Source organism: Martes martes (genome assembly GCF_963455335.1).
Source record: "Martes martes genome assembly, chromosome: 8".
NCBI lineage: Eukaryota > Metazoa > Chordata > Mammalia > Carnivora > Mustelidae > Martes > Martes martes.
The window spans coordinates 99,617,810-99,755,415 of NC_137895.1; the positions used below are offsets into that span (position 1 = coordinate 99,617,810).

Below are 137,606 nucleotides of genomic sequence, written 5' to 3' on the forward strand. Positions count from 1 at the left end.
CCAACACAACTTCTACAACACCATCTTATCCATTATCATCAGGTAACAAACTGAGTATAATTTGCCTTATTCACATCAAAGCAGATTCTAATGGAATATTCTTTCCCTTTGCTACAAATTTATGACCAAATAGAAGCAGTTCAGTATAACCAAAGTGGTAAACCTATCTTAATTTTAGTTAGAAATCTACTTTGTGAGCACCTGGGTGGCTCAGTCAGTTGAACATCTGACTTGATTTCAGCTCTGGTCATGATCTCAGGGTTGTGAGATCAAGCCCTGTGTTGGGCTCCCTGTTCAGTGGGGCTTTTGCTTGAGATTCTCTCTCTCCCTCTGCCCCCTGCTAAAATGTATACATAAATCTTTTTAAAAAATAAATCTATTTTATTACAGAAAGAAAAAAGATAGGTGACAATTGAGAATGGAGTTAAGCTAAGAATACCTTTAAGTAAACGTTCCTTAGTCTTTTAGTTGTACTGTGTTTAATATTACGTGCAAGCACAATTCCGCTCAAGCTCCAGGACTTTGAATGACATACAACTGCTGCTCTAAAAAAACAAAACAAGACAAAACAAAAACTAAAAAACATTTACCTGATGCAGTAACTTACAAGAATCCGTTATTTCCAATGTTTTTATTACTTGGCGGATGGCCGCCATGCCTCAGCAGAGACCCTGACCTCCATAGCAAACTCCAGCTTAAGCTCCAGAAATCAAGAATGTGGCACTAGTCTGTATGTATACGCAGATGATGACCTGGCAACTGAGGAGGGCTAACTGAGGAGGACAGATCTCTTACTGGACAATCAGAAATGGTCTGTGCAGAAGAATTCCTTTGCCAGAAAAAAATAAATAACTGAAAACTCCATCTCTCAGAGAGAACTGTTCTATAGTTCATCCAGGTGCTTTTATTTACAGTTGTTAATCTTACATTCCTGGATCAAAACCTCATTTCTTAATTCACATCTAATCCCTTAAACATCTCACTACTGGAAAATATAGTTTAAGAACTTGTAAGGGAGGGGCGCCTGGGTGGCTCAGCGGGTTAAAGCCTCTGCCTTCGGCTCAAGTCATGATCCCAGGGTCCTGGAATCGAGCCCCGCGTCGGGCTCTCTGCTCAGCAGGGAGCCTGCTTCCCTTCCCCTCTCTCTCTGCCTGCCTCTCTGCCTACTTGTGATCTCTGTCTGTCAAATAAATAAATAAAATCTTCCAAAAAAAAAAAAAAAGAAATTGTAAGGGATATCAGGTATCAGTAGGGAGAAGAAGAAAGAAAAGATGTTTGAAAGTTCTGAGTATATTCAAAAACAACCTTTCCCATAAAGGACGGTCTTCTCTCTCTCAGTCGGTCAAGCTTCCCCACTGCCATGTTGGAGGAACCAGCAGCAAGCACTGTCTGTTTCCCTCAGTGTTCTCCCTAATCTTGGATCCATATGGACATATGAAAACCCATTTAGACTGCCCAAAGCTCAAATTTTATCTTATTTTGGGTTTTGAATAGTTTAATGAGGGACAACTAGACATCGCTAGTTTTCTACCCCCCCCCCGGACTTAAAATGCCTTAAAATTTAATTTTTATTGAAATAAGAAGAAAAAGATAGTTAACATAAAGGCAGCATATTTTTGAGTACCCATTATATTTTCACATGGATGATTTTACTTAATTGTCACCCTAACCCTTGTTCACCTGCCACGTGTTGCTTAAAGAGGAGAAAGATGCGATTCAAAGGAAAGTTAATTGGATACACTGGAAGTCAGAGTAAGCCAGTATAGGTGTTGAAATTGAACATTGCTCCATCTGACCCCAGAGCTTTTTTCACCATGGCCTGCTGCCCACAGGGATGATGGTGTCATTTGATTAAAAAACAACTGTCATTGTTTTGATGAAATGCATTTACTTCATGCCACATTTTGGAATCTTTATTTCCATATTACTGTTCATTTTGTGTCAATGGTGTCACTTAAACACGTATTCCTTTTACTTTTGGGGAGGAAAATATTCAAGTTGTTTTCCTTGAATTCCTACCCAACTTAGTAGGATCACATATCACTTGGGAAGAAATACACAACCCAGTAAACCAGCACTGGAAGCCAAGATTGAAATGTTTGCAAAGCTGCCACAGCTTTGCCTTTGGTGCTCAGATATGTGGGTATGGAAGAAATCCACACACTACAGAAAATCAGCATGTTGAATGTGATCATTTGGGGCTTACTGAAACTGTCTGGTATCCATTTTGTTTTGTTTTGTTTTGAGAAGAAGACAGAGATAACGAGAGAGAGCACAAGTGGGGAGGAAAGGAAGAAGCAGGCTCCCCGCTAAGCTGGAAACCTGACATGGGGCCCCATCCCAGGGCCCTAGAATCATGACCTGACCCCAAAGCAGATGCTTAACCAACTGAGCCACCCAGGTGCCCCAAAACTGTCTGGTAGCCTTATAGCCAGAAAAGCAATAGTCAAGCTCGGAAGTGCTAGAGAGCCCCAGTTACCCAGAACACAGTAGAAGGCAGTGGTGGATCCCTTGCTGCATTTTACCAAATTGATTGTGTGTCAATGGTAGGGAAAGAGGGAGCAGTTCCCAGCCAGATTATGCAGACATGTACTTGAACGAGGGAGCCACTGTGGACTAGAGCAATTGAGAATTGGTTCACCAACCACATCTGGAGTGTTTCCTGGTTTTATGGCTTTGAAGGCCACAACCACTATGAAGAGTTTTGCTAAAACAGCAGAAATGACTATAGAAAATATAACTCCAAATAACGTTTATGTCAAGGCGAAGGTGACCAGGAGAGGCCAACCAGTACAAGTCAAGGAGCAGAAGAAGCAAAACATTGAGGAAACAAGGAGGATATAAAGGAGATTTCAGTTACTTCCTCTGACAATGGGTGTGTCTCCATATTGGATAAACAGTCCTAAAATCAGAGTAGTGACGACATAAAAACTAATGGCCAAAAGACCAGAACAGCTCCTGGATCTTCATGGGACCAAAAAAAAGTCATAATTTTGGGGAGGCACTGATTTCTCTGTTTATTTGGATGTGGGTCTTTAGGACACCTGATACTTCATACACATTTGAAAGGGATACAGTCAGATTTATTATAGCTTTTCAGTCATTCCCCAAATATACGTGTAAAGCAAATATATCTTGAACAGAACCGTATTTGAATTCTGAAGTAAATATACCCAATCATATTCATGAGATCATAACACTGAAAAAAAAAGAAAGACCTTCCTTAACAGAAGAGAAATCATCTGTTACATGTTTGAATCCAAAATATCCAGAAAGAATGAGTTGGATTAAACAACGAGAGAGCAAGAATTTAAAAGTAAAGTGAAAGTGAGGGAAAAACACAGACCATATAAAAAATGTATTTGATAATATATTAAAGGAAGAGGGAAGACATTCCAAGGATTCTGGGCTTTAATTAAAACCTAGGAAATAAACAGTCCCAATATTTATTGAATATCTTTATTAAGGTAAGTGCTTTCTTGAAAGTTGTAATTTGGTTATGATAGCAGTTTTACAACAGATTTAATATTGTTTAGGGCTTACAGTAAAAAATAACAATGAGAGGAAGAAACTTCGGAGATTTAAGTTTTCAAGAAATTGCAAAACAAGCATAATGAAGTATGAAGTTTCACCCATTAACTCTAAAGAACGATTATATATGGCACAATTTATATTAGAAAAACAATTACAAATTCAAATGTGGGTTTGCACTCCCCCTAAAATTTTACCAAAAATATTGAAAAATATTGATCATTTTTATGCTGTTAATCTCTCTTCCAAAGGATTGATATAAACTGGCTATTTTTAGGAACAAGGACTTCTTCGTGATCATTATAGAAACTTCCTGGGTATGGCATCCACCTCCACTCATTTTCCCTCTTGTTTCTGTTTTTTTTTTTTAAGATTTTATTTATTTATTTGACAGAGAGAGATCACAGGTAGGCAGAGAGGCAGGCAGAGAGAGAGGAGGAAGCAGGCTCCCTGCTGAGCAGAGAGCCCGATGCAGGGCTCGATCCCAGAACCCTGAGATCATGACCTGAGCTGAAGGCAGAGGCTCTAACCCACTGAGCACCCAGGCGCCCCTCCCTTTGTTTTTTATGAATTTTTTAAAACAGGAATACTAAGCACTTGAGAATCCGAGAGAAGAACACAAGCAATCTAACTTCCAGTTGGAAGCAGAAGGAGCAGGAGCGTTAATCATATTATTACAAGTGTGTGTGGAAATGTTTTGAGAAGCATACTGAAATGAGAGCTGTTAATGAACAGCCGGTGGGCCATAGTATCAAGTCTGAACTTTATTTTAAAAGATGTGTGGAGAGGGGCGCCTGGGTGGCTCAGGGGTTAAAGCCTCTGCCTTCGGCTCAAGTCATGATCCCAGGACCCTGGGATCGAGCCCCACGTGGGGCTTTCTGCTCAGCGGGGAGCCTGCTTCCTCCTCTCTCTCTGCCTGCCTCTCTGCCTACTTGTGATCTCTGTCTGTCAAATAAATAAATAAAAATCTTTAAAAAAAAAAAAAAAAAAGATGTGTGGAGAGCTCCTGTTGGATTTAATTACAGAAATAATAGCAGATTTACAGTTTTGTAAGATTTTTCCTACCACCCCCACTGCTCGTGGGTAATAAAGGAGATGGAATTTCCATTCAATGTCATTCTTTTGCCCAGTCTTACATATCATGACGTTTGAAATGTGACCCCCCAATCACTATTCGATGAGGGTATGGTACTCAATTTCTTCAATCCCCCAATGGTGACGGCCTGGTTTGCATGGCCGCAGGGGGAAGCCTGGGTTAGGCCAGGTGCAGTGTCCACACAAACCAGGGCATGGTTAGAACCCTCATTCAGTGGGAAGGGGCCAATATAATAAATTTGCCAGTCCCCCACTAGCTGGAAACTCTGGTGAATGACCCCCAGCTTCTCTGGCAGTTGCTGTGGGCTTGTTTAGATCACACAGGACATGCTGTTACTGCATTAAGCAAGTCACTGTCCTTCAAAGGCAATCTAGCCTTCCCGGCAATATGCCATCCTGGGTGTGGTGCGTCCAATCTACCATATCTACTGGAGGGTCAGAAGCTAAGGTTCACTCCTGAGCTAAGGTCTCAGCTTCTGATTGGGGGGGGGGGGTGCTGGCACTTTCTGAACTGGGACATGGAAAACAGTGAGGGCCACTCGGGCTTTTGCAGATGGACCCAAATGTCTTTCCCATATCCTGACCCCATAAGGGCTTATTCATAATCATCCACCCCTCGGCTTCCCATCGTTCATGTCATAGGGTTAATCCCTTTAGAGCAGCATAGCTATCAGGGCAAAGGGTTAAGAGCCAGGCACACGGGGATCACCACTGAGACTGCTCTGAGCTCAGCCCACGGGCCGCCACAGTTTGTTCCTGTTTCTCCGTAGATGGTCCATCATCGGGTTGAACCACAACAGCAGTCCATGTGGGCGGACTTCCCTGACTAGACCATCTGTGTACCAGGCATCGGCAGGAATTTCCCTTGCCCCCTCTTTGCAGGCTACAGGGCGGCCATAGACATGGGGGCGGGGGGATCTGGATGAGCTACATACCCCACAAGACCTTGTAGCCCCCACCTTTCTAGAGACAGTAGGCTGGTGGACAGGGGACTCCTCTGCTACAAAGAGGGGTCACTTATTCAAAGGAGGGGTGTAAGCCATGGCCGAGGTGGATCAATAGAACATGTGCTCAACCCACCCCTTCCTTCACAGGCAGAGAAGTTCTCACCACAGTCTGCTCTTCCTTCGTGAGAGGCTCTCTCTCAAGGAACACTGTGTACACCATTAGGAGCTGCTGCTCCCTGGGAGTGTATTGGGTTTCTGGCCCCTTCCAGAGCTGGGACCAAAATCCGAAGGGCACTCTCCCTTTCTGCTGGCTCTGCCATGGTGCCTGACCCACAACTCCAGGAGTCACAGACACATCTAACTCAAATACCAGGCCTGCTTGGGAGACGCCCAGAGATTTAACATGCCCTGCTAGCACTTGGGCTTTCTCAAAGGCAGCTTATATATCTCTGATTCCCCATCGTACACGTGCCCCTTCTTCACCAGGTGATATAAAAGATGAAGGGACTGTGACGCATGGGAAATAAAAGTCTCCACGGCCCCGAAATCCCTACAAAGCCTTGCACCTCTTTCCCATTCTTAGGGGTTGGATGGGCTTGCATCATATCAATCACAGCTTCTGGGACAACGTGCTATCTCCAGCTGGACCCCAAGACCTGACTTTTACTGCCCACCTGCTTGTACTCACTGACCATTGCCCCACTCTTTACCTTAAGCTCTTCTTTCCAATTTATCTCTTCAGTCAGGCAATGGAAACTGAAACCACCCCTCAGGCGAATTGACTCTCCCGGCAAGACCTCCAGCCAGCCCAGACCACCCAGACCAGTTTGAAAGTGACCACCTACTCATGCCTCGCAGATGAACCATGGAGTGACCTCTGGAAAGACTGACAATTACCTTTACTTCATTATAATACTGAAATCTCCACCCAAGGAGGACCGCAAGCCTCATTTATATAATATACAATATCTGTATGTTTCCTTAAGGTGCATGCATGGCCTTATGCCCGCCTCTACATACAGTGAGAAGGTTTCCCTATCTAAATATTCTTCCAAACCCTAAATAAAAGGAACCCATTCACCCTTGCATGGGGGACCATGGCTTTGGAAGTTATTCCCTGTGATCTCATTTGCTGCGAATAAAGTTTCCATTGTGCAACAACTCTGCCTGGTGTATCTGACTCACTAGGAGCAAACTCACAATGGTTTGGTTATAACGGGTCTTACTGAACCAGGAGACCTGCGAAGGTTTACAGTGTTGCCTGAGCCTTGAATTTTCTGTGGGTTCCTGGCCCATCCTCTTCCTCAAAGATCCTCCGCAAAGTCTGCAGAGTGTCCTACAGCAGAAGCCAGTCTTCCCATGTTAACATTGTATTGTCAATGTCATTATTGGAATTCTTTGACTTGTGTGTGATCATTGTTCATAAACCGACACCGGTAGTCATCTTATTTAATCAATGTCAGTATAACCTTTGCGTCCATTTGGATTCATTGTTAATGTTCACATATTTATTTAAGTTTAATCCAGCAGCAGATATATAACAAATTGAATTTAAAAATCTCTACCTGGGGGCGCCTGAGTGGCTCAGTGGGTTAAAGCCTCTGCCTTCGGCTCAGGTCATGATCTCAGGGTCCTGGGATTGAGCCCTGCATCGGGCTCTCTGCTCAGCAGGGAGTCTGCTTCCCACCCACCCCCGCCTGCCTCTCTGCCTGCTTGTGATCTCTCTCTCTGTCAAATAAATAAATAAAATCTTAAAAAAAAAAATCTCTACCTGATCTATTTGTTGAAACTCCTTTCAGTGCTATGAAATACAAATCTATGTATATTATCAAGAATAAAATGCTACAATGATTTTGAAAAAGCTGTTAAATTTGTATACAAAGTCAAATATCAAGAATTTCATTTAAAAATAATTTCACATATGAATTAAACAATTTGCACATTTTTATTGAGCTGTAATTTACATATAGCATTGTATCAATTGAAGGTATATAACGTGTTGACTTGATACATTTATATATTACAATTTGATTACCACTGTAGCATTAGCTAACACCTTTATCACATCATATAATTATTATTTCTTTTGTGTGGTGGGTAGAAGTAAGATCTGGTCTCTTAGCATCTTGGAAGTTTATCTAATTAATTATCTACTAAAATTATCTAATTGACTATTATCTAATTGAATATTAGATGTTATCTAGTTATCTAATGAATCATCTAATGAATTTATCTAATGAATATTATCTAATGAATATTAAATAGTTATTTAAAAGTTCTTTTTAAAAAAATGTTTATGGCTTCAAATTGTGACTTTATTTCTTACATCTTAATACATGGAGCATGTCCTTCAACCTCTCCATCTTAGCTCAATTTACTCATCATTAAAATGAGATTAATAGTAGGATCTCACTATTGATTGTTATGATCATTGAATGAGATTTGTGTAAACAGCTTAACCCAGTGAGTTACATATGCTAAATGACAAATGACTGATACAGTTAGAGGGTGGTTGTAGAGGTATTTCTTACACCACTCTTCCTTTTTCCTACTTGAATTGCTATGATGATGAACAGGTAATATCTATCCCATCCATATTGCTGACGTTCCATTAAATATTTGGGGAGATGTTATGTAAGCATACAAACTTGCAACTAATAGAGAAATAGCTCCCAAAAAAAGCAAAAAATTAAACAAATTACTCCTGAAGACTTAATGCCGAGCATGTGGAGATTTTAGTCAACAATATGATATTATAAAATAAACTTCCAAGCTGCTAAGAGACCAGATCTTACTTTTACTCACCACACAAAAGAAATAATAATGATATGATGTGATAAAGGTGTTAGCTAATGCTACAGTGGTAATCAAATTGTAATATATAAATGTATCAAGTCAACATGTTGTATACCTACAATTGATACAATGCTATATGTAAATTATAGCTCAAAAAATTTATGAATTGTTTAATTCATATGTGAAATAATAGATGTGTAGAGAATATGTATTTCCCATTGCTCTACTTTGTAAATTCAGAGAAAAGGCTGTCGGAATTCCATGACTGCTCTTTAAATCCAGGGTTTGTGGCCTTTTGATGACAGGATGTGTAAAGGTCACTTTATTTTCTCAACTGCCTTTGGAGGAAAATGTACTCCCTACTAAGGAGGCAGGAAATAGGAAAAAACAGCACTACCCACTGAAATGAGAGATATGGGTCTTAGACCTTGTTCTGCCACTCAATATTTACATGATCTCCAGCAAATAATCTCTTATTTGGAACACAGTACCTTGTTTGTGGTGAATGTATTAAATTAGATCACTGCGTTGAACTCTTTCTTCCCCATTCCCGGTGTATTTACCTTTCTCTTGCAAATATCATAGAGCTCACAAATCTTCTCAAACATTAAAGGTCACTGTTGATTAGAAACAGATGGAAAAAATGATAATTGAATTCGAGTTAAGAAATAACACTTTTCTTTATTGAGATGTATGAGAAGAACGAGGACAACATTATCAACATATGAAAGATAGTTTGGTGGGGAGGTTCTATTGCCAGAGGTAAGAGATTTAGATTTTCAACTGCAAAATACAGTGAGAGCTGACTGAAGCTTAAAGCAGAATTTTTAGAACCAAAGGCAATAGCATCAAATTGGATGAGCCTGGGGGAAAAGCAGATGAATAACTTGTTCTTGTCCCACAAATAGATTTCACTAGGACTTCAATGAAAGATGCTTGCTTCCTTCGTGGGCTTTACATGCTATTCCTGTGACTTAGCTCATCTCTAACTGAGTCCTCAATAGACCACGTAGCTCCCTCTTCCCAGTCTGCTCCAAACAGATCCAAACTGGAAGGGAGGACAGGCTACAGCCAAACTTAATTGAGGGCTTAGAAACTTAGGTCAAGTAATTCTCTAAGGAATGTGCATTCTGATCTAATCATCATCATAGCCACCATTTCAAATAGTTTTTTTTCTTTTTTTATTTAATTTTATTTTTTTCAGTGTTCCAAAATTCATTGTTTATGCACCACACCCAGTGCTCCATGCAATCCGTGCCCTCCTTAATACCCAGAACCAGGCTCACCCAACCCCCCACTTCCCTCCCCTCCAAAACCCTCAGTTTGTTTCTCAGAGTCCACAGTCTCTCATGGTTCGTCTCCCCCTCCAATTTCCCCCAACTCCCTTCTCCTCTCCATGTCCCAACATCCTCCATGTTATTCCTTATGCTCCACAAGTAAGTGAAACCATATGATAATTGACTCTCTCTGCTTGACTTATTTCACTCAGAGATTATGCTGAGTGAAATAAGTCAAGCAGAGAGATTATATCCTTACCATCTCTGTTTTAAAGCTCTTTGTTTGTAAATTATAAAATAAATAGGGAAATTGGTAGTGACTACAAATATTTAAAAAGAGTGCAGGGCACCTGGGTGGCTCGGTTGGTTAAGCATCTGACTGGGTTATGACACAGGTCATGAACTCAGGTCCTGGGATGGAGCCCGGTTTTGGGCTCTGCACTCAATGTGGAGTCTGCTTCAGATTCTCTCTCTCCCATTCCCCATCCCTCCTGCTCGTGCTCTCTCTCCCTCTAAAATAAATAAATAAATCTAAAAAAAAAAAAGTACAATGTCTGGAGAGCTTTAATAAAATTATTCACAAAAATTTAAACAATATGCTTCACATACATTTATAAAATTTAAGATAATAATATAAATGTAACAGAAGTTAATTACAGCATAATTTAAATCTTTGCAGAATACCTCTGTTAGATGTAATGATGTTTAAAAATGAGCTAAATCATTTGTTTTGTTATTTAACTTCCATTTAGGCTACCAGTCTTTGAGGTTAAATTCTACATGGAAATTTTTCACATCTTACATGGGTAAATTAACAGCAGAATATCAGTTTTGCCACCTTGAAACTTCATGGGGAAGAAAAATTTCAGAATCTTACTTAACAAAATTCATGGAAAATTATATTGGATACAGAAAGAAATTCTTATTGTTGTTAAGGAGTAGAAATAAGAAGGGATTCGAGAAGAGTAAATATTCAAAAATAGGGGCGCCTGGGTGGCTCAGTGGGTTGAAGCCTCTACCTTCGGCTCGGGTCGTGGTCTCGGGGTCCTGGGGTTGAGCCCCGCATCGGGCCCTCTGCTTCATGGGGGGCCTGCTTCCCCCCCTCTCTCTGCCTGCCTCTCTGCCTGCTTGTGATCCCTCTCTCTGTCAAATAAATAAATAAAATCTTTAAAAAAAAAAATTCAAAAATATCCTGTTCTGTATTCTCCCATGGCAAAGAGAAAGTTTGTGTCATATGACAAAACAGCAGTATGCTGATCCCAAGAGCCATGTACTAGCTGCTCTGTGCAGATATTCATGCTCCCAAATGTAAGGTCATTGTGTTACATTTATCTAATAAGCTTTGATATTTAATTACAATGAAAATTGCCTTCAGAGAAAGTTTTATATTTATGGTTATAGCCTGGAAAGCTGTTCTATGATGAAAACTCAAGCCAGATAATGATTTTTAACATTTGGCTTGTGTCATTGAGCCAAAAAGTGTGCACCTGCTAATATGTATAAAGGTAGCCATTACCTCATGTGTTAAGGAAGAAAAAAGTAGGAATTAGCTGTGCCTGTTTTATAAATTACAGAAAAGTTTAAACAATAGAGTTAAGAAGATAGATGCCCAAATATGTTGATGAATATAATAATAATTTTTAAAACATAAAAGTGTTGCAGGTATGATCTTACTTGACTAAAAACAAATAAGCAATATATTATATAAACACGAGTTATATAAACTTGGAAAATGTCTCAAGGAATATGCAAGAAATCATTAAGCAGGGTTGACTTTAAATCTTTTTTTTTTAATTTTTCTGAGTGTGAGAGAGGGTGCGCAGGAGCACATGCAGAAGGCAGAGTGGCAGGCAGAGGGAGAGGCAGAGAGAGAAGCAGAATCCCTGCTGAGCAAGGAGCCTGATGCGGAACTGGATCCTAGAGCTTTAGGATCATTACCTGAGCAAAAGACAGATGCTTAACTGACTGAGCCACCCAAGCGCCCCAAGTATGGTTGACTTTAGAAGAGTGCACTTAGGATGGATGGGAGGTCTTTTACTTGCCACGTTCTTCTCATATTGTTAACCATAAAAATACTACTTTCATAATTAAGAGAAGTAATAAAACAAAGGATAAAAACATAAATGTATTTTGACTGATATTAACATATTAATTTGTTGATTATTAATATTAATCAACTGACTATTCATAAAATTAACGTAGAATTGTTTATTGATATTAGTTATTAGTGACTGATCATAATAGATAATTAACTGTAGTCATTATGATTCATCATTTAATAATTCATTTAACTCATCCACTAGATAATTTCTTTTTACTATTCAAAAACTATTTGCTGATAAGACCCATGTTAGATACACATATATTTTATAATATATACATGTAGAATTTTAAAGTTTTCTTTATTAAATCCATTGAACTATAAAATGGAGGATGCAGAGGAAATTGAGCAATACACTGAAAAAATAAAAAGTCCCTTTGAGAACAAGGATATTTTCAAGATGTGAAGGCTGTGACTCATTGGCATGGGGATTACCAGGTGATTTTTTTATATATATAAATATATGTATATTTTATATATATATAAATATATATAAGATATATATTTATTTTACTAATGCTTCCTGACACTTGTGAATTTTAATCAATACAGACCAGTTTGATCTTGTTGTTTTTTTTTTTAAGATTTTATTTATTTATTTGACAGAGATCACAAGTAGGCAGAGAGGTAGGCAGAGGAAGAGAGGAGGAAATAGGCTTCCCACTGAGCAGAGAGACTGATGTTGGGCTCAATCCCAGGACCCTGGGATTATGACCTGAGCTGAAGGCAGAGGCTTTAACCCACGGATCCACCCAGGCGCCCCAGTTTGATCTTGTTCTTAAGTATTTTTAAGGAAGGGAGTGGAACACTAATATATCTAACTAACCTTCCAGAGAAGCATTATTTTTCATGTTTAATTGAAATTACTTCTTCTGACATTCAACTTTATTTCTCCTAATACAGGCCCTAAAATAAAACAAAAATCCCCAAATGATTTGGAAGAATAGAATGAAACTACCTGCTGAGTCTCAAAGGCTCCAGAAGCTATGCTTTGACATATGGAATGGATCTGAATTCCAAAGTAGTCATAACACATGAGGCGATTCAACTGAGGCGGACTTGTGAGATTGCCTAGTGGTAAGCACTTTGATAGAAGAGATATAGGGGCGCCTGGGTGGCTCAGTGGGTTAAAGCCTCTGCCTTTGGCTTGGGTCATGATCCCAGAGTCCTGGGATTGAGGCCCGCATTGGGCTCTCTGCTCTGCCTTGTGGTGGCAAGGACCGAAAGGGAAACTGGAAGTGCAGAGGAGAACCCCACAATGTCAAGGGCAGACCGAAAGATGAGCAATGCCTGGAAGAAAGTAAAGAAATTTTACCCACCAAAATAAAACTGTATTTTTAAGCCCCTGATGTGTCCACACGCTCAGCCCAATCTGCTGATACTTAACCACCTCACTGTTTCCCCATTTAGTTGTTTCCTAAACTGAGGAGACAGATGTGTTGCCCAGTAAAGTCCCTTGTCCTCCTTATGCAAGAAAGGAAACCCTGACTAAAACACAAAGCCACAGAACACATTGATATTATGATGTCTTAGGGTCACACTTCCTAAAAAACAGAAAAAGAATCATTTTTCTTGAATCCTACCAACAAAATACTCCTGGATTCAGAAACTGACGAGAGGAGAGAAAGAGAGAGGGAAAGAGAGAGAGAGAATGAATTCATCCCAACCATCTACATCACAAGGCACAGGTAAAATTTGCAACTCTCCCTTTCTCTCATAGATCTTTCTTTTGGGAAGAGGTGATAAATATTTTGAGGGAAGGGACAATAGAAAAGTCTCCACTAGAACAAAAGAAGGGAGGCAGAAACAGAGACAGAACTCAAGAGAGGAAGCTGAGGGAGGCAGTGGTTAGGGACCGTATGTTGTACTGAGGATCGCTGGGCTGGATTCCAGGGAGAGCTGAATCAGACCGCTCTGCCCACCCTTTCCCTGTGTCGTGTTGGGCAAGTCACCTCACTTCTCTAGAACCCACTTTCCCTGTCTGTAAAATGTGTATCTGGAGGGAGGGGGAGAGGAGCTACTAGAGGTTGGCCTGCGTTTTATCTGATCTGATTGACAGAGAACTTGGGAAATAAGATACCGAAAAGAAGAGAGCAGGCGAGAGACAAGAAAAAACAGAGAGGGTAAGAGGGAGAAACGGGAAAGACAAAAATAGGAAAAGGAGGGGAAAAAATCTGGGAAACTTAGGAAGGAAAAATTGCCCATCTCAGTTCACGAATCTTAAGATTAGTGATTCTAGTGGTTCTGAAAGATGGTTTCCAGACCAATAGCAGCTTCTGGGAACTTGCTGGCTCAGTACCAGGTCTCATGAAACATTAACTCTAGAGGTGAAGTGCCTTCATCTGTATTTCAACACACCTTCCAAATGATCCTGATGCATGCTGAAGTTTGAAACTTGCTCCGTATAGAGCAGTGCTAGTGGAAGGAACTAAGTGGTTGGGTAAGAATCTCTTTTGTAACTTGATAGGGAAGATTGACTATGTTTGCGTATTTCTTTCTACAGAGAAAAGACGCTTGTCTTCCCAAGTGCTCTTATGGACTGTTGCTGGGGTCTCCATGCTACTGCTCAGCGCCTGTTTTATCACCAGATGTGTTGGTGAGTTCGAAAGGTCAAGTTTAATCTCCCTGGTGAATATTAGGGGTAAAATCTTTCTTGTTGCCTTTGGGTTCTCTTCCCCCTCAAAAGGTACTTCTGTTCCACTTTCTTCCCTATTTATCTCCAGGTTATTGCTCAACTAGAACCCCAACTAGAACAGAATAGTTACCAAATTTCAGTGACCTCTGACACATTTTTCATGATAGACATTTTTCATCTCCTTGACGGCCTTTGCATTCCTATCATTAGGGTAAACTTCTCTATGGGATCCTAACCAGAAGCATGACAAAATCGCTTTTTGGAAGAAGGGTAGGGAGGGTTGGCATAAGAGAGAGTAAAAATGCATTTGTTTTCTCTGGGCCTTTGGACCTGAGATACAATAATTCATCTTCATAAATCATGAAATGTGAATTCCCTCTTCTTTCTTTGAGTAGGTAAATCTTGTCTCTCTGTGTAGAAGGACAAATAGGAAAAAAGAAAAAAGAAAAGAAAAACCGTGATGATTATTGGTACTTTCATCATAAATACAAAAATGATAAAATTTATTTTTTTCAAGATTAATGAACATTAACTCTGCACCTTTCCTTACAGTGACATATCGTGTCCTTCAACTCTGTGATGAGAATAAGTTCCAGCTACATGAGGCATTCATGGACTTCTCCTGCTCCAGTGATGGATTGGGTATAATAGTCCTCAAACTTGAACATCAACATTTATATATCGACACTTTTTTAAAAGATTTTATTCATTTATTTCAGAGAGAGACAGAGAGTGCAAGCATGAACGTCAGGGAGGGGCAGAAGGAGAAATAGACTCACCACTGAGCAGAGAGCCTGATGCAGGGCTCAATCCGGGGACCTGGGCTCATGACCTGAGCCAAAGGCAGACACTAATCGACTGAATCACGCAGGGGCCCCTATATCGACACTTTTGGGGGGGGGCTTCTAGATTGATTTGGGGACAAGTAAAGTGGCTGGATGATGTTCTGTTTTTCAAAAACAAAATGTAAAATCTTGCCTATACTATATGAGAATACTGAGGAATTGGTAAGAAGACAGTTCTAGAACTTTGGAAATGCAATTAGTATCAGGACAGGAAATCTTGGGGACGTTATAGAAAACTTTTAGAATAAATCTGAGGTATGTCTCGACAGAACCTAGAAGAGGAGAAAAATGTATATATAGATTAGGGAATTTGCAAATACTTCAGAAATTTACTCCCTATGCTCTTACATATACAGTCTTATTCCAAGTCTTCACAAAATGCTACAGGACGCTCCTCCAGGCTAGAGCATTCATGGAAACTTCTCTCTTCCTAGGTTCAGTCAAGAACTGCTGTCCATCGAACTGGGTACATTTTCAATCTAGCTGCTACTTCTTTTCTACTAACACCATGTCCTGGGCATCAAGTTTAAAAAACTGCTCTGACATGGGAGCTCATCTTGTTGTTATCAACACGCGGGAAGAACAGGTAGTTGGAGTGCAGCCTCCTCCAATGTCCGTGCGACCTTATTCTCAGGATCTATCCCTTCCTCCATACGTGCATACAGTGTTTGGGCCACAGCTACTATTTGTTAAATGAATGTCTTGAAATGCATGCCATTTCTACTATTTCTCTAAGTCGATACTTACTTGATTTTCATCACGAGAAGAGCCTAAAACGAAGGGATTTCTATGTTCTGTTTCTTTATTAGGAGGATGAGGGGGAGAAAAGGGCTGGGAATTCATTTTAGAATGGCTATTACATTGATGAGCATATCATATGATTATGTCAGATATGTCAAAGGTATGGCCACTATATTTAAGCTGTGATTAATAATGTTTCATGCTGGATATATACAGTAGATTTTGCTACAAATAACAGTAGATAAACTTGGAATTAGTTATTGAGAACCTTCTTCTCTGTTAAAGATTTGATTCTACGGTATGCATATTTTTACCACAATAAAAAGAATCAGGAGATAATCCTCCATGATCTTACAATTTCAGAGCCACATAACTATCATCTGTAGTCTTTGTCCTACTTTATTTCTCTTAAGAACAATTACCTTCAACATTTGTTCAAAATTGAAATAATCGATCTATTTTTTTTTTTATTGTGTTGCTTCCATAGGAATTCCTTTTCTTTGCGAAACCTAAAAGGAGAGAGTTCTATATTGGACTGACAGACCAGGTGAACGAGGGTCAGTGGCAATGGGTAGATGGAACACCTTTCTCAGCATCTCTCAGGTAATTTCCTTCTTGCAGGAGAATTTTAACACTGTCTCCAATCAAAGTTAGACCATTGCTGTAGGGAGTTCGCAGAACCTCCTTCTGTTCCACAAGATATCTTCAGGTCAACCCTTCATAATACGATTTGCAAGGAGATAGACGAAGGAAGCATGAGGATCTAGTACCCCCATTTCCTGAGACTATCTGAATAAAGGGGAAATAACAGATGAAAAGGAGAGGGTTAGAATTAAAGACTAATTCATTGGAAATGCAGCAGAGACAGAGTGAAATTCAGAGTCTTATGCCCCAAACTAGTAAATGAGACAAAAATAATGATTTGAGGAAGTGGATTTATGGAGTGAGAGCATGGAACCCCCTTGTTAATGTCTCTTTTCTCCTTAATAATGACCTTACTTTGTTACTGCACAGCACTTCAGAGTTTTCAAAGTTTTTATCTCATTCATTATTTCATTTTACCTAAATTACACCTTTCTGGTATACATGGATATCGTTAATCTTCACTTAGCATTTGGGGAAACTAAGGGTCAGGAAGGTTAAGGTCAGTTCTAAGAATACAGCCCAGATGCCCTGAGACTTGAGAAAGTTGCTTCACTACAGCACAATAACACCACTGAAGTATGTGCTTATGTGATTACAGACTCAGTGTGGAATAAAGGGAACCAAAGGTAAGATGAGATATGAGCGCGAAGGAAACAAATCCATGAGAATATCAGAGCTTCGAAGGAAACGCATCCACCAGAATGTCAATAGCTACTCATTATCGGTCGACAACCATGAGGGAGCATGACAGAATAGAAAATCAGGAATATCCAGTTCAGCTTCACTCCTCATAAACTCTATGACTTAGACAAATGGTTTAGCTTTCCTGGGATTCATTTTCCTTATCAACAAAATGGAGATTATAGGGGCACCTGGGTGGCTCAGTTGGTTAAGTGTCTGCCTTCGGCTCTGGTCATGATCTTGGGGTCCTAGGGTCAGGTCTGCTGCTCCCTCTCCCTCTGCCTCTCCCCCTGCTTGTGCACTGTCTCTAACTCTGTCCAATAAATAAATAAAATATTTTTTAAAAAATTAAAAAATAAAATGGGGATTACAATGCCTAACTAACAAAAGTGTTGTGAAGTGATACAACACAAGTGTCATTCGCCTAGCATAGTAGGTCACTTGTCTTCTTGTAGCTGGGATTTTAAATCTCCTGCATGATTATTCCCATTCAGCTTCTGGGATGTCGGGGAGCCCAATAATTTAGTGACCGTGGAGGACTGTGCCACCATCCGAGACTCTTCAAATCCCAGGAAAAATTGGAACGATGTGCCCTGTTTCTTCAGTATTTTTTGGATTTGTGAAATGCCAGAAATAAATGTCTAAAGCAACAGAAAAATTCTCTAAGAGCAGAAAGCATAAGTTAAATGCATAAATATGGAGGCACAACAGCATGAACATAGCTCCAACTAGAGAGAAGTGTGTGCAGCATTAATGAGGACTCCATAGGGACTTCGGGAGGACTTAGTTGCTTTTGCTACCAATAAAAATGAGTCATTTTGAATGTTATAATTTGTGATACTGATTGACCTGCATGTTTCTCCATATTAGTCTCAGTGCTTCTTGAAACTTACCAAGCAATTCTAGAACAAATGTCAGGAAAAGAAAAGTATGCTCCTTTGGGCACATTTGCTTCATTTGTGAAGACTGATGGGAAAATACAGGGACACAGAGCAATTACAGAGCCCAGCAAGAAGAGGATTTTCAAAGTGACTTTGAAACCCCTGAATCTGGTCAATTCTTCTTTCTGGCTCCTGAAAAGTCTACCTTCTCTTCTCGATTGCATACCATTTTTACCTCTGCCCGAGCAAGTATCTTCACTATGTTCTCCTGTACAATGAGTAAGAAACTCCCTCAAGTCATGAAGCTTATCCCTGCTTCAAAGACATGTGGACTTCCCACATGTCTCGCTAGGAAAAGGCCATGCTGAGCTTCGGCCCCAAACAGACTATGATTCAGTCCGTTCATCCCAAGAACTCCCTTTTCTCTTTATTCTCTTCCACCGAATAACAGAATCTCACCTCAGTTTGTGGCTCTTGCTCAGCTAGGGTCCAACAGTCAAATTGTTTGAAGAGAACATTCAGCTTGACAATTTCCTATCTCAAGTCTATCCACTACTAGCATATTTTTTTCAGTACTGGTAAGGTTATTCAAGAATATTTAAATAACATAGTACCTTTAGTAACCGTGTTTCTCGCATGCAGCACCATAAAGAGACCCTCAAAATTCATACATTGGAATGAATATGTAATCATGAAATGGGAAAATTCAACTGTGTAAGTGAATATATTATCTTTCCTTAAAAATATTTATTCTTCACGGGGTGCCTGGGTGGCTCAGTGGGTTAAAGCCTCTGCCTTCGGCTCAGGTCATGATCTCAGGGTCCTGGGATCGAGCCCCACATCAGGCTCTCTGCTCAGCGGGGAGCCTGCTTCCCCCTCTCTCTCTGCCTACTTGTGATCTCTCTCTGTCAAATAAATAAATAGAATCTTAAAAAAAAATGTTTATTCTTCTTAGATATAAGGGACCACGTGTGGTTCTGAAACCAATATACCTTTAAACCGAAAGTCATTTGACCTAAAAGTAATCCAGTACATGTATTTTCTACTTTCTAATTCCCTTTTATCAAATTATAAACATCAATGAAAGACATGGAAATACTTTTATTCACCATTGTTTCTCTGTGGTTGGCTATAATTTGTTATTTTAAATTTTATTTCAGGGGCGCCTGGGTGGCTCAGTGGGTTAGGCCTCTGTCTTTGGCCCAGGTCATGATCTCAGGGTCCTGGGATTGAGCCCCGCATGGGGCTCTCTGCTCAGCAGGGTGCCTGCTTCCCCCTCTCCCTCTGCCTGCTTCTCTGCCTACTTGTGATCTCTTTCTCTCTGTCAGATAAATAAATAAAATCTTTAAATTTCACTTCAATATTGAAAGATATATGAAAGTATTAGTATACATTATTCACCATACAATTATAATTTGTTATGCAATTAACTTTGTCTTCAAAGTTTGGCAAGGAAAGAAACAATCACTCCGGGTTTAATGGTTAAAGGTCAATAGAGCCCAAGTTATTTATCTGGAAAATTCTGAGGGGTAGACTATCTGTTTGATACTATTTTAAAATATATTTTTACAATAGGGCCTACAAAAATATTCAGGCACCAGAAAAGCCAGAAAGTTCCAAAAAATAAAAGAGTAAGTAATCATCTATAGTCCCAAGACCATATTCCCAAAGTAAACCACGGTTAAGATGTAAATATTACCATGTGGGCCTCTAAATATTTTAAAGAAAAATCATTCTAATACATTTGGTGAAAATAATACACACTCAATTATCAAAAATTTTTACTCATATGTTATCATGAATATGTAAAGATTATCACAGCTGAATCTTGTATTGTATCATGATTATGTATTATATTACATACTTTCTTAAATACATTTTGATTTTTGTATAGCTAATATTGGCAGCATTTTTATTTATCTAATTTTCTATGTACTGATTAATAATGCATCCCTTAACTATGCAGAATTGTACATCACCTCTCAATGCATTCAAATACATTTTCTATCAGTCCCATATTTTAAAGAGGAAAAGAAATCCTCTTGGACCTGTCTTCGTTTTCTGATCTGAACTGGGATTGTTCTTATGGTTTCTCTCATAGCCATTATTTTGTTGATTTTTATTATACAAAGGAAATATTTTATCACTTAAAGGTTATTTCAGATGATATACCAATATAATGAAACACTATTTAGTTATTTGGAACAAGGTATAAAACATTTCCCAAACTATATTTTTAAGTAAAAAATGCAAGATGATTACCCAAAAACACAAATAATCCAATTAAAAAATAAGCAGAAGACATGAACAGACATTACTCTAAAGAAGACAAAATCTTTTCATGGGTCTATGAAAGATGCTCAACATCATTCATCATCAGGGGAAAACAAATGAAAACCACAATGAGATACCACACACCAGTCAGAATGGCTAAAATCAAAAACCCAAAAAACAACAAGTGTTGGCAAGGATGTGAAGAAGATTGTTGGTGAGAATGCAAGTTGGTGCAGCCACTATGGAAAACAGTATGGAGGTTCCTCAAAAAAAATAAAAATAGAACTGCCATACTATCACACTACTGGGTATTTACCCAAAGAATACAAAAGCATTAATTCAGAGAAATACATGCACCCTTATGTTTATTGCAGCATTATCTACAATAGCCTAACTATGGAAGCAGCCCAAATGTCCACCAATTGATGAATAGATAAAGAAGATGTGATATACACACCACACACAACAGAACTGTACACACACAACTTATAGTGTGTGTATACACACACACACAACACACACACACACACACACATATAAACATACACAACAGAATATTATTCGGGTGAAATCTTGCCATTTGCACAAGTGGATGGAGGTAGTGTGTATTATGCTAAATGAAATAGAGAAAGACAAATACCACATGATTTCACATATGTGGAATTTAAGAAACAAAACAAATGAGCAAAAGAAAAAAAGAGAGAGGGAGACAAACCAAGAAACAGACTTTTAATTACAGAGAACAAACTGATGGTTACCAGAGGAGAGGTGGTAGGGAAAGGGGGAAAGAAGAGATGGGGATCAAAGGGTACCCTTATCATGATGAAAAACAAACAGACAAAACCCCTGAGATTCATGGGAGGAAAAAACTGCAAGACATTTAAGATGCTATAGATAATGTTTCCACTAGTGTAAAAAAAAAAAGTTGGGGGGGGCACCTGGGTGGCTCAGTGGGTTGAGCCTCTGCCTTCGGCCCAGGTCGTGATCGCAGGGTCCTGGGATCGAGCCCCGCATCGGGCTCTCTGCTCAGAGGGGAGCCTGCTTCCCCCTCTCTCTCTGCCTGCCTCTCTGCCTACTTGTCATCTCTCTCTCTCAAATAAATAAATAAAAATTTAAAAAAAAGTGGGTTGTATATGTATATACGTTTATATAACATATTTAAACATATATAGAAATACGTATAAGAAACTGACAATCATAGTTTCTCTGAAGAGGCATTTAGGGGACTGGAGTTCAGGGTGGAAGATTTAACTCATACTTTTATTTATAATTTTCTGGTTTGCCTTTTTAACATATACATATTATACTTTTTAAAAGATAAAACCAGTGTTTAAATTTTTTAAGTGTTTCAAACTTCTAGGACTACCACAGGGTCCTAATAAATTTTGCAGTTATTTTTCTGAAATTACTATCGGCTGTCTTAAAGAAATTATGAAGAATAGAAGTGCCATGAGAGGTGGGGACAGATTGAAAGGGGCCGAGGGAAGAAACAGGGGGACCATTCAGAATGCTACTGCAATAATCCAGGTAAGAAAGGTGGTCTGTGGTGGTCACCAAAGAAGTAGTGAAAAATAATCAGACTGCAAGAAATAGATTAGGGGGCACTTGGGTGGCTCAGTCAGTTGAGCAACTGACTCTTGATTTCAGCTTAGGTCATGATCTCAGGGTTGTGAGATTGAATCCCATGTTGGCTCCCACATCAGGCTCTGTGCTTGGTGGGGAATCTGCTTGAGATTCTCTCTCTCCCTCTCTCAAATAAATACATACCTCTTAAAAAAAAAAAAAAGTAAAGAGTTTGTCATAACTGGGGCTAAAATAATGGCATACCACTGCCAGTTGGAATACCCCACACTGTAAAAATCTGAGCAGAGGAAAGCAATGACTAAGAGATTGCATCATCTGAGCCATTCTGTTCGATATGTCATTAGTGCACACCAACTGAAAAGGAAATACTCTGATATACTATCAAGAAAGCAAAATTAATGAAAATGGATTCTCACAGAAAAGATGACTCCTGCCATCATACCACACAAAAACATAGTATCTTGAATGAATAGAACAAAAATAAATAAGGCCATCGTAACTGAAAATTTTCTATTTTCTCAGCAGGTTTTCTCTATTCCAATGGTGCAGGTACATTCTTCCCTAGTCTAATTGGTTCTTCTTTTCTGTCCCCATGGCAAGGACTCCTTTGGAGGTTTCTAGTTGAATGTTGTTCCAGGTAATTTACAAATACTTTTTGTCTCAAAGTTACAAGGAGAATCATTCCACGTCCATTTGTCTTTAACATTAACAAGGACAATACAATTTTCTTCCTGATTTTTGGGTTCACCCTCATGCCATAATCTGAAATGAAAGAAAAATATATATATTTATATTTATATTTATAGTGTGTATGTGTGTGAGTGTGTGTGTGTAGGTAAGGGGACACACAGGGAAAATGTCTTTGGTGAAAAATATGGAGTGCACTGTCTAATAGAAGTATCATAGTATATTAGTATAGGGGTTACTCAACACATAGTGCTCTATTCTGAGTAAGCATTCCTACATCAGTATACTGCAGCCCAAATGAATTCTGCTTGCTATCTTCCCAGCTTTGCCTATAAAGCTCTTGCACCCCAGTCAACATACTCACAAATTATGTGGGTTAAATGCTGTCTTGTTCACCAAGGATCGGCCTTCATGATTCTCATCTACAAGTCCCAGGAAATATGAAAATCGTCTATCCAAAAATTGCGTAATAAAGTTCTGCATAAAAATATAAATTTTTAATAATTATATAAAAATTTTATATAAATTTTATAAAAATTGTAATTTTTATAAGTATATTTGCATTTATCATTTAATAGCTATTATGTTAGGAAAAGAGAGAAACAGTCAGATATATTATTAGCTAAGCACAAAAGCAGTGTTATCAGACAGATGTGCTTTCAAATCCTGCCTCTGCCATTTATCATGTAATGTAGTAAGTGCTCTAATCTCACCAAACCCAAGATTTCTCATCTCCAAAAGGACCACTCTACTACTGCACAGAGTTACTGTGACAAGTAAATGAGATCACACTTGCAAATCACTTAGCACAATGTTTAATAGGATCACATTTTTTAAAACTTTCATTTTTAAAATTGCCTTCTTTATGCATATGTGTATTAAATTAAGTTCCATTTTATTCAAAGAGTTGGTGAACCTATAGATTGCAAAGCCATGGGGACAGAATCCTCTGGGAAACCTCCCTAACAAGAAAAGAGTAGAATATGAGTTATATATATACTATATATATGCATATAGTGTGTGTGTGTATACATATATATACTATATATATGCATATAGTATATATATACACACACTCATATAGAATATGAGTTTATATGTATGTATGTATATATATGTGTGTGTGTGTGTGTATATATGTGTGTGTGTATATATATATATATATGGAAGTATATTACAAGAGGAAATAGTGCTTTAAGAAGTGCTTTAAAGAACTGAATTAAACTTAAGAATTTTAAAAAAAAAAACTTAAGAATTATTTTTTACTTAGAGTTACAACCATACAACTGAATTGTATTTCTTATGCTTTCTCCTGAGAAGCTATTTCAGTCCTGCTTAACCATTCATTTATTCACTTACTCACCAAACATTTATCAAGACCTATCCAGTGTCCCTAGCACTGTGCAGGACTTCGGAGATGCAAAGATTAGGAGAGCACAGCCACAGACCTCTGCAAAGGAGAGTCACTGGCAGACAGGGAGCAGTGAACAGATAACCTCAGTACAGTGTAAGTGCCATGACCACACAGTGCACAAAGTACCACAGGTGTCTCTCCAAATTAGAACAGGGAGGATGGCATAGGGAAGGTGGTCAGGGTAGTTTTCTGGAGGAAATAACATGTGAATCAAATCTGGAAAGACCAAAAGTTGGCCAGATGAAGAAAAATGAGTGAGGAAGATAAAACAGATGAAGCAAAGGCATAGAGGCAGAACAGAGAAATTCCTCTTTCTCTGCAAAGAGATTCAAAGAGCAGAGAGATGGATTTGAGCCTTCCAACATACCAGCTCAGCTTCTGTGCTGATGGTGGCCAGATGAGCCCCCATCCTCATGCAGTTCCTTTCATTCTTAACCCATGTCTTGTTGTCATTAAGAGGAAAATAGCAGTCGGACTGGAATGCTCTCCAGCCAAAAGGACAGCAATTCCAGGTGGTCCCTCATGAGAAAATTGAAATGAAAATCAGTTGCAAAGGAGCATTTTATCGCTAAGAGATTGCATAGTTATTCTGCTAACTATCCAGTTAATATTTTTTGGAAATAATACCAAGATTACCAATATCATTTTGTTCCCCTTTTTAAAAAAAAATCCTGAAAATTGCATTTCTAAATATTTCTGAGCAAAAGTATCTGAATCACATAGTGACTTATATGGAAATTACAAGATATTCTTAGAAGACAACATCATTTCTCAATGTCCCTACATGTATTTACTTCTATTTTTGAAGTGCTTCTAGAACAAAGCCTTTTGCAGGTAATTTCATCTAAAGAGGGTAGAGAACCTACTAGAACTCTCAAGCATTTGCCCATCCTCCCAAAGGATGGGGGATTTTACAAATTCCAGCAAAATATAAGAGACAAAGTCACTTTGGAAAATATTCTAGGAGGGAAGTCCTTAAGATATGCCTGAATCAAAAGAAAATGGAATTAAACTAATGTTATGTTTCAAATGCCAAAAATGGATCCTAAATGTGTTGTTATATATTCTCCAGTTATTCAACTAATTACAGTCACGAGAAATCTATTTCTATTTATCGATGTTTACTCTTGTACCGGATACTCCTGTTGTTTTAATCTCTCCTCATTTACTACTGATTACTTTAAATTGGATTATGAACCTGAATGGAAATGGAAGTAAGACAAAACAAAGAGGCAACCCATGGAATGGGAGAAGATATTTGCAAATGACACTACAGACAAAGGGCTGATATCCAAGGTCTATAAAGAACTCCTCAAACTCAACACTCAAAAAATAGATAATCACGTCAAAAAATGGGCAGAAGACATGAACAGACACTTCTCCAAAGACACATGAGAAAAATGTTCATCATCATTAGCCAACAGGGAAATTCAAATCAAGACCACATTGAGAAACACCTTACACAGTTAGAATGGCCAAAAATAACAAGACAGTAAACAACATGAGTTGGAGAGGATGTGGAGAAAGGGGAACCCTCTTACACTGTTGGTGGGAATGCAAGTTGGTGCATCCACTTTGGAAAACAGTGTGGAGATTCCTTAAGAAGTTAAAAATAGAGCTACTTGCTCTTCAACAGATGAATGGATAAAGAAAATATGGTCCATATATACAATGGAATATTACGCCTGCATCAGAAAGGATGAATACCCAACTTTTGTATTAACATGGACGGGACTGGAGATTATGCTGAGTGAAATAAATCAAGCAGAGAGAGTCAATTATCATATGGTTTTATTTACTTGTGGAGCATAAGGAGTAACATGGAGGAGATCAGGAGAAGGAAAGGATAAGTGAATTGGGGAAAAATAGAGGGGGAGATGAACCATGAGAAACTGTGGACTCTGAGAAACAAACTGAGGGTTTTAGAGGGGAATGGGGTAGGGGGTTAGGTGAGTCTATTTGTGGGTATTAAGGAGGGCCGTATTGCATGGAGCACTGGGTGTGGTGCATAAACAATGAATCTTGGAACACTGAAAAAATAAAATTAAAATAAAATGTTAATTTAAAAAAAGGAAATGGAAGTAAAAAAGAAATTCTCCTATGCTCTTTTCTATCTACCTTTCAGTTTTGATCTCTCTCTGGTGCATGTCAGCTTCATGTGGTACTCTGGTAACTTGAACACTCTTGCATCTCTCCTGCAGCGTAGAAAGTTGTGATGAGTTACTGTCAAAGGGGAAAAGAGTTAGTTTTCTTTTCCTATATAATCACTTACTTAGGGAAATGGGAGCTGGTCACTCTGGTCCCTCTCTTCTCCTAAGAGTTAAGGTAACTAACCCTTATTCTTATTACCCAGTTCCTTTGTTCCAGTCCCAGGTGAATAGGTTGAAAAGAATTGTCAAAAATTAATATTTTATTATCATATTATCCATTTTGTGGTTTATGGGAATAGTTCTGCAAACCTTTATGTGTATATGCTTTTAAGCATATTTTTCTATCAGAATCTGTTTTAGAGTGGAGATTTTTAGTGAATACTGGGATAGTTCTGCCAAGTATTATCAGCCATATACATTCACTTATCTTTTAAATATTTTTACTTTGAGGGACATCTGGGTGGCTCAGTTGGTTGAGCTTCTAACTCTTGATTTTGGCTCAGGTCATGGTCTCAGGATTGTGAAATAAAACCCCACATTGGGCTCTGTGCTGTGCATGGAGCCTGTTTAAGATATTCTCTCTCTCTCTCTCTCGCTCTCACTCTTTCTCTCTCTCCCACCACCCCTTGCCCACCCCATTCACACGCTCTCTCTCCCTTTCTCTCTTCCAAAAATAAATAAATAATAAGTAAATAAATAAATATTTTTACTTTGAAACATAATCAAGTGCAAAAAAGTGAAAAACACAAATGTACAGTTTATCGAATTATTATAAAGTGAACACTCCAGGTAACAACAATCTGGCTTAAGAAACATAACATTGCCAACACCTCAGGTGGCCTTCACATCCCAAATACAACCCACTTCCTCTCTCTTAAAGGTAACTATGCCATGGCTTTTAAACCAATCATTTTGTGCTTTGCTTCAAATTTTACCCCTTGATAACATATCCCTAAACCCTACAGATCAGATTTGCCTGCTTTTGAATGTTATATAAATAAAATGATAAAATATGCATTCTTTTGGTTCTGTCTTTTGCTCAGTGTTATTTCTGAAATTTATTTTTATTGTTATATACAACTATAATCCATTCATTTTTATTACTATAACGTGATCTACCATCTTAATGCACTAAAATGTATAGCCTTCTTCTCATAGACATTTGCTTTGCTTCCAGTGTTTGACTATTATGAATGATACCATTCTGAGCATTTTTGACCATGCATCCTAGAGCACATGAGCATGCATTTCTGTAGGCTATATGCCTAGGAGTGGAATCACTGGTAATAGAATATGCATATTGCCAACTATGATAGTGGCAAAGTTTTCCAAAGTGGTTGTACTGCTCTATGCTCCCATAAGCAGCAGTTCATTGGAGTTCTAGTTGCTCCACATCATCATCAATACTTAATAGCACTAGAATTTTTAATTATCGCCATCCTGGTATGTTTGCAATGGTATCTCGTTTTGTGAGTTGAATTTTCATTTCCCTGAAAACTAATGAGCTTGACATTTTTTATGTGTTCATTAAACATTTCAATTTTTCTTTTCTATAGTGCCTATTCAAAATTTTGCCTATTTTTCTGCTGTATTGTCAGGCCTTTTTCTATTGTTTTCAAAGAATTGTTTAATATACTGTACATTAATTTTTTATCAATTACATGCATTACAAACACCTTCTATGGCTGCTTTGTTTCTGGGTATTTTTGTTGTACACTAATTCTTACTTTAATATAGTATAATTGGTCAATATTTTCTTCATTGGCTAACACATTTTATGACTTAAGAAATCATTCCCTGACTTGAGGATATGGATATATTCTCCATCTATCTTCTAAAAAGCATTATTGATTTGCTTTTCACATTTGGCCAATAATTCATGTCAGGTTGGTTTTATACATGATATACAGGGGACAGATTTCATTTTTTGAATGAGGATAATCAATGGTCTTCTAGCACATTAATTGAACAAAATTGTCCTTTCCCTATACCTGCAGTATCCCCTTCTGTTTTATATAAACAGTTCATATATGCAGGATCTGTAACTAAGCTCTCTATTCCTTTCCTCTGGTCTATTTGTCTGTACTTGCACCTATACTATATTACTGTAATTATAATAATTTTATACAAGGTCTTGCTATTAGAAAAAACAAATCTTTCAACTGTTCTTTTCAAAGCCAGACTACAGTCTATCTGAAAGTTGGTTTTTTGCTGGTTATTCTTTACTGATAAGATATAGCCCCTTATAATCTCAGTCAAAAATGGGGAATGATTTACTTCAGCCACCAACTTTCATAGGTCTAGGAAAGGGTTTAACTTCCATCTTTCATTCCCTGACATAAGACAGCACCATCAAAGGACAGAAGGTTAAAAATGTAGCTCTGAATTTTAAATTCAAGACCCTGAAAAACAGTATGGATTGAAATGTTGGGACGGGGAATCAAAATAACAAAAGACTTAGAGGAACTTCATGAACATTGTTTGGGGAAATTCACAGAGTTCCATTTCTGCTAATAACTTACCCAAACAGTTTGCAATAAAACAAGCACTGAGAACTGAGATGAAAAAAACAGCAATGGCCCAAGGGATCATCTGGGAATGCTGGCCTCTGACTAGGGCAAAAGGAAAGATAAATACATTGTCTTCTCTGCCACAAGAAGTGGGGGAGATATTCTACTGAGAAGCAAGCTAAATATGAGCTCATCCACAATATTTTAGATCTAGAGGAGAGCTAAAGATTTCCTCCTGAATAAATCACTTTTAGAGTTTACTGATAAAAACATACATACATACATACAAATATAACCTTTTTTTAATGGAAAGGCTTTTTATAACACAGAAAACTCAAAGATCATTAAAAAATTGATAATTTGGCTCCATAAAGATTAAAACATCCATATGACATAAATAATGTTAAAACACAAGGGACATATGAAAGAAAATTTTGTCACAATATTAATGTCTAGACTATATAGAGAATTTCAAAAAGCAACTTAAAAACTGAGCAAAGTTTGACCAGAAAATTTGCTGAAAATTTAGTTTGCTGAAATTATGAATGATAATTAAACAGAAAAGTATGCTCAAAGAAATGTAAACTAAAATATTATGGTATAATTTTTCACAAATGAGAATTTTAAAAATAGAAAATAGAAAATATATAGTATCAGCAAGACTGAGGAAAAATAAACTCTCTTGATGTTAGCATATAGCTTATGCTAAACTATAAATTAGAAAGCTTTTAGACAGACCAAGTTAGCAACACTTACCAGTTTCTAAGTGCATCATATTTACCAGAGCAATATCAATTCTAGAGCGCTATCATGTAGAAAAATTGAACTTATTTCTATGAAAGGATATTCATTGCAGTACTTTTAGAAACAGAAAAAAACACCAGAAACCAATACTTGCTTATATATTATTAATAGTACAGATTCTAAATGATGGTGAATCTCTACAGTGGAATTCTGCACAGTGATTAAAATAATCCTATATATTAGTAAGTATTGACAGAAAAAGTCTCCAAGACATATTGTTACATAAAAAGCTGTGTTTGAGGACCAGGGTACATTGTAGTCCCATTGAAGTTTGCCATGGTAGAGTGATGAGGTGAAGCAAAACATTAATTTTAATTATTAATTTTAAAATTGTATATTTCTACATTTGTTCTATTTCTCAAAAATATTGTTTAAAATTCTTGTAATACAAATACATTGTGACCCTTAAGTACAGCATAAAATGGGATAAAGTCAGAGCCTCAGGTAAACTATGAACCTTAGTTGGTGTGTTTTGTCTATCTTCCTTCCACCTCTTACCTTTAAAAGAATCTTCCCCAAATTACTCTCTTTCTTTCCATCTTATTTTTCTTTTGCATAATTTATCTCTTGTCTTGGCCCAGTGTATGTTTCACAAAGAAGTTTTTCTTACCGAATATACTTGAGTTTATCTATGACCTTTCTCCTCACCAAAGTCATTGTCATTTCCTTTACCTCCTCCTCATCATCATCTTCAATCTTCAGAACTATAACTACCATTAATTTATATTTTTAAATCTTAATCATAATTACATTTGCTTCTTTAAAATTGAGAGGAGAGAATGTACTCACGTTTATTTTGAGGTTCTTCTTGCCCCATTGTGGGTTAATTCTCTTCCTGTCCAGTGGTTGGGAGAATGAGAAGCCTCTTCTGTTTTTGCCCCAAGGGTATATTTCTGTGGGTAATGAGTATACCCTCAGAAATACTTGAGATTGAACATTAATCTTACTTATTCTAGTAAAATCAGAAAGTTCTCTATATAAAAGACAAGTCAAAAGAAGAAGTCTTTTCAAAGACAAGTTTCCTTTGATTCACTCTGAGAGACAGAGAAAGACAAAAGGAAATTGGGAAAGCAACACCCAAAAACAGTCAGTAGAAATTTCCATGAAGTATGTTGAGATTACTAGATTAGTGTGTCATGTGAAATTTCTCAATTTGTTTTTATTCATTCAAACAAAAAGTTTAGCAATGCCCTAAAAGAATAATCATTATGCTTAATAAAAATTTAATACACATTCCTTCATCTTTCTTTCTTTCTTCTTCTTTTTTTTTAGGGAGGGGTGTTATATTTTCAAATTACATGTTACATGCTTGAGGTAAGTTATGCCTTAAAAATGTCTCTGAGCTGAGTAAGCTGTGTGCAAGATGACAAAAGACAATATGAGCAATGAGCTAAAGCCTTTTTAAAAAAAGATTTTAGTAATTTATTTGAGAGAGCACAGAGGGAGAGTGAGAGGGAGAAGGTGACTCCCTGCCAAGCACAGAGCCCAAGGTGAGGCTCAGTCCCAGGACCCTGGGATCATGACCTCAGCCGAAGGCAGACGATTGAGCCAGGTGCCCCTGAACTAAAGCTTTTAATGTACACAATGTATGTATACTGTATGTAAAGAGACAGTAACTTTTGTTTTGGGGTTGAGAAAGGGATGGTGGAGCTGTTGATTAAATCCCCAAATCTTCCTAGATGAGAGAAAATAAGCTTATTAAGGCAACGGAAAAGGAAATGTAACATTCTGTGGTAAAGACATCATCAGGGTCCCTGTCTTCTTTTACAGTGCCATCATGGACTGAATGTTGTGTCCTACAGCCATGCTGGCATTGTGATCTCAAATGTCCCAACCTCTAGAACTGTGAGATATAAATTCCTGTTGTTTAAGCCACTAATCTATGGTATTTTGTTATAGCAGCCTGAGATCACAAAAACAAGTATCTAGCAGCTTAGAAATCCTTCTTAAATTCTAGCTTCCAAAATATGGCCCTTCACCTGCCTTTTTTCTTAAGCTACAATATTATTTTAAGTATATGCACACACACACATATGTACAAACACACACATATTTGGTCATCTTGAATGAAATCCTACTATGTTAAGTTGGAAGGGGGAGGAAGTAAAATTATAGATTTGACAACATATATATTTTTCAACACTGTCACAACCAAAGTATTTCCACAGCAACAATATTACTTACCCACACACTCTCAAAGTGACCCTAGAAACTACATCTTTATCTAAAGTAATATGTGTTCTTTATTAAAAGGATCTAGGAATCTTAGAGGATATATAAATCCCACCTAGAACAGGAAAAAATAAACTACACCTGGCATATTCTGTGTTCCCAGAAAACAAACATGATTTCAAATACATGAGAGAAACTCTGCTCTAGAAAGTTTAGTGAGCCAAATGAAAAGATGCGTCCAAGGTATAGTTAAGATGACAAAAAGACAGGGGAGCCCACCTGGTTCAGCTGGTAATGTGTCTGACTCTTGATTTCAGCTCAGATCATGACCTCAGGGTTGTGGGACTGAGCCCTGTATTGGGCTCCATGCCCAGCAGTGAGTCTGCTTGAGATTCTCTCTCTCCTTCTGCCTCCACATGCTCTCTCTCTCTCTAAAATAAATAAATACATATTTTTGTAAAAATAGCTATAGCTTCAACAACTTGTTAATGGATGGAGACACAATAAAAATGTAAGTGTTGACATCAAAAATGTACAAAGAGAGAGAGTAAAAAATGGAGTTTTGGCATGCAAGCAAAGTTAAATTGTTATCAGCATAAAATAGACTTATATTTACAAGATGTTTGATGTAAACCTCATGGGATCACAAAGTAAAAGTCTAAAATAGATACACTTAGATAAAGAGAAAGGAAACAAAGCATACCACTATAGAAAATCATTGATTGCAAAGGAAGGCATAAAGAAGGGGGGGGGCACGGAATGGAACAACGAAACATTGTTTCATTAGCATTAGCAAGTTCTTGCCTATCAATAATTACTCTTATTGGACAATGGATTAATGGATTGAATTCTCTAATCAAAGGCACAGAGTGGCTGGATAGTTAAAAAAACAAGACCCAACTATACACTGGCTATAAGAGACTCACCTCAGCTCTAAACATATACAGAGATTCAAAGTAAAGGGATAGCAAAAGATACTTCATGCAAGCAAAAACAAAAAAAAATCTATTCTAAAATAAGACAATATAAACTTTAAGCCTAAATTGGTAACAAGAGACAAAGATAGTTATTATGTAATGGTAAAATGCCACTACATCAAGAAAATAATACAAACAAATATATACACACACAACATCAGAGTATCTATAATATTTCAAGAAAATATAAACAGACCTAAAGAGAGAAATAGAAAATAATCCAATAATAGGGGAGCTCAATTCTTCACTTTCAACAACAAATAGATTGTTGAGACAGAACATCAATAAGGAAACAATGGACTTGAAACAAACTTTAGACTAAATGAACCCAACAGACATATCCAAAACATTCCATCCAATAGCAGTAGAATATATATTCTTCTCAAGTGCAAATGGAGTATTTTTCAGGATAAATCACATGATATTCACAAAACAAATTAAGCAAGTTTAAGAAGACTGAAATTATACCAAGTATCTTTTCCAAACACAATGAAACTAGAAATCAATAAGAAGAGGAAAGCTGGAAAAAAAAACCATAAATATGGAGAGATTAAACAACATTCTCCTGAATGGGTCAACAAAGAAATCAAAAGGGAGGGGCGCCTAGGGGGTTCAGTTGGTTAAGTGACTCTTGATTTCAGCTTAGTCATGATCTCAAGCTTGTGAGATCGAGCCTGGTGGCAGGTCCAAGCTGGGAGTGGAACCTTCTTAAGATTCTTTCTCTTCCTCTCCCTCTGCCCACCTAACCAACAAGTTGCATGCACACATGCGTGCATGTGCTTTCTCGCTCTCTCTCTCCTAAAAAAAGAAAAGAAAAAAAATCTAATTTAAACAAATGAAATGAAAGCACAATGGGAGACTGCAAAGGCAGGGTTTTTAAAAAATATTTTATTTATTTTATTTATTTATTTGAGAGAGAGTGAGAGAAAGAGAGCACAAGCAGGGGGAGTAGCAGAGGGAGAAGCAGAATCCCCACTGGGCAGGGAACCCAAAGAGGGGCTCAATCCCTGGATCTTGGGATCGTGACCTGAGCCAAAAGTAGACACAACCGACCAGGTGCCCCTACAGGCAGTTCTGGGAGGGAAGTTTATAGTGATTCCAGACTACCTCAAGAAACAAAAAGTAGCTTGAAGACCTCACTTTACACCTCACAGAACTAGTAAAAGAAAAAACCAAGCCCAATTAGCAGAAAGGAATTAACAAAGACCAGACAAATACATGAAATAAAGACTGAGCAGGGGCACCTTGGGGGACTCAGTTGGTTAAGTCTGACACTTGATCTCAGCTCAAGTCTTGATCTCAGGTTCATGAGTTTGAGCCCCACATTGGGCTCCATGATCAAAAATATAAAAGATCATTAAAACTGAGAGCTGACATTTTTAGATTAAAAAAAAAATCAATGGGGGTACCTGGGTGGCTCAGACATTAAGTGTCTGCCTTTGGTTCAGGTCACGATCCTAGGGTCCAAGGATTGAGCCCCATGTGGGGCTTCCCCACACTGTGGGAAGCATGCTTCTCCCTCTCCCACTCCTCCTGCTTATGTTTCCTCTCTCTCTCTCTCTCTCTCTCTGTGTCAAATAAATAAATAAAATCTTTTCAAAAAAATCAACAAAAGTTTAGCTAGAGTAACACAGAAATGCAGAGAGTACTAAAATTAATGAAACCAGAAACTAAAGAGGAGACCCTATAACTGATACCACAGAAATACAAAGGATCATGAGAGACTACTATGAAAAATTATACACCAACAAGCTAGATAACCTGGAAGAAATAAATTCCTAGAAATATGGAATCCATAGACTGAAACATGAAGAAATGGGGCACCTGCTTGACTCAGTCAGTGGGGCATCTGCCTTTGGCTCAGGTCATGATCCCAGGATCCTGGGATTGAAGCCTATATCAGGCTGCTCAGCAGGGATCCTGCTTCTCCCTCTCCCTCTGTCCCTCCCCTTTGCTTATGCTCCCTCTTTCAGATAAATAATATCTTTTAAAAAATGAATAGAAAATCTGAACAGACCAATTTCAAGTAAAGAGATTGAATCAGTAATAAAAAAATCTCTCAGAGATTTTTTTGAAACCAGAAGATTTCACTAGTGAATTATTTCAAACATTTAAAGAATTAATGGCAATCCTGAAACCTTTTAAAAAAACTGAAAAGGTGGGGCACCTGGGTGGCTCAGTGGGTTAAAGCCTCTGCCTTCGGCTCAGGTCATGATCTCAGGGTCCTGGGATCGAGCCCCGCATCGGGCTCTCTGCTCAGCAGGAAGCCTACTTCCTCCTCTCTCTCTGCCTGCCTCTCTGCCTACTTGTGATCTCTGTCTGTCAAATAAATAAATAAAATCTTTAAAAAAAAAACTGAAAAGGAGGAAATACTCCCCAAACTCATTTTATGAGGATATCATTACTCCGATACCACAGCCAGATAAGGATACTACGAGAAAAGAAAATTATAGCCCATTATCATTAATGAATATAGATACAAAAATACTCAACAAAATATAGCAAACCAAATTCAACAGCACATTTAAAAAAATCATTCACCATGATTAAATGGGAATAATACCTGAGATATAAGGATGGTTCAACATATGTAAATCAATAAATGCAATATACCATATTAATAGAATAAAAGATAAAAATCATATGATCATCTCAATAGATGCAGAAAAGGCATTTGACAAAGTACAACATACTCAATGGTGAATAGGTGAAAGTTTTTTCTCTAAGATCAGAACCAGACAAAGGTGCCCATTCTGACCACTTCTATTTGGCATAGCACTAGAAGCCTTAGCCAGAGCAGTCAGGGAAGAAAAAGAAACGAAAGTCATCCAAACAACAAAGGAAGAAGTAAAATTGCTTTGTTTGCATATAGGATCCCATATAAAAAAAAAAAAAAATCCCAAGCACTCCATCAAAAAACTTTTGGAACTAATCAACATATTCAATAAAGTTGCAGGATACAATTATCATATAGAAAATCATTTTGTTTCTATAGACCACCAACAAAACATCTGAAAAAGAAATAAAGAAAGCAAATCCATTCACAATAGCATCAAAAACACTAAAATAATTAGGAATAAATCTAACAAAGAGGCAAAATAACTGCACTGAAAACTACAAGATTTTGATTAAAAAAAATAAGGAGGATACAAACAAATGGAAAGATACCCTGTGTTCATGGATCAGGAACATTAACATTGTTAAAATGTCTATACTACCCAAAACCATCTGTAGATTCAATGCAATCCTTATCAAAATCCCAATGACATTTTTCACAAAAATTTTAAAAAATAAAATAAAATTTGTATGGCACAAGAAAAGACTCTAAACAGTGAAAGCAACCCTGAGAAAAAAGAAGAAAACTGGAACATAACACTTCCTGATTTCAAATTATACTACAAAGCTATAGTAATGAAAACAGTGTGCATAAAAATAGACACACAGATCAGTGGAGCAGAATTGGAAACCCAGAAACTCTTGCATATATGGTCAACAAATTTTTTTTAATATATTTTAATTATTTGACACAGAGCATGAGCGGGGGGGTGGGGGAGGGCAGGGGAGCACACCCCTGCTGAGCAGGGAGCCCGATGAGGGGCTCGACCCCAGGACCCTGAGATCATGACCTAAGCCGAAGGCAGAGGCTTTAACCCACTGAGCCACCCAGGCGCCCTGGTCAACAAATATTTGACAAGGGAGCCGACAATACTCAAAGGAGATTCAATAGTCCCTTCAAAATGGTGTTGGGAAAGTGGATAACCATAAGTGGAAGAATGTGGTTCTTATCCTTATCTTACACCACTAATAAAAAAGAAAAAAAACCTCAAAATAGATTATAGACTTTAAGAAGACCTGAAACTATAAGATTCCTAGAAAAAAACATAGGGATAAAACTCCCTGACATTGGTGTCAGCAATAATTTCCTGGGTATGAGAGCAAAAGCACAAGCAGCAAAAGCAAAAATAAACAAGCCCACTTACATCAAATTTAAAACCTTTCTAGTCGGGCACCTGGGTGGCTCAGGTGATTAAGCAACTGCCTTCAGCTCAGGTCATGATCCCAGGGTCCTGGGATGAGTCCTGCATCTGGGTCCCTGCAGGGAACCTGCTTCTCCCTCTCCCTCTGCCTGCTGCTTCCCCTGCTTGTGTGCTCGCTCTCTCTCTCTCTCTCTGTCAAAATAAATAAAATATTTCTTAAAAATAAAAATAAAAATAAATAAATGAATGAATAAATAAATATATAAAAGCTTTCTGCTTTCTAAGAAAGCACTTGCAAAACACATATCTGATAAGGAATTAATACCTAAAAAATATAAAGAATTAATACAACTCAATAGCAAAAAACCCCTAATAACCCAATTTAAAAATAGGCAGAGGAACTGAATAATCTCCAAAGACACACAGAGAGCCATGAAAAGGTGCTCAACATCACTAATTATCAGGGAAATGCAAATCAAAAGCACAGTGGGGAAAAAAAGCACAATGAGATATCACCTCAAACCTGTTATAATTAAGGTTATATCAAAAAGACGAGAGATAACAACTATTGACAAAGATATGAAGAAAAGGGAACCCTAGTGCACTGTTGGTAAGAATGCAATTTGTACAGCCCCTATGGAAAAGTGTGGAGGTTCCTCAAAGAATTATAAATAGACCCATGATATGATCCAGTAATACCACTTCTGGTTTCATATATATTAGAATATTGTAGGGATGTCTGCACTACCATATTCATTGCAGCATTATTCACAATAGCCAAGATACAGAAACAACCTAAGTGTCCATCAACAGATGATGGATAAGGAAGATATAGTATAAATATACAATGGGATATTATTCAAACATGAGAAAGACATAAACCCTGCCATTTGCAACCATTTGGATGGACACTGAGGGCATTAGGCCAAGTGAAATAAGTCAGGTAGAAAAAGATAAACACTGTATGACATCACTTATGTGTGGAATCAAAAAATGACAAATTAAGGAACAGAGAGTAGAGGCGTGGTTACTAAGGGTTGGGAGTGGGGGAAATGGGGAGATATTGGTCAAATGGTACAAAGTTCCAGTTGTGAGATTAATAGTCTAATATACAGCATGGTGATTATCACTAAAAATATTGTATATACTTGAATATTACTAAAAAATAGATTTTAAACATTGTTGCCACATAAAAGAAAGGCAAATATGTGACAGGATGAAGGTGGTAGCTCATACTACAGTAATAATCATTTTGCTATTTATAAATGCATCCAATCAATTCACTGTATACCTTAAAATTATATAATGTTATATGTCAACTATATCTCAATGAAACTGAGGGGAAAATGTATCCATACAACAGAATGCTATTTGGCAATAAAAAGGAATGAAATACTGCTATATGCTACAATATGGGTGAATCTCAAAAACATTATGCTGGTCCTTGGCAAGATGGTGGAGGAGTGCGGTCTCTGTTTCAACTGGTCCCCTGAATTTAGCTAGACATCTACCAAGCCACTCTGAACACCCACGAAATCAGCCTGAGATGTAAGATTATATGTCTGGATCTCTACGGGGGCAGAGGGTCATCAGTCCTGAGGTATGAAGGATGGAGTTGGGATTGCATGTACAGATGTTGGAGGATAAACAGAGTGGGGAGTGGACCACCAGAAGCTAGCCACTGGAAAGTAATACCTCAGTACAAAAGTGTCCTATGCTGGAGACCAGGGATAGCTTGCAGAGCAGTGGCAGTAGGATAGGAAGGAACTGATAACAGGGTTCAAACAGAACACAGGGGCTTAAGGGGCAAATACTAGAATCAGGCGGCTACAGGCACAGATCTAAGCCTGGAGATTGGGGGGGGGGGGGCCAGCCACCATCACCACTGGCCCAGGCCCACCCAGACTGGGATCACTTGCAGCTTTGGAGGCACATGGGGCATAGACAATTGGGGGCTGGGGTCCACTGCTGAGAGGATTGCTGGGGGCATACACCACCTGTGGGAAGCTGCAGTTTTCAGTGGCACTTACAGAGGGGGAGACTGTGTATTCTGAAGGATTCAGAGAGGAGAGGACTATGGTTTCTCTCCTCTGTGGCAGAGGTCTAGGTATGGACATTTTCATATGCTCTGACCCTCCAAAAAGCTGCTAAAAGCCACCAGAGAACAAAAGCCCAAAAAAAGTTTCCAAAAAAAGAGTCCAGCCCCTTGAGAGGGAGCAGGGCAACTCCACCCAAGCAGGGCTGACTGAAAAACAATGTGTCAGGCCCCTCCCCCAGAGGACAAGCTGGAAGAACAAGAGGACAACAACCACAGAGTCCCCATGAAACTGTAAAACCCCAAAACCAGGGGAAAATAGTATATTAAGCTTCTGGTGTTGCCTCATGGCCTGTGTATTTCTTAGATGCAACTCTTCTTTTTTTTAATTCTTTCTCATGTTTCTTCTTCTTCTTCTTCTTCTTCTTCTTCTTCTTCTTCTTCTTCACCTATTTATCATTTCAACTAGATGTTTAATACAACGTATTCCATGGTAACTTTTTAATGTGAACTTTTCCACACATGCACTTTTTTTTATCTTATTCTTTTTTTTTATGTATATACAGATAAAAGTTTCAATGTAGTCCTTTTTTCCCTATTCAATACTACCTTTATATATATACCAGTTTTAATTTCCCTGTATTGCTGTGAAGTAGTATTCTCTAACAAGGAGAACAAAAAACACCCAGGAAGAACTGAAACACCCTACCTCGCCCACATCAAGGGATTATAGGTCCCTTCCCTTCACCCCCCCTTTTTTTGTAGTTTTTTGTTTATTTGTTTTTGTTTTTATACTTTGTAAATCTTACTCTTGGGTTTCATTTTGGCTGGGTTTTTTGTTTGTTTGTTTGTTTGTTTTTTGTTTTGTTTTGTTTTGTTTTGTTTTGGTGGTGGCTTCCGATTGCTCTGAACTTTCCCAGGGTGCTCCTTGCCTGGATTGTGGTTGATATTTTTGACTGCACATCCCCTCAACTATAACTGAAATGACTAGGAGGAGGAACTCCCAACAAATGAAAGAACCAGAGACAATGGCCTCTCCCACAGACCTAATGGATAGAAGATGTCAGAAATACACTTCAGGGTAATAGTTATGAAGAGAATAGTTAGGATGGAGAAAACCATAAACAAGAACATAGACTCCCTAAGGGAAGAAATGAGAGCTAATCAGGCTGAACTTAAAAATGCTATAAATGAGATTCTGTGTAAACTAGATATTCTAACAGCTAGGGCAAACAAGGCAGAAGAATGAATTAGCAATCTAGAAGACAAACTGATAGGAAGGAGCAAGAGGAACCCTGAACAAACACCTTAAAATCCATGAGAACAGAATTAGAGAAATAAATGATGCTATAAAATGTTCCAATGTCAGAATTATTGGGATCACTGCGTGGATGGAGAGAGGGAGGAGACTAAAAGATATACTTGAGCAAATCATAGCTGAGAACGTCCCCCATCTGGGGAATGAAACAAGCATTCCCATCACAGAGGCAGAGAGGACCCCTCCCAAGATCAAGGAGAACAGACCAATGCCCTGGCATGTAATAGTAAAACTTGCAAATATTAGAACCAAGGAAACCATCTTAAGAGCAGTTAGGGGGAAGATATTCCTTATATACAGAAGCAAGAACATCAAAATAACGTAAGACCTGTCCACAGAGACCTGGCAAGACAGAAAGGGCTGGCAAGACTATTCATGGTACTAAATGAGAATAACATGTAGCCAAGAATACTTTATCTGGCAAGGCTGTCATTCAGAATGGATGGAGAGATAAGAGCTTCCAGGACTGACAGAAACTGAAAAGATACATGACCACTAAGCCAGCACTGTAAGAAATATTAAGAAGAGGGACGCCTCTGTGGCTCAGTGGATTAAGCCACTACCTTTGGTTCGAGTCATGATCTCAGGGTTCTGGGATCAAGTCCCATGTCGGGCTCCTTGCTCAGAGGGGAGCCTGCCTCTCTCTCTGCCTCTGCCTGCCTCTCTGCCTGCTTGTGTGCTTTCTCTCTCTCTCTTTCTGACAAATAAATAAATAAATAAAATCTTAAAAAAAAAAAAAAAGAAATATTAAGGGGAAATTCTACAAAAGGAGAAAGACCCCAAGAGTGATATAGAACAGAAATTTACAGATACAATCTATAGAAACAAGGACATCACAGGCAATATGATGACAATAAAATTATATCTTTCAATAATCACTCTCAAAGTGAATGGCCTAAATGCTCCCATGAAACAACACAGGGTTGCAGATTGGATAAAAAGGCAGGACCCATCCATATGCTGTCTACAAGAGACTCATTTTGAATCTAAAGATACATCCAGACTGAAAATGAAGAGATGGAGAACCATTTTTCATGTCAACGAACCTCAAAAATTGCTGGAGTAGCAATTCTCATATCAGACAAATTAGATTTTAAGCTAAAGACTGTAGTTAAAAATACAGAAGGACACTATATAATTCTTAAAGGGTCTATCCAACAAGAGGATCTAACAATTGTAAATATCTATGCCTCCAACATGGGAGCAGCCAACTGCATAAGCCAACTGTTAACCAAAATAAAGAGACATATTGATAATAACTCATTAATAGTACATCTCAACACTAGTAGATATTAATAACCCATTAATAGTAGATCTCAACACTCCTCTCTTAGTGATAGACAGATCATCTAAGCAGAAAATCAATAAAGAAACAAGAGCTTTGAATGACACACTGGACCAAATGGACCTCATAGATATATACAGAACATTACACCCTAAAACAGCAGAATACTCATTCTTCTCAAGCACATATGGAGCTTTCTCCAGAATAGACCACATATTGGGTCACAAATCAGGTCTCAACTGATACCAAAAGATTGATATTCTACCCTGCATATTCTCAGACCACAATGCTTTGAAACTGGAACTCAATCACAAGAAAAAAAAAAAATGGAAGAAATTCAAACACTTGGAAGCTAAAGACCATCCTGGTTAGGAATCCTTGGGTCAACCAGGATATCAAAGAAGAACTTAAACAATTCATGGAAGCCAGTGAAAATGAAAACACATCGGTCCAATACCTATGGGATACTGCAAAGGTGGTCCTAACGGGGACTGCAAAGGTGGTCCTAAAGGGGAAATACATAGTCATCCAAGCCTCACTCAAAAATAACAGAAAAAATCCTGAATTCACCAACTAACTTTACACTTTAAAGAACTCAAAACAACAACAACAACAAAGGAAGCATAAGCCATGCATGAGAAGAGAAATAATTAAGATTAGAGCAGAGATCAATTAATCAGAAACCAGAAATACAGTAGAGCAGATCAATGAAACCAGAAGCTGGTTCTTTGAAAGAATTAGTAAGATCGATAAACTGGCCAGACTTATCTGAAAGAAAAGAGAAAGGACCCAAATAATTAATAAAATTATGAATGAAAGGGGAGAGATCATGACTAATACCAAGGAAATAGAAACAATTATCAGAAATTATCAACAACAACTATATGACAATAAATTAAACAACCTGGAAGAAATAGATGCATTCCTGGAAACCTATAAACTACCAAGACTGAAACAGGATGACTAATAACCAGTAACTGTATTGAAGCAGTGATCAAAAACCTCCCAAAAAACAAGAGTCCAGGACCTGATGTATTCCCTGGGTAATTCTACCAAACATTCAAAGAAGAAATAACACCTAGTCTTCTGAAGCTGTTTCAAAAAATAGAAACAGAAGGAAAACTTCCAGACTCATTCCGTAAGACCAGAATTACCTTGATCACCAAACCAGGCAAAGACCCCATCAAAAAGGAGAATTTTGGACCAATATCTCTGAAGAATATGGATGCCAAAATTCTCAACAATAGGATCCAACAGTACATTAGGATCCAACAGTACATTAAAAGGATTACCCATCACAACCAGGTTGGATTTATCCTTGGGATGCAAGGGTGGTTCAACATTCACAAATTAATCAATGTGATAGATCACATTAATAAGAGGAGAGAGAGGAACCATATGTTTCTCTCAATTGATGCAGAAAAAGCATTTGACAAAATACAGCATCCTTTCCTGATTAAAACTCTTCAGGGTGTAGGGATAAAGGGAACATTCCTCAATTTCATACAAACCATCTATGAAAAGCCCACAGCGAATATCATTCTCAATGGGGAAAAGCTGAGAGCCTTTCCCTCAAGATCAGGAACATGACAAGGATGCCCACTCTCACCACTGTTGTTCAAGATAGTAATAGAAGTCCTAGCAACAGCAATCAGACAACAAAAAGAAAGAAAAGGTATTCAAATTGGCAAAGAAGAAGTCAAACTCTCTCTCTTCACAGATGACATGATACTTTATGTGGAAAACCCAAAAGACTCCACCCCCAAATTACTAGAACTCATACAGCAATTCAGTAATGTGGCAGGATATAAAATCAATGCACAGAAATCAGCTGCTATCCTATACACTAACGATGTAATTGTAGAATGAGAAATTAGGGAATTGATTCTGTTTACAATAGCACCAAAAACCATAAGATACCTTGGAATAAACCTAACCAAAGAGGTAAATGATCTGTACTCGAGGAACTACAGAACACTCATGAAAGAAACTGAGGAAGCCACAAAAAGAGGGAAAAGCATTCCATGTTCATGGATCAGAAGAATAAACATTGTTAAAATGTCTATACTGTCCAGCGCAATCTGTACATTCAACGCTATCCTGATCAAAATACCAATAGCATTTTTCAAAGAGCTGAAATAAACAATCTTAAAATTTGTGTGGAACCAGAAAAGACCCCGAATCACCAAGGAAATGTTGAATAAAAGAAACAATGCTGGGATCATCATGTTGCCTGATTTCAAGCTGTATTATAAATCTATAATCACCAAGACAGCATGGTACTGGCACAAAAACAGACACATAGATCAAGGGAACAGAACAGAGAGCCCAGATATGGACCCTCAACTCTATGGTCAAATAATCTTCAACAAAGCAGGAAAAAATATTCAATGGGAAAAAGACAGTCTCTTCAATAAATGGTGCTGGGAAAATTGGACAGCTATATACAGAAGAATGAAACTCAACCATTCCCTTACAACATACACAAAGATAAACTCTAAATGGATGAAAGACCTCAATGTGAGACAGGAATCCATCAAAATCCTAGGGGAAAACATAGGTGGTAACCTCTTCCACATCAGCCACAGCAACTTCTTTCAAGACGCATCTCCAAAGGCAAGGGAAGCAAAAGCAAAAATGAACTTTTGGGACTTCATTGAGATAAAAAGCTTCTGCACAGCAAAGGGAACAGTCAGCAAAACAAAGAGGCAACCCAGAAAATGGGAGAAGATATTTGCAAATGACACTACAGATAAAGGGCTGATATCCAAGATCTCTAAAGAACTTCTCAAACTCAACCTCCAAAAAACAAATAATCAAGTCAAAAAATGGGCAGAAGACATGAACAGACATTTCTCCAAAGAAGAAATACAAATGGTTAACAGACACATGAAAAAAATATTCATCATCATTAGCCATCAGGAAAATTCAAATCAAGACCACATTGAGATACCACCTTACACCAGTTAGAATGACAAAAATTGGCAAGGCAAGAAACAATAAATGCTGGAGAGGATGTGGAGAAAGGGGAACCCTCTTACACTGCTGGTGGGAATGCAAGTTGGTGCAGCCACTATGAAAAAAAGGGTGGAGGTTCCTCAAAAAATTAAAAACAGAGCTACCCTATGATCCAGCAATTGCACTACAGGGTATTTACCCCAAAGATATAGATATAGTGAAAAGAAGGACCACATGTACCCCAATATTCATAGTAGCAATGTCCACAATAGCCAAACTGTGGAAAGAGCAGAGGTGCCCTTCAACAGATGAAGGATAAAGAAGATGTGGTCCATACATACAATGGAATATTACTCAGCCATGAGAAAGGATGAACACCCAACTTTTGCATCAACATGGATGGAACTGGAGGAGATTATGCTAAGTGAAATAAGTCAATCAGAGAAATTCAATTATCATATGGTTTCACTCATATGTGGACCATAAGGAACAGCATAGAGGACACTAGAAGAAGGAAAGGGAGAATGAAGGGGAGGAAATCAGAGGGAGAGACAATCCATGAGATACTATGGACCCCAGGAAACAAACTGAGGGTTTTAGAGGGGAGGGGGATGGGGGGATGGGTTAGCCCAGTGATGGCTATCAAGGAGGGCACATATTGCATGGAGCACTGGGAGTTACACACAAACAATGAATCATGGAACCCTACTTCAAAACCTGATAATGTGCTATATGATGACTAATATAATATAATAAAAAAAATTATGCTAAGTTAAAGGATTCAGTCATGACAGACCACATATTGTGTGATTCCATTTATACGAAGTGTCCAGGATAGGCAAATTCATAAATACAGAAAGTAAATTGGTGGTTGCCTAGGGCAGGGGGTGGTGTATAGATTTTGGAGTAATGATTAAGTGGTGTGAGATATTTTTTGGGTAATGATATGTTCTAAAATTGATTGTGATGAAAGTTGCACAAATCTGTGAATATGCAAAAAAGACACTGATCTGTGTACTTTAAATGACTGAATTATATGGTATGTAAGCTATACCTCAAGAAGGCTCTTAAGAAAAAAAATTTACTCTATATCTGAATGTCTATGAACTCATGAACAAATAAATAAAATGTGTCAGATTTATAAATGAAATATTATTTAAGAAAAAAAGGTAAAAAATACTGACATATACAACAACCTCAATGAACCTCAGAAACATTATGCTAAGAGAAAGAAGTTAGACACAAAAGAACACATATTAATAATTTTTTAAAATGAAATATTCACAAAAGGCAAATCCATAGAGGTAGTGAGGAAATCAGTGGTTGCCTAGGACCAGGAGTGGGAATGGGGAGTGACTGTAAATAGGCACAAGGAATCTTTTCGGAGTGATGGAAAAGTTCTATATCTATATTGTGGAGATGGTTTTATAACTCCATAAATTTACTAAAAATTATTGAAATACATACTTAAAGCATGGTATATAAAGTATACCACATTAAAGTTGTCTTAATAATAACAACAATAACAACTTTAAATGGAATAGACTAAATTATCCAACCAAAAGACATAGAGCAGGTGAATGGATAAAACAAAATTACATGCTTCCTCTAGGAGACTCCATCTTTAAGGACACTCACAGTCTGAAAGTAAAGAGATGGAAAAAGATATTTCATGCAAATGGAAATGGAAAGAGAGCAGGTTGTAGCTATACTTGCACAAAATGAATTTATGACAAAGACTATAATAAGAGACAACAAAAGTCAAAGTGATAAAAGGGTCAAAACAAGAGGATATAATATTTGTAAATATTTATGCAACCAACACAGGATCACCTAAATATATAAGGTAAATATTAACAGACCTGGAGGGAGAAATAGGCAGCCGTACAATAATAGTAGGAGACTTCAATGTCCCGCTTTTCACAGCAGATGGATCACCCAGACAGAAGATCACTAAGGAAACACTGGACTTAATGGCACATGGACCTAACACACATGTACAGAACTCCACCCAAGAGCAGCATGATACACATTCTTCCCAAGTGTACATGAACATTCTCTGGGAGAGGTCACATGTCAGGCTACAACACAAGTCTTACTAAATTTAAGTAGATTGAAATCATATTAAGCATATTTTCTGGCCACAGTGGTATAAATCTAGAAATTAATTGCAATAAAAAACCTGGAAAATTCACAAACTATGAGGTTAAACAACATGCTCCTGTGTGCATACATACTATTCATTGAGTCACTCTGTATCTTTTGATTGGGGAGTGTAGTCCATTTCATTTAAAGAAATCATTATTATTATTTGATTATGGTATACATCACATACCATAAAATACTGTTTTAACCAATGGGTCAAAAAAGAAATTAAAAAAAAAGAAATCAAACTGGAAATCAAAATGTCTTGCAACAAATGAAAATGGAAATACAAAAAAAGAAATACAACATATAAAAATTCATGGGATGCAACAAAAGCAGTTTTAATAGGGAAGTTCATAGCAATAAACACATACATGATCAAAAAATATTATTTCTTTGAAGTAAAAACAAGAACAAAAAAAAGGGCAAACATCCTTTAAAAAGTGATATGAAGGGGCACCTCGGTGGCTTAGTCAGTTGTGTCAAACTCTTGGTTTCAGCTGAGGTCATGATCTCAGGGTCCTAAGATTGAGCCCCATAACTGGCTCTGCACTTACCGGAGAGTCTACTTGGAATTTTCTCTCTTCCTTTCCCTCTGCCCCTCCCACTGCTTGCGCTGTAAATAAATAAATAAACAAATAAATAAATCAATAAAATCACCTTTTTTCTTTAAGGTGATATGAAAATCAAACCAGGCTACTAAAATCATTACGATGTTGGTCAGACAACAGTTCCAAATAAGCAAACCAAAGTGTGGCAGCCAGGCTCAGAAATGGAGAGGAGTCTGTGGAAGGCAAGCCTGAAAGGTTTGTTAGAGTGAGGGATCCAGAATAATCTACTATTCAAAACTTCACAGTGCATTATTGCAAAGCCTATTAGTTGAGAAAATTCTGAGTTGTGTATTCTTTTGGGTTGTACAATCCCCTCCACACTACAGGTTTTGGTGTTTGCCATTTTCACTTTTATGGCTTTTGTCACACTGTCCCACAGTATCTCTCAGATGAATTATTGCTCTAGAGTGAAAGAGACATTTCAACCTCAAATCCTGCATCAAAACTTAGCAAAGAAGTAGGTCTTTGTCTTCAAAGTGTTTGGACTCATCCTGACGATGGAACCTGGAAAAGATATATAGAAAATAAACATAACAGGGCAATTCCTGATGAAGAAACCAAGGCCAGGAAGCTGATGGAAATAAAAACAAATCCATTAATTGGTCGCAAATATTTGGAAAGTATCTACTATGTGCTAAGCACTTTGTAGTTTGTGGGAATACAACAGGGAACATTGTCTTTCACTAATTCCACAGTGTACCTATTGTGTACCGGGGACTTTTCTAGGCACTGGGGAAAAGGCCTGGGCAAAATAGGTCCAAATTACCCATCTTCCTAATGCAGACACTGTATTAGGGAAAAAAAGATTTTCAACAAATGCTTATATATTTAACGAATACTACCCCGAAAGAATTAGTGAATAATAATGCAGAAAAATGGGAGCACATAACCCAGTCTGGAGCTAGAGTAGGTTGCTGAGGAAGGAAAGCAGGCATCTGGAGGAAGGGATGACTTAGAAGATGAGTAGGAGCTGTTTGTCCCGCCACATTCCACAAGTGCCAGAAGATTTAGAGAAAATACAAGGTTGCATGGTTAGTAAATGACTCACTAATTAGATGAAACAGGGTCCCTTTCAAATGTGGCAGAGACTCAGTATTTTATAAGAAATTTCTTTCATTCTTTGTTTTAAAATAATAATAATAATTAACTTGCTTACTCACCATCCAATCAAGTAAGTACTATTATTTCCCCCTTTAAAATAACATATCCGAGTCTCTGAAAAGTTAAAAATTTGCCTGAGCTCCTGCATAGAGTATGCTAGAATTGGAATTCAGATCTAGGTAATATGGCACTCCAGCCCATATGGTTAACCACTAGGTTATAGTCCTCTAAGAAAAGAAAGACATCTTATCAGATAAAAAGCCACTAACAGAATAAATATAAGCTGGCACAATTTTTTTAAAAAGACTAACAAGAAAAAGGAACATGTTTATTACGGAGGGAAGACTGGACTATGCTAAGGGAAAAAAAGGAGCTTGTGCAAGAGGCAGAGAAAGGAAAGATATACACCAACAACAATGTGAGGAAACCAACATAGACAAACAGGATGGAAAATAAAGCAACAATCCAATGACTCAATGGGAACCAACAGTTTCCTCTTTGGTTCAGCAAGTGAAGAGCCCTAAACTGGGACAATATGTTTCTCAGAGGTCAGACAGGCCAGAGTAAACCAGAAATGGTTACGAGTGAGTATGTCTAAACCAACATTAAAGTTCTGCTTTTCTTCCCACAAATGCTGTGGACACAGTCTTGAAGCCAGACTGTAGTCAAAGATATTAACCAAAGAACTTCGGTCAAGTAGCGTAGACAGCACCCATACTTCCAGACTACTGACTGGGTCTACGTACAGAAGATGAATTCTGTAGAAAACAGAGAATAGACACTTACACCTGTATTTCTTTTACAGTCAAGGGCATACTTAACTTTCATTTTAAGGTTATAGCTGATCCCCCAAACCACCATATTATTAGATTCCATCTTAATCTTTCACAGATTGTCATTTTCCTACTTTTTATAATCTGTTATACCATGTTTATTATTTATGTTGTTTTTCATTTGCCAATAATAGAAAGAAACCTACTAAAAACCACTGAAAAAAAATAAATGTAGAAGATGGCTGCTCATGCATTTCACAGAACCCAGGAAGAAGATGAACAACCAGGCTTCCCTAAGTGTCAACCAAGGTAGCTTGGGGAATCACAGACACAAACATTTTTGGATCTTAAACCTAGGGCCCTGCCATCAACAAGGCTTGATTCCTAAAACCAGTCCCTATGTCTCTCAGCTCAAATTTAGAATCCCTGAGAGAGAGAATTGGATTTTATAGCCTAGACCAAGTATAGCCAAAGGAAGAGAGAGTCAGGTAATCACAGATGTGATTACGAAGGCTTTTGTGGACAAAGCCCAAAAGAAATGATATAGTAGAGAACTGCGGATAGCCCTGAACTTCCTGTTTCGTCCCAGTGTTTCCCCTTATGCAAATATTTTCTTAGAAAATACACACAACTTACAATTAGCTCATTTATTTGGCTGTAGGATACATTGGTCAGATTTTTGAGATGGCATAAAGAGGAGTGGAAACATTGATCTTTCTGTGACCACTCAGGTATCAAAATCTAGAAAGGTAGGATAGGTGGGCCAAAAGTAACAAGCAACTGAACATGAGTGAATATTAAAAATCTGTATTCATGTCCAGAGATGTTATGGTAAGTGATGCTTTGGGAAAACATCCTCAGCCCACAGGAGGCTCTGCCACCATGCCTGTCCACAAATGGGTTGACTTCATCTCCACTTCACAAGTGCCACAGAGATAAAGATGATAAATATATAAAATCATCAAGCAGGACATTATATAAATCAAGCAGGAAATTATATAAAAAGTATAAGGCAGGGGCACCTGGGTGGCTCAGTCATTGGGCATCTGCCTTGGGCTCAGGTCCTAATCCCAGGGTCCTGGGATCAAGCCCAGCATCAGGCTCCCTCCTCTGCGGGAAGCCTGCTTCTCCCTCTCCCACTCCCCCTGCTTGTGTTCCCTCTCTTGCTGTATCTCTGTCAAATAAATAAATAAAGCCTTTCAGACCAATATCCCTGATGAATATGGATGCTAAGATTCTCAACAAGATCCTAGCTAATAAGATCCAACAGTACATTAAAAAGATTATCCAGCATGACCAGGTGGGATTTATCCATGGGATGCAGGGGTGGTTCAACATTCACAAATCAATCAATGTGATAGAACAAATGAATAAGAAAAGAGAAAAACCACATGGTCCTCTTAATTGATGCAGAAAAAGCATTTGACAAGATACAGCATCCTTTCCTGATTAAAACAATCCAAAGTACAGGGATAGAGGGAACATTCCTCAACTTCATAAAATCTATCTATTAAAAACCCACAGCGAATATCATCCTCAATGGGGAAAAGCTGACAGCCTTTCCTTTTAGATCAGGAACATGACAAGGATGCCCACTCTCACCACTCTTGTTCAACATAGTATTTGAAGTCCTAGCAACAGGGGCGCCTGGCTTGCTCAGTGGGTTAAAGCCTCTGCCTTTGGCTCAGGTTGTGATCCCAGGGTCCTGGGATGGAGCCCCGCAGCAGACTCTCTGCTCAGCAGGGAGCCTGCTTCCCCCTCCCCTTCCTGCCTCTCTCTGCCTACTTGTGATGTCTATCTATCAAATAAATAAACAAAATCTTAAAAACAAATCTTAAAAAAAAAAAAGAAGTCCTAACAACAGCAATCAGACAACTAGATAACTGGAAAGGCTCACCTTAACCCCTTGCACACCCATATTATTAGCCAACTGACGAGAGGACCACATAAAATCTTTTAGGGAGTAATTAAACACTGGATCACATGTCTCCTTAATTTATGGCAATTTTATCTTACTGAATTTTATTGCTGAGTAGTCCAATTTTAACTTTATAATTCAATTTAGGAAAAAACCTCTACCTTACAACTACAAACAACAAATTATATGAAAACAAACCAAAAAAATCTTAACAAAACACATCACTTCCTATATATACTTAACCTGGCATTATGTCATAGGTACCTCCAAATCTTTAGATTGGATCACATGTGCCAAAGACAATTAAAATGTTTATATAATTAAGGATTCTTGGTTTAATCAAGTAATGCCTTTTTCCGTATAAATTTTGTTTTATAATTCACAACAAAGAACAAAATCAGTGATTTGCCCCCCTAATAGTCCCATTTTTTTTTAAGATTTTATTTATTCATGGCAGAGATCACAAGTAGGCAGAGAGGCAGGCAGAGAGAGAGGGGGAAGCAGGCTCCCCGCTGAGCAGAGAGCCCGATGTGGGGCTCCATCCCAGGACCCTGAGATCATGACCTGAGCCAAAGGCAGAGGCTTAACCCACTGAGCCACCCAGGCACCCCAATAGTCCCGTTTTAAACCTCATAGTTACCAACTAAATTACAGAAATACCTCAATTTTAGAAAACAAAAAACCAAAATTGGATTTTAAAAAATTGCTTCATTCATGGAAAGCCAATAATATGGGGATTCTTTCAAAGATTCTTTCAAAGAACTAAATGTTCCTCTACAAAATTCAAAAGCATGAGTTTGGGAAATATTATTTCATTTACTTAGCAAAAAATTTGAAGTCCCATCTATAAGACAGGCACTGGGAACATAGAGATTAATACTACATAGTCACTGCCATCAAGAGTCATCTGTTCAACATAAAAATTATTCCACTTGAAATCACTGCATTTCATGATCTCTGACCAGGAATAGGGCCAGGCTTTTTCATCCATTTCGAATTTATTTTTGTGTATGGTGTAAGGAAAGGGTCCAGTTTCATTCTTCTGCGTGTTGCTGTCCAGTTTTCCCAACACCATTTGTTGAAGAGACTGTCTTTTTCCCATTAGGTATTCTTTCCTGCTTTGTCAAAGATTATTGATCATATTGTTGAGGGTCCATTTCTGGGTTCTCTGTTTTGTGCCAGTACCATACTATCTCGATGATTACAACTTTGTATTACAGCTCGAAGTCTAGAATTGTGATGCTTCCAACTTTTGTTTCCTTTTTCAGCATTACTTTGGCTATCAGGGTCTTTCTGTTTCCATATAAATTTTAGGATTGTCTCAGCACTGCGAAAAATGCTGGTGGTATTTTGATAGGGATTGCATTGAATGCGTTGATTGCTTTGGGCAGCAGGGACATTTTAACAATATTTGTCCTTGCATTCCATTAGCATGGAATGTTTTTCCATTTCATTGTGTCTTCCTCAATTTCTTTCATAATTTCTATAGTTTTCAGGTCTTTTACCTCTTTTGTTAGGTTTATTCCTTGGTATCTTATGGATTTTGGTGCAATCCTGTAAACAGGATCAATTCCTTGATTTCTCTTTCTTCTACATCATTGTTAGTGTACAAAAATGCAACAGTCTTCTGCACATTGATTTTATATCCTGTGACTTTGCTAAATTCCTGTATCAGTTCTAGCAATTTTGGGTGGAGTCTTTTGGGTTTGTTTTGGTTTGGTTTGGTTTGGTTTTTTTGCCTTGTTTTGTTTGACAGCGAGACAGAGACAGCAAAAGCAGGAACATGATCAGGGGGAGTGGGAGAGAGAAAGCAGGCTTCCCAATGTGGGGTTCCATCCCCGGATGCTGGGATCATGATCTGAGCCAAAGCTTAATGACTGAACCACCCAAGCGCCCCTCTTTTGGGTTCTCTACATAGAATATCAAGTCATCTGCAAAGAGTGAGTTTGTCTTCTACTTTGCCAATTTGGATGCTTTTGTTTTTTATTCCTTCTTGTTGTCTCACTGCTGAGGCTAGGACTTCTAGTACTGTGTTGAACACCAGTGGTAAGAGTGGACATCCCTACTGTGTTCCTGACCTTAGGGGAAGAGCTCTCAGTTTTTCTCCATTGAGGATGATATTAGCTATGGGGTCTTTCATATACATCCTTTACTATGTTGAGGTATGTTCCCTCTTTTGTCAAGAAAGGGTGCTGTATTTTGTCAAATGCTTTTTCTCCATCTATTGAGAACATCGTGTGGTTCTTATCCTTTCTTTATTAATGTAGTGTATCACGTTGATTGATTTGCTGATGTTGAACCACCCCTGGAGCCCAGGAATAAATCCCACTTGGTCATAGTGAATAATCTTTTAAGTGTACTGGTTGATCCTATTGGCTAGTATCTTGTTGGGAATCTTTGCATCTGTGTTCATCAGGGATAATGGTCTGTAATTCTCCTTTTTGGTGGGGTCATTGTCTGGTTTTGGGATCTAGGTAATGCTGGCCTCGTAGAGTGAGTTTGGAAGTTTTCCTTCCATTTCTACTTTTTGGAACAATTTCAGAAGAATAAGTATTAATTCTTCTTTATTTCAAAGACATAAATAATACTCATCTATTTATTTATTCATTCTAGAAATATAGATTGAGTTCTTATTTTTGCACGGCAAAAAAAAACTGTCTTAATTTCATAGAATTAAGTCCTGATATCTCTATCTGAATGTTTCATAGGAAACTCAAACTTAGAGTGCTCGAAAATGAGCTCTTGGTTTCCCATCTAAAATAGTCTCGTGCTGCTGGCTTCTTCATACCCAGAAAATTTAAAAAAAAAAAAAAAAAAAAGCTAAATTGAAATCTTGTCACTCCTCAAGTCAAAAGCCTTCACTGGCTTTCTATCTTGCCCAGAATAACATTTAGAAGTCCTTACCATGGCCTACAAGGAATCACATGGGCGGATGTCTGGCCTATCTGCCTCACTGACCTTCTCCCTGCAAATGCACACCCATTCATACTGGCCTCTTGTATCACACAGTCTCAATATTCCGAGTCTTTATCTTCAAGATGACTTAGCCAGGATCCTCTCCTCAGATATCTGCCTGGCTCAGTTTTTCTCTTCTGTGAGGCTGTTGCCCAAATGTCACCTTCACAGAGAGCCTTCCCCAAGCACCTATGCTAAACAGTATTCCACCATCACTCTCTATTTCCTTATTCTGTTTTAATGTTTCTCCAAAGCACTTATCATATGATATACAATGTATTTATTTATTTACTGCTCCTTCCCATTACAATGTAATATATATGTAAAAAGGAAATCTGTTTTTTACTACTTTATCTCTACCTAGGAGAAAACTTGCACATAATAAGTTTGCAATATACATTTTCTGAATAAGTATTAAATGAGGCATTGGGTTAGACATAATTTGTATCAACAGTGCTTGTTTGTTTTATGAATTACACATTTAATTCTGTATTGCCATACAAGCTTGAGTATCTAACCTCTGCAGCCTACATCAGTGTTTCCCTAACAGATATATCACAAAATGCTATTGTAGCAGTTACTTATAAGTACCCCAAAAAATTAGTTGGAAAAACCCTGCATATCCTACACTATCCCACTTGGAAGCTTCACAATGCATCTTGTTCCATGAAGAAAAGTCCTCAGATTCTTACATAAATTAATTTTAAATTGAATAAAACACCTTCCTGAAATTAATTTGAGTTGTGAACACTTTTTTCTTGGTATACCCATGTGATAACCATCTTCAATAAACCACCAAAGCTTTAGTCCTAAGGCCTGGCTGAGGCCATCAGTTTCCCAAGCAGGGAGCACTCACAGCTACCCTGGTGAGTTCAGCTCTGAGTTCCATTGATGGTTACAGTGGTTCAAGAATCAATCCATCTCATTCTGATCCAATCAGGAAATTCATAAAGAAGAATCAACCAATCATCTTAGTAAAAAAACTAAAATTGTGAGGAAAAAATGACAACCACATCATTTATATCGCAGATACGTAGGCACAAAGTTACCTTTTAAATTTGTCTACTTCCTCCTATACCCACAAGTAATCTGATCTCTTTTCAATGAAAAGTACCCCTGTTCATTATATTCCAGATCCACCATATGGGGAATTAAAGGCATATTCTACTTTTAGGCATCTACTTTATGCTTAGAAAACTCTGCACAATTCTGAATGTCACTTGTAGTAAGAGAATGCATGACAGAATAACCATGCTGCCTTAAAAGAAGTTTCTAGGGGCGCCTGGGTGGCTCAGAGGGTTAAGCCTCTGCCTTCGGTTCAGGTCATGATCTCAAGGTCTTGGGATCCAGCCCCACATCGGGCTCTCTGCTCAGCAGGGAGCCTGCTTCCTCCTCTCTCTCTGCCTGTCTCTCTGCCTACTTGTGATCTCTGTCTGTCAAATAAATAAATAAAATCTTTAAAAAAAAAAAAAAAAAAAAAAGAAGTTTCTAATCATCTTGATTCATTTAAAACCCTCAGCCCCCATACAAATAACAGGTTTAAGTCCTAGCCTAACGTTCCTTCCACTGGAATATTTCTGAAAACAAATTTCTAGATGTGACAGCTCAGCTTCCCCACAGTGAAAGAATGTTTCCAGGACTTTAATATGCTAACTCCATAGTTCACATCATTCCTGTTCTCTTGTGCTATAAAAGAGCACAGCAGGTAAGCACCTGGCTCAGAAAGCAGGCATCACAAAATTAGGACTGATGCTCATGGTAGGGCCTGAAGATAGACAGGAATCTGGGGTGCCTGGGTGGTTCAGTGGGTTAAAGCCTCTGCTTTCGGCTCAGGTCATGATCCCAGAGTCCTGGGATTGAGCCCCACATCGGCTCTCTGCTCAGTGGGGAGCCTGCTTCCCCCTCTCTCTCTGCCTGCCTCTCTGCTTATTTGTGATCTCTGTCTGTCAAATAAATAAATAAAATTTTTTTTAAAAAAAAGATAGGAATCTGGAAATATCGGGCAAGTCACACACTTTGGCATTATTTTTTGTCTTAATAGTAAAATATGCTGACAATGATACACATTTCATAAAGCTGTGACTTTGAAATGCAATAATGCAGGGAAAGATCCTAGTATTTTAGAAAACGCTCATTAGGTGTCTTGGTATCTAATACCTATTAAATCGTCACGAGGCAGGAAGGATCCCACTTTGACAGCTTATCACAGAAATAAGCCACCAAAAAACCAAAACCAAAACCAAACAAACAAACAAAAAAAGAACAACAAAACAAAACAAAACAAAAAACCCTTAACACCAAATACTACCACCATTTTCACCACAGCTGCCTGGAAACTGGGACTGTATCAACTCTCTGCAACTTGACACAGTCTCTGAATTTCAGGACAGAGATGGAGACAGGAACTGAAACCACCCATCCCTAGGGAACAGAGGAGAATTCACTAGGGACTGGTCACCTAGACATGGTGTCTTCAGTTTGGTTTTCACAGGCAAATTTTTTATGCAAATAAAAATACCTTTGCATCACAATTTTAACTACTGCACAGTCAGTCCTAAATTTGAGTTAAAAGTATGCAACCAGGACCTGCGGACAGTGGTGCAAGAGGACCCTGGAATGGCACTCCCTCCCCAGGGGTACAGCTCCAGGAATAACTTAAATGACTCCCCACATTGTAATATCTGGAACAGGAGCGGGCTCAGGTAATCCAAGAAAAGAGACAGTTACAGCCTTGAGCTTCTTGGAAAAGGAAAAGGAATGGCAAAGAGAGGCCAGGTTCGTGCTGAAAGAGTTTGATGCTCTAACAGGAAAGATAGAGCATCTCCTGCAGCCCGCTTGTCCCTCGGGCAGGCGGCTGGAAAATGCAGAAGAGCTTACTGGTCCCCGCTGCCACTGACCTGCAGATACAGCTGCCTTGACTGACCCCTTTCAGCTCCATACATATGGTGGCAATGCCTGGAACTCCAACACACGCCAGAATGGGAGACCCCCGTATCTCAAACACTGGGAACTGATGGTTGCCCTGAAGACGTGTAAGAGAGTGGAGAACGCCACGCTAGAGAAGCAGGGCAGGGGTGAAGTACGCCCGCAGCGACGCTGTGGCCTACTGGGGTATTTACCCTTGCTCCTTTCCTTATGCCACATGCACGCGGCCACCTTGCAGCACAGCGTTCTTCTGGTCCCGCCACCCTCTGAGAGGGACACAGGGTTTCTTCCTTGACCCTCTTTCAGCTACTAGGCATGCAGTTTCTTGGGAAGATTTTTTTTAAGCTATAGTGTTCTATTAGGCTGAACAGTATAACCTCCGATCTTAGCTGTACGGGAAGACTTGTTTTTAAGAAAGTCAACTATAGTTGACCCTTGCTGCAAGTAGTTTTTCTGTTTTTATCAATTCCTAAATTTCAGTTTTCTCCTCAAATTACTTTTCTCTCTCCTGCAGTTATATTTAGAAATTGACAGGTAATGGATAGAATTGCCTCGTGATAACAGAAAACAGTAATATTATCGGTTTCACGCTGGTATGAAAGTCTCTCTCACCAAAGGGAAAGAATGTTTCTTGTATCCGGTTGATACTTTGGGATATGTTTGGGATTTGGCTTGTGTCTGTATTTAGTAAGCACATAGTATTTATTAGCAATGACATAATAAAAAAAATACTTGCCATTTTAAAGGCAAAAAAAAAAAAGTATGTGTCCATAAAATATTTATTTTAAAAAACATCTTCCTGCTGAGCAATGACCATCCTTAGCACTGTGACTATGGTCTTGAAATGTTATTTTCCACTAAGAGAAAGCCAAGTTTCTCATAAAAATGGATGATTTCATGTCTGGGGGAAGGGATGTAGAGGATGAAACTGGAACCATTCCAAATAGCAAGGAAATTACCAAATACTTCTAGAGTCATGTCAAAAATACTCAGAACTCAACTTACAGTCTTTTTCTGGTTAAAAGTGATATCATTTGAGCTTTAATATGAAGAATTTCAATGTGTTAACACTCACCGAATATCTTTTAATCCATGAGTTTATAATGTTATTATAGGAACTACTGAACTACCTTCTGAGAGTTACAGAGAACAAATTCATGAATGTTGATAAGCAGTAAGTAAGTTGAAAGACTCAAGTATATATCTTGTATTTCTTAAATGAAATGTTATAGGTACAAAGAGGAAAAATCTCTTAATAAAAATATTCCAGCTGATAAATGACAAGGAAATTATATAATATCACCATCTTGGAACCCAGTGAATTAATGGATCTAGTCATCAAATACCCACCAGTGGCTACTAGCATCACAAAAAAAGAAAAACTGTGTGACACAGTTATATAGCTGCTAGGTAATGAAATTCTTACTAATGAAAATAAGTCACAAGATTATTCATTTTGAATAGAATTATGGCTTTTGAAAGGGCTCATAGTATAAGAAAAGCTAGAGATAAAATTATGTATTAAGAAAAATTACCATAATTTAAAAATACCAAAAATAGAAAAAATATTTTTAAAAATTCCAGAGAAAAAGAACAAATCTCCTACAAAGGAGGAAAAATCTGATTTACCTCTTGTTTCTCAGTAGTAACTTTCGATACAAGAAGACAGTGGAATAGTATTTTTTATCTATTTTTTTAAGTATTTGGAATCTAAAATTTATATCTAGCCAAATAGTCTTTTTTTTTAAAAGATTTTATTTATTTATTTGACAGAGAGAGATCACAAGTAGGCAGAGAGGCAGGCAGAGAGAGAGGGGGAGGAAGCAGGCTCCCTGTCAAGCAGAGAGCCCAATGCGGGACTCAATCCCAGGACCCTGAGATCATGACCTGAGCTGAAGGCAGAGGCTTAACCCACTGAGCCACCCAGGCACCCCAAATAGTCTTTTCTATATAAGAACACTGTAAGAATATTCTACCCAAATACATCTATCACTGAAAATACTCACAAAGAGGTCCTTAAACATATGAGTAAATGCAGCCAAGTGTTGCCAGAGATATGAGAAGGGAGAATCAAACATTTTAATAAAATTTAGTGTTTTATAAAATGACCTAAGACCTTAGTGAAGTTTATTGTTGTCTCAGAAAAACCTAAGACCAAAGAAATTTTCAAAACAATGTATATCTGTAACAATCTAAAAGTTTAATTACAGACAACAGCAATGTGGAGCCAGGGCAGGGATAGGGGAGGGGACTAAGAATGTACTAACATTGCTTGTCTTTTTAAGGAGAAATATAAAGACATTGATAAGTGTCTTACTTATTACTTGTGTTTCTCAAATATTCTATTTTTACCATCTTCTGATCATATGGGATGATTTTACTTCTCAGTCCCTGAAATTAAGTGGAGTCTTGTGGCTCATTCTGGCCAATAATATGTGACATGTGTCACTTTCAGGTCAAAGTATTTAATACCAATAAGAGAACCTCCAGAGCTGCCTTTCCCCAACAATCATTGCCATTATTCCACATAGTGGCTACTTCATCTGTTTTGGCTGCCAAGTGAGGAGAATTGTAATGTAGAACCTAGCCAACTAGAAATTGATACATGGCATGAGAAGGAAACATTTTGGTTTGTTGTAGTATAATTGTTTTTCATTGTATAATACACACTATCTTGACTAAGACAATGTCTAAGAAATTAGTAAGGCAATAATCACAAGCATGAATCTGAGGTTAAGAGTATCCACCCTAAGCCAAAAATAGAATGTAACTTTTTAAAATAAGAAAATATTTTTATTAACCTAATAAAAAGCAGGAAGCAATTTTTAAAAAGAAATAAAATTGAAAAAGAGTGCAATGAAAATATGAAACAAGATAACAGTGATAACTCAGTATAAAATTATCACAATAAATAAAAATGGGTTGAACTTACTATTTAAAAAAACAGAGACCAAAGAAATCTTCAAGTTGGATCAAAGGCTATTGTCTACAAGAGACATGTAAAACAAGCAGAAACATCAAAAAGTGTTGAAAGAGGGGTACCTCTTCTTATGAGTAATAAACCTATTGTTTTTTTTTCCCCTAAGTTTCCTGATGGTTATTGCTGGAGGCATCTTGCAATCATACGGACCACAAAGGCCGGTCCAGACAACATTGGTTCCAAAAGGGGAGATGTCTCTGTGAATTTGCAGCAGGCCCATGTGAAATCCCGAGGCATGTCTAGCTGATAGCATCACTATTGATAGGCTGAGACCAACACAAAACAGGGGGTAAATAGAGAAAACTTATTGAAAATGACTCAGATGTGTAATTTGAGCACCTGGGTATATACTGAATTCATTTACTTAAATGGGGAACACTAGAAGAGGCAGTTTTTTTGTAAAATCTAGGGCCTCATTTTCACATTTTAAATTCTTATTGAAGATCTCCAAGTGAAACAGCCACCTACTTATTTGGAACTCAGAACAGAGATCAGACTAAATGGAAATTTAAACATAAGAACAGGAAGTCTGATTATACATTGCAAATTAGTGTCTTTCAATAGGATTGCATTTCACAAGCAAGTCATAAAAAAAATCCTCATCAGGAGTATCTGGCTGGCTCAGTCAGTGGAGCATGCAACTCTTGATCTCAAGGTCATGAGTTTGAGCCCCACAATGGGCAGAGAGTCTACTTTAAAAACAAAACAAAACAAAAAACCCTTGTCAAATTTCCATTATGTAAAGCTTTGATGACTTACAGGAAAAGAGGAAGAAGATTCGTTCCCTTACACTTCATCACGTGTTTGTTAGTCTACAAACTTGTCTGTTTTTACAAACCACCAGAACAGAAACCTCTCACAGATCACCTTACTCCTCTTCTCTCACATTTATTCTGTCTCATGTGTTTTAAGATTAAAATCTAACAGCATGGCTCTGACCCTTTAATGATAACTCTCTTCAAACCTCCTAAATATATTCACTCTTCTCCGTGCACAACTTTAAGAAGGAAAACTTTGCATTCTCAGAGTTTGCTAATGTTTGTTTATTTTATTTATTTATAGGTTTGTGTATTTTTTCAATGTTCATCCTGTTCAAACGTAAGAGTTACAGTTTATTTACTTTTTTTTTAGTAAGATCTACACCCAATGTAGGTCTTAAACTCATGACTCCAAGATCGAGTCCCATACCCTACAGACTGAACAAGCCAGGAACCTCAGAGTTATAGTTTAAAGCAGGGACTGTTATGGGGCACCTGGGTGGTTCAGTTGGAGACCAGGAGGCAGAACATATACTCCAAGAACAGGAGAAGGAATGAGGACTTCCAGTTGCTTGGGTCCAGTTCACAGGGCAACCAATGGCCACATCCTTTTGATGATCTCCTCTAATAAAGAAATAAAGACCGTTTCTCCAACAAAGAAATAAAAATCTTCACCAATGGGGATCCTGGATGATGGAGGAGCCCAGAGTCCCTGCTGCTTCATCTCTTTCCTAAGATTGGAGTTGTCCTCTGTGATGACACTTGGCCTCAGGGGGCCAATCACTGCTGTGTCCCATTATCCAGGATCAGGATGCCACAGCACCTTGTTATATACAGACCAGAGCTACTGCTGCTCTACCCACTGGGTATCAAGTCATGCTTTCACTGCCACTATGAGTATGAGCTGCAGGGTTCTGACCCCACCCTGGGGTTCCAGTTCTCAGCTCTAACCAGTCATTACCAGGACTGTACTGACACTTTTGTGCAACCCACCCTGTGTTCTGACATGTCACTGATGGGCCACCACCAGGGATGTGCTGTTGCTCTCCTGTTATTGCTCTGGGAAATAGAGTTGGACTTTGACCCACCATGCCCAGTCTGTGCTGAACAAACCTGAAGTTCAACAGAGAAATAAAAATAATTTAAAAAAAATTCTGGGACTGAAGCATACAATGAATAAAATCAGAAATACAGTAGTGCGCTTCAACAGCAGCCTCAATCAGGCAAAAGGAAGAATCAGAGAACCTGAAGACAGCTCTCTTGATATTATCCAGAGGAGAAGAAGAAATTAGAATGAAAAAGAGAGAAGAAACCCATGTGAATGATTGAACTCATAAAGAAATTCTATCCACATTATGGAGTCCCAGAAAGAAAAGATAAGGAGAAATGGATAGAAAATTTATTTGAAGAAATAATGACTATAAACTACTCAAATCTGGGGACACATATGGACCTACAGGACAAAAAGCTCAAAGGTTTCCAAACAGATTGAGCCCAGAGATCTTCACTGAGACACGTTATAATCAAAAATCAAAGAAAGAGAATTTCAAAAGCAGCAAGGGAAAAAATGTTCATCGCATACTCCCTAGTATCCCAATAAGGTTATCAGCAGATTTGTCTCCAGAAACCTTGCAAGCTAGGAAAGACTGAGATAATATATTCAAATGCTGGAGACAAAAAACAAAACCCTGTCAGCCCAGGATACTTTTCCTGGCAAAGTTGCCCTTCACATGAAGAGGAGATATAGAATTTCCCAGACAAGCAAAAGCTAAGGGAATTTATCACCACTAGAAATGCCTTATAATAAATACCAAAGAGAGTTTTTCAAGCTAAAATGACAGAATGTTAATTAGTATCATGAAAACATATCAAAATATAAAATTCACTGGTAAAGGTAAATATATGATCAAATTCAAATTATTCTAATACTGCAATGGTGGTGGGTAAATCACTTTGAACTATAGCTATTAGATTAAAGACAAAAATGTTTATAGCTACAATATTTAGTCAATGGATATACATTATTAAAAGATAGAAATTGTCACATCAACAACATAAATTGCAAGGGGGCAAGTAAATGTATAGAACTTTTTTAGACAATTGAAGCTAAATTATTATCAGATTAAAGCATACTGTTATAACTATAAGATGTCTTATGAGAGCCACATGGTAATCACAAAGCAAAAGCCTATAATAGGTACACAAGTGATGAAGATGAAGAATCAAAGTATACCATTACAAAAAATATTCCACTCACAAAGAAAAATACAGAGAGGAAGAAAGAAAGAACTACAAAATAATCCATAAATAATTAACAAAATGGTAATAGTAAGCCCTCACTTATCAATAATTATTCTAAATGTAAAGGGTTATGGGTGCCCGGGTGGCTCAGTTGGTTAAGTGTCTGCCTTTGGCTCAGGTCATGATCCTAGGGTCCTGGGATCAAGCCTCACATCAGGCTCCAGAAAGCCTGCCTCTCCCTTTATCTCTGCTTCCCAGCTCCTGCTCTCTCTGTATCTTAAATAAATAAATAAAATCTTTAAAAAAAATAAAATAAATGTAAGTAGTTAAATTCTTCAGTTAAAAGACATAGAGTAGCTAGATAGATTTAAAAAACACAAAACAAGACCCAACTATATGCTGCCTACAAGAGGCTAACAAATTTTAAGAACACCGATAGCTTGAAAGTAAAGGGATGGAAAAAATCATTCCATGCATCATTCCATGGTAACCCCAAGAGAGCAAAGTAGCTATACTTTTATATAAGACAAAATATGTGTTAAGTCAAAAATGTAACAAGAGACAAAGAAAGTTGTTATAGATGATTAAAGGATCAATTCATTAAGAGGACACCAATTATGAATTATATGAACCCAATATTGGGGTGCTGAAGTAGATTACACAACTATAAATGTATCTGAAGTCAAAAATAGACAGCAATATGATCATTGTAGGAATTTTAATACTCAACTTTCAAAATTGAATAAATCATCCAGACAAAAACTCAATAAGGAAATAAGTAATTTAAACTACTAAGATTCTGACTGATTTCACTTCTGTTCACCAATTTCAATTCTGCATGAAATTCTAAAATAGGGAGGTAAGCCCCACACCAAAAAGCAATTCTCCAACACCAGCAGAGAGTCCTAAAGTCAATTCTAATATGATCTAACTGGAGACAGTGTCAGATCTCACTGCCCTTCTCCCCAACCCAAACTTCAAATGCAAGTTTTAAGTCCAGGTTATCACCTGTGATCCTGACTGACTGGCTATAGATCTGAAGTTCCCATGATCCCCTCTTTGGACTTGATTAATTTGCTAGAGGTGCTCACAGAACTCAGAGAAACATTTTGCTTACTACATTACCAATTTATTATGGAAGTATAGCTCAAGAACAGCCAGATAGAAGAGATGCATGTATAGGGCAAGATATGAGGAAAGGACACAGAGCTTCCATGCTCTTCAAGCACACCACTCTCCCAAACCTCCATGTTTTCATCAAACCAAAAGCTCTCTGAGGCCAGTCCTTTTAGGTTTTTATGGAGATGTCATTGATTAAAGTGATTAAATCACTGGCTATTGGTGATTAATTCAAACTCCAGGTCATCTCCGCTCCTTCAAGGTCGGGGGGTGGTGGGCACCAAAAGTTTCAACCTTCTAATCACATGGCTGGTTTTCCTTGCATCCAGTCTCCACCCTTAGGTGCTTTCCAAAAATCACCTCTTAAATATACCAAAAGACACCTATCTCATTTTCATCACTTGGGAAATTTCAAGAATTTTAGGAGAAAGAGACCAAATATGTATTTCTTATTGTAAATAACATCACCATTACACTTTAGATGAAATGGACCTAAAGACATATACAGAACATTTCATTCAAAATCATCAGAATACACATTTTTTTGTCAAGTGCACATGGAATAATCTCCAGGATGGGTCATGTGTTAGATCACAAAACAAGTTTTAACAAATTTGAGAAAACTGAAATCATATCAAGTATCTTTTCCAACCACAATGGTATGAAACTAGAAATAAATAACAGGAAGAAAGCAAGAATATTTATAAATATGTGGAAATTAAACAACATACTCTGGAACAACTGATGGGTCAAAGAAGAGATCAAAAGGGAAATAAAAAACTATCTGTAGACAAAGAAAAATGAAAACACAATAAACCAAAGCTTCTAGAATGCAGCAAAAGCAGTTTCAAGAGGAAAGTTTATGATGAAAAATGCTTACATTAAGAAAAAAAGAAAGATCTTGGGATGCTTGGATGGCTCATTCCATTAAGTGTCTGCCTTCAGCTCAGGTCATGATCACAGGGTCCTGGGATCGAGTGCCACATCAGGCTCCCTGCTCAGTGGGGGGCCTGCTTCTCCCTCTGCCTTCCACTCCCCCTGCTTATGCTCTCTCACTCATGAATAAACAAAAAATAAAATATTAAAGAAAAAAATCTCAAATAAACAACCTAATCTTATACCTAAGGAACTAGAAAGAAACTAAGCCAAAGTTAGCAGAAGTAAGAAAGATTATAGCAGAAATAAACTAAAGACTAGAAAGACAACAGGAAAAATAAATAAAACTAAGAGCTGTTTTTTTGAGAAGATAAACAAAATTGACATTACGCACAAAAAAAGACAGATGGTTAAAATTATGATCAAAAGAAGATACATTACAACTGATACCACAGAAATACAAAGGATCATATGAAACTATTCAGAATAATTATACACCAGAAGTTAGGTAACTTAGAAGAAACTGAAAAATTCCTAAAACACACAACTCATAAGACTGAATTATGAAGTGATAGAAAATTTTAACAGACCAATTTTTTTTTTTTTTAAGCTCTCAAAGTCCTGTCCTCCTGTGGAGTTAGCACAGAAATCTTTATTCAGTGTATTAAGGGGCAGGGAGCTGGCATGTACATTAAGGAACTCACCCATGTTCTATCACTTAGGCACTTTGGCTCATTATACAAGTTAACAGACCAATATTAAGCAAGGAGATTTGATCTTTAATTTAAAATCTCCCAACAAATAAAAGCCTAGAACCAGATGGCTTCACAGGTGAAATCTACCAAATATTTAAAGAGTTAATACTAATCCTTCCCAACTCTTCCAAAAAATTAAAGCCAAAGGAACGCTTCCAAACTCATGTTATGAGGGCAGCATTACCCTAATACCAAAGCTAGATAAGGACACTGAAAAAAAACAAAACAAAACAAAATTATAGGCAATTATCCTTGTTAAATATAGATGCAAATATCATCAAAATACTATCAAACCAAATTCAAGAGCACATTAAAAGGATCATATGGGGGTGCCTGGGTGGCTCAGTGGGTTAAGCCACTGCCTTCAGCTCAGGTCATGATCCCAGAGTCCTGGGATCGAGCCCCGCATCGGGCTCTCTGCTCAGCCAGGAGCTTGCATCCCCTTCTCTCTCTCTGCCTGCCTCTCTGCCTACTTGTGATCTCTGTCTGTCAAATAAATAAGTAAATAGATCTTAAAAAAATTAAAAAATAAAAGGATCATATACTATGATCAGGTGGGACTCATCCCTGAGTGCAAATATATTTAAAAACACAAATCAATAAATGTAATTAACATATTACAGAATAAAAGAAAAAATCATTGTCGCGGCCGGTGCGACAACACGACCAAGGTCGAGAGGGTAAGAGGATGGTGAAATGAAGATGAGACGCAAAGAGATGGGGACAGGAGGGGCAAGGTGGATGATGTCCAAGCAATGCCAACTTTATTCAGAACAGCAAATCATTATATAGCTAGTAGAAACAAAGAAAAGAGTAACTATTTCTGGCATGCACATGAAACCCTTCAGGCTTTCTCTTATCTATATACCTATACATGTTGCAGTCCCTCTGGCACCAGAAGACTCTGGTTTATGTCCAACAGGCCTTGACTATAGATACCCGTCAAGGACAGCACAGGCCCAGTATGAATTAATGACCAAGTCTGGTCAGTCTGTTCCAGATAAGCTAATGTGGGCAGTCACGTAAGCGAGTTTCGGGTCCCATTGCTCAAGCTCTTTCTCAACAGCCCTTTTAGCAGGCGCAAGTCCGAGCCCGGTTTGGTCAACTCACTCGACCTAGTTTGCGGCTGCCCACAAATCATATGATTATTTCAATTATATAAAAAAGACATTTTTTTAAAGATTTTATTTATTTATTTGACAGGAAGCACAAACAGGATGAGTGGGAGAGGGGAAGCAGGCTCCCCGGTGAGCAAGGAGCCCAATGCGGGATTCGATCCCAGGATCCTGGGTTCATGACCTGAGCTAAAGGCAGATGCTTAACCAACTGAGCCACCCAGGCACCCCCCAAAAATTTTTGACAAAATTCAACATGCTATCTAGATAAAAACTCTCAAGAAATTAGGTATCGAAGAAATTTTACTCCACACAATAAAGGCCATGTATGAAAAGCCAAAGCTAACACAACACATAATGGTGAAAATTTGAAAGCCTTTCCTCCAAGATCAGAAACAAGACAAGAATCCCCACTCTTACCACTTCTACTCAACGTAGTATTAAAACTCCCAGCCAGAGTAATAGGCAAGAACAATAATAAAAACAAATAGATTAATTAAATAAAAGGCAACCCAGCCAGGAAGGAAGAAGTAAAATCATCTCTCTTTGCAAATGACATGATCCTATATGTAGAAAACACTAAAGACTCCACCAAAAAACTGCTAGAACTAATAAATGAATTTAATAAAGTTCAGGATACAAAACTGACATACAAAAATCAGTTGCATTTGTATACACCAACAACAAACTATCTGAAAATTTTAAGAAAGAAATCTTATATAAAATAACATCAAAAACAATAAAACTTAGGAAGAAATTTAACCAAAGAGGTAAAAGAGCTACACTGTAAACTCTAAGACCTTGATGATAGAAAATGAAAAAATAATAAATGGAAATATATACTGTGTTCTATATGGATAGGAAGAATTAATATTGTTAATGATCCCAAAATGATTACAGCCTATACAACCCCAAATTATCTACAGATTCAATCTACTCTCTATTGAAATTCTAATGGCATTTTTTTAAGATTTTATTTATTTATTTGACAGAGAGAGATCACAAGTAGGCAGAGAGGCAGGCAGAGAGAGAGAGAGAAGCAGGCTCCCTGCTGAGCAGAGAGACCGACGCGGGACTCGATCCCAGGACCCTGAGATCATGATCTGAGCCAAAGGCAGTGGCTTAACCCACTAAGCCACCCAGGTGCCCTCTAATGGCATTTTTTAAAAGATTTATTTATTTATTTATCTGAGAGAGAGAGCAGGGGAAGGGGCAGATGGAAAGGGCGAAAAATCCTCAAGCAGACGCCACATGGGGAGCCAACGTGGGGCTCGATCCCTGGACCTTGAGATCATGACCTGAGCGAAACCAAGAGTTGGATATTTAACTGACTGAGCCACCAAGGTGTCCCTCCAATGGAATTTTTCAAAGAAACAGAATAAACTATCCTAAAACATGTATAACGCTATAAAAAAAATCCAAACTAATTCTGAGAAAGAAGAAAAAAGCTGGAGACATCACACTTCCTGATTCTAGTTATATTACAAACTATAGCTAAAAACAGTATGGTACTGGCAGGAAAACAGGAACATAAACCAGTGGAACAGAGTAGAGAACCCAGATATAAACCCATGCATATACGGTTACCCAATATTTGTCAAGGGTGCCAAGAACACACAATGGAGAAAAGATAGTCCCTTCAATAAATGGTCTTAGGAAAACTTAATATCCACAGGCACAAAGGTGAAACTGGCCCCCTATGTTCCATACTCACAGAATTAACTTGGAATGGATCGAAGACTTACCTGTAAGACCTGAAACCACCTAAAAGAAAACAGGGGAAAAGATCCTTGACATTGGTCTTGGCAATGATTTTTTTGGATAAGACAGCAAAACATAGGCAACAAAAGTCCAATACAGAAGTGGGACTACATCAAACTAAAGAGATTTGAACAGCAAAGGCAACCTACAGAATGAGAGAAAATATTTGCAAAACATCTATCTGAAAGGGGGATAATATCCAAGATACATAAAGAATGGATACAACTCTGAATTGAAAAAGCAAATTTTAAAAGGGCAAAGGATCTGAATAGACACTTTTTCAAAGAACACATACAAATGGCCAATAGGTAGGAAAAGGTGTTCAACATTATTAGTTATCAGGGAAATGCAAATCAAAACTACAGTGATATATCACCTGATACCTGTGAGGATGGCTATTCTTGAAAAGACAAGGGATAACAAGAATTGGCAAGGGTGTGGAGGAAAGGGGATCCTTGTACAGTCTTGGTGGGGATGTTAAGTTGGTATAATGTTTATGGAAAACAGTATGGCAAAAAATAAATGCCAAGATATGAAAACAACCTAAATGTCCTTTATTGGATAAAAGGATAAAGAAAACGTGGTATATATACAATGAAATATTATTCAACCATGAAAAAGTAATACCTGCCAATTACAACACATGGATAAATCTGGAGGACATTAGTGAACTAAGTGAAAGAGGTCAGACAGAGAAAGATAAATACTGATTGGCATTACTATTATCAATTATATGTGGAATTCTTTTTAAAAGCAATTTTATAGAAACAGAGAATAGGGCACATGGGTGGCTCAGTCAGTTAAACATCTGCCTTCAGCTCAGGTCATAATCTCAGGGTCCTAGGATTGAACCCCATGTTGGGCTCCCTGCTTGGTGGGGAGCCTGCTCCTCCCTCTCCCTCTGCCACTCCCCCTGTTTGTGTGGTCTCTCTCTTCCTCCCTCTCTCTCTCTGTGTCAAATAAATAATAAAAATCTTTTTTAAAAGAATAAAAAAGAAACAGAATAGATTGGTGAATGCAGAGGCTGGAGGGAAGGCAAATTGGGTGATATAGTTCAAAGATACAAATTCTCAGTTATAAGTTAATGTATAGTTGGTGACTATAGTTAATAATTCAGTATTTCATACTAGAAGTTTGCTAAGAGTAGCTCTTAAATGTTCTTATCATGCACCCTTTAAAGGGTTTACTATGTGTGGTGATGGATGTATTAATTATCTTAACCTTGGTAATCATTCCACAATGTATATGTATATCAAAATATCACACTGTAGTCTTGAAATATACAATTATGTTTGTCAGTTATTCCTCAATAATTTATTTAATTTCTTTTCAGCGTAACAATATTCATTGTTTTTGCACACTCAGTGCTCCATGCAATCCGCGCCGTCCCTAATACCCACCACCTGGTTCCCCCAACCTCCCACCCCCCGCCCCTTCAAAACCCTCAGATTGTTTTTCAGAGTCCATAGTCTCTCATGGTTCATCTCCTCCTCCAATTTCCCTCAACTCCCTTCTCCTCTCCATCTCCCCATGTCCTCCGTGTTATTTCTTATGCTCCACAAATAAGTGAAACCATAGGATAATTATCTCTCTCTGCTTGACTTATTTCACTCATCATAATCTCTTCCAGTCCCATCCATGTTGATACAAAAGTTGGGTATTCATCCTTTCTGATGGAGGCATAATACTCCATAGTGTATATGGACCACATCTTTATCCATTCGCCCGATGAAGGGCATCTTGATTCTTTCCAAAGTTTGGCGACCATGGCCATTGCTGCTATGGACACTGGGTTACAGATGGCCCTTCTTTTCACTACATCTGTATCTTTGGGGTAAATACCCACTAGTGCAATTGCAGGGTCATAGGGAAGCTCTATTTTTAATTTCTTAAGGAACCTCCACACTGTTCTCCAAATTGGCCACACCAACTTGCATTCCCACCAACAGTGTAAGACGGTTCCCCTTTCTCCACATCCTCTCCAACACACGTTGTTTCCTGTCTTGCTAATTTTGGCCATTATAACTGGTGTAAGGTGGTATCTCAATGTGGTTTTGATTTGAATCTCCCTGATGGCTAGTGATGATGAACATTTTTTCATGTGTCCTCAATAAGTTCTTTAAGAAAAGAATCCAAATTGGGAAAATAGCCAGAACCAGGCAAAGTTACTAAAAATGGTAGCCAATTAATTTTTAAAAGGCTTGTTTTAGCATTTTAAGAGCCATCATAAGGTCAAGAAAGAAAATAAAACATGTAATCTATATTTTGAATTCTATTTGGTAAAAGAGGACAAAATTACACTAAAAAATAGAAAAGCTATTTTGAAAGACATTTGTTTAAAAAGCCGCATTGGAAGTACTGCAGAGATGTCTCCATTTCTTTTTTTTATAGATTTTTTTGAAAGACTTTATTTATTAATTTGATAGAAAAAGACACAGTGAGAGAGGGAATACAAGCAAGGGGAGTGGGAGAGGGAGAAGCAGGCTTGCTGCTGAGCAGGGAGCCTGATGTAGGGCTTGATCCCAGAACCCTGGGATCACGACCTAAGCTGAAGGCCAATGCTTAACAACTGAGGCACTCAGGAGCCCCACAGATTTTTTTTTTAAAGATTTTATTTGAGAGAGAGAGGAAAAGAGAAAACATGAATGGGGGGAAGGGGAGAAAGGAGTAGCAGAGGGAGAGGGAGAAGTAGACTCCCCACTGAGCAGGGAGCCCAACCTGGGACTCAATCCCACGATCCCAAGATCATGAACTGAGCCAAAGACAGATGCTTAACCAACTGAACTACCCAAGCACCCGAGATGTCTCCATTTCAAGCAAGAATTTACACAATAAACTACAATGAAATAGCCCGTGAAGGGTGGAATGGAAATGAGAAATACTCTGAGGCTTCTCCTAGGAATATCAGCTCTTCCTTCTATCAGGTCTGCAAAATAAAAACAGTCACAATCCCCTCCATCTAACCATTCAGGAAACCAGTTTCCTATGAGTCTGGAGCATGGAAAGTTTGCAAACTTTGGCAGTACTGAGAAGTCCATACTGCCTATTTTCCTATTCTTTTTCTTCTTGAATGGCATTCTTCCTTTACTGCCATATCTTCCCCCAAACTTTACTACTTTCTCCAATTTTTCATCTCCCAGAATTGTTTTTTTAATCTTCCTAATTTCTCATAAGCTCAGTTATTTCTCTAACTTCATATTTTTCTAACCAATTATCATGCTCTGGTATCTACTACAGTACTCAGATTATCTAATTATATAATTCTTTCACTTGTTTGCTTACTTTATAGAACATCATGCATGGAATCAACCTCATTTCCTAATCCTCCATTCTTGGTTTTACTTCTACCCTCTTACTGAAGTGAAAAAGAAAATAAGTTCTCACTTCCACTCTGAGGTTATTCTTCAAGAAACATTGTGTTGGTGAGGCATACCAGGAACCTCTTATATCTGTTTCTCTGATGTTTTTATCCAGGAAACCTGGATTTATTCAGAAAGGCTAGGCCTTAGTCATCATACTCTTAAACGTTGGAGAACTTCAGATATAAAATTCACCTCAAAAGAAGTAAGAGGGGTGCCTGGGCGGCTCTGTCGTTAAGTGTCTGCCTCCAGCTCAGGTCATGATCCCAGGGTCCTGGGATCAAGACCAGCATCAGGGTCCCTGCTCAGCAGGAAGCCTGCTTCTCCCTCTCCCACTCCCCCTGCTTGTATTCCCTCTCTCACTGTCTCTCTCACTGTCAAATAAACAAATAAATATTTTTTTTAAAAAAGAAGAGCTAAAGGACCCCCAAATTTAAAAGCTTTTCACTTACAATCAGAAAAACGTAAACAAAAGAACATTCAAAAATAAAAAAAAAAAAATGTTAAGGACTTCTCCAAATATGTTAAAATCATTTACCGGGTGTTTCCCATTAAGTTTCTCTATTTAATTACCATGTTAGATCTTTCAAAAGACAAGCATGTATATGACATGAAGGTAATTCATTCATACATCTTCAATGTATGAACAAACATTCACAGCTATTGCTATTCTTATAACTTTCTTCATGGCAAATTTTCAGTGAGGTTGTACCCATGAAGTAAATGTCTTAGAAGGAAACATAAGTCATTTTAATACAGAAAGATTAGCAACAGCTCAATTTTACAGGTATGAGTTAAAGGAAGGAAAGAATAGCATGGGACCCATAGATATTTTATAGTGTGGGATATGCTTATAAGACTAGAATTCTTGAAGTTTCAAGAACCTGAGAAGATTGTTAATCAGTATTCATGAGTCACGGTTAAGATGAAGCACACGTTGGAAAAGCATTTCACGATTTTCTTGGCTAAATAACAGTAGAATTTCCAAAACAAGAAAGGGTGACACAAGAGTTTGGAATGTCAGAGGCAGGTTCCCTGTCTTCAATATCAGTAACTCACTGAGGCTCTCTAAATCATCCATATCCCAAATCATTGATCAAAGCATATTCTTTTTTTTTTAATTTTTTATTTAAATTCAATTAACATATAATGTATTATTGGTTTCAGAGGTACAGGCCTGTGATTCATTAGTCTTATATAACACCAGTGCTCATTACAACACATGCCCTCCTAAATGTCCATCACCCAGTTACCCCATCCCTCTACCCTCCTCCCTCCAGCAACCCTCAACTTGTTTCCTATGATTAAGAGTCTCTTATGGTTTGTTTACCTCTCTGATTCCATCTTGTTTCATTTTTTTCCTCTCTTCTCCTAGATCCTCTGTTTTTTTCCCTTAAATTCCACATATCAGTGAGATCATATGATAACTGTCTTTCTCTGACTGACTCATTTCACTTAGCATAATACCCTCTAGTTCCATCCATGTCACTGCAAATGGCAAGATTTCAGGTTTTTGTGGATGCATAGTATCTCATTATACCACATCTTCTTTATACATCCATCTGTCAATGGACATCTGGGCTCTTTTCACAGTTTGGCCACTGTGGACATTGTTCCTATAAACACAGGGGTGCAGGTGCCCCTTCAGATCACTACCTTTGATTCTTTGGGGTAAATATCCAGTAGTGCAATTGCTGAGTCATAGGATAGCTCTATTTTCAACTTTTTGAGGAACCTCCATACTGTTTTCCATAGTGGCTGCACCAGTTTGCATTCCCATCAAAGCACATTCTCAAGGAAGTAATATTAAATAAACAGAGACTTGAATAATATGAGATTTTGTTTTCTTGACGGGACTTTTAAAATGGAAGAAGAGTTACTGATAAAATGAAAATTCAGGAACAAGCTAGAAATAGTACAAATTCCTTCAGGGTTCAGTGAGAGCAATAGTTTATTCACGAAAAGGAAGAGTAGATTCTGCAATGTCACTTTCAGTTTTCAGATCCTCTTGGTAAGGGAAGATACAATAAACCAAGGCTTGAGAATAATTTAAGTTCTGAACAAAAGAGCAAAGACATCTACTACATCAAGTCATGTAAGTAACAGACCAACTAATAGTCCCAATTTACAACTTGCTCGCCTATTCTTCATGCTCTTTTATTTTCTATTTTCTATTTTCAAGTGCAGTTGACACAAAATGTTACATTACTTTCAGGTATAGATTTGCCCTCTGGGTGCTGAGGGGAGGGGAAAAACTAAAAACAGGGGGGATGCTAAAAGGAAAATAAGCAAAAACAAATAACAACATAAAAACATGGGCAAGGTGCCAAATTAATATAAAGCAAGAGCAGACCTGAATGTTGCAAAGGTCACAAATGGAGACAGCAGAGAATCTTTTGACTCTGACCAGGTACAAGTACAAAAACAAAAGATCACAAGAGAAAATCCTAGATAGACTGGCAGATATGGAGAGAAAAATGTATACATTGTTCAAACATTGAATTGTGTTCCTTGTGACTTGACCTCCTTTAGAAGGGTAAATTCTTTCCTGGTGTATACCCCCTGCTGCTCCTAAAGTGTAATCTGTGAATCAATAAATTAAATTACCCAGAGTTTCTGTCCTCAGAAAACATCTCTGGATTCCTCAATAAAGATGTGTATCTGCTATTTAGAGGAAAGATTAAATTTTCTTGCTCAACAGTTTGAATTGACAATAGCAAGTGGAATCTAAAACTGCATCTAGAAAATCTTCTTGTATCATAAATTAGACATTTAAGAAATACACAGAAAGTATGAATTTCTGTTCACTCAGTTGTACAATAAACATTAAATCTTTTTTTCTGAATCAATTTATTTTTACTGTTTAACCACATGCCATTGGACTAGATTTGAAGAAATGTGACCTTGGTTATTCGAGATTCTTCTCTGCCACAAAAGACATATCAAGTCTCCTCTAGTGGGTCAGCAAGATACTGAAAGAGTTCAGAACAAGTCTCCCCACATGTAGACTATTTTGAGCTTAAGGCAATCAAGACCCATCAGATTCAAGAAAAAATTTTACCTCTCCCTTAACTGCCCAGATTTTAGAAAGAGGGCCTGTCTAGAAAGAGAAATATCACCAATGATAGCTACAAAGAATATGGGTTAGGTATGATAAACTGGGGTTGTGGGGGGGGGCTTGGTGAGGCCTAGAGATCAAATTCCTCTGTGTCCCATTGTCTCTGCATGGCATGGCAAACATTTGTTTACCACATATTTGCTCTTCCCATCCTGTGAGTTGTCTTCTTCCCTTTTGAGGTACCAGACCCTTACCGCCTTCCCCTTAGCTCAGAATGACATATAAGCCTCAATTGCCTGACCACTGGTGGGTTTTATTTTTATGGGGTTGCCATATGTACATAATTAAATGTTTTCCTCCTGTTAAACTGCCCTATATTAATTTTATTAGTGGACCAGCCAAAGAACTAAGAAGGGTCAAAAAAAAAATTTTCTGCCCAACAATATTCAGAGGCAAAAAGCTAAGAGGAGCCAGGTGCATGCTCTTCGTCCATTTCTCTACTAGTTATCACTGCGAGAGTCATCATCTCTACCCACATGACCCTCTGAGGCCCATTGGTTCTCAACTCCTTTTGTTATGTGATTTACACCTTTTGTTATGTCCTTTTAACACACTCCCTCTTTTCTCAGAACCTCTATTTTAATTTCTACTTTCCAAAATCCCTATAATTTTCTTAAAGGTTATGATTTGGAAAACAAATGCTAGGAAGTCTAGTAAGCTACTGCTTCTTCAGCTCTGGCACTTACTTCCCTTGTTGCAATGCATTATAAAATCAGCTTGCTGCCTGAATGAGAAGGAAGCAAAAATTCCCACAAATAGGAATGCATATTTTGACCTCTGATTAGGTATTTTTGCTATTCTCCCACTATGAACATTCTTTTAATCAGCAATATTTGTCCATAATTAAGAGATCACTATAACTCAAGATAACCACCATAATTTGGGTTCCTGGGTGGCGCAGCTGGTTGAGTGTCTGACTCTTGATTTTAGCTCAGGACATGGTGTCAGGGTCATGGATCGAGCCCCATGTCAAGCTCTGTACTGGGCATGGAGCCTCCTTGGGATTCTCTCTCTCCCTCTCCCTCTGCCCCTCCTCCTGCTTGTGCACATCTGGACTCCCTCTTTCTTTCTTAAAAAAATAAAAGGGGTAACCACCAGGAGTCTGGTCCCTGGCCAAAAAAATCTATGTGTAAGCTGGCAGCTTAGCTCTCTTGTCAGCTCTTCTGAGCCCTTGATAACACTCAAACTAAAATTCAAAGGAAGTATATTAGTTCCCTAATGCTGCTATAAAGAATGAACACAAACTCTGTGACTTAAAACAACATAAGTTTATTATCCTATAGCACTAAAGATCAGAAGTTTAGAATGAGTTGGCAGGGCTATATTCCTTTTGGAGCTCTAGAGGTAAATCCATTTCCTTGCCTCTTCCAGCTTCTAGAAACCATGTACATTCTTTGACTCATGGTCCCTACCTCCATCTTCAAAGCAAGTTGTGTAGTATTTTCAAATCTCTCTAACTCTGACCACTGCTTTTGTCATCATATCTCCTTCCCTGACTCTGATCCATCTACTTTTCTCTTGTAAGGTTCCTTTAGTCCATTACGCCCACCCAGATAATCCAGGATAATCTATCTCAAAATCCTTAATTTATTAGTATCTGTAAAACCTTTTATCCTATTGAATTGTAACATATTCACAGGTTTCTGGACTTAGAGTGTGAACATCTTTGGGGGCCCATTATTCAGCCCACTACAGGAAGGTTCAAAATATCTTCTTGTTCCCATAAAATATTAGATGCCTAGACTTCCATATCCAGTCATTTGCAGGCTTGATAAATTAGACCAGCCCTTTTGAGGAAGACAACTATAAAAAGCTAAATGAAATGTATTTTTTAAATATCTTTAAAACATCAATGGCTTCATCACAGATTAATTGACCATATAGTTGTGGGTTTATTTCTATGTTTTCTATGGCTGTCCCATTGATCTATATGTCTATTTTTGTGCCAGCACATATTATATTTGTAATATAACTTGAAATCCAAAATTGTGATGCCTCCAGCTTTGCTTTTCTTTTTTCAAGGTTGCTTTGGCTAGTCAGTGTCCTCTGTGATTTCATACAAATTTTAGGATTGTTTGTTTTAGCTCTGTGAAAAATGCTGTTGGTATTTAAATAGGGATTATATAAATCTATAGATTGCTTTGGGTAGTATGGGCATTTTAATAATATTTATTCTCCCAATCCATGAACTTGGAATACCTTTGCATTTCTTTGTGTCATCCTCAATTTCTTTCATCAATGTTTGTTTTTTTTTTTTTACGATTTATTTATTTGTTTTAGAGAGAGAGCATATACAAGCAGGGGGGAGGGGCAAAGGAGAAGGGAGAGAGAGAATCTCAAGCAGATTCCCTGCTGAGCACAGAGCCCAACATGGAGTTTGATCCCACAACCCTGAGATTATGACCTGAGCCAAAATTAAGAGTCAGATGCTTGACTGACTGAGCCACCCAGGTGCCCCTCATCAATGTGTTTTAGTTTTCAGAGCATAGATCTTTCACCTCTTTAGTTAGATTTATTCCTAGATATCTTTTTGTTTTTGGTGCAATTGTAAATAGGATTGGTCCCTTAACTTCTCTTTCTGCTGCTTCATTTTTGGTGTTTAGAAATGCAATAGATTTCTGTATGTTGATTTTGTACCCTGCGACTTTACTGAATTTGTGCATCAGTTCTAGCAATTTTCTGATGGAGTCTTTCAGGTTTTCCATATAGTGTCATGTCATCTGCAAATAGTGAAAGTTTTATTGTTTCCTTGCCAATTTGCATGCCTTTTATTTCTCTTCTTGTCCAATTGCTGTGGCTAGGTCTCCCAGTGCTATGCTAAATAACAGTGGTGAAAGTGGATGTCCCTGTCTTTTCCTGATCTTAGGGAAAAAGCTTAGTTTTTCCCCATTGAGTATGATATTTGCTGTGGGCTTTTCATATATGGCCTGTATTAAGTTGAGGTATGTTCTGTCTAAACCTACTTTGTTGAGGGCTTTTATCATGAATGGATGTTGTACTTTGTCAAATGCTTTTTCTGCATCCTTTGAAAGGATCATATGGTTCTTCTCCTCTTTCATTAATGTGGCATATCATATTGATTGGTTTGTGAATATTGAGCCAACCTTGCAATCCAGGTATAAGTCCTACTTAATCATGGTGACTTATTTTTTTATTATATTGTTGAATTCAATTTGTTAGTTTTGTTTTGGTTTTTTTTTTTTTTTTTTGAGAATTTTTGCATCTGTATTCATCAGAGACATTGGCCTGGAGTTCTCTTTTTTAGTGGAGTCTTTAGCTAGTTTTGGTATCAGGGTAATGCTGGCCTCTTAGGATGAGTTTGGAACTTTTCATTCCTTTTCTATTTTTTGGAATAATTTGAGAGGAATAGGTATTAACTATTCTTTAAATGTTTGGTCGAATTCACCTGTGAAGCCATCTGGTCCTGGACTTTTGTTTTTTGAGAGCTTTGTGATTAGTGATTCAATTTCTTTGCAGACTATTGGACTGATCAAATTTTCTATTTCTTCCTGTTTCAACTCTGGTAGTTTCTGTTTCTAGGAATTTATCCATTTCTTCCAGATTATCCAATTTGCTGGCATATGGTTTTTCATATTTTCTTATAATTGTTTGTATTTCTGTGGTGTTGGTTGTTATTTCTCCTCTCTCATTTGTGATTTTATTTATTTGGGTCCTTTCTCTTTTTTTAAATATAATACAGGAAAGACTATGCAATGAAAAATAGCCTCTTCAACAAATGGCGGGGGAAACTGGACAGTAACATGCAAAAGAATTAAATCGGACCACTTTCTTATACCATACACAGAAATAAAATTCAAAATGGATCAAAGACCTAAATGTGAGACAGGAAACCACAAAAATCCTAGAGGAGTGGAATAACCTCCTTGATATCAGCCACAGCAATTTCTTTCTAGATATGTCTCCTGAGACAAAGGAAACAAAAGCAAAAATAAGCTATTGGGACTTCAAGGTTAAAAGCTTCTGCACAATAATGGAAACAATCAACAAAACTAAAAGGCAACTTACAAAATGGGAGAAGATATTTGCAAATGACATACCTGATATTCAAAAGCTTCTGCACAATAATGGAAACAATCAACAAAACTAAAAGGCAACTTACAAAATGGGAGAAGATATTTGCAAATGACATACCTGATATTCAAAATGCATAAAGAACTTATAAAACTCAACACCCAAAAAATGAATAATCCAATTTAAAAATTGGCAGAAGATATGAATAGATACTTTTCCAAAGAAGACATACAGAGGCCAACAGACACATGAAACAATACTCAATATCACTCATCATCAGGGAAATACAAATCAAAACTACAGTGAGATACTACCTTACACCTGTCAGGGAATGGCTAAAATAAAAAACACAAGAAGCAACAGGGGTTGGCACATTCCCACACTATTGGTGGGAATGCAAACTGGTGCAGCCACTCTGGAAAACAGTATGGAGTTTCCTCAGAAAGCTAAAAACAGTACTACCCTATTCTCCAGCAATTGCACTACTAGGTATTACCCAAAGAACACAAAAATACTAATTCAAAGGGAAACCTCTACCCCAATGATTATAGCAGCATTATCTATAACAGCCAAATCATGGAAACAGCCCAAATGTCCATCAACTGGTGAGTAAAGATACACACACACAGACAAACACACACTACACACACTAGAATATTAGCCATAAAAAAAATGAAATCTTGCCATTTGCAACAACATTAAGGAGCTAATATAATGTTAAGTAAAATAAGTCAGAAAAATCATACCATATGATTTCACTCACATGTGGAATTTAAGAAACAAAACAAATGAGCAAAAGGAAAAAAGAGAGAGAGAGGCAAACCCAGAAACAAATTCTGAACTATAGAGAACAAAATGATGGTTACCAGAGGGGAGGTGGATGGGGGATGGGTTAAACAGGTGATGGGGTATAAAGAGTACACTTGTTATTATATGTAACAGGTGTTGCACAAAAGTGTTGAATCACTATACTGTACACCTGAAACTAATATTACACTGTATGTTAACTAACTAGAATTTAAATAGAAACTAAAAAAAAAAAAAAAAAAAAAATCAATGGCTAACAAGCACATGAACAGATGCAATCATTAGGAAAATGGAAATAGAAAATAAAAAAGAAAGGAAGAAGGAAAGGAAGAAAGGAATGAAGGAAGGAAAGAAAGATAAAAGACACCCAACTTAGAAAGGAAGAAGTGAAATTGTCCTGTTTGCTGATGTTATAATCTTATATATAGAAAATCTTAAAGATTCCACCAAGACATTGTTAGAATTAATAAATTTGGTAAGTTACAGAATACAAAAATCAGTTGTGTTTTTAAAAACAAACTACTTGGAAAATAAATTTAAAAACAATTCCATTGCAATGGCATAATAAATACTATATATAATACCAATAATAAAACATTTAGGAATAAATTTATCCAAGGAGATGAAAAATCGGTACATTGAAAACTATATATATTGATGAAAGAAATTGGGAAAGACACCAATAAATGGAAACATATCCCATGTTCATAGATTGGAAGACTTAATAATGTTAATATGTCCATACTACCCAAAGCCATCTGTAGAGTCAATATAATCTCTATCTATTAAATACCTATAGCATTTTTCACAGAAATAGAAAAAACAATCCTAAAATTTGTATGGAACTGTAAAATACTCCAAATAGCTAAAGCAATCCTGAGAAAGAACAAAGCTGAATCATCACACATCTTGATTTCAAACTGTATTACAAATCTATAGTAATCAAAACAATATGATATTGGCATAAAAACAGAAATATAGATCAGTGGAACAGAATAGAGAGTCCTAAAATAAACCTATGCACATACAATATACAATAAGTATTTGGCAAGAGAGCCAAGAATACTAAAAGGGTAGTCTCTTTAATAAATGGTAAAACTGGATAATCACATACAAAAGAATAAAATGGACCACTATGCTATTCTACCTACAAAAAATTAACTCAAAGTGGATTAAAAACTTTTATGTAAGTCTGCAACAAACTTCTAGAAAAAAACATAGAGGAAAATATCCTTGACATTGGTCATGGCAATAATTTTTTTCAGATATGACACCAAAGGCAGAGGCAACAAAAGTAAACATTTAAGTGGGACTACATCAAGTTTATAAGTTCTGCACAGTATAAAAACAATCAACAAAATGAAAAGGCAATCTATGGAATGGGGAAAAATATTGACAAACCAGCTACATATAAGGAGTTAATATCCAAACTATATAAGGAACTTGTATAACTCAATAACAAAATTAAATAATTTAAATGCAATTAAAAATGGGCAAAGGACCTGAACAGACATTTTTCCAAAGAAGACATAAAAATGGCCAATAGGTATGGGAAGATGCTCAATATCACTGATCATTAAGAAAATGCAAATCAAAGCCACAATGAGATATCCCCTTACTCTGTTAGGATTACTAATCTCAAAAGACATCAAAAGAAAATAAATGCTAATATCAAAAGATAATAAATGCTGTCAAGAATGTGGAGAGAAAGGGCTGTTGACGAGAATATAAATTTGCACAGCCACTATGGAAAATATGGAGGTTCCTCAAAAGATTGAAAATAAAACCACACATGATCCAGCAATTTCCCTTTTGAGTATATATCTGAAGGAAATGAACACTATTTTGAAGAGATATCTGCAACTCCATGTTTAATGCAGCATTATTTACAATAACCAGGACATGACAATAACCTGTGTGTCTATAAATGGAAGAATGAATAAAGAAAGTGTGGGATATAAACAATGTAATACTCGGCCATAAAAATGAAGGAAATGATGAATTTGTGACAACATGAATGGACATTAAGGACATTAAGCTAGCTGAAATAGGTCAGAGAAAAACAATTACTCACTCACACAGAGAATCTGAAAAAGCCAAACTTATAGAATGAATAAGTCACAGGAAAAAAGACTCAGCATAAAGAATATAGTCAATAGTATTATAATAGTCTGTATGGTGGTAGATGGTAGCTACGCTTGTGCTGAGAATCACATAATATATAAACTTGTCAAATCACTATGCTGCATACCTGAAACTAATGTAATATTGTAGGTCAACTGTACTCAAAAATTAAATTAATTAAACTTATTTAATTTAAATTAAAAACCCACCATATAATACACTGTAATAGTGGTTCAGGTGCTGGTGTATGGGCAGAATGGGAAAATGTTAATCAAAAAGTATCAACTTCTAGTTATAAGATGAATCTAAATCCTGGGATGTAATGTACAGCATGGTGACTCTAGTTAACAACACTGTACTGTTTATTTCAAGTTGGTGAGGAGTAGAACTTAAATATTCTGGCCACAAAAAAAAAAAAAAGGTAACTATGAGAGATGATGGATGTGTTAACTAACCTTTTGAGGTAATCATTTTGCAATACTTACATATATCAGGTTATCACATTGCACACCTCAAACTCATGCAATATTATATGGAAATTATAAATCTTTAACACTGGAAAAATACTGTTGGAACTAATACAGAGTCAGGAAAGTAGGATATAAAATCGACCTCAACAGTCAGTTACATGTCTATACGGTAACAATAAACAGTATAAAAAGAAAATTAAGAAAGCAATTTCATTTACAGCAGCACCAAAAGAATAAAAATAAGAATAAACTTAACCAGGGGAGGAGCAAGATGGCAGAGGAGTAGGAGACATAATATCATCAGGTCCTAGGAGTTCAGCCAGGTAGTCATCAAACCATTCTGAACCCCTACAAACAGGAGGTCGAAGAGGAGAGCAGCAATTCTAAGAACAGAAAAGCAACCACATTCTGGAAAGTAGGATGTATGGAAAAGTGAATCCGAGGTAACATATGGGAAGAGAGACCATGGGGGGAGGGGCCGGCTCTCGGTAAACTATAGAGCAGTGGAGCACAAAATCGGAACTTTTAGAAGTCTCCACTGAGGGACATCACTCCAGAGGCTAAGCAGGGGATGGAGCCTTTGCTGGGACAGGGTGGTCTCAGGACCCACGCGGTCACAAAAAGACCAGGGGTGTCTGAGTACGGCAGAGCTCCTAGGTATCAGAGCAGGGAAGCCGGATGCAGAGATGGAGCCGAGGAGGGGGCTCTCAGCTTGGGATTACCTGAAACCATGATCCGAGGCACAGTCGGGGCCACTGCTCTTCAAAAAGGGACCCCACAGGTGGCAGATCCGGGGAACCCTCCTCCTTCCTCCTCCAGGAAGAGCAGCGTGGGAACATGCTACAAGAATCTGCTGGGTTTGGAGACTCCAAACAAGGCCGTGCACCCAAGATAGAAACGCTCAGTCACAGGCCGTATGAGCTCCGAGTTCAGCTAGAGACCAGGGAGACTGGAGTAACTGACTGCTTTTCTCTCTTGGCGCACTGAGGAGTGGGGCCCGAGCTCTTGGCTCCTACGGGCCAGAGACTGACAGGTTGCCATATTCATTCCCATCCTCCAAAGCTGTTTGGAAAGTGTTCAGGGAACAAAAGCTACCAAAAGCAAAACCGAGCAGATTACTTAATTTTATGGAAACAAACATATTTCCCCCACCTTTCTTCTCTCTCTCCCAGTTTCTGGTCTCTTTGGTTAGTGCATATTTTTTCTGGGGTCATTGCTACCCTTAGTATTTTGTTCTCTCATTCATCTATTCTTCTCTGAATAAAATGACAAGGCAGGAAAACTCACTTAAAAAAAAAAAAAAAGACACAATACCAGTGGCTAGGGACCTAATCAATACGGATATTAGTAAGAAGTCAGAACTAAAATTTAGAATGATGATAATAAAGATGCTAGCTGGGTTTGAAAAAAAGCATAGAAGGGGCACCTGGGTGGCTCAGTTGTTAAGCATCTGCCTTTGGCTCAAGTCATGATCCCAGGGTCCTGGGATCGAGCCCCACATCAGGCTCCCTGCTCCATGAGGAGCCTGCTTCCTCCCTCTCCCACTGCTTGTGTTCCCTCTCTCACTGTGTCTCTCTGTCAAATAAATTAATAAAATCTTTAAAAAAAAAAAAGCATAAGACACTAGAGAATCACTTTCTGGAGAAATAATCCCTTTCTGGAGAACTAAAATCTAACCAAGTTGAAATCAAAAAAGCTATTAATGAGGTGCAATTAAAAATGGAGACTATTGGGGCACCTGGGTGGCTCAGTGGGTTAAGCCTCAGCCTTCGGCTCAGGTCATGATCGCAGGGTCCTGGGATCAAGCCCCACATTGGACTCTCTGCTCAGCAGGGAGCCTGCTCCCCCCTCTCTCTCTGCTTGCCTCTCTGCCTACTTGTGATCTCTCTCTCTGTGTCAAATATATAAATAAAATCTTTTTTAAAAAATGGAAGCTCTTAGGGGCGCCTGGGTGGCTCAGTTGGTTAGGCGACTGCCTTCAGCTCAAGTCATGATCCCAGATCAGGTCATGATCCCATGTGGAATCGAGTCCCACATCGGGCTCCCTGCTCCATAGGGAATCTGCTTCTCCCTCTGACCTTCTCCTCTCTCATGCTCTCTCTCACTGCCTCTCTGTCAAATAAATAAATAAAATCTTAAAAAAAAAAATGGAAGCTCTTACTGCTAGGATAAATGAGGCAGAAGAGGGAATTAGTGATATAGAGGACTAAACAATGGAGAAACGATGGAGAATAAAGAAGCTGAGCAAAAGAGAGACAAACAACTACTGGACCATAAGGGGAGAATTCAAGAGATAAGTGATACCACAAGATGAAACAATATTAGAATAATCGGGATCCCAGAAGAAGAAGAAGAAGAAGAAGAAGAAGAAGAAGAAGAAGAAGAAGAAAGAGGGGGGACGGGGGCAAAAGGTATATTGGAGCAAATTATAGCAGAGAATTTCCCTAATCTCGGGAAGGGAACAAGCGTCAAAATTCAGGAGGCACAGAGAATCCTCCTCAAAATCAATAAAAATAGGTCAACACCCCATCATCTAATAGTAAAACCTACAAGTCTCAGTGACAAAGAGAAAATCCTGAAAGTAGCTTGGGACAAGAGGTCTGTAACATACAATGGTAGAAATATTAGATTGGCAGCATACCTATCCACAGTGCCCTGACAGACCAGAAAGAACTGGCATGATATATTTAGAGCACTAAATGAGAAAAATATGCAGCCAAGAATACTATATCCAGCTAGGCTGTCATTGAAAATAGAAGGAGAGATAAAAAGCTTCCAAGACAAACAAAAACTAAAAGAATTTGCAAACACCAAACCAGCCCTACAGGAAATATTAAAAGGGGTCCTCTAAGCAAAGAGAGAGCCTAACAGTAACAGACCAGAGAGGAACAGAGACAATATACAGTAAAGTCACACTGCAGGCAATACAATGGCACTAAATTCATATCTTTCAATAGTTACCTTGAATGTAAATGGGCCAAATGCCCCAATCAAAAGACACAGAGTACCAGAATGGATAAAAAACAAAACAAAACAAAAAACCAAAACCCATTGATATGCTGTCTGCAAGAGACTCATTTTAGACCCAAAGACACCTCCAGATTTAAAGTAAGGAGGTGGAAAACAATTTACCATGCTAATGGACATCAAAAGAAAGCTGGGGTGGCAATCCTTATATCAGATAAATTAGATTTTAAGCCAAAAACTATAATAAGAGATGAGGAAAGACACTGTATCATACTTAAAGGGTCTGTCCAACAAGATCTAACAATTTTAAATATCTATGCCCCTAACATGGGAGCATCCAATTATATAAACCAATTAATAATAAAATCAAAGAAACACATCAACAATAATACAGTAACAGTAGGGGACTTTAACATCCCCCTCACTGAAATGGACACATCATCTAAGCAAAAGATCAACAAGGAAATAAAGGCCTTAAATGACACACTGGACCAAATGGACATCACAGATATATTCAGAACATTCCATCCCAATGCAACAGAATACACATTCTTCTCTAGTGCACATGGAACATTCTTCAGAATAGATCACACCCTGGGTCACAATCAGGTTTCAACTGGTACCAAAAGATTGGGATCATTCCCTGCATATTTCCAGAACACAATGCTTTGAAACTGAACTCAACCACAAGAAGAAAGTTGGGAGGAACTCAAATACAGGCTAAGGAGGCTAAAGAGTATCTTACTAAAGAATGAATGGGTCAACCAGGAAATTAAAGAATTTTTTTTTAAGATTGTATTTACTTATTTGACAGAGAGAGAGATCACAAGCAGGCAGAGTGGCAGGCAGAGAGAGAGGGGAAAGCAGGCTCCCCGCCGAGCAGAGAGCCAGATGCAGGGCTCGATCCCAGGACCCCGAAATCATGACCCGAGCAGAAGGCAGAGGTCCAACCCACTGAGCCACCCAGGTGCCCCTTAAAGAACAATTTTTTAAAAAATGGAAACAAATGACAATGAAAACAACTATTCAAAATCTTTGGGATACAGCAAAGGCGGTCCTGAGAGAAAAGTATATAGCAATAAAAGTCTTTCTCAAGAAACAAAGAAGGTCTCGGGGCACCTGGGTGGCTCAGTGGGTTAAGCCTCTGCCTCCGGCTCAGGTCATGATCTCAGGGTCCTGGGATCAAGCCCCGTATCAGTCTCCCTGCTCAGCAAGGAGCCTGCTTCCCCCTCTCTTTCTGCTTGCCTCTCTGCCTACTTGTGATCTCTCTCTCTCTCTCTGTTAAATAAATAAATAAAATCTTAAAAAAAAAAAAAAAAAGAAAAGAAACAAGGAAGTTCTCAAATACACAATCTAACCCTACACCAAGAGAAGTTAGAGAAAGAACAAGAAATAAAGCCTAAACCCAGTAGGAGAAGAAAAGTAATAAGGATCAGAACAGAAATCAATGAAGGAAACCAAAAGAACAGTAGAACAGAGCAATGAAACTAGGAGCTGGTTCTTTGAAAGAATTAACAAGATTGATACCCCTGGCCAGATCTACCAAAAGGAAAAGAGAAAGCACCCAAATTAATAAAATCATGAATTAAAGAGGAGAGATCACAACTAATACCAAAGAAATACAAATGATTATAAGAACATATTATAAAGAAATATATGCCAGCAAATTTAACAATCTGGAAGAGATGAATGCATTCCTAGAAACATATAAAATACCAAAAATGAACCAGGAAGAAATAGAAAACCTGAACAGACCCATAACCAGTAAGGAGATTGAAGCGGTCATCAAAAATCTCCCAATAAATAAGAGCCCTGGGCCAGAGGGCTTCCCAGAGGAATTGTACCAAACATTTAAAAAAGAATCAATACCTAGTCTCCTGAAACTGTTCCAAAGAACAGAAGTGGAAGGAAAACATCCAAATGCATTTTATGACGACAGCATTACCTTGATCCCAAAACCAGGAAAAGTTAAAGACCCTATCAGAAAGGAGAATTAGAGAGCAATATCCCTGATGAACATGGATGCAAAAATTCTCACCAAAAGAGTAGCCAATAGAGTCCAACAGTACATTAAAAGGATTATTCACCATCACCAAGTAGGATTTATTCCTGGGCTCCAAGTTTGGTTCAACATCCGCAAATCAATCAGTGTGATACAATACATTAATAAAAAAAAGAACAAGAACCATATGACACTCTCAATAGATGCTGAGAAAACATCTGACAAAGTAGAGCATCCTTTCTTGATCGAAACTCTTCACCGTGTAGGGATAGAGGTACATACTTCAATATCATAAAAGCCATCTATGAAAAACCCACAGCAAATATCATTCTCAATGGGGAAAAACTGAAAGCTTTTCCCCTAAGGTTAGGAACACGGCAGAGATGTCCACTATCACCACTGCTATTCGACATAGTACTAGAAGTCCTAACCTCAGGAAATCAGACAAAAGAAGAAATAAAAGACATCCAAATCAGCAAGGAAGAAGTCAAACTCTCACTCTCTGCAGATGATATGATACTTTATGTGGAAAACCCAAAAGACTCCACTCCAAAACTGCTAGAACTCATACAGAGAATTCAGTCAAGTGTCAGGATAAAAAATCAATGCACAGAAATCAGTTGCATTTCTATACACCAACAGCAAGACAGAATAAAGAGAAATTAAGGAGTCAATCCCATTTACAATTGCACCCAAAACCATAAGATACTTAGGAATAAACCTAACCAAAGAGGCAAAGAATCTGTACTCAGAAAACTATAAAGTACTCATGAAAGAAATTGAGGAAGACAAAACGAAATGGAAGAACGTTCCATGCTCATGGATTGGAAGAACAAATATTGTGAAAATGTCTATGCTACCAAGAGCAATCTACACATTTAATGCAATCCCTATCAAAATACCATCAATTTTTTTCAAAGAAATGGAACAAATAATCCTAAAATTTATATGGAACCAGAAAAGACCTCGAATAGCCAGAGTAATATTGAAAAAGAAAACCAAAGGTGGCAGCATCACAATTCCAGACTTCAAGCTCTATTACAAAGCTGTAATCATCAAGACAGTACAATACTGGCACAAAAACAGAAAAATAGATCAATGGAACAGAATAGAGAGCCCAGAAATGGACCCTCAACTCTATGGTCAACTAATCTTTGATAAAGCAGGAAAAAATTTCCAGTGGAAAAAAGACAGTCTCTTCAACAAATGGTGTTGGGAAAATTGGACAGCCACATGCAGAAGAATGAAGCTGGACCATTTCTTTATACCACACACAAAAATAGACTCAAAAGGAATGAAAGACCTCAATGTAAGACAGAAATCCATCAAAATCCTTGAGGAGAACACAGGCAGCAACCTCTTCAACCTCAGCCTCAGCAACTTCTTCCTAGAAACATCGCCAAAGGCAAGGGTAACAAGGGCAAAAATAAATTATTGGTACTTCATCAAGATCAAAAGCTTTTGCACAGCAAAGGAAACAGTCAACAAAACCAAAAGACAAGTGACAGAATGGGAGAAGATATTTGCAAATGACATGTCAGATAAAGAACTAGTACCCAAAATCTGTAAAGAACTTATCAAATTCAATACCCAAAGAACAAACAATCCAATCAAGAAATGGGCAGAGGACATGAACAGACATTTCTCCCAAGAAGACATCCAGAGGGCCAAGAGATACATGGAAAAGTGCTGAACATCACTCGGCATCAGGGAAATACAAATCAAACCAACAGTGAGATACCATCTCACACCAGTCAGATTGGCTAAAATTAACAAGTCAGGAAACAAGAGATGTTGGCGAGGATGTGGAGAAAGGGGAACCCTCCTACACTGTTGGTAGGAATGCAAGGTGGTACGGACCCTCTGGAAAACAGCATGGAAGTTCCTCAAAAGTTGAAAATAGAACTAGCCTATAATCCAGGAATCACAATACTGGGTATTTACCCCCCAAATACAAAAACACTAATCCAAAGGGATGCATGCACCCTTTCCCTTGGCTCCCACTCCTCAGCAACCAACTTCTTTAGATTCTACATATAATTGAGATCATACAGCATTTGTCATTTTTTCCAGTTTTATTGAGACATCAACATATAAAATACATAAGCTTGAGGTATATAAAGTGATGATTTGATACACATATAGACTGTAAAATGAGTACTACAGTAGGATTAGTTAACACATCCATCCCTTCACATAACTAATCTACATTTTCAACAAGGTTTAAGTATATAATATAGTATTGTTATTTGACACAAAAGCAAAGGCAACAAAAGCAAAAATAAACAAGTGTGGCTATATCAAACTAAAAAGCTTTGTCACAGCAAAGCACAGACCATCCATCAGTTAATACCTCTCCCTGGGTTTTAGATTAAAAAGAAAAACCAGTAGGAAAATACAAGGTGAATCTGAAATATCTTGTTCCATCAGATATAAAGGAACTCGGTAATTATTATTTTTTTTTAAATTTTATTTATTTATTTGACAGAGATCACAAGTAGGCAGAGAGGCAAGCAGAGGGTGGGGGAAGCAGGCTCCCCACTGAGCAGAGAGCCAGATGTGGGGCTCGATCCCAGGACCCTGAGACCATGACCTGAGCCGAAGGCAGAGGCTTAACCCACTGAGCCACCCAGGCGCCCCGGTAATTATTTTTCAATATCACCAAAATGGTGACATAGGAGATCCCAGCCTCTGTCTCCCCTCTAAGATCAACAGACTGCTATCCATGAACAAAAACAGCTCTGGAGAGCTCTGGAGTCTATTTCAGAAACTTTAGCAATACAATAGAACAAAAAACCAGAAAATAAGAACACAGAAAGAGAAGAAAGAGTTTTATTTTGCCTGTCTTTTCCCACCACACCCTACCCCTTCACCCAAGGCAACACTGCTCAGCACCAAGAAGGTTCTTCCCAGCTAGAAAGAGCTCCCTTTACCAGAAAAGAAAAAAAGGGATTAGTGATCAGCTTCCCTACCCTTTCAGAGCACTTCATGGTCTCACTTCAATTTTATCCCACCCAGACTGGCAGAGCTGAGATGCACAGAGACGGCTAGGAACAAGGAAAAACAGCAGAGGCAACCAAAAGCAGCTACATGAGTCGCAGGTCACATGTCATAGTTCAGTGACATGCTCTACAGACAAACCCCACAGATTCTGCCATTTCAGAAAGTAATGATCACAGCAGAGTCCCTGACAATTTCACCAGCTTTTGCCTCACAAGTATTTGCTCACATTAGCCCCCTCTCCGCACACACTCCCTGCCAGAGCCCTTGAATCACACCAGCAGCCAACCAAGGTTGCTGTTCAAATACAAGATGCTAGCATAGACCCCAAAAGATTACCCTAAACATCATGTGCACATGAGTCTAGCTTCTCCAGCTATGCACTTGCATACTACCAACCTGATGCCCATCAGTGACCACCGCTATGGTGCACACAACCGGAAGGGGAGACCATGCAACCAGAGGAGAATACACCAACAGCCAGAGCCCCTGTAGATGCCAGTGAGCCCAAAGCTGGCTCCAGCCCTTGCTCCCTGCCCTGCCCCAACTACTACATGTGTCTGCAGCTGGCCTCCATCACTTAACAGCGCTTACGACTGGTCCCCACAGCCAAGTAGGTGCATACCAAAAGCTCCAGTCACCACCACTGTCTGTCCTGGTCCCTAGCTGCTGGGCCCCACCTGGTGGGGTGCTGGAGGCACCACTGAGGATTCCAAGAGCCCTCACAGCCTCTGTAGACCCTGCAGTGCTTGCCAAAAACAACTGTCAGTGCTGTAGACCCCAATGGTCTGAGCCAAAGGCCCATCATGCCCCACCCCGTAGATGGTGCAACTACACATCCCAGCAGTTAGCACCTTGCACCACTAGAACGGGGTTACAGCATGCTCCATTATGTGCCCACCCACAGGTAAAAGTCTTCCCTCATCGAAGTTAGGCCAAAAGAGTGACTGTTTCTTCAAATATTCGGGAAACCATACTAGGCTAAAGGAATAATGAAGAATCAGGGAAACATGCAGAGAAATACAGTAAACCTCTAGTAACTAACCCCAAAGAATGAGAGATCCAGGAATTACCTGACAAAGAAACTCAAAATAATTGTTCTAAAGATGCTCAGAGAGCTGTAAGAAAACAGAAAAAACAATTTAATGATCGTGAAAAACAATACAAGAAAAAATGAGAAGTTCAACAGATAGCATAAGGGAAAAAAAAATCGAATTCCCTGCTCAGTAGGGAGCCTGTCTCTCCCACTGTCCCTCACTCTGCTCATGCTCTCTCTCTCTAAGTAAAATCTTAAAAAAAACAAAAGAAAACAAAACAAAAACAGAAATTGTATAGCTGAAGAATATAATGACTGGAGAATTTAACAGAAAGCTTCAACAGCAGACTTAACCAAGAAGAATAATCAGTGATCTAGAAGACATATCAATTGAAATTATCCAGTTAGAGAGCAAAAAGAAAAAAAGAATGAAAAGAGAAGACAAAAGTCTACAAAAGACAAAACAATCCACATATCATTAGAGTTCCAGAAGGATAAAAGATGGAGAAAGATTCCCCCCTTCTCTCTGCCTGCCTCTCTTCCTACTAGTGCTGTCTGTCTATCAAATAAAATTTTAAAAAAAATCTTAAAAAAGGGGGGGGGCACGCCTGGGTGGCTCAGTGGGTTAAGCCACTGCCTTCAGCTCAGGTTGTGATCCCGGGGTCCTGGGATCAAGTCCCGCATCGGGCTCTCTGCTTTGGCGGGGAGCCTGCTTCCCCCTCTCTCTCTCTGCCTGCCTCTCTGCCTACTAGTGCTGTCTGTCAAATAAATTAAAAAATCTTAAAAAAAAAAAAATGGAGAAAGGGACAGAAAGCTATTTAAAGAAATAACAGCTAAAAATAGTCCAAACCTGGGGAGAGACTTGGACAGTCAAATTCATGAGAGTAGAGATCACCACAAAATCTTAATCCAAAATGATCTCCAAAGAACAAAGCTGGAGGTATCACAATGCCAGATTTTGAGATTTACTACAAAACTGAAGTAATCAAAACAGTACAATACTGGCACAAAAGACACATAGGTCAATGGAACAGAACAGAGAACCCAGAAATAATCTCACACCTGAATGGTCAATTACTTACACGAAAGGAAGGAATAACAAACAATGGGGAAAAGACCATCTCTTCAACAAGTGGTACTGAGAAAACTGAACAACTACATGCAAAAGAATGAAACTAGACCACTTTCTTACACCACACACAAAAATAAACTCAAAATGGATTAAAGACCTAATTGTGACACCTAAAACCATAAAATTCCCAGAAAAAAAACATAGGCAACTCCTCAAACAAGGAAAACAAAAGCAAAAATAAATTACCGCAACTACGTCAAAATGAAAAGCTTTTACACAGTGAAAGAAACAATCAACAAAACAAAAAGGCAACCGACTCAACAGGGAAATATATCTGCAAATGATATATCCAATACGGGGTGAAAATCCAAAATATATAGAGAATTTATACAATGCAACAATCCAAAAAAAACAAATAATCCTACTAAAAATGGGCAGAGGACCTGAACATTTTCTAAAGACATACAGATGGCCAAAACACATGAAAAGATGCTCAAGATCATTAATCGTCAGGGAAATGCAAATCAAAACCACAAGAAGAGATCACCTCACACTTGTCAGAATGGTTAAAATCAAAAAGACAAGAAATAAGTGTTGGCAAGGATATGAAGAAAAAGAAACCCTCACGCACCATTGGTGGGGATACAAATTGGTACAGCTACTGTGGAAAACAGTATGGAGATTCCTCAAAAAATTAAAAATAGAAATACAATCCAGTAATTCCACCACTGAATACTTACCTAAAAAACAAAACAAAAAAAAAAAAAAACACTAGTTCAAAAAGATACAGGTACCTCTTGTGTTTATTGCAGCATTATTTACAATAGTCAAGAAATGGAAGCAACCCAAGTGTCCATCAATAGATAAATGGATAAAGAAGATGTGGTGCTATATAGAAGGGATATTACACAGCCATAAAAAAGAATGAGATCTTGCCATTTGCAATGTGAATGGCCCTAGAGGGTATAATGCTAAGTGAAATAAGTCAGACAGAGAAAGACAAATACCATATGGTTTCATTCACATGTGGAATTTAAGAAAGAAAACAAGAGACAAAAAAACAGACTCTTAAATACAGAGAACAAACTGGTGGTTGCCAGAAGGGAGGTGGGTGGGAAGATGAGTGAAATAGATGAAGGGGATTAAAAGGTACAAACTTCAGGGTGCCTGGGTGGCTCAGTAAGTTAAGCAACCAACCCTTGATCCAGCTCAGGTTATGATCCTGGGGTTGTGTGTCAAGCCCCACATCGGGCTCTGTGCTGAGTGTGGAGCTGCTTAAGATTTCCTCTCTCTCTTCCCCTCCCTCTGCCCTACCCCACCTCATGCTCTCTAAAAAATAAAAATAGGCGCGGCTGGGTGGCTCAGTCCGTTAAGTGGCTACCTTCGGCTCAGGTCATGATCCCAGGATCCTGGGATCAAGCCCCGCATCAGGCTCCCTGCCCAGCAGGGAACCTGCTTCTGCCCTCCCTCTGCTCCTCCCCGCTGCTTGTGCTCTCTCTAATAAATAAATATTAAAAATAAATAAAATAAATATAAAAATAAAAGGTACAAACTCCCAGTTACAAAACAAGTAAGTCACAGAACATTTCATCCAACAAAAGCAGAATACACATTCTTCTCATGTGCAAATGTAACATTTTTCAGAATAGATCATATTAGATCAAAAACCAAATCTTAGGAAATTTAAGACTAAAATCATACCAAGTATCTTCTTCAACCACAGTGGTATGAAACTAGAAATCAGTAATAGGAGGAAAGCTAGAAAATTCACAAATATGTGAAGATTAACACATTCCTGAACAACTAATATGTCAAAGAAATCAAACAGGAAATAAAAAAAAATTAAACAAACAAAAACACAACATACCAAAACTTATGTAAGGCTACAAAAATAATTCTAAAAGGTAAGTTTATAGTGATACAAGCTTACACCAAGAAAAAAGAAAGACCTCAAACAAATAACCTCACTTTATACCTCAAGGAACTGGAGAAAGAAACACAAAGCCCAAATTTAGTGCAAGGAATGAAATAACAAAGGTCAGAGTGAAAATAAATAAAGCAGAAACAGAAAAATGATAGAAAAGATCAACAAAACTAAGAGCTGGTGTTTTGAAAAGATAAAATCAATAAGGCTTTAACAAGACTAAGAAAAAAAGACAACTCAAATAAGTAAAATCAAAAATGAAAGAGGAGACATTACATCTGGTACTACAGAAATACAGAGGATAATAAGAGATTACTATGAACAATTATATGCCAATAAACTGGATAACCTAGAAAAATGAACATTCCTGAGGAACATAAAGCCTACGAACACTGAATCAGTAAGTAACAAAAAATGTGAACAGATCAATAACAAGTATGGATTTTTAATCAGAAATCCAAAACCTACCAACAAAGAAAAGTCCAAAACCAGATGATTTTATGGAGAATTCCACCAAATGTGTAAAAAAAAATTGACACCAATCCTTCTCAAACTCATTCAAAAAATTCAAGAGGAGAAAATACTCCCAAACTCATTTTACAAGGCTAACATTACCTTGATACCAATGCCAGATAAAGATACATTAAGAAAATTACAGGCCAATATTCCTGATGAATACAGATACAAAAATTCTCAACAGAATATTACCAAACTAAATTCAACAGCACATTAAAATCATCTTACACCATGATCAGGTGGGATTCAGCCCTGGGATGCAACAAGAGTTCAATATATGCAAATCATGAACCATCATATACCATATTAATAAAATGAAAGACAAAAAAATTACAGATCATCTCAATAGATATGGAAAAAACATTTCACAAAATACAACATCCTTTCATTATAAAAACTCTCAACAAATTGGTTACAGAAGAACTATACCTCAGCATGATATAGGCCATATATGATAAGCCCACAGATAACATATTCACAATAGTGCAAAGTTGAAACCTTTTCCTCTAAGACCAGGAATAAGAAAAGGAATCCCACTCACCATTCCTATTAAACATAGTCCTGGAAGTCCAAGCTAAAGCAATCAGGCAAGAAAAAGAAATAAAAGTCATCCAAATCAAAGAAATAGTAAAATTATCTCTCCAGATGATATGATTTTATATATAAAAAATCCTAGACTGCACCAAAAAAACTGTTAGAATTAATAAACCAATTCAGTATAATGGCAAGTTACAAAATAAACATACAAAAATCAGTTGTATTTCTATATATTGACAATGAAACAATTGAAAAAGTTATAAAGAAAACAATCCCATTCACAATAGCATCAAAACAACAAAATACTTTAGGAATAAATTCAACCAAGAAGGTGAATTTCTACACACCAAACACTGTAACTTTGACAAAAGAAACTGAAAAGAAAAAAAATGGGAAGATACACCCTGTGTTCATCGATTGAAAGAATAAATATTGTTAAAATGTCCACATTACCCAAACCATCTAAGAATTCAATGCAATCTCTATCAAAATTCCAAGCATCTTTTACAGAAATAGAAAAAACAATCCTAAAATTTGTATGGAACCACAAAAGTACACTCCAAAGTAATGGCCAAAGCAATCTGGAGGAAAAGGACAAAGCCAAAGGCATTATACTTCCTGATTTTAAAGTACTCTACAAAGCTATAGTATTTAAAACAGTATAGTAATGGCATAAAAATAGATATAAAAACCAATGGAACATAACAGAAAGCCCAGAAATAAACCCCTGCATTTATCTGACCAGGGTGCCAAAAACACTCAATGAGAAAAGGACAGTGACTTCAACAAATGCTGTTCAGAAAATTGGATTACCACACGCAGAAAAATGAAATCGGACCCCATCTTACAGCACTCTTAAAAATTAACTCAAAATAGGTTAAAGACTTAAATGTAAGATCTTATAGAGTAAAACTCCTGTAAGAAAACAGGGAGGAAGCTCCCTGGCATTGGTCTTGGCAATGATTTTTTAGATACGACCTCAAGTGTAGAAGCAACAACAGTAAAAATCGTTCAGTGGAACTTCGTCAAATTAAAAAGCTTCTGCACAACAAGAGAAACATTTTAAAAAATGAAGATGGGGGGGCAACTGAGTGGCTCAGTGGGTTAAAGCCTCTGCCTTTGGCTCAGGTCATGATCCCAGGGTCTTGGGATCGAGCCCCGCATCAGGCTCTCTGCTCTGCAGGGAGCCTGCTTCCTCCTCTCTCTGCCTTCCTCTCTGCCTACTTGTGATCTCTGTCTGTCAAATAAATAAATAAAATATTAAAAAAAAAAAAAATGAAGATGGGGCACCTGGGTGGCTCAATTGGTCACGTATCTGCCTTTGGCTCAGATCATGATCTTGGGATCCTGGGATGGAGCCCCACATCAGGCTCCCTGCTCAGCAGGAAATCTGCTTCTCCCTCACCCTCTGCCCCTCACCCCCTCCAACTCCTGTTCTCTCTCTCTCTCTCTCAATAAAGAAAATCTTTTTTAAAAAATGAAGACAACCTATGGAATGGGAAAAAATATTATAAACTATATTTGAGAAACTATATTTGGGAAATATATATATATTAATATGTATTTATATATCTATATATTTTATATATTATATATCTATATCAATAGATATAGATATATAATAGTATATATTATATATCTATGTCTATAGCTATAGCTATAGTTTTTAATATATTATTAATATATTAATATATATTAATATATTATATTAATATTTAATATATTATATTAAAAACTCCTACAACTCAGTAACAAAAAAACAATGAAATTAAAATTGGGCAGAGAAACTACATATATTTTTCCAAGAAAGATATAAAATGGCTGGCAGCTCTTTTTTTCTTTCATTTACAAAAGGTAGGTTATGTTTATGTAGAACCATAAGCAGTCAACTGTTTCAGTGTGACTCAAGACCACAAAGATACCATTTCTACTTTACTCCATTCCAAGCCCTTATGGTGGGCCCAGACTGGCAGGAGTGATGCTTGGGGCCCATTCACATAAAAAGATACTCAACATCAGTCATCATCAGGGAAATGCAAACAAAAACCACAATGAAATATCAACTCACACCTTTTAGAATGGCTGTTGTCAAGATGACAAGAGATAACAACTGTTGGCAAGGATGTGGAGAAAAGGGAACCCTTCTACACTGTTGATAGAAAGACAAATTAGTACAGTACTATTGAAAACAGTATAGAGGCCCCTCAAAACACTAAAAGTAAAACTGCCAAATGATCCACTTCTAGGTATACATCCAAAAGTAATGAAAATAGGGAATCAAAGACCTATAAGCACTCCCATGTTTATTGCAGCATTGCTCACAAAGGCCAAAATATAGAAACAATCTGTGTTCATTTATGATTAAAAAAGATATGCGTGTTTATATGTGTGTATGCAACAAAATGTAGAATGACCTTGAAGGGCAATGCTAAATGAGATAAGTCAGACAGAGAAAGACAAATATTACATGTTATTACTTATATATGAAATTGAAAAAAGCCAAACTCATGAAACAAAGAGTAGATTGGTGGTTACCAGGCACTAGGTGGTGGGGGGTTGGTGAGATGAGGTTTAAGGGTACAAACCTGAAACCAGTAGATAAGTCAGTCCTGGAGGCCTAACCCACAGCATGGTGATTATAGACAATACTGCATTATAAACTTCAAAGAGGTAAGAGACTAGATCTTGATTGTTCTCACCAGAAAAAAAAATAAGTATCAAATAAATGTGATAAATTTGTGATGTCAACTAGAAGTGTTAGCTTCTAGGGGCACCTGGGTGCCTCAGTTGTTAAGCAATTGACTCTTGGTTTCAGCTCAAATCATGATCTCAGGGTCCTGAGGTCAAGCCCTGCACCAGGCTCCACACTCAGCAGAGTCTGCTCAAAATGCCACCTCCCCCGGAGGCCATAAGCTTTCTCTTTCTAAAATAAATAAAATCTTTAAAAAAAAAAAAAAAGGTGTTAGCAACACAACAGTGGTACTTCTATTAAAATATATAAATGTATCAAATGAATATGTTGTATTCCCAAATTTTCTTTTAAAAAAGAAAGGAAGTCACATCACTTTACCCTTACACTTACCATTTCATTGCATACCCTGATACCAAGAATTAGAAAAGCCACCAAACAGCAGTAGTAGTAGTACCACGTGCCAGACCCTGTCCTGAGCACTTTAAAATTTTAATTTTGTTGTCACAATAACCCAATAAGGTAGGAACTATTATCCTCATACTGCACATGAGGAAACTAAGGCAAACAAAAGTTAAGTAACTTGTCCAAAGTTAAAAAGCCAGTTAAGTGGCAAAGCAAAATCTTGTACCAAGACAATTTGTTCCCTCCCAAATCCATGCTATAACCACTACTACACTTAACTACCTATTAAACATCTATTTTGATGGGGGGGGTTATTAAAATTAAGTATATTCCCCATTCAAATATTTATTTATTAAAGTCTAAAGAAAGTCTAATTCTCTACTTCATTTCTGCCTACCTAAACAGCAATTTTTCTACATTCCCAACAAACTTTGCATCAAATGCATGTTTAGACTCCATAAATATGTCTCTTGAGTCTTTCTTTTATGTCTTTCTTTTTAAACACTTTCCCTGTCACCAGGACGTCTGTGCAGTATTTCCTACAGTTGGGCTAGAGTTGCTAGAGGGAGCTCGCCCTCTAGTGGTCCCATGCTGATATGCAGTCAGATTAAGCATTTCACAGAAAGTGCTCCAATGCCTTTTTTCCTATTACAGGTTCTGTGGCAGAGCACATATAAGAAAAAAGAAAGTATTAAAAAGCAAGTAATCCACAATGGGTCTTAATGCATTACTGTATTTAATTGAGGGGATGACACTATCCTCAGACTGGTAAGGCAGAACATGAGGTCACCACGGACAATTATTTAACTCCTGGCTCCAAAATAGGCAATTCAAATACAGCAGAGATTTTTTTTTTTAAGATTTTTTTTTTTAATTTGACAGGAGACACAGCAAGAGTGGGAACACAAGCTGGTGGAGTGGGAGAGTGAGAAACAGGCTCCCCACTGAGCAAGGAGCCCCATGTGGGGCTCGATCCCACATGAGATCATGACCTGAACCGAAGGCAGACACTTAACGACTGAGCCACCCAGGCGTCCCTATAGCAGAGCTTTTTAAAAAACCTACTACCCCTGTATCTTATCTTTCAAAAGGGGACTGAAAATGACTATTGCAAAACCTGAAATAAATGTCAAGCCATAAAATTTCTGTGAAAACAATCATAAGGCTACATATATCCTCCAGGCTTAAGGGACCTGGAAGTAAAGATAAAGCTCTTCATTTGCCCTTTCCTACTCTAGAGAATATGTGATTGATTGATGGGGAGCTCCTGAGTAGGAGTCCCCTAGTCATAAACCATATGTATTCCCTTCACGTACAGTTAAGAGGCAATAACAGAAATGGATTTTTTAGAAGCTAGAAAATAACTAAAACATAGCCAAAGTGCAATGTAATCTTAGACGGTTACAATAATCAAAATGAGACAGTAAGCTACCAAACCTACCCACAGCTGTGCTTTACAGTATTGTTTTTCTTCTCCCAGGTCATAGGCAAAGTACCAAAGTAAAATTTTTCTTCATCACTGTTTTCCGATTCCTAATACTGGCAGACTCTGGAGCACGTAAATGAGATTTTCTCCAACTATGACAAAGCGGTAAGGAATACTTGTGTCATGTAGCAAGGAACAACCCTGAGAATTAAGTAAAAGAAGTAAAACACCCAACTTACTGATTTCTAGTCCTTCTTCACTGAAATCACTGTTAATTCAACAAGTATTTAATGAGTATCAACTACATAAAAAGGTATATGGGAAGTATGGTAGAGCATATAAAAATGAAGACATGGTCATTGTATTCAAAGAGTTTACAAACCAGTAAGAATTTCAACAGCAACCCAAATAAAGCAAGGGAGATCATTTTTCAGACTGGGAGGATGGGTGACATTTCATGAAGTAGCATTTACATGTGCTTTATGAAATGCAAAGGATTTTGACAGACAGGAAGGTATTCTAGGCAGAGGGAATTTCAGCAAGCATTCAGTGCTCATGGTGCTAATGGCATCTGAAGAATCACCAGTCCTCTAGTTCCAGGAGCATACTGTGAGTGGAAGGGAAAACAGAGTTGAGGATGAAATGGTACTATGGACTTTATTCTATATGCAAAGGAAAATCATTAAAGACAATGAGCTGGGGAAGAAAGGGCATCAGCAGGGCTCAGGAAGGAAGATAATTCTGGTAGTAACAGGTAAGCTGAACTGGAGCTGGAGGAAAAGAAAGCTAGAGGCAAGCCAACGGCCTAGAAGGTCATCAGAGTGGAGGAAGTGGAGTAATGAAAGTTCACACTACAACTGTGAAGGTAGGTACAAACGTACAACTGAGGGGATTGAGCTAAAAAAAAAAAAAAAACTGATTGTCCGCATTTTTCCCCAAATAAAACCTGAGTTTAGGATATACTTCTATCAATGACAGTGCCTCACCACCTCAGTAATGATAAGAAAGGCCACAGTTAGGAGAGCCATCCAGGCCCTACTCTAGGAAAGCAAATGGAGGAGCTGCAGTAGAACCTCTGGAGGGAGAAGTGTGTTACTTTATTTAAAAAAAAAAAAAAGGCAAACACATATGTCATTTTGATTCACCTTCTGTGAAAATCACTGAATGAGAACTCCAAGATCATTCTGACTTCCAAAGTCTATGGCCTTGACTTTGGTTCCATCTCATACACTGATTCCCCTCATTTATGCTGCTTATGGTTCTGGGATGTGAGAGGTGGCCTAGATCCTGAAGATAATCTGAAGCAAAGGAAATGAACTATTCCAGCAAATAATTCATATGATCTCTACAAGGAGTGCTCTGTGGGTTTTGAACCATGAGGGCAGAAGTCTAACCTGAATTTAAAAAGGCAGAACTTAACCTGAACCTATCTCTTGAAAAAGAGTAATAGATACAAAATGTGTTTATTACCTACTGGCCCATTTATACTGGGTCAGTTAAATTAAAAAGGCACTGAAATAGACAAATTAAAAGATAAAGGAGACACTACCTTTTTCCACACTTTTAATTACCATTATTGCACCAATACAGCATATGCTTTATATACATATATTTTAAATTTCATTTTTCAATTTTTCAGCAATTCAAATACATAATATATTATCATCTTGAGAATACAAAGAACACAACATGGAGGAAGATTGAGAAAATAGGTTCCCAGTAGTTAGTCACTAGAGATTCTACAGAACTTCCCATTTAGTGTTTTCTATTGGAATTTTAAAATGTCCTGCCATGGCTCTGTAAGAATAGAGCTGCCTGGAACAGGAGGCAATGAAAAAAAATGGACCCAAAGTTAAAAAGAGTCAGGAAGGAAATGCAGGAGAGAGAATATATTTTGAAACTAAATATAAGACTCCCTTCAGCCAAAGTGTACACATCCGAAGAAGTGCCAGGGGAAGAAATGATATCTTCCCATTTCATCCTTAAAACTGCCGGTTAACAAAATAGACAGTGCCCATTCATCCAAGAAAGGGAACTCTCTTCACAGCATCGTAAAAGGAATGGTGGGGTAGAGGGAAGGGAAAGTGGAGGGAGAGTAACTTGCTTCTGAGATACTCCAGGTAACGGTTTATCAAGGCCATCACTCGGGCAAACCTATGACAGCCTGCGCCGTGGACTCTCTGACTTCCTTCATAGATGACGATGTAGGTAATAGCAGCTTTCTACAAAGAGCTAGATGGACTGAAAAATAAATGTTTATGGAAAGGGGCCAGATACCCAGGCAGCAAGGCAATATGGGTCCTGAAAGAGAGCTACATGCTTTCAACCCCTCTGCTCTACATATCCGGTTAAAAACTCTAAACCCTTTAACTTCAGGTCAAATAATAGGGCTAATACAAAGTAATGCCACACGTCAAACGTAGCAACTAGATGGAGCTGCAAGAAAGTAAACGCTTCTCTACAACGTAACTTGGGAAACATGGCCCCTCGAACCTCCTTCATCCAAGAGACACCCACTGATCAAAGATGTTGCACTATTCAGCAAACAAAGAACAGCGAAAGTGCCACCAGCAAGACCCTCTGAGCATAGGAAGAAACATGTAAACACATGAGAGGGTGACGGAGCTGCACCTGGCACTGGGTGTTCACCGAACAGGATAAGCCTGAAGGAGCATATATAACACAGACCCAGGAAACAGGTCTTTCCTCACACCTATCCCTATCAAAACTCAATTTGTAAACACTGAGGTCAGTCAGTCCATTGTTAGGGTCTTAGGTTAATGGAAAAGGAAATTTCAAGGTTTCTGTCCCCTGAAATTGCTAAATAGGGCACACAGGGTCATGAGATGATTCAGAAAGAAGGAAGAATTGAAAAGATGGGAGAAAAATTTTACAGATGGTAGATTTTGTCCCCGCCCCTGCAAAGAGACCTGGCCTTCTGAGCCCTGCATAGTCAGCCACAAGTATGGTAAGACCCATTATTCCCCTGCCTTAATAGTGAACAGGAGATAAGGGATACTTTCTTGGCTGTACAGCAAGTAACAACATAGGGGAGTGACATAAACCAGCTTGAATGCAATGGAGAAGCTATGAAAAAGATTGTCCAGTAATTTGGATTCTGGGGACAGTAGGAGTTCCTAGCTTCCCTCACAGATTGGTGCCCTCAAGGTCATTTTTTTTTCTTCAAGTCTGTCCTTAATGTCCTGCCAATGCTATTCAGAACTGGACCCAGTTGGATGGCTGTGGTGCCTGGTTTGGAACAGAGCTGCAAGACAGGAGAAGAAAGAGAAAGCCAAAGGAATTAGGATAGCTACTCCATTCTTCACGTAATAGCTTCCAAGAAATTGCTGCCCAGAATTTCTGAAACCATACCTCGCAGAAATTCTACTTATCAAGTCTTGAGATATCCCACTCAAACATCATCCTACAACTCTCTTACCCCACCACCTCCCCACACTCCCCTACTACTTTACCTAGAATTCCTGCCGAAGACTCTATGACCTGTAAATGCCCTGCTTTCCCAGATCAAGACTTCATTTAACTGTAACATATCCTCTGAGAGTATGGTGGTTTCATGAGATTCATACCTGGATGCAGTGCTAAAGTCTCCCCACAGGTCATTGCTTGCAGAAACTGGAGCTGATGCTGGTGTCGTGACAGGAGCAGGAGAATCCAAATCTAAAAGGATATCTGAATACACAGTAAAGAGAAGAGAAAGAAAAGGGAAAACATAATAAAAATCTCAGTAATAAAAACTTATGCTCACACAAATCTATACACAAATGTTCATTGCAGCTTATCTGTAATAGTCAAAAACTAAAGACGACCCAGATGTCTTTCCATGGGTGAAGGTTAAACATACTGTAGTACTTCCATACCATGAACTACTACCCAACAACAGAGAAACTACTGAAAAGACACAACTTGGATGAATCTCAAGGGAAGTATGCTGAGTGGAAAAAGCCAATCCCCCAAAGTTATGTACTCTATGACTCCACTTACATAACATTCACAGAAGTGACAAAATTATAGAGAGAGAAAAGAAATTAGTGATTGCCTAGGGTTAGTGAGGGGGTGTGAGGCAGGACACAGGAGGTAGGTGCGGTTATAAACGGATGACATGAGCGATCCTTGTACTGATGGAGCTGTTCTGTATCCTGACCATGGTGATGGATCCAGGAACCTACCCACAATAAAAGTGCATAGAACTAAAAACACACATATACACACAAATGAGAACACGTAAATCTGATGAAATCTAAATAAGACCAGTAGATGGTATTGATGTCGATTTCCTGGTGGTATCTGACTTTGGCTTTGCAAATGTTACCATTTAGGGGAACTGAGTAAAGGGTACACAGGATTTCTTTGTGTTATTTTTTACAACTGCATGTGAACCTATGATTATCTTAAAATAAATAGTTTAATTCAAAAAAATTTAAAGTAAACCTTAGACATTATACCCAGTGCCTTCTGGAGACACTTATGAAAAGATGTACGTTATAACCATTTTTACGTCAAAATTTCAAAAGAAGTTTACTCTTAGCAATCAATGATATGAATGCTCTACATCCTGTAATACAGTAAGTTAAAACTACAGATTCTAATACCTGCTTTTCTAATCTTTGGAAAATTCCTTCCCGAATTCTAATGTTCCTATTCTATTTTTTTTTTTTTTTTTTTTTTGGAGAAGAGTTGACATTTACTTATTTATTTATTTATTTATTTTTAAAGATTTTATTTATTTATTTGATAGAGAGAGATCACAAGTAAGCAGAGAGGTATGCAGAGAGAGAGGGAGAAGCAGGCCCCCCCACTGAGCAGAGAGCCCAATGTGGGGCTCGATCCCAGGACCCTGAGACCATGCATGACCTGAGCCAAAGTCAGAGGCTTAACCCACTGAGCCACCCAGGCGCCCCTAATGTTCCCATTCTTGAAATGAAAAAACTCCATCTATTCTTTTTCCCCTCAGATAATACAGAAGAGTGAAAATGTATTCACAAACCCAGATGCTATCTAATTTTCTCCCAAATGCCTTTGGGAAGAAATAAAAGATTAAAAAAATAACATTTACTGAATGGCTGCAATGTTCAAAGGACTGTGCGAGGTGGTGTCACATCATTTCTCCTTATAATCCTGGGGTAATTCTAAGTCTCCATTTTGCAGTTAAGGATATTGAGACGGGATGCCTAGGTAGCTCAGTCAGTTAAGCATCTGGCTTCAGCTCATGTCATGATCCCGGGGTGCTGGGATCGAGCCCTACGTTGGGCTCCCTGCTCAACAGGGAGTCTGCTTCTCCCTCTCACTCTGCCCCTTCCCCCCGTGCACACTTTCTCTCTCAAATAAAATCTTTTTTTTTTTTAAGATTTTATTTATTTATTTGGCACAGAGAGAGAAGAGAGCACACAAGCACCAAGTAGGGGGAGCGGGAGGCAAAGAGAGAGGGAGACACAGGCTCCCTGCTGAGCAGAGAGCCAGATGCAGGGCTCGATCCCAGTACTCTGGGATCATGACCCAAGCTGAAGGCAGACGCTTAACCAACTGAGCCACTCAAGCGCCCCTCAAATAAAATCTTTACAAAGCAAAAAAGGATACTGAGACCCAAAAATGTAAATAATGTTACCAAATACATTCAAATATAAAATAGCAGAGCTATGATCAAAATCTTACTCCATCTGACTCTCAGACCTAATAGCATTTCACCAAGGTATAATGAAGAAAATAGTTATTAAATCTACTCATTTTCCAACAAAGAACCTGCCAAATATCATGACTCTCGGTTCACTAGAAAAGCTTTAATTCCTTATTAGAGGCTGCCGGAATCACTGTGTCAGTACCAAGTGCCATTTAACAGCAAAAACATCAAGATACTCCTTGACAAACAGGTGCTACCCAATCAAAACCTAAGATATGATGATTTCTCAAAGTTATGAAGAGATTTACCTGCATCACTACCTCCATGCTTAGATTTTGGAATGGGTGGTGGAGTGACATGATTGCTGATGGCAACAGAGGACGGTGGGGGAATAGTGACTTTGCCTCCAGGTGGGGGTGGGAGCAAACTTAGGCCCCCAGCCCCTGTAGTCTTGGGCTTAGAAGCACCTCCTTTCTTAGTTGTAATGTTCTACATAGAGAAAACAGAGGAGAGAAAGAAAAAGTCACAAGCTTATTTCAGAAATACAGGGAGTGGGGGAAAGAAAGCATACTCACCCCAATACTCAATTTAATGGTCTGTCCTTCCTTGAAGCCCAGATCCAACTTGGGACGATTGTCCATGTCCTGAGATTCTTTGGAAATCTCAGATTCCTGCTTTACCCACCTAAAAGAGTAAATTATGTTAATCTGAGATTACCTGAGAGTCTGGCACACAAACCTGAGTATAACTAACTTATGGGAAACAGGATTCCAGAAAGCAGAGTGAGGGAATATGAAGAATGAAGAAGGAAAGGAAGAAAAGCCATGAAAGAGGGCAACAGGGTTCAGTGGCACTGAGGAGCCACACAGAATACATATTTAACTTGTCCCTCCAAGGACAGCATTTAGCTGCCAATTCTCATCTTCCATGGTTGAGAGCTGCCCCTTAGGGAGTGTTAATTCCTCAGTCCTTCCAGGCTGCATTCCTGTGCCACGTGAGTGGACTTCCACAGTTTCAGAGTTCTGAGGCACAAAAGCAGAGTTGTGCCTATGCCTGCCCTTGAAGTAGAGAGTCGACAGTGTGCATGATGCTACCCACCACAGCTGTGCCAAAACCAGGCAGGCGGAAGAAATGTTGAAACAGACATAAAACATGTCAGCTACACAAAGTAACAAAACTGCCCCACAACTCCCCACTATCTCCCATACAGTCCTGCTATTATTGTATGCCTCCCTCAGCCACTTACAAGCACAATTCCCCAGAGACATAAGCAAAAGCATCTCAAAATACCATACAAGGGACCAAAAACATGTTCCAGGTTTTAAGGAAAGGACAGAGCAGATACAAAGATAATGTAAGGAAACAGCAAATGGAAAGATTCAAATTCATAATGCACTAGTTTACCAAATACAGAAACCAGGAGGTAAAAGAGTGTCCATTCAACTGAAAAGGAGCACATCCAAAACCTTTTAACCAGGTAACTAAAGGTCAAATTTCACTCACTTGAAGTGATCTTGCAAGGAGACATTAAAGTCAAAGGCATCACCCCGATCTGTGAAGCCAATGCCAATGAAAGCACTACGCCCTGTGAAAAAGACAGGAATATTCTCAATAGGAAGTACCCTTGGGGAAAATTCCACCCAGTGAAAAGTCCAGAACATGAAACATTTTCTCACAGCCCTGGGGTCCACAATCTACATATAGCCCAAGGACCAAATGCTGCCATCACTTGTCTTTATAAGTAACATTTTACTTGAACACAGCTACACCAATTTGTTTACATATTATACGGCTGCTTTCACACTACATCAGCAGAATTAAGTAGCTACGGTTGAGAACAAAATCTAAAATATTTACTAACTGCATCCTAACAAAAAGTTATGACAACCTCTGATAGAGACTATCGAGAAAAGATAGAGAATGACTGCCCTAACATAGATGATTTAAGACAGTCCCATCAAAACCCACCACAAACAATGAGTGAATGGGCAATATGTGTTAATTCTTTGGTTAGTTAGACACTTTGATTTATTTACGTCTACCTATTAATCATCATGTCTTGAACTTGTGTTCGTATCTATTACTAATAACATGTTAACCCTTGTCCTTGCTTTTAGCAACTACAGTTAACTATGGAGAAAGGAGAAGAAAAATTTAGTAAACTAAAGAAAGATAAATGCAATTAGGACACACTTTCATTGAAGTACATTACCTATTTTCCTACTATCACCCCATTCAAAATCCCAGATTCCTTACCAGTACCATCCTGGATCCGGATTACAAAGTAGCGGCTGGAATCTGTCACTGTCTCCACAGCAATACCAGGATACTGTTCTACTGGTGCCTGAGCAAAGAGCTCCCCTGACAGGCAAGAAAAAGAATTCTTTGGGCAAAGGAAGCAAAAATCTAAAACTCCAGTTAACAAATATTTACATTCCAGTCCCCAACTTAAATGTACTTATAAATGCACCAAACCAATACTCTTAATATGTCAGAGAGTCACCAGCACAGATTACCTGAAACTTTATCCTCAAGTTTGATGTAAGCGATCTTCCCTTTTGAAGTGATTCGGAGGCGACCAGTCCAATCAGGCTGGTCTAATTTCCAGTCAGATGCCCTAGGATAGGAAAATAGGAAGTCTCAGGTCCATGTCTTTAATTACTAAAAACCTACACAAATCATTTGTCACAGTACTATTTTGCTGTCCTGGGTTGCTTATTCTTTCTACCTATTAAATAATCAATAAGAATAACTCATGACCCCTCTACATAGATGTCTCATTAGTACATATAGCCCAAAGCAAACAAGTCCTTACTATGTAAGGATTATCCAATAAGCATCAATAAAAACATGTAAAGTACAAATACAAGCAATTTTTTAAAATTCTCATAATAATACCATTTCCCTACTGCAGATAATAATTTATATAACAGTATTTTACCAATCAGGTAACAACAAAGTCTACTAAATAAATCATACTGGTAATAGAACCCTTCCCAAATCCCTAAATGTATCATCATCTTTCACTGAATTCAACCAATATTTACAGAGTGTGTATTAAGTCACAGGCACTATTCTGAGCGCTTGGGAGACAACAGTGAATGAACAAAACAAAGACTTCTACCCTCATGAGGTTTACATTATAATAGAAAACAAGTAATAAAAAAACATAAAAAATAAGCAATATAAATAGTATCTCAGAAGATAAGTGCTACAGTAAAAAAGAAAATGCAGAGGCAGAAAAGGGAAATTGGGAGGGTAGTGGGAGAATAAACAGGTTGTAACATTCAAGAAGGTGGCTGGGGAGACCTTATTAACACAGTGAAATGTGAGCAAAAATGTGAAGGAAGCAAGAAAGTTACTCATGCAGATACTGGAGGAAGGGGGCAATTCCTGGACTAGAACAATTAGTCAACAGGTGCTGAGATGGGAGTGTATCTAGAATGTCTGCCCTCAAAAAAAGGAAGCTGCTACAGTGAGAATAAAATAAATTAAGAGATGAAGTGGGAGAGGTAACAGAGGGCCAAATTTTATAGGTCTTGTAAGAACTTTGGCTTTCACTCTGAGTGAAGAAGCCATTAACAGGTTTTAAGCAGAGGTGAAACATGATCATGATCTTCCTTTTATTTTATTTTTTTAAGAGAGTAGCTGGTTTTTGTTTTTTTTCTTTTTAAAGATTTTATTTATTTGACAGAGAGGGATCACAAGTAGGCAGAGGCAGGCAGAGAGAGGGGAGGAAGCAGGCTCCCTGCTGAGCAGAGTCAGATGTGGGGCTTGACCCCAGGACCCTGGGATCATGACCTGAGCCGAATGCAGAGGCTCCAACCCAATGAGACACCCAGGCGCCCCAAGTAGCTGTTTTTTTAAAAGACTTAACTTATTTGAGAGAGAGGTGAAGGGAGGAAGAAAAATCTCAAGCAGAGACTTCCAGCTGAACGTGGAGCCAGACACTGGGCTCAATCTCATGACCCTGAGATGATCATGACCTGAGCCAGAATCAAGAGTTAGATGCTTAACCTACTGAGCCACCCAGGCACCCCAATCTTCCTTTTATTTTAAAAGGATTACTTTGTCTGTTGTGTGTAGAAGCAATGTAGGGATGTAAGTGACAAAGCATGGGGATTAGTTAAGAGACTACTGCAGTAATCTAGGAATCATAATGATGACTAGGAAGAGGGGGCAGCAGAAGTGGCTACATTTTGGATATATTTAAAGCAAAGAAGAGGGACGCCTGGGTGGCTCAGTTGGTTAAGCAGCTGCCTTCGGCTCGGGTCATGATCCCAGCGTCCTGGGATCGAGTCCCACATCGGGCTCCTTGCTTGGCAGGGAGCCTGCTTCTCCCTCTGCCTGCCACTCTGTCTGCTTGTGCTCACTCTCGCTTCTCTCTCTCTCTCTCTCTCTCTCTCTCTCTCTGACAAATAAATAAATAAATAAATCTTTAAAAAAAAAAAAAAAAAAAAAGCAAAGAAGAAGGATTTTCTAATGGATTTATTGTGAGGTAGAAGGAAAGAGAAAAGTCAAGAATGACTCTGAAGATTTTAGCCTGAGCAAAGGAGCTGCCAATAAGTGAGATAGACTATAAGCAGAGCAATGTCTGGGAAGAAAGATCAGGAGTTCAGTTTTGAATATGTAGAGTTTAAGATAGCAAACAGATTTTCAAGTGAAGATACAGAGAAGGCATCTGAATACAAGTCTGGAGTTTAGGAAAGACATGTAGGCTAAACATACTGATGTCCATGGAAACATTACAAATACTGAATACTTAAAATGTGTATGATGATAAATGAATTTGAATGAAATCTAAGACATTTAAATATGATCAATTTTACAAAGCAGTGCCTTGTGATTTTGTCAGCGTGTGGAAAAGAGAGGGCAAAGTAAAAGTTATTAATAACTTATCCTGGGGCAGCTGGCTGGCTCAGTCAGTAGAGCACGTGACGCTCGATTTCAAGGTTGTGAGTTCAAGGCCCATGTTGGTGCAGAGATTACTTAAAAATAATATCTTAAAAACAAAACAAACTCATCCCTTAGGAACCCGAAGACAAACACTCACAAGTTAGAAAGGTAACAGTAAGTATATCTAAACAATAATAAGTTTAACAAGATGGCAAGCAAAAGATGGAAAAGAGAAAGCACGGGTTTTGAACAGGATTTATAAGACAAATCTTTGTCATGTCCATCTCTCTTGACGCCCTGCCTCAAAGATGCTCAAGTACTTGAATCTGATCCAGAATACAATGCTCTAAAGGTCCCTGTATTTTAATTTTTTTTAATATGGTCATTACTTGTTCTCTTATGCCTCTACGAGCTAAACACAGTATACTGAATATATCAGAACAAGCCTACCAGATGTGTTTCCTGGGACAAGTTCTTTGTCTTATTTATCTTGCGTGTCTAGTGGCCAATATTTAACAAATTCTCAGTAAGTGAATGGATATCCCCAGCAACAGTCTCCTTCAGCCCTGAGCCTTAGTTCCTTTCCCACTTCCAAGACCTAGCCTGAGGAACTCTTGGTTTCACTGGTCTTCTGAACTGACTTCAAAAATTTTCATTCACCTCAGTAATAAATCCTTACAGCAATCATATGGAACAGGCATAAAAAGCCTATTATCTCTGTCTCTCTAGGTGAAGAACAGTAACACAGTAAGTATATAATGCCTAACTCAAAGTCCAGCATTCTTCTCATTACCTTAAAACAGACTATTGAGCTTACTATTGATTTAGCTGAGGAGGAGGGCAGTGATGAATATAAAAATTTTTATAGGTTGGGATACTATTTCTTCATCATTTATAACTTTCTCATAGACCTAAACTATCAGTGAAAGCCTCAGGGCAACAGCTCACACTAGGTGATCTTAGTCACTCAAACCGTGACTCCTGCTTCCTAAAAAGCCCAGTTTTTAAAAACCTTTAATAGCAGCCTAAAGAAGTCATGCTTATAATGGAAAATGTGTTCTGTAAACAAGATTAGGCAGACAAAAAGACATAAAAGTAATGTTTATCAAGCATCTATTACATGCCAGGCATTATGCTCACTCTTATGAAAATTAAGTGAGAGGATACTGCAAGGTATAAGTAGTATATCCATTTTTACAAATGAGGAAACCACAGTTCAAAAGAGTTAAGTGTCAGGCGCCTGGGCTGGCTTAGTCAGTTAAGCATCCGCCTTTGGCTCAGGTCATGATCCCAGAATCCTAGGATCAAGCCCCACGTCGGGCTCCCTGCTCTGTGGGGAGTCTGCCTCTGCCTCTCCCTCTACTGCTCCCCATGCTTGTGCACTCTTTTTTTTTAATATAGATTTTATTTATTTATTTAACAGAGAGAGAGAGACAGCTGCAGCGGGAACACAAGCCAGGGGAGAGGAAGAAGCAGGCCTCCCACTGAGCAGGGAGCCAGATGCATTGTGATGTGGGGCTCAATCCCAGGACCCTGGGATCACGACCTGAGCGGAAGGCAGATACTCAACGACTGAGCCACCCAGGCACTCCTTGTGTGCTCTCTTGTTCTCTCCATATATAAAATAAATAAAATCTTAAAGAAAAAAAAAAGAGAGTTAAGTGTCTTGCCAAAAGCAAATAAATGGGAATCTCAATGCAAACTTAGTGCAGCTCTCTTCATTCATTATAGTAAGGGTGGATAATGATAAAATACCTTTTGGAGGATTACAAACGTCAATAATAAGCAGGAAAACATAGATAACAAGAAAAAGGAAAATTAAGAAACTGTTTTGATGGCTCACTGCTGTTAACGGACATAAGGATAAAAGGCTCTGGATAAACTAGGAAGTGAAGGTAGAGAATACAGATGGGTGAGAGAAGGAGGGTCTTTAAAACACCTTAAAGCAGAAGAAAAAGAAGAGAACCCCACTTTGTGGTATATCCTATCCTCCAGGAAGTCTTAACTATTAAGTTGGGCTATTCCACCTTATTTAGCAGTTCAATCAATGCTAACTTATGCGATTAAGGATAACCTACTAATTTCTTCCACATTTAGAGTGCCCACTATGCACCAGACACTATAGTAGACCCTGGTACTATAAAATTAGAAAAGAAACAAGTTGTTCATAGCTAGTCTGGGAAAACAGATCGAGCAATCAATTACAATACAGAAGGAAGAGCACTCACTATGACAGAGATAAGCATACGTGTTGTGGAAGCATGCAGAAAACATACTAAAGCCAGAATGAAAAGGGAGCTTCCCAAGGAAGATATCTCAGCTGAGTCACACATAGTACTACCTGTAACTACCATCAGAAAGCATGTAGATTCCTATTCATGGTCAATTTGGAGTCTGACTGAAAGACTGGAATTAGGACTACCTCTTTGCCAAAAGGTACAACCCACAGGGTCTAATGCACAGGTCAGCAAGCACAAAGATACTGATTGATGATGAACTGATGATGAATGCCTCTCCGGTAAAGAGGCAAAATAATGGACACAGGAAGAGCACAACAGTCTAAGTAATAATAAATGCCAAGAGGAAAATCATGATGGTGATGTGGATCAGAGAACAGTAAGAACAGTATCCTATATATTTACATGCTGCTTTACTGTTTCCTAAATTCTTTCACATTATATTATTTCATTTAACCCTCTAAAAACTTCTGTGAGGTACATAACCAGAGCAGGTTTTATTATCATTAACTTTTTTTCCCTATTCACAGATGAGAAAACTAAAGCTTGGAAAAGCTAAGAGATTTGTCTCAAATCATACAGCTGTTAAGTTGTCAGAGGTCATACTCATATTTCTCAGCGTGTAATCCAGTTAACATGTTAACTCTTTCCACTACATGACCTCATGACTTCCTACAGCATCCTCAGAACCTCACTGTTATCGGATTACAAGGTGGTCAGCACTATAGAGAAAATGCTCCATTAACTCTGGAGAGAAAAAACTATGGCAGAGGTTAAGGGGGCGGGGGGGGGGGCATGTAGGAAAATAGAAAATACTATGTAATCATCAAGAAAACGTACTGAAAAGAAACAGAATGGACAACCACTGGAAAACCTATAATCCTAACCTTTGCCCACTAGCCAAAGAATTGAAAGGAAAACCAAATGGTGGATGGTATTTGGTAGCAAGACTGACAACAGCACAGAAGATAAACTGTATCACCTACAGAATGGCCAACAATGACTATCTACAAAAGCGTACTGGTAACGGGTATGAGGGAGGACGGGAGGGGGTTTCGACAAGGGTGACAAACTGCAGGACGCAGGAAAGAACGAAAGGTGACTGGCAATGGAGCAGGGACGATTGGATGTGGATGATGGGGAGCACATGGGTAACCCAGAGGGGCCCAAGGGAAGAGGGGTGTGAGGATGCAGACGGTAATTTTTCTAAAAGCGGAGGAAACCAGGATGACATTCCACAGTGGGGAAAGAACAGGAGGGCAGGGCCATAACAACCCAGGTGGGCAGGCTAACAAGGTGACAACCCAGAGGTGGCAGTGGCAAGGGACGCGCAGCGGGCTACCTGAGGAGGAAACTGTCATCCCCGACCCGGTATGCGTGTGCTGCAGTGCCTCGGGGTTAGTACCTGTAACCGCGGTTGGAGGCCCGGGGAGGAATCCGGTAGACGCTAACGTCGGGCTTCACACACAGAACAGACTCGTACTCCAACTCGGCCGCCATCTTGGCTCTGCACTCCGCGCCACCGGGGGCGGGGCGTATGGAATGGGGGCGGCTGTTGGGGGCGGGGGAGGTGGGCTGTGCGCAACTTCCGCTTACGCTACTTCCGCGCGATTTTAGTTGGGTTCCTGAGATTAACCTTCGGAGGTACCGGCTGGGGAAGCCATATTGAAACCTGGAAACCGTGAAGCTGCGCAGTTCGCCATCTTGGGTAATGGCAAAAGGGCCTTTCCAGTGCGTGACCCACGTTATGGAAATCTCGATCCCCAAAAGTGATTAGGGAAAGCGCCATCTTGGGGCTGGCAGGTTCCTGCCGTGCTTGGGGAGGAGGAGGACCATCTTGAAATCTGGGCGAATTTTTTTCTGACAAGAACCACTTTTTAACCAGTTTCCCGGCAGAAAAAGGGTAATTACCTGTTGGTAATCCCAAACCGGGTACCTACAGTAAATACATGACTCAGTCATAGTCATGGTGGAGTTTAATCCTCCGGCGTCTAAATGTTAAAAATGCCCAGCCTGATTAGTTGCCTAACAGCACCGTTTAATCTCGGATTTCACAGAACAACACCTGTTGAAATAGTTTGCCACGCTTTCAGTGTACATTCTGGTTATCTTTTTGGAAAATAACCTCAAACTCTTAAATGGGACCAACTCAATTACTGATAAATTAGCGAAAACTAATGAGCTATTAATGCCCACTATTTGCTCCAAATCCTATTATAATGATAAATCCTACCGAACTCTTTCCATAAATATGTTCTTTGTACACTTTACATGTAAACTTGCCACGACACTATCACTTTGAACCGATTTAATTAGCAGGGATAGCAGGTGTCAAAACCAAGTTATGAACTGAAGTCTGTCTGACTAAAATAGCAGTGGTCTTTGCCCCTTCATTATACTGACTGGTTGAAAACCTGTCATTAATAATAGCCTACCTGACAAAGTGATAATCTTAAAATTCAAGAAGACTTACTTATTTTTTAAAGATTGTATTTATCTGTTGAGTGATAGAGAGCTTGAGAGGGGAGAAGGTCAGAGGGAGAAGCCGACTCTCCGTGGAGCCAGGAGTCCCAATGTGGGACTCCATCCCGGAACCGGGATCGTGACCCAAGCCGAAGGCAGTCGCTTAACCGACTGAGCCATCCAGGCACCCTCAAAAGGACTTATGATATATATCCCTGGCCAGCATGTGGGAAACCAGCTACTCTCATACCCTAGTACCGTGAATGTACGTTGATAGAACATTTTGAAGGGAAATTTAGCAGAGTTGATCAAAATATCATATATAACTTTAAATTTAGTAAAACCACTAATAGGTATGAGACTTTTTTTTTTTTTAGATTTTATTTATTTTGAGAGAGGAAGGAGGAGAGAGAACGCAGGCAAGCATGGAAGAGGAGGGACAGAGGAAGACGGAGACAGAATCTCAAGCAAATTTCACCCTGAGAGGGGAGCCAGACACCTGGCTCCAGCTCACCATCTGAGATCCTGACCTGAGCAGAAATCAAGAGTCAACCTCTAAACCAACTAAACCAGCTATGTGCCCTTAGAGATATTCTTATATGCACAATAAAGTAGGTACAGTATTTATTACAGCATTGTTTGTAATAGTGAGTAATGCAAAACAACATGGGAGGCTCAGTGGGTTAAGTGTCTGCCTTTGGCTCAGGTCTTGATCCCATTGTCCTGGGATCCAGTGGCGTGGGGCTCCCCGCTTAGTGGGAAGCTTGCTTCTCCCTCTCCCTCTCCTACTGTCCCTGCTACTGTCCCTGCTTGTTTTTTGTTCCCTCTCTCACTGTGTCTCTCTCTGTCAAATAAATAAATAAAATCTTTAAAATAGATAATATATATATTACATATTATGTTATACATGATATAATATATAATATAATACATATATAATATATAACACATGTATTATTTATATAATACATATTATATAATATATCTACTATATAATTTATATTTATATATAATTTATATATATTATTTATATAAAATCTAAAATATATAATAAAATTATATATAAATATATATTTATAGTATATATATTTTATATATTATATGTAATTTATATTTAAATTTACATATGATATAGTAATATGTATTATATTATTTATAGTGATATATAATATATATTATATATTATCTATAATATAAATGTTATATAAGATTTATATATTTTACATAAATATATATATAAATATATGTTGGTACCTAAATATATATTTACATATAAAATATAAAAAAATATGTATATCTTGAAATTAAGGCCATAGGAAGGCATAGGGAAAGATTCATGATAAAAAAACAAAAAAAAGAAAGTCAATAAACTTTCACTTAAAATTTCAGTAATCCTAAACTACTTCTGGTTCCAGAATTGTCCGTGTTCATCATATTCTTCACACCTTTACATGCATTAAACCTTCTATCTTGAACATTTTCCTCTAGCTTGTCAATTTGATACACTCACATATCTGCTCAAATAATACCTCCTCTTTGACTTTATCGGGTACTTTTTTCTAATTCCAGAGTAGTTAACATACCGTGTAATATTAGTTTCAGGTGTACGATATAGTGATTCAACACCTCCATACCTCACCTGGTGCTCATCACAGCAGGTGTACTCCTTACTCCCCATCACCCACACCCCCCCCCCAGTAACCATCAGTTCATTCTCTATAGTTCAGATTCTGTTTCTGGGTTTGCCTCTCTCTCTCTTTTTTCCCCTTATTCATTTGTTTTGTTTCTTAAAATTCACATGTGAATGAAATTTACCCACAGTAGAAACACATTTTATATTGGAAACCAATGCACACATAAGTACTTGAAACAAAGTTTTCCCAAAATGATAATTCTATTAAACATGATGGCAGTTTATAATTTTTATTGTGTTCTCTTCTATTCTATTTTATATTATTGTTCTCAATCCACAAAACTGATTTCAATACTAGTAGTACATCTTGACCCACTTGACCCACAGGTTAAAGAAAAAGTAATGAAGAAAGACCAAGAATGTTTCTGATAATTAAATCATATACTAAGATTATTGTGTATATTTTACTCTGCCTTTTCAAAGAGTCATCTTACTACCACCTCGCATCAGTCAGAATGGCTAAAATGAACAAGTCAGGAAACGACAGGTGTTGGCAAGGATGCAGAGAAAGGGGAACCCTCCTACATTGTTGGTGGGAATGTAAGCTGGTGCAGCCATTCTGGAAAGCAGTATGGAGGTTCCTCAAAAAGTTGAAAATAGAGCTACCCTACAACCCAGCAATCGCACTACTGGGTATTTACCCTAAAGATACAAATGTAGTGATCTGAAAGGACATGTGCACCCGAATGCTCATAGCAGCAATGTCCACAACAGCCAAACTATGGAAAGAACCTAGATGCCCATCAACAGATGAATGGATAAAGAAGAATATATATATATATACACACACACACACATATATATATGTGTGTGTGTGTATATATATGTGTGTATACACACACACACATATATATGTGTGTGTGTATATATGTGTGTATACACACACACACATATATGTGTGTGTGTGTATATATATGTGTGTATACACACACACATATATATGTGTGTGTGTGTATATATGTGTGTATACACACACACACACATATATATATGTGTGTGTGTATATATATATATATTCTTCTTTATCCATTCATCTGTTGATGGGCATCTAGGTTCTTTCCATAGTTTGGCTGTTGTGGACATTGCTGCTATGAGCATTCGGGTGCACATGTCCTTTCAGATATATATATCTCATATATATATATGCCATATCTCATATATATATATATATATATATATTCCATTCCAGTGTATTCGAGTGTGTGTGTGTGTGTGTGTGTGTGTTGGAATGTATGGAATACTATGCAGCTATCAAAAACAAAATCTTGCCATTTACAATGATGTGGATGGAACTAGAGGGTGTTATGCTAAGTGAAATAAGTTAATCAGAAAAATACAATTATCATATGATCTCTCTGATAATGAGAAATGTGAGAGACAGGGCAGGGAGTCGTGGGGGGAAAAATGAAACAATCTAAGATCGGGAGGGAGACAAACCAGAAGAGACTCTTAATCTCAGGAAACAAACTGAGGGTTGCTGGGTGGATGTGGAGGGAGAGGGTGGCTGGGTTATGGACATTGGGGAGGGTATGTGCTCTGGTAAGTGCTGTGAATTATGTAAGACTGATAATGCATACACCTGTACCCCTGAAGCAAATAATACATTATATGTTAATAGAAAAAAAGAAAAAGAAAAAATAATAAATTCAATTAACCAACAGCAAAAGAAAGTCATCTTACAAACTTTCCACCGGCTGTACGATAAAGTCTAATTTTCTTAGCTAGATGATTCTTAATAATCTTGCCCCAACCTTCTTTTCAGGCTCACATAGAGCCACTTTTCTCACACCATCTTCTTTTTGCTCCCAGTGTCTTCTCTACCTTAATCACATTGCTGTAATTTTCCAAATGCACCATCTTTGTTCATGTTGAACGTATTTGCACAGACTGAAATGCCCTTCCCATTCATTCCTTGGTAAAATGCCTTCACATGTAATTTGTATATCAGTTTATCTGAGAAGTCTTTCTCAACTTCCCCAAACCCAGCTTTACACTCCCACAGCATTATTTATACTTAGTTTTTAATTCTTATCACATTGCATTCAACTGTTAATAGGTACAAAGGCAAGAAACATGTTTGTATTTACACAGTTATCCATCACAGTTTTTGGAATGTAGTAAGAACACCATACTTTTTTTTTCTATTAAATGAATGATCATTTCTGTCCATCTTTACTGCTATAATTTGTTCTTTCTGAATCCAAAAAATGCTAAATATCTTGGCTGGAATTCACCTCTGCCCACCAGCAGGGGGTAGCAGCTACACAATTCAAAAGTTCTGGACTGGAGATTAGATTAACTGTACCAGAAATCAAGCTAATTTTCTCCTATGTGTGATTCTCTAAGTATATGTGATTTAACCGAGTTCAACAAAAGCACTTTTGTCAGAAATGTCAGGGGCCTCATCCAACTCAAATTTTGATTATTTTTAGATATATATTTTAGACATGAAAATAAAGGTCAAGTTTTCTTGACTTTTTCCACTAGTAACGTATTTTTCAGCTCTTTTTTCTTTGCACACATACAAAAAGCTATTTATCACAGGGTTTTCAATTCTGATTTACCTTTGTTCAGGGTACTATTATCTATCATGAAATTGTCCTTGTTAAAGATAACTGTCCTAAGTCTTAGGGTTGCTACAAATGCAGTGATAAAAATTGTAATGAGATTTCAACCATAGTTTATAAATATTCCTTACTTAGAATGGACCTAGTGACCTTGTGGGTGAAAACTTGCACTTTTCATATGACAGACTTGAATCCAAGACTTATTAAATCATTTGTACAAAGACATAGTTGGTGGTAAAGTCAGGATTGGAAACTCATGTTTCATGATTTACAAATTAACATTTTCTTCACCCCACCACACTATTTAAATACAAGGATACCCAAGATACTAGTACAAAAATAGAACACTTGTGTAGTTTTGTATCCATATCAATTTTTTTTCATTTAATATAAGCCATAAAGATAACTTCACAAGTACACAGAAATATATGGGATATTTACTGCAGGATTTTTGTAATTAGAAAACGGAAATAATCTAAATGTCCATCAATCTGGAATTGATCCATTCCATAAATAAATAAGTTATGGTGCATCTATCAGTGAAGTACTATGCACCTATTAAACATTGAAATTTGTCTATATGCTCAGATATGAAAAGGTAAGTTATAAGTGAAAAACTGTAAGGTACAAAAAGTTTTAATATTAGGTCATCTACAAAAAATAAATATAAGGGCTGCCTGGCTGTTTCAGTCAGTAGAGCATGTAATTCTTGATCTTGAGATCATGAATTCAAGACCCATGTTGGGTCTAGAGCTTACTTTTAAAAATAATAAACAAATAAATAAATAAATGAAATCTAGACTTGATAGGCATAAAATAATTATGAAACTATAGCAAAGATGCTTAATAGGGGCTGTTATTTCTAGTAAATGGAAAGGATAAAGAAAGGGAAACTCTTTTTCATTTTATATACTTCTTTATGCTACTGTTGTGATAACTAACTTGTAACAGTAAATCAAGAACTATGCATATAAAATTTCAATACATGAAAATGAAACTACGTGTTACTTATGAAGTCATACATATGTAATAAAAATATAAAAGCCATCGGGGGAAAAGTGGTTATCTCTGGAGAAAGAGAGAGCTAAAAGATTTGGGGAAGAAGGAGTATTTATCTTTTAAAAGTATCTGAAGTAAACAGCATAATATTAAAACCTTAGTAAAGGTGATTAGTCACAAGTTGATAGAGCTGATGCAAATTCTATTTTTTATATACTTATTCACCTATCTTAAATATGCCATCATAATAAAATAGAGAATGGGAGTCCAAGAGGTAAAAATTGTGAAGTAAATAATGAAGAAACGACCTGGTAAATTACTGAGTGATGTAAGTGAGCTGCAGAATTATATGTATAATTTAAAATGAGCGTGCCCAATGTTCTCTCTCTCTGTCTCTCTCTCTCTCACACACACACACACACACACATTCTTCACATATACTTACATGTATATAGAAAAACTCTGAAAAGAATACATTTAATAGCAATCACCTCTTGGGAAATGCACTTTGGAAAAGGAAAGGTAGAGAAAGAATTTTCACTTTTGCTTTAAACATGTCTGCATTTAGTTAATTGAATTATTGTTAAAAAAAGTCTGCCTTTGATTTTTGCAATGAGCACAGATTTAGTTGTATAATTCAAAAATGAACACTTTTAAAAGTTAGAAACATTGTACTGGTTTTACAATGATTTAATGATGTTTTAGTTACCTAATATATAAAGTCAGTCATTGCCCTAATTCTGTCTCTTCCTGCTCCTTGCTTCCCATTGTGGTCCTGCAGCTACTGGGTCGGGTTAAACTGGTCCAGTATGTGAATTTGACAATCTCTAATTCTGAGAGGTCAGGAATTCTAACTTTGTCCATTTGATTTACTCTGTATCCCCAACACATAAGACATGCCTGGCACATGGTGTGTTCAATCAAGAGCTACAATTAGAATGATGGTGACCTAGAGGCCTAAGCAGGGAAAAAAACCAAGCAAGTCCTAGAATTACAGAATTTAAGATCAAAGCCACCTTAGCATTTGTGGAGAAAACTCTATCAGGTCCTGCAACCCTGAGAAACAAAGGATATGTCTCACTTGATGATGCTCACTTGAAGTTCTAGAGGAGAACTCTTGTTAGGATTCTTTTTTCTGATTAAGAAAAAATACCTGCTTCCTCCTCAGGTGTTCAAGCTTTAAGAGCTACAAAACATGGGTAATAATTTGGTCCCAGAGAGGTTTGCAGCAATAACTCATCCTTTGAGAATCTCCGCTCCATCTCAAGGACATGAGGCATGTGGCAGGTGTGGGATGTAATTAGGAAAAGGATCAGATGCTACAGCTAAATATATCTGATTTTCCTCCCAACTCTGTCCTCTCATACTGCACCAGTTACATTTACCAAATGTAAATCCAACAGAAGCAATTTCTAGTCCCTACTATAGTTACTCTGTAGATAATTTTCTAAGGAAATACTCGATTTCAAGAGTAATCTCCTTGAGTGAAGAGTTTTGGAAGACATTCCTCATGACACAACTAGTCACAAAAATTTTTTAAATTGGTCCATATCCAAGGATGTGGGGCAATGGAACTGGTGGGAGTTTGACTGTTTCTAGTAAAGTTGAACGTGGTCATACCAGGAGTACTCCACCAAAGTAAGCAACTTCTGCATATGTTCACTAGGTACAAACATACAATCAGGGGCTGGATGTTATTAGGGAAAATGCATAAGAATATTATTGCAACATTGTTTACCATTTATGACCATTTACGAAATAAACGTCCACCATTAGAACAAATCAACTTGGGTATATTTGTATAATAAGACAGTGTAAATAGTGAACATGAATGAACTACTCGCAATGTGCAGCAAAAGGGATAGTTCACAAAAACAGAATGTTGGTTGGGGAAAAAAGAAAAAAGTAAGTTAACAGAAGAAATAACTAGATTGTCCATTTGGGCAATATTCAAAAATGAACAAATCTAAAATTGTATGGTTTTGGGAAATACATTTCGGTGGCAAAGCCATTTTCAAAATGAAGGGAAATGATAAATACAAAATTCCCAACTGTGGATATTGGGGGTCGGTGGGGGGGAGGAAGATTAAGGTGGGCACAGAGTGTGCTTGAATGATAGTGATAGAATTCTACTTTTAAAAAAGGATGAAAAAATTGGATGATAAACTCATGATAGTCATTTCATTATTATTTAAAATGTACATATTTGGGGCGCCTGGGTGGCTCAGTCATTAATTGACACAAATATATGGGATATTTACTGCAGGATTTTTGTAATTAGAAAATGGAAATAGGGGGCGCCTGGGTGGCTCAGTGGGTTAAAGCCTCTGCCTTCGGCTTGGGTCATGATCCCAGGGTCCTGGGATCGAGCCCCGCATCGGGCTCTCTGCTCAGCAGGGAGCCTGCATCCTCCCTTCTCTCTCTCTGTCTGCCTCTCTGCCTACTTGTGATCTGTCTGTCAAATAAATAAATAAAATCTTTAAAAAAAAAAAAAAGAAAATGGAAATAATCTGCCTTTGGCTTAGATCATGATCCCAGAGTCCTGGGCTCAAGCCCCCCATCGGGCCCCCTGCTGGTTGGGAAGCCTGCTTCCCCCCTCCCACTCCCTCTGCTTGTGTTCCCTCTCTCACTGTGTCTTTCTCTGTCAAATAAATAAATAAAAATCTTTTTTAAAATGTACATAGTCATTGCAGAATTTTACAAATGTATTATATACCTCATAATACATTTAAAATGTGATACGTGAAGCAGCTAAGTTGTTAGTTATTGATTCCAACAACAAACATTCTGTATGGCAACAATAATGGTATTAACTGATATATAGCACCTTGAAAATTATAAAATACGGGGTACCTCAGTGGGTCAGTTAGTTAAGCCTCTGATTCTTAATTTCAAAGTCATGGGATGGAGTCCTGGGTTGGGCTCCTCGCTCAGCAGGGAGTCTGCTTGAATATTCTCTCCCTCTCCCTCTACTCCTCCCCCTAATCACATGCTCTCTTCCTCTCTAAAATACATCTTTTTTAAAAACTACAAAATGTGGGGCACCTGAGTGGCTCAATCAGTTGAGTATCTGCCTTTGGCTCAGGTCATGATCCCAGGTGGGCTCCCTGCTCAGTGGGGAGTCTGCTTCTCCCTTTCCCTCTGCCTGCTGTTCCCCCTGCTTGTGCTCTCTCTCTGTCAAATGAATACATAAAGTCTTAAAAATTAAATAAATAAATAAATAAATAAATACAAACTACAAAATGCTTTCACATACATGATCTCATTTATTTCTCACAACAGTCTTGGCTGGTCGGTAGTATTATCCCCATTTTCATCAAAAATATGCTGAGATACAGAAAGATCTATTGATTTGGGCGTTTAATATTTAAATGTCAGGAAAAGAACGCCTTATATTTCTGGTACTAACACAATAGCTGCTCATAATTTACATTTATGTTTGCATGTATTATTAGTAATACTGTGTACATGGTTGAATTATAGTAATGACTAATGATTACTGAATGCTGAATACTATTCTACATACTGATGTGCATTATATCATTAATCCTACAACAGATAGGTGCTATCATTATCCTGCTAGTTTTACAGGTGAAGAAACCGACACACTGTGATTAACTAACTTGTCTACTGTCACAACTGGCAAACAGATCTAAATGTCTCCAAGACCAAGTCCTTAACCAGCATGCAACTCTGCCTGGGTAATCCTTTTTTTTTTTTTTTAAGAGGGAAGAGAGAGATGGGAGAGGGAGGGGCAGAGAAGGAGGGAGAAAGAGATTCTTAAGCAGGCTCCATGCTCAGTGTGAGCCCAGTGCAGGCCTTGATCTCACAACCCTGAGATCACAGCCTGAGGTGAAATCAAGAGTCAGATTCCTTTTTTTTTTTTTTCCTAAATCAATTCTTCAGTCACAGCTTTTTTTTTTTTTTTAAGATTTTATTTATTTATTTGACAGAGATCACAAGTAGGCAGAGAGGCAGGCAGAGAGAGAGGAGGAAGCAGGCACCTCGCTGGCAGAGAGCCCGATGTGGGGCTCAATCCCGGGACCCTGGGATCATGACCTGAGCCGAAGGCAGAGGCTTTAACCCACTGAGCCACCCAGGTGACCCAAGAGTCAGATTCTTAACCAGCTGAGGCACCCAAGCACCCCTGCCTCCATAATTTTTTCTTCTCCCTCCAAACTCTCCATCCAGTTAATGGGCAGAATATGCAAGACTTTTTGCAATTCCAGGAGATCCTCATTATTATGAATTTTATATCTGTGAATTTGCCTATTTGCTTAAATTTATTTGTAACCCCAAGATTGATATTCCCCAAACCTTTCACAGTTACTCTTGGACACACAAAGTGGCAGAAAATTTGACTCACTGGGAATGCACACATTCAGCTGAGACTGAACAACGTAGTGCTGTACCTTCTTGTTTCATCTCTCATATTTTATTTTTTTAAGGTTTTATTTTTATTTGCAAGAAAGAGAGTGTGGGGTGGGGGCGGCAAGGAGCGGGCAGAAGGAGATAGAGAAGCAGACACCCCACAGAGCAGGGAGCCCAATGCGGGGCTCTTATCCCAGGACCCTGAGATCATGACCTGAGCCAAAAGCAGACGCATAACTGACTGAGCCACCCAGGCGCCCCTCACCTCTCATATTTTAAACAAGTACCCTCTGCAGTCTATGTAGTGCCAAGGTTTTTGCATATTTATGGTTTTTCTTGGTGTTTTCTATTTAAAACAGCCCCCCAAGCAGGGCGCCTGAGTAGCAGCAGAGAGAGAAGAAGCAGCAGACTTCTGCTGAGCAGGGACCCCGACGACGAAGGGCTCAATCCCGGGACTCCAGGATCATGACCTGAGCCAAAGACAGATGCTTAACCGACTGAGCCACCCAGGCGCCCAATCTTTATGATTTTCTTAATAACATTTTTTTTTGCTAGTTACTTTATTGTAAGAATACAACATATAATACATATACAAAATGTGTGTCGATCGCTATTACTGGTAAGGCTTCTAGTCAATGGTAGACTGTTCAGAGTTACATTAGGGGGAATCAAATATGACATGTGAATTTTCGGCTGTGTGGAGGGTCAGCTCTCCTAACTCCCATGACGTTCAAGGATCAATGTATAGTGATCAGTTGACCAGAATGCTATGAAATCTGGATTTCCTCTAGCAGCAGTGGTTCAGAACTTGCCAATTCAGTGTTCTTGGTGACTTTGCAGAGCAGAAACTACCATGAATACTGAGAGAATAGAGCATTCATGCAGGAGCAAGGTGTCTAAGAGGATAGGCTCCGGAGGCCAACTGTCTGGTTCGAATTCTGCCATTTACATGGTGGTATGAACATGGATAACTTATTAGCCTCTTTGCAACTCAGTGTCCTTTTTGACGAGATACTAATATTAGTACCTATCTCATCACCAGGAGGTTGGGAGAGCTATATACATGAAACCAATGAAGAGCTTAGCACAGTGTCTGGTAAATAAACTCTCAGGGTGTAAGTTATTACTACTATTGATACTACTTTACATTTGAAACAAGAGTTACCATGTTCGTTTAGGTAAAGATAAGCACTGACACATTGATTTTCAGTATTTCAGAAGCTACACAACCGAGAACATAATAACTAAAATGGAGTTACCAGGACTCCTGGGTAGCTCAGTCATTAAGCGTCTGCCTTGGCTCAGGTCATGATCCCAGGGTCCTGGAATGGAACAACACACTGGGCTCCCTGCTCAGCGGGAAGCCTGCTTCTCTCTCTCTCTCTCTCTCTCCACCCCCCCCCCTTGCTTGTGTTCCCTCTCTTGCTATCTCTCTCTCTGTCAAATAAATAAATAAAATCTTTCTTAAAAATTAGAAAATAAAATGGAGTTACCATTCTAACACGATTTTTCCCTTAATGGCTGGCAAATGTGGCAAATATATAAGGAATATCTCATCTGAAATGGCCACGTGTGATATTGTGATTTATAATAAGAAATATGTATCTTGATCTCTGCTCCCAGTTCTTTACACAGAGCTCCCAAAACCCTTGTAACTTCCTAAGCGATAAGAGCATTAGGAGCTATATATTGGGTCTTTGAACTGGATTCCTGACACAGGGTTCCTGAAACTCTTGTAACCCCTGGGTGACAGGAGTGACTTTTGTTTATGAGGCAGCTCTGGGTAGGCTTCCAGATGGCTCCCAGATGAGGGTTCTAGAGAGACAAAGCCATGATTCGAAGCTTGAAATTTTCTGCGCATCCCCCATCCTCCTTAAGAAGCTAGAAGAGTGGGAAAAGGAGTTAATAATTGATCACACCTGTGTGAGGAAAATGCCATAAAAATCCCAAAAGTATGAGATTCAAAGAACTTCCAGGTTGGTGAACACAGCCTCACTGGGAAGGTGACATGTCCCACCTCATCAGGGGAAGAAGTTCATAGGGCTATCACCTATGTATCTCTTCATCTAGCTGTACACATGTATTCTTTCTTGTATTCTTTAATAAACTGATAAACATAAGTGTGAATTTCCCTGAGTTCTGTGAACCACTATAGTAAATAAAGCAACCCAAGGGGGAGGAAGTCATGGGAATGTCCAGTGTGTAGCCATGGGGCACAGAAGTCATGAGTAATCACGAGACCTGCCCCTTGCCATTAGTACCTGAAGTGAAGAGCAGTCCTGTGGGACTCGGTCCTTAATCTGTGGGATGAAACACTCTCTCCAGGTAGATGGTGTGGAATTGAGTTAAATTGACACCAGCTAGTCTCACAGAATTGTTTGATGTGGCAAGAAAAAAAAAAAAAACCTCACAGGTGTGGTGACCAGAAGTGTCAGAAATGAAATGTCGGCTGTATGAAGGAGATACACAGAAAAGGGAGAAGTGGGGTTTTTTTTTCCTACCAGAGGGGAACACTGGGTGGTTTCCCAACACAGTACCACCACCTTCTGTTGCCTTTTACTGAAGATGACATGGGGAAGAAAAGAGGAAGAAGAAAAGAAATGAAGACATTTTCTTTTTTTTTTTTAATTTTTATGTTCAGCTAGCCAACATGCAGTGCATCATTAGTTTTTGATGTAGTGTTCAACAATTCGTCAGTTGCGTATAACACCCAGTGCTCATCGCAACACGTGCCCTCCTTAATGTCCATCACCCCTTTCTAAATAACGCACAAGTAGGATAGCTAACATACAAAGTCCACCAAAATTTACTCAACAAGTTATGTAGACTTACACTTAGGAGAGCTATCTGTTCCTCAACAGTCCTGAATCCTGTCCGCATCAAAAAACAGGGGCCATAGGGACTATGACTTCTCATCAGATTAGATAAAGCACAAACCGAAAGCTTGTCCCCTTGTCCACTTTCAGTTTCACCGAATGAAAGCCCCAAAGGGTTTTCGTGAAAAATGTGGGTGAACTCAGTTTCCTTCCCCTTCAATCTCCCTCCCTTGGCTATCCTAGGTACATACTATAATGGAAAAATAATAACCAATAAATCAATAGAGGAAACATTTACTTTTCTTTAAACCACTCAGATCTGAATGATTTATCATGCCAAACTTGACTGACTTCTTTCAAGATCTAGGCATACGTGCATCAGATATTTTGATGGGATGAACAGGTTTTTTTGCTTTGTTTTATTTACTTTTCAACTGAATTGCTTTCCTTTCTGGGTGACTTTCTTCTTCAATTTGTTTCCCTTCTTGGTTCTACTATAGCTATGTGCTAGAGGAAGAAGGGAGTACATCTAATCCACATTCCTGAAGGGCCACGGGCTAGGATTTGATTTGACAGAAAGGACATGACTTAACAATGGGAAAAGAACATTCCGTAAGTTATTTGTTACATGTCCAAGCTGGGAGAATGGTTGTGATATAATAGGCAAAACTGGAAGCCACGTAATTTTTTTGGCATAATAATTACTAACGTTTATTGAGTCCTTATGTGCCAACTCTCTTTCAAGGGCTTGGCATGTATTTATTAACTCCTAACAATCCTACAGAGTACAGTGAATATTCCCCTAAATCAGTCATTGCCCAGCCAGGAAAAGAGAAACCATTGTAGGTACATCAAACAGGGTATTTAATATAAGGACCTGGTTACGAAAGTGTTGGGAGGGCTAGAGGGATAAAAGGGGAGGAGATGATAGAATTGCGGGTGACTGCTCCCCTAGAATTGGAGAAGTGTGTCACCTAGAATGGGCAAGTATGCCTTTGGCTTTGAGGCTGAGGGCTCTTGCTGCTGTCCCAGGCATCTAAGAATGCATAGGTCTGAGGAACCAGTAATCCCACTAGAGCCCACAGGAGCCAGCAGCTGCCTCAGCCATGTGTCCCATCCCCTTTGCAGGAGTTACCACAGTTGTATTCTGAAACAGAGCCAGAAGCTAAAGCATTCCCTGTTCAATCAATCTCTTTCTGTATGTGTGTGTGTGTGTGTGTAATATAGTTATACATATAGTTTTACTGTTTAGTCTGTTTTATGGTTTTTGTTCTTTTTTACTTTTTAAACAGATTTGCGGGGTGCCTGGTGGCTGTCCGTTAAGTGGCCGACTTGATTTCAGCTCAGGTCTTGATCTCAGTGCGTGAGATCAAACCCATGACAGGCTCCCTGCTGGGTGTGGAGTCTGCTTAAAATTCTCTCTCTCCCTCTCCCTATACCCCACCCCCACCCCACTCACATGTGTACACACACTCACTGTATCTCATATAAATAAATAAGTAAATAAATAAATAATAAACTAAAATAAAGTAAAATAAATTTGCAATCTTGGGCACCTGGCCGCCTCAGTCAGTGGAGCATGTGGCTCTTGATCTCCTGGTTGTGAGTTTGAGCCCCACGTTGGGCTTCAAGATTAGTTAATATATCAATTAAATTAAAAAAATAAAAGATTTGCAATCATTGTGAACAAACTAAGTTCCAGAATCGAATGCAACGCTTCCCTTTACCTTTCACCGTCTGATAGCACCTGAGCATAGCCCTTCTGGTAAAGCCTATTCAGAATTCCACTGGAGAGAAGGTCTAGGAAATGTGGTGCCCAGGCTTCCAATAGAGAGATAGTAAGGAAAGATGGGAATGGGCTTCAGTTCAATAGATAAAGTCTGACACAATCCCCTTTTTGCAGGGGAGGAAATGAAAACGCAGAGTTTAAATAATTTCTGTATGGTCACACAATGAACTGGCAAAGCTGGGATTCAAACTCAGTTTTCATCAAAGTCCTTAAGGGCAGACACTTTTTGTATATTTATTTTTTAATTCTCTTATACAAAACAGGCTAGAGAGTCTACGATTCCAAAGTTTTTAATTTGGCCAGGCGAATACAAATTGCCATCACTGAAAATGTAGAATTAATCAGTAGTTCATAAAAGGTTTTAATATGACTGACTTTGTAATATATTCAAGATTTTATTCTTTCTAGAGCATCTAATCTCTGCTTAGATGTATATAATTTAGATATTCAAAAGGAACAAAACATGGGGCTGACTGATGGTTCAGTCAGTTAAGCCTCCAAATCTTGGTTTTGGCTCAAGTCATGATCCCAAGGTCCTGAAATCAAACCCCTCGTCAAGCCCTGTGTTGGGCTCCATGCTCACCAGTGAGTCTGCTTGTCCCTCCCTCTCTCTCTGCCCTTTCTCCTGCTTGTGTGCTCTCTCTCAATCTCTCAAACAAACAAAATGTTAAGGGAAAAAAAAGGAACAAAAGATAACCACATAAATTTCCCCAGTTTTTCAACATTGTACCACAAAACAGCTAGTACTTTATAAGAAGGGACAGAAGAGGGGCACCTGGGTGGCTCAGTGGGTTAAGCCTCTGCCTTTGGCCCAGGTCATGATCCCGGGGTCCTGGGATCGAGCCCCGCCTTGGGCTCTGCTCAGCAGGGAGCCTGCTTCCCCCTCTCTCTCTGCCTGCCTCTCTGCCTACTTGTGATCTCTGTCTGTCAAATGAATAAATAAAATCTTTAAAAAAAAAAAGAAGAAGAAGAAGAAGAAGAAGAAGAAGAAGAAGAAGAAGAAGAAGAAGAAGAAGAAGAAGGGACAGAGGACATCCAGAAGCAAGAGAACTATTTACAAGATGTTTTCAATAATTTCCTTCCTGATCTGAAATCTAAGGATCACACCTGGAAGTTCTCTAATTGGTTTTAATTGCTTTATAATCTTTAGAAAGATAGGAACCGGTAAAAGTGAATCCACTTGAGAAACAACCTTAAAGACTCTTAAATCTTTGAATTATATTCGAAAGTCAACATCCTTTTCAACCACATATTTATTCTTTCATTCATTCATTCATTCATTCATACCCATGTGTTATACCAAGAATGTAGCAGGCACTGGACATAGAAACAAAGTCATGACCTCGTAGGGCAGAGAAACAGATAAAATGTTATTTTTTCTGCACTACAAGGGCCTGTAAAATTTCTCCCCATCTTTAAAGTCTAGCTCAAGTGCTACCTCTTCAGTGGTCTGTTTGCTTCAGTAAGAATTAGCATTTCTCTCATGTTTCTGGGCACATTGGGAACCTCCCAGCAGCCCTTTTTTTTTTTTTTACTGGATAAAAATTTTTATTTTTTTATAGAAAGATTTTTTTAATATTTTTTATTAACAGATAATGTATTACTTGCTTCAGGGACACAGGTCTGTGATTCATCAGTCTTTCACAATTCACAGCACTCACCATAGCACATACCCTCCCCAATAGTCCATCACCCAGCCACCCATCCCTCCAGTCCTCTCCACTCCAGCAACCCTCAGTTTGTTTCCTGCGATTAAAAGTCTCTCATGGTTTGTCCCCCTCTCTGATTTTGTCTTGTTTCATTTTTTTTCCTCTCTTTGCTTATGATCCTCTGCCTTGTTTCTCAAATTCCACATATGAGTAAGATCATATGATACTGTCTTTCCCTGACTGACTTATTTCATTTAGCATATCTTCTAGTTCCATCCACATCTTTGCAAATGGCAAGATTTCATTTTTGATGGCTGCATAATATTTCTGTGTGTGTGTGTGTGTGTGTGTGTGTGTGTGTGTGTGTGTGTTCATCTGTTGGTGGACATCTAGGCTCTTTCCAATGTTTGGCTATTGTGGACATTGCTGCTATAAACATTCGGGTGCACATGCCCCTTTGGATCAATACATTTGTATCTTTGGGGTAAATACCCAGTAGTGCGATTGCTAGGTTATAGCTCTATTTTCAACTTTTTGAGGAACCTCCATACTGCTTTCCAGAGTGACCCAGGAGCCCTTATTATGTTATAATGATGTATGTCTCTCATTGCATCTGTATCTCCTACAGCACAAAGCATAATGTCTGTGGTAGGAGCAGAGTACATGTTTATGATACTGAACTTAATGATAGAGACCTTACCTTTTGCAAGTGGAAAAGACGTTCTCAAAAAAAAAAAAAAAAAAAAAGATATTCTCACCACTATCAGTGAAAGTATAAATTGATGGAATCTCTGTGGCAGGAAATTATGTATCTTTCAAAAATGTAAATGCACATACTCTTAGACTTAACAGTTACAACTCTAGGAACCTATTCTACAAAAGTGTTCAGAGATGTGTAAAATACAAAAGTACTCATTGGAGCATTGTTTGTAACTGCTTTAAAAGTTGATTTAAAAAAATAGGGCACCTGGTGACTCAGTCATTGAGCATCTGACTCTTCATTTCAACTCAGGTCATGATGTCAGGGTGGTAAGATCGAGCCCTGGATAGGACTCTGATCTCAACAGGGAGTCTGCTTGAGATTCTCTTTCCAACTCTCCCTTCCCCTCTGCCCCTCCCCCTGCTCGTGTTTGAACCCTCTCTCTCTCTCTCTCTCTCTCTCTAAAATAAATAAATAAATCTTTGAAAAAAAAAGTTGGTAAAAACAGACTATTCATCAACAGAGGACTAATTGATTAAAGGGATAATATGGACCAATTAAAAAAATATGATGTGGGGGCGCCTGGGTGGCTCAGTGGGTTAGGCCTCTGCCTTCAACTTGGGTCATGATCCTGGGGTCCTGGGATCGAGCCCCGCATTGGGCTCCCTGCTCGGCAGGGAGCCTTCTTCCCCCCCGCCCCCCACTGCCTGCTGCTCTGCCTACTTGTGATCTCTCTCTGTCAAATTAATAAATAAAATCTTTTTTAAAAAATGATGTGGACTGCTATGTCCTGATATGAAAAGGTAAATAAAAAAAGCATAAGACAATATATGTAATGTAATTGCTTTTATATTTATGAAAGAGATTCCTCCAGGGAGTAACAATAGGATAGCTAGGTATTCTGGAAATTTTAGTTTTCATTTCATTTTAGTCCTTCTATATTTCAAGTTTTTTTTTTAACATGGGAATTAATTATTTTACGTATATATGTGTATATATATAAAATGTGTATATATGCACACTTATGATAATACTATCTTTTGTATGCTCACTGCTTGTGCTTTCTGAATGCCCTCATCATTCCATTATTCCAAATACTAGATTAAAATTTTAAAAAAATTTTAAAATATTTTAAAAAAAATTTTAAAAAAACAGAATATGGGGCACCTGGGTGGCTCAGTCTTAACCCTCTGCCTTTGGCTCAGGGCATGATCCCAGGGTCCTGGGATTGAGCCCCGCATCAGGATCCCTGCTTGGTGGGGAGTCTACTTCTCCCTCTCTCACGCTCCCTGCTTGTGTTCCCTCTCTTGCTGTATGTTTCTCTGTCAAATAAATAAATAAAATATTTTTTTAAAAAACAGAATATAATTAATAGAACTATATGCACTAACATGGAAATATGTTCTGACATATTGTTAAGCAAAAAAGCAGGTCATAAAATCACATGTAAATTATAATCCCATTTTTGTTTGAAACTACCTTTTTAAAAGATATGTGTTCTACTTAGAACAAATTTACAAAGAATGAATGTGAAGCTATTAAAAATAGTTACTTCTAGGCAGTGGAATTGGAAATAAAAACTTTCATTCTTTTACCCTTTAACTTTTGTATTATTTCAATTAATCTTTTTTATATGTACTACCCCTGTCATTAGATAACAATGGACATCAACCAGTCAGTCAATCAATCACTCTCTTGGCATTTTTCTTGGGTCTTTCCATCTTAAAAAAATTTCATGGTGATTTCTCTGCAAACAAGGGGAGGAGCAGATATTGTTTGAACAGTAAGTTGATTAATACGGACTGAAGCCTTTACCCCAGGCAACGGTGTTCAAATACATTTGAACCAAGTGAATTTTATTTCATATGCATACATGTAAAAGAACAATGTGAGTGAGAATTTTTAAGATGTATACTTTAAGCTGGAATCATTGCTTCAATATATTCTGTATGCCTTCTTGATGAAACAATCTAGTTGATTGACTATTCTGTCCATCCCCAATACCCGAAGCATTCTCCCACCCACTTGCCTCTCATTCTTCTCCATTTGAACATTCTAAATAGCATGTCAGCTTCTCCTGTCTATAGAGATCTTTAAGGTCCTGCCCAGGGATGCCTGGGTGGCTCAACTGGTTAAGCATCCTACTCTTGGTTTCTTCTCAAGTCAAGATCTCAGAGTCATGAGATCAAAACCCCTGTTGGGCTCTGCACTGAGCATGGCATCTGCCTAATATTCTCTCTCTCCCTTTGCCCCTCCCCCTGCCCAAGCTTGTGCTTTCTCTCAAATAAAGTGAATTTTTTTTAAAGTGTTTAACAGTACAGACAAAGGGCTGATATCCAAGGTCTATAAAGAACTCCTCAAACTCAACACACACAAAACAGATAACCATGTCAAAGAATGGGCAGAAGACATGAACAGATACTTCTCCAATAAAGACATATGAATGGCTAACAGACACATGAAATAATTGTTCATCATCACTTGTCATCAGGGAGATTCAAATCAAAACCACACTGAGATACCACCTTACACCAGTTAGAATGGCCAAAATTAACAAGACAGTAAACAACATGTGTTGGAGAGGATGTGGAGAAAGGGGAACACTCTCACACTGTTGGTGGGAATGCAAGTTGGTGCAGCCACTTTGGAAAACAGTGTGAAAGATTCCTTAAGAAATTAAAAATAGAGTTACCCTATGACCTTGCAATTGCACTACTGGGTATTTACCCCAAAGACACAGATGTAGTGAAAATAAGGGCCATCTTTACCCCAATGTTCATAGCAGCAATGGCCACAATCGCCAAACTGTGGGAAGAACCAAGGTGCCCTTCAACAGACAAATGGATAAAGAAGATATGGTCTGTATATACAATGGAGTATTATGCCTCCATCAGAAAGGACGAATACCCAGCTTTTGTATCAACATGGATGGGACTGGAAGAGATTATGCTGAGTGAAATCAGTCAAGCAGAGAAAGTCAATTATCATATGGTTTCACTTATTTATGGATCATAAGGAATAACATGGAGGACATGGGGAGATGGAGAGGAGAAGGGAGTTGGGGGAAATTGGAGGAGGAGATGAACCATGAGATACTGGACTCTGAGGAACTAACTGAGGGTTTTGGAGGGGAGAGGAGGGTGGGCGGTTGGGTAAGCCTGGTGGTGGGTATTATGGAGGGCACATATTGCGTGGAGCACTGGGTGTGGTGCATAAACAATGAATTCTGGAACACTGATAAGAAATTTTAAAAATAAATAAAATATTTTTTTAAAAAGTCTTTAAGGATCTACCCAGATCTTACTTAAGACTTTCTTAGATTGCCCCAGGCTAAATGGAGCCTTCCTGTTATGTTGTACTATTTTACTTCTACTGGCACTTCTGCCATGATAGTCTGGTTTGTATTGAAGGGGGATTTTTGGGGTGTATAGGTGCTTACTCCTACAAGATCGTGGATCTCTCAATATTAGAACATAGTTTAATTAATCTGATTTTGGAATGCCATGTTTCTTTACACATAATAAGCATTCAGGAGATGCTATTTGAGATTCTTACATCGGGATTGTGCTGGTCACGCCTCCCAGCCACTCAGCACCCCCACCCTCACGTAGCATAGGGTCATGTGTATGCATTTCTAAAACGCAAGCAAAAACCTACCAAATGAGAAGCTTATGTACAGAAGTACTCTCTCTTTAGCCGTATTCTGTGTTCTGCAGAATACAATTATGCCCTCCCACTTCTGCTTTTTTTTACTTTTCTTATCTGAAACATTGAGGAGTGACTCACTTCAAAACTCGTCCTGTGAAGTCAGATAGTAGTCAAAAGTGTGGAGTTTCCTCTATCACCAGAAACAAAGAGAGGGAAGAGGAAGCGCTCAGCAAATTTCCTAAACATACTTCATAACTTGATTGTGGGTAAGTGTGAGACCCACACGGGATTTGTGGGGACCTCCAGACCTGTGCTGAGGCCGTCAGCTACTGTCTCAGGTTTTTGGTAAGAAAACCTACATCCACCTGACAACTTATGCTTCTTCTGCTTATTACTGATAATGATTTGAGGGTCATTATCTCCCCTTCCCCCCATTCCTTCCCCAACTTTTCTTTGTTTTGTTTTATCTCCACATCCACCTTTCTTTTACTAAATATCCCATATTCTAAATTATCTTCATTCTTCATATTTTCATTCTAGAACAAATAGTGAATTTTATGCCAATTTTTTCTCTTAAATCGGCTATGTGTCTCTTTCTGAATTTTGAGTCCAGCTTTTCACAATAGCTAATTCTTCAAATCAGTTGCCTTTTTATATATATTTTTTCTCACTCCATTTTCCTCTTTTTTTTATTCTTTTGCTTATTCTTTTTTTTTAAGATTTTATTTATTTATTTGACAGAGAAAGAGATCACAAGTGGGCAGAGAGGCAGGCAGAGAGAGAGGGGGAAGCAGGCTCCCTGCTGAGCAGAGAGCCGGATGCGGGGCTTGATCCCAGGACCCTGAGATCATGACCTGAGCCGAAGGCAGAGGCTTAACCCACTGAGCCACCCAGATGCCCCTATTTATTCTTTATTGTTACCAACCCTGTCTCCCTATCATTAGTATTTGATTCTGGAATCTACTTTCTTGTCCTGTTATAACTGAATTTTAGTTTCAGGATTGTCTTTATCCTTTTAACTACTTTTGGCCAATGTAGTATTGAAAACTAAAAAAAGAAAGAAAGAAAGAGAAGGAAAGGGTTCTACCAGTCGCAAATGTAGAGGTATCTTTCAGCTGAAACACTTGGAGAAATGTAAAAAGTGATCTTGTTCATTCTGAAAGATTTTTAAGACTGATTCATACATACTTTCAAGGCAGATGATATGTGATATTTAAAATATAGTTCATACCTATGGCTCTGTTTATATTGGAATCTTGCTCTTTTTAATCTTTTTTTAAAAGATTTATTTATTTATTTTAGGGGGGAGAGAGCACAAGGGGGAGTGGGCAGCCGTACAAGGAGAGAATCTCCAGCAGACCCTGCCCAATGTGGAACTCAATCCCACGACCCTAAGATCATGATCTGAGCCAAAATCAAGAGCCAGTTGCTTAACAGAATGACCCACCCAGATGCCTTTCTTTTCAGTCTTTATTACTTCAGTTTGTGCAGCTCTTGGTACCCTTCCCTTGTTGTTGTTAATAATAACAATACCAAAGCCTTTTTAGTTCTGTGGTTCTTTGAAGTAGGAAGACTATTGGACTTAAGATCTTAGAACCCTCCTAGTTGTGAATATGTGACAGTCCCCTAATTTGCTGAGTTTCTGTGTCAAAAACTGCAAAATAAAACTAGAGACAATGAAAAATAATTGCTATGTTTCTTTTCAGTCCTAGCTTCTCTGATTCTATCCTTCTCTCAATACTTCACAGATGTTGGCATGACTATGTATACTGGAGCAGGACAGTGGACCAGGGTAGCTGCTGTGCCCAGCAAGGAAAGAAGGGGTCCTGATAAGACTTGAGTATTTGAGTATATAAGGCTACGGAGAGGGAGAATGAGAATCACTTCTTCTTTTCTATTATTTTGTTGACTCGGTTATTTTAACTTCTGCTAATCATGTAAGACCCTGTGACAGCATTTGGTTAGCTCAGCAGAATTCCAAGTCATGAAAATATTTTGGGACTCTATGAAAGGAAACATAAAATGCTATTATAGCCAGTAAGAACTCGAAACTGGAAACCAAAAGGGAAGTTAGAAGAGACAGCATCTTTAATGCATTAAGTGGACAATAACAAAAATTTTAAATTTAGTTGAGAAAGAAAATAAAGTAAACCCCAAACATGAACATCCATGCACTGAAGTCATCTTTGATCTTTATGTCATAGAATCCATTGTGCTAACTTCAGTAGAACAAGCACTTAAGTAGAAGACTCATTTTTACCATCATGAACTTTAGGGCCAGAATAATAGATAAGACAGCCATGACA

The 137,606-nt window shown here is 38.2% G+C and overlaps 3 protein-coding genes and 1 pseudogene across 5 annotated transcripts; 1 reads left to right on the plus strand and 3 right to left on the minus strand.

Moving 5' to 3' along the window:
- Positions 1-2,040: 2,040 nt before the first annotated feature.
- LOC308347146 (vomeronasal type-2 receptor 26-like) lies at positions 2,041-6,175 on the minus strand (annotated as a pseudogene). Its single transcript has 3 exons — positions 6,057-6,175; positions 2,414-3,050; positions 2,041-2,215 (listed from the first exon to the last, which is right to left on the minus strand). The product of its transcript is annotated as a vomeronasal type-2 receptor 26-like (transcript).
- Positions 6,176-13,398: 7,223 nt separating this feature from the next.
- On the plus strand, positions 13,399-17,939 carry CLEC4E (C-type lectin domain family 4 member E; the record flags this gene model as incomplete). Its single annotated transcript, XM_080812216.1, has 6 exons — positions 13,399-13,435; positions 14,251-14,343; positions 14,935-15,024; positions 15,662-15,813; positions 16,456-16,571; positions 17,789-17,939. 6 exons carry the CDS (start codon positions 13,399-13,401, stop codon positions 17,937-17,939), a joined length of 639 nt encoding a protein of 212 aa, XP_080668342.1.
- Positions 17,940-21,684: 3,745 nt separating this feature from the next.
- Positions 21,685-28,890, minus strand: CLEC4D (C-type lectin domain family 4 member D). Its single transcript, XM_080810056.1, has 5 exons — positions 28,807-28,890; positions 26,253-26,357; positions 24,502-24,653; positions 23,085-23,197; positions 21,685-22,795 (listed from the first exon to the last, which is right to left on the minus strand). The coding sequence occupies exons 1-5, from the start codon at positions 28,874-28,876 to the stop codon at positions 22,651-22,653; spliced, it is 585 nt and encodes a 194-aa protein (XP_080666182.1). The 5' UTR covers positions 28,877-28,890; the 3' UTR covers positions 21,685-22,650.
- A 4,197-nt stretch (positions 28,891-33,087) lies between these two features.
- Positions 33,088-114,119, minus strand: NECAP1 (NECAP endocytosis associated 1). Of its 2 annotated transcripts, XM_080810054.1 has the most exons (9): positions 114,011-114,119; positions 107,989-108,089; positions 107,729-107,833; positions 106,976-107,057; positions 106,048-106,156; positions 105,781-105,961; positions 103,425-103,527; positions 47,023-47,081; positions 33,088-33,545 (listed from the first exon to the last, which is right to left on the minus strand). In XM_080810054.1, exons 1-9 carry the CDS (start codon positions 114,103-114,105, stop codon positions 33,490-33,492), a joined length of 891 nt encoding a protein of 296 aa, XP_080666180.1. In that variant the 5' UTR covers positions 114,106-114,119; the 3' UTR covers positions 33,088-33,489. The 2 variants fall into 2 exon arrangements, with proteins under 2 accessions (XP_080666180.1, XP_080666181.1); XM_080810055.1 differs by lacking the exons at positions 33,088-33,545; positions 47,023-47,081 and adding an exon at positions 101,385-103,102.
- Positions 114,120-137,606: the final 23,487 nt, after the last annotated feature.

What these genes read in the sequence shown, in the direction of transcription:
- CLEC4D (XM_080810056.1), bottom strand. Translation starts at nt 28,876, where the DNA reads ATGATCCCTTGGGCCATTGCTGTTTTTTTCATCTCAGTTCTCAGTGCT. An exon ending in AGAGAGATCAAAACTGAAAG is followed by an intron (nt 24,654 to 26,252) that starts GTAGATAGAAAA and finishes TTTTCTCATGAG; the next exon opens with GGACCACCTGGAATTGCTGT. An exon ending in TCAGCACAGAAGCTGAGCTG is followed by an intron (nt 23,198 to 24,501) that starts GTATGTTGGAAG and finishes ATTTTTATGCAG; the next exon opens with AACTTTATTACGCAATTTTT.
- NECAP1 (XM_080810054.1), bottom strand. Translation starts at nt 114,105, where the DNA reads ATGGCGGCCGAGTTGGAGTACGAGTCTGTTCTGTGTGTGAAGCCCGAC. An exon ending in GCCTCCAACCGCGGTTACAG is followed by an intron (nt 108,090 to 114,010) that starts GTACTAACCCCG and finishes TTCCTATCCTAG; the next exon opens with GGCATCTGACTGGAAATTAG. An exon ending in ACTTGAGGATAAAGTTTCAG is followed by an intron (nt 107,834 to 107,988) that starts GTAATCTGTGCT and finishes CTTGCCTGTCAG; the next exon opens with GGGAGCTCTTTGCTCAGGCA.